General features: G+C 35.5%; 1 protein-coding gene and 1 non-coding gene across 5 annotated transcripts; one reads left to right on the top strand and one right to left on the bottom strand.

Moving 5' to 3' along the window:
• Positions 1 to 4,397: 4,397 nt before the first annotated feature.
• Positions 4,398 to 4,504, top strand: LOC123573700 (U6 spliceosomal RNA). The gene has a single exon (XR_006698443.1). It is a non-coding gene; the product is annotated as a U6 spliceosomal RNA (small nuclear RNA).
• A 23,079-nt stretch (positions 4,505 to 27,583) lies between these two features.
• Positions 27,584 to 118,316, bottom strand: GLRB (glycine receptor beta). Of its 4 annotated transcripts, XM_074040672.1 has the most exons (11): positions 118,157 to 118,316; positions 116,299 to 116,449; positions 73,741 to 73,847; positions 71,996 to 72,063; positions 58,573 to 58,678; positions 57,508 to 57,737; positions 57,323 to 57,405; positions 54,922 to 55,062; positions 49,906 to 50,058; positions 40,508 to 40,800; positions 27,584 to 29,241 (listed from the first exon to the last, which is right to left on the bottom strand). In XM_074040672.1, exons 6-11 carry the CDS (start codon positions 57,633 to 57,635, stop codon positions 28,945 to 28,947), a joined length of 1,095 nt encoding a protein of 364 aa, XP_073896773.1. In that variant the 5' UTR covers positions 57,636 to 57,737; positions 58,573 to 58,678; positions 71,996 to 72,063; positions 73,741 to 73,847; positions 116,299 to 116,449; positions 118,157 to 118,316; the 3' UTR covers positions 27,584 to 28,944. The 4 variants fall into 4 exon arrangements, with proteins under 4 accessions (XP_073896773.1, XP_005556213.1, XP_045248924.1 ...); XM_005556156.5 differs by lacking the exon at positions 58,573 to 58,678; XM_045392989.3 differs by lacking the exons at positions 58,573 to 58,678; positions 118,157 to 118,316 and adding an exon at positions 117,896 to 118,062.
• Positions 118,317 to 144,179: the final 25,863 nt, after the last annotated feature.

Raw genomic sequence — 144,179 nt, 5'->3', positions numbered from 1 at the left:
GGTGAAACCCCGTCTCTACTAAAAATACAAAAATTAGCTGGGCGCAGTGGTGCACGCCTGTAGTCCCAGCTGCTCGGGAGGCTGAGGCAGGAGAATCACTTCAACCTGGGAGGCGGAGGTTGTAGTGAGACCGTGCCACTGCACTGCAGCCTGGCAACAAAGCGAGACCCTGTCTCAAACAAACAAACAAAAAAAATTAATAGGGCAATTATCTTTAAGAGTTTTTAAAATACCCAACCCAAACTAAACAATATTAAAGACAGAATAGTCTAAACTGAGAAATATTACATTTCAACAATAATTGTTAACATAATTAAACAATAAGTAAATGTACAGTTATGCACCAGATAATGATGTTTCAGTTTACAACAGACCATATATAAAATTGTGATTCCATAAAATTATAGTGGAACTGAAAAATTCCTATTACCTAGTAAGATTGTAGCCATAATATTGTAACAAAATGCATTACCTATGTGTCTGTGGTAATGCTGATGAGAACAAACCTACTATGCTGCTGGTTTTATAAAAGTATAGCACATACAATTATGTATAGTACATTATACTGAATAATACACAACTATGTTACTGATTTATGTACTTATTATGCTGTACTTTTTATTATTTTAGAATGTACTCCTTCTACTCATTTTTTTAAGTTAAGTGTAAAATGCCTCAGGCAAGTCTTTCAAGTAATATTCCAGAAGAAGAGGTTGTTACAGGAGATAACAGTTCCATGTGTGTTATTGTCCCTGAAGACCTTCCCTCAAGACAAGATGTGGAGACTGAAGAGAGTGATACTGATGATTCTGATTCTGTTGTAGGCCTAGGCTAACGTATGTATTTGTGTCTTTGTTTTCTTAAACTTTTAACAACAACAACAACAATAAAAAAGTTTAACAAGTAAAAACAATTTTAAAAATAGAAAAAAGCTTATAAAAGAATATTTAAAAAGAAAATATTTTTTAAAAGATGTACAATGTGTTTGTGATTTAAGTCAAGTGTTATTACAAGAGTCAAAAAGTTTTTCAAAGTTAAACATTTAAATATAAAAGAAATAATATGCTAAGAATAATTTATTATTGAAGAAAATAAATTTTTTAGAAATTTAGTGAGCCTAAATCTACAGTGTTTATAAAGTTTATAGTCATATGCAGTCATATCCTAGGCATTTATATTCACTCACCCAGTGAATGTAAACTGACTCATCCAGAGCAACCTCCAGTCCTGCAAGCTCCATTCATGGGAAGTGCCCCTATACACTACTTTAATCTTTTATATCATATTTCTATGATATACCTTTTCTGTGTTTAGTTATGTTTAGATACCAAATACCATTGCGTTAAAATTGCCTACAGTATTCAGTGCAGTAATATGCTGTACAGGCCTCATACACACAGGCTGGCCAAGCAGCCACTTCTTGGTGCAACCGTGAGGGGCGGGAAGATGGCGGAGGTGGTGGTGGGCAAAGAAAAGCACCGGCAGCAGCCGCTCCTCTTGTTTGCTCCTGTCCCGCATCCGGGTTATCATGAAGAGCTTCCCCAGGTGCCCTGAACCCGCTCCACTGCAGCCCCTTTAGTGTCGTCACTTCTTCACAGACTTCCAGTGCCTGGTAGTCTTTCCAGGACAAGATTGAGGTCCTCATGCACCTGCGCCACAAACAGCCAGAGGGAAAGTGGCCCAAACAGCAGCCCCGCTTTGACAGGCCCGCTCTGCAGCTCAGGCACCAAGAAAGCAGCGGATACCGGCAGCCATTGCGCTGATCTGCTGTGGCTCCAAACTGCAAGGACAATTTCTTTTTCTTTTCTTTCCTTTTCTTCTCTTTTCTTCTCTCCTCTCCCCTCCCCTCCCCTCCCCTCCCCTCCCCTCCCCTCCCCTCCCCTCCCCTCCCCTCCCCTCCCCTCCCCTCCCCTCCCCTCCCCTCCCCCCTCCCCTCCCCCCTCCCTTCCCCTCCCCCCTCCCCCTCCCCTCCCCCTCCCCCTCCCCTCCCTCTCCCCCTCCCCTCCTCTCCCCTCCCCCTCCCCTCCTCTCTTCTCTTTCCTTTTTTGAGATGGAGTCTTGCCCTGTCGCCCAGGCTGGAGTGCAGTGGCACCATCTCGGCTCACTGCAACCTCTGCCTCCTGGGTTCAAGCAATTCTCCTGTCCGTCTAATTTTTGTATTTTTAGTAGAGAAGGGGTGTTACCATGTTTGCCAGGCTATTCTTGAACTCCTGACCTGGTGGCCTCCCAAAGTGCTGGGATTACAGGCGTGAGCCACTGTGTCAGGCCGCAAGGGCAATTTTAACTTTTAAATGTACAATAGATTTTGAAGAGCTTGTACAGATCAGTTATGTACATTCATATATGTATATTTTGGAATCAGTTCTTATAAACAGCTTGATTCAATTTTAGCTAAATAGTTTATAAGTAGTATGTTACATTTGAACTTTTGTCTTTTAAGAAAAGTTAACTATTCAATATTATTTTTCTACTGTAAAGAAATATACTTTTCTCTTAAAAATCTGTACATACTTTTACGGTAAGATGCTTTATAGAATTAGTTTTAGAGCCCTCTATGGCTCTAACACCTTGCTTACTGCCTGCAAATTTTGTGAAATTTAAAAATAAGCTTTCTAACACTTTTATTCCTACAGAAAAATTGCAAGTCAAATTTATCAAATCAAATACAAAAATAAGTCTTACCTCTGCTATAAGCATATTGTTCTAAAACAAAAAACAAAACAAACAAAAAAACACACATTTTGAAATATTTCTTTATTGAAGATCTCTCTCTTAACTGTTCTTTGCTTTAAATCCCTGGTACTTGTTTTTACTGTCTGTAAGAGAAAAACGGACAGGTGCTGTGGCTCATGTCCATAATCCCAGCATCCAGGGAGTCCGAGGTGGGTGGATAACCTGATGTCAGGAGTTCAAGACCAGCCTGACCAACAAGGTGAAACCCCATCTCTACTAAAAATACAAAAAATTAGCCAGTCATGGTGGCAGATGCTTGCAATCCCAGCTACTCAGGAGGCTGAGGCAGGAGAATCACTTGAATCTGGGAGGTGGACGCAGCAGTGAGTCAAGATCACACCAATGCACTCCACCCGGGGCAACAACAGCAGAAACTTCTTCTCAAAAAAAAAGAGAAAACCTATCATAAGACTTTCCCCCGCCATAGGGCAAATGTTTGGCTCCTCTCTCACTCTTTTTTCTTTTTTAAGAAAAGGTTTATAATTTACATTCAGTAAAATCATCCTATTTAGTGTCTAGTCTGTGAATTTTGACAAATGCATAGTTTTGTAACCAGTCAATAGGCAGGACAGATCCATCACCCACAACATTCCCCTCTGCCCCCTTGTATTCAGTCTCTTCTGCCCCCTGGCAATCACTGATGTTTTCTGTTCCTCTTGTTTATTAACATTTATTTTAAAATAAAATATTTTAAAATCAAAAATTGTATATGCCATACAGATTTTGTAGACTGACAGCCAGAAACTATACCACATGGCCTAGGTGTGTAGTAGTCTATAACATCTAGGTTTGTGTAAGTACACTCCACGATGTTTGCACAATGAAGACATCACCATTAATGACACACTTCTCAGAATGTAGCTTCATTGTTAAGTGACATGTGACTATAATACTTGGATAAAATTATGCTAATGCCTGTGATATTTGGTCAAATGAAATTCCCTCATATACTGAATTTTTATTTGTATTGGTCTGTCGCATTTTCATTCATTCCACAAATATTTATTGATTACTTATGTGCTGCAAAGAGAGAAATTAATGTTAATATGATAGTTTGCCTTCCCAGAGTTCATGTTCTAGTGAGAGAGACAGACAATTGCATTGAAGGGCTAAAGTTGTGTATAAAGTTACTTCTGTTCTAAAGAGAAGAGGCATGATTCAAATAACACAGAAAACGAATCCCACTTTCCACTGAGACTTATGGAAGAGCAAAATAAGGAAGATGTCAATCGCAGAGCCTTCACCAGGTTTGCGCTACTGAAGGACAGCACTCACCTTGGCTAATCTGTTGTTTAATAGAGCATTTTAAGGAGTCCTTAGAAGTACAAAGGTGGATCTATAGCTAAAAAGAGGCAGAAAGAGCTAAGTTATACTTACTGTTTTTTTAATAAAAGGAGGAGACTGGAATTTGGAGAAGACACCCAGTACAAGTGACCTAGAAAACAGAAGCAAAGAAACACCGCATAGTAGGAAGCTAGATCTCACAGAGAAGGTTGTCAGAAATTCACAGGAAGGAGGGCATAAACTACTTATTTTAAAAATGGAGGTCTGATATTGAAAGTTGTATTGCTAGGACATAGCCCCCATCCTTGTCTAAACCTTCAGTGCAACTTTGCTTTGTAGGTTGAGTTCCACTTCTGCAAGAGTCGAAAGCAGTTACTACCCTGCTCGCTCTGACAGCACACATACTAAAATTGGAACGACACAGAGAAGATTAGCATGGACCCTGTGCAAGGATGACACGCAAATTCATGAACCATTCCATATTTTTGTGAGAATTTAACAATGAGATCACTTGGTCACAAGGCGGGGAATATCACACACTGGGGCCTGTTGTAGGGTGGGGGGCTGGGGGAGGGATAGCATTAGGAGAAATACCTAATGTAAATGATGAGTTGATGGGTGCAGCAAACCAACATGGCACATGTATACCTATGTATCAAACCTGCACGTTGTGCACATGTACCCTAGAACTTAAAGTATAATTAAAAAGAAAGAAAGAAAGAAAGAAAGCACTTACTACCTACATTTTGGATACTCAGGGCAATGCCTACAACCTGTCACACATTTTAGTAAATCTGTTTTCAAAGGGGAAAATAAATAATGGTATAACTATTGCAGAGTGAAGCCTGAGGAAAAATTTAGTCATTTTTATTATGGCAGTACAGAAGTCTTTATACTTGGATAAGGCAGGAAGGAATAAATGTTTCCTTTTCTAAAAAGGATAATTTGGTTGCTAAGTCTGTGAAGTTTTATGCAAATAACAAGAGAAATTGCAGCTCCAGTTGCCTTAACAATAACGTAAATGTGTTAACTGATATAACTAGAATTCCAGAGTTATGGCAGAATTTTACTGATCCAATTCACCCCAATCACTCTGACTTTTTAAAATAAGTTTTAATCTAAGGTTAACATTAATTCCTCTTGCGGTTGTAGCAACTGGTGTTTACACCAGTTGGAGAGAAAGCACTCTGGCTACAGTATTCCAACTACGCGTCCTAAAGTGTATCTAGCTGGCTTGCATAGTTTACGTGGCTAGTCCTAACCCAATAATTACAACAGGGCAAAAAAAGTGCAGTGATTATATGTGGAACCTACCACTACAGCTAGGAGTTAGTGAAATGTGTCAGTATTGTTTCAAAATTAGGAGGAAGAAGAAAGAGATGCTAAACAGAAAAACAAGTATGTCCATTAGAGTAGATAAAAAAGGGGGGTGAGGATAAGGCTAAATGTAATAAAGAAGAAATTCTATGACTTCATACAGCAACACCTTTTCTCTAGACTGAGAAGACTTTAAATGGATTTGATCACTAATTATCGTTTGCTATGAATATAGCATTCATAAACTATTTACTTTTAAAATGGAGGTCTGATATTCAAGGTTGTATTACTAGGACATAAACCTCTCCCTTGTCCAAACCTTCAGTGTAACTTTGCTATGTAGATTGAATATAGCATTCATAGCAAATTATATTGAGTGATCCAATTCATTGAAAGGCTTCTCAGTCACATTTCAAAGGCGTTGCACATTGTATAAACTCTGTGAACTCACATGGGATAGCATCCTTTGCTACCACACAGACAACCTGGGAGAATTTCAAGGTCATAAAAGTAGTTTGAGGTCCAAATAAACCCTGAACTATACAGAATGTCTTCTTTTTCCAGCAGTTTTATAACATCATAAATATTTTTGTGTCTGATACTGCTAATGAGTTCCATAAAAGAATTTCATCCCACAAACATCATTGTTCAGCATTCTCCTTTTGGCAACAGTAATTAGGTTTTTTTGTGCAACTATGCTAAAATATATCATGGTTAGATAGCTACTTTTTAAAAAATCAGAATGAGCAAAATTTTATTATATTATCACAAAATGACCACAAAGTTTGTTTTTCTTGTCCTGCTGTTTTTCGTTTGCCTACTTTTTTCAGAACTTAAATAGCAGTGTACTGACTGGTATGCTACCAATAAAATATTGTTGCACTTTATATCATGTATGAGGAATGTGTTAAAGTTGCAACCAAAAGATATTTTTCAGATGGTAATATGAAAGCAAAAATTCTAGTTAGAGTACATTGTACTGCATGCAAGGATCAAAGCTACTTACAGAAATAAAAAAAAGAAACCTGAAATAAGTCTCACCAACTACCCAAGGTTTTGAAAAATTAATTATAAATGTATACAATCTTACAACTCATTATTAATTTTAGAACAATACCCCTGTCTGACTATACACACAAGTCTAAATCGGGTGCACTATAAACACTGCTTTCCACTGGAATGCATTACAGAGCATATTTTTAGTGGCGAGAAGTCCTGGTACCATTAGTGGTTAGAAAATTTATAGATTCAAATAATATGTTTTGATCCTGCTCTTATAAATAATTTTAAAGAATGAGAACTATTTTCCTTCTTACATTGAGCCCTTTTGAAATGTTTTGCTGGGCTTTGAGTCCTAGAGGCAGAAGGATTCTCTTTTTCTAGGGTCAGATATAAGAGGCTTTAAATTAAATGGTCGTAAATGAAAGGGTGTGGTTCTGAAGTTAACAGAATGTTAAAACTAAAGGAGCTTCAACTTCTGGAAAATTTCTTTGAGGTGAAGAATAGAGATGGGTGTTTTGTTTACTTTGGTTTTGATTTTTTCTTTTTCCTTCAGAGTAGTGGGGGATGTGGTTCTTCATAAGACATGGAGAAATATGGACTTGAGAGCCACTGGGACCTAAGATGGGGCGGCACGTGGATGCTTGGAGAGATGGAGAATGCCAACAACCATGGTATGGTTAGGATTCTGCTCATGTTTCTCATGGAAGGACTGAGCTGTTCACATCTGGATAATCACATGGCTCAGAAAATGAGCATCTTGTCAAGAACTTGATGCCCTGCAGAATGTAGTTCTTCTTCCTGTATTCTAGGCATTACAAAGTTCTCTAGTTTGTCATGTGACCCTAAGAAGGGGAATAATCCCTCAAAATATGACCAAATTGAATTTCTCTCCACCCTGAGAAAGTGAGGGCATAGAGTCAGATTGAATTTCACTTAGCAAAATAAGGGTACCGTGACCTTCCTTACAATTGAGGGTGGAAATCATATTCTCTATTTGTTATTATACCTTCAATCAATATTACAATCCAGCTGACACCAATAATTAAAATTCCCCCGCAGTTGGCATATTTCAAAACACTAAAATAATATCCTTCTTTCAATTCCAAATAGTAAAGACAGAGAACAAAACCTTACTTAGTCAAAATGCTCTGTAAAAACACTAAAGCCTTCTTTAATGTAGAAACAAATAAGAGGAAAAAAATAAATGTTGTTATATGAGGATGAAAACAATCCTGGACTCAAGCAAAGGCAATCTTTAAGAACACCTGGCTTTTGTCCAGGTGCAGTGGTTCACACCTATAATCCAAGCACTTTGAGAGGCCCAGGTAGGTGGATCACCTGAGGCCGGGAGTTTGAGACCAGCCTGGCCAACATGGTGAAAACCCGTTTCTACTAAAACTGCAAAAATTAGCCGGGCTGGAACCTGGGAGGCAGAGGTTGCAGTGGGCCGAGATCGTGCCACTGCACTCCAGCCTGAGTGACAGAGCCAGACTCTGTCTCAAAAACAAAAAACAAACAAACAAAAAACAAAACAAACAAAAAGAAAACACCTGGCTTTTAAGCAATCTTTAGAGTTAATGAAAAAGCAAATAGATAGGGAATTAATGAAAGGCCAAATAGGTAAGGGTAATACTAAAAAGTCCAAACTTCTCAAACAGCATTTTCTGCAAATGCAGACATAGTTTAAAAAACAGTTATACTACCTATTTTCCAATCATGATCCAGGCAAGACATGAAGAGAAGGCCAAGATTAGCTGGAATAACATTTATAGAGCTCAGTTTCTCCATAGATTAGCAAAAGAATTTGAGTTTGAAGGAGCTACTCACATCACAGGGCATCCCACCTCTGACGTTCTTTAAATGGTATTTTCCATTTATCATCTATTTACGTTTGACCATTAAAATTTTAAAGCAGCTTTTCAAATTCAGTATGTTTTAAAATTATTGTACAGGAAAGGAGTCTAAGGAATATGAACAGCAAGTCTTGATCATCAGTCTTGAAATTGTCTAGGAGAATGATGGACAAGAAGCTATCCAATTTTAATGTCTCATATTAGAGCCAAAATTTCATTCTTCATATAAGTTATGTGTTCCCATAAGTGAGTATAATTGTGTTATATATGGGAGTAATAATACTTTCCTCCATTTGTCCTTATAATATATAAAGGAAAACATATTGCATTTTGAAAGTTCTGGAATACTGTCTCTGCTGAATACCTACTATGTTCCAGACGCTGGAGGTTTTAAAAATTCAACATCTTTTATCTTCATGGCAACTCTCTTAGGCATAACATTGTTTTAGACATTAACAAACTTGAGTCCTGATATTTTAAGCAACTCTGAACTAGTAGGTGATAGACGAGGATATAAAAGTAAATTGCATCTAACTCCTAAAACCATATGTGATCCACTGTTCTAGAATATAAATGCATAATAAAATCATAGTAATGAGAAAGAAGATGTGATCCTCAATTTCTGACTCACATGTACCATCTACCTCGCAGATCATCCCTCATACAGGCCTCTTTCTATTCTTTGATTCATTGTTAAATTGTTCATCACATGTTTATTGAATTCTTCCTCTTAGCAAGGCAAGGGACTGTTGGAGATACAGTGTTAAACAAGTCAGACTGTGGTCCTTGTTTTTATGAAACTATTATTTAATATATTTTACATTATAACTAGAGACACTGATAATAAGTTAATTTATAACCTAACAAAATAGTTACAAACTGTGATAAGAAACAAGAACAATTAAACAGAGACATGACGACAAAAAGAGAAAGAGAACTGTCCTTTAAAGAATTGTTGTCAGAGAAACCAATTTGAAGCTGTTATTGTTTCTGGGAACAGAAGGAAAAAAAATCCACATCTTTTAATACACTCACTTTCAGACTCGAGCGATAGACACACTTCAAGTAAACCCACGACTATTCCAAGATAACTCCAATATGATCCACACAACAAAATATTATGCTCTTAGTCTCTGACTGCATGGCTGGAGCATTCCTTTAAAACTCATTACTGGGGAATAAAATGTCGGTGTATACTCACTTATAAGTAAGAATATAACATAGATTTAATCTGATTTATACATGAAATTCTGTAGATCACTAAGAGTGGGAGATTGAGTGATTAAAAGTGCTATTACTATTTGTTGTTATTGTTTTTACATTGAGGTTTAGAAGTTAAAACATTTAAGGATGATCTGTAACTTTTTGGAGAACATTGTAGAGAACTCTGAAGCCATGTGTGAGCTCAGCAGGAACAGTGCCAGCATATGTGCAATGCACCTAACAAGGGGCAGCAGTGGGAGTGGGGGAAGCCTGATAGCGAAATGTCACCTATTTGCCATTTCTCTTCTAAGACATAAACTTTACTCAGAAAGATGACAGCAGTTGGAGATTACTAACTAGGTATCCTAAGCCAGACTTTCCTACAAGCAGAACTTGAGCCAAAGATTCAAATGCAAATGATTTATAAAGTACCCCTGGCAGAAACCAGTTAAGGAGTGACAGAAGCTGGCTACAGAAGGGGAGTGATCCCAGGAAGGGTGTTACTTCAGGGGAAGTCCCAGATTCAACCTGATCCCTGTGGAGCACAAGCTGAAGCTTCCCTGCTCAAAACAGTTAGACTTACTGGGGACCAGGATGGTCCTCTGTAAGTCCCAAGGTTGAAAATGGGAGTATATGGAGACTCTTAGTGAAGGAAAACAAGGTATGGATGAAACTACAAACTGGAAATTGAGGCTGGACAGATTCTTCTTTGGCCTTCTTGTCTTTAACTACATGCATAACTGGAAGAGATATTATGTGTGAATGAGAAAAAGGTATGTTTTTCACAAGGAGTATAAACTAAGCCTACCGTCGGCCCAATTTAAATTGGCCACAGTAAATGTGAACTTTGGAATTGCCTGAGCTCTCCCCAGTAAAAAACATTAAGCAATATAAAAATCCAGAAGGGTGATGAGATATCAGTGTTCTGATTAAGGAAATGAGAGAAGTGATTCCCACTAACTCATCTTTTATTGATCCTGTCTAGATAGTATATTAGGCAGATAGTTCCTGAAGGTTAACAGTAGACAATTTAGAATTACATATAGTGAACCTTTTGATTCATTCAGTATACCTGATATGCCAAGGCTATGCAGGAAGTACAACAGGAAAAAGGAGGCTCATATGCTCCCTTGTACCTGGCCAGAACCTAATTTTCCAATCTCAATTTTGAAGTCCAGCCAGAATAGTTTGCATTCTCCTGGAACAGAGTATACACTTTCAGTTTTGCTATAGGAATATTTTAATTTACCAGCACAATACAATAGTGTAATGAAGGATCTGAAAACCTTCACAAATAAGTTAAACTACTAAACTAAACTCCTAAACTATAATTGTTTCCTCAGATGAGAAATCTCAGGAGAAACTAAGGGCTAAACCAATAGAGGCTGGCTGATGAATTCAGATTTAGCCTGGTCTGTGGAATTTTGGGGGATTTCTAAAACCACAAGAAATCTGTTTTCTAAGAAATTATTTCTCACAGATCCTGCCAATAAACAAGAAGCTCAGTGATTAGCAGGACTATTTGAGTTTTAGCAAAATCAACCTCATCTAATAATCCTGTGGGCTCCTAGTCACAAAATCACCAGAAAGAAATCTAAATGGGAATTGACCTCTGAGCAGAAACAATGATGAAAAGAGTTACAGAGAGTGGTGTGACAAGCAGCCCTACTGAGCTCTGAAGACCTAACTGCTCAAATTACATTAGAAATGTCTGTAACCAGAATACACACAGACTGAACAAGTTAGAAAATTTGAATACATCTACCCAACAAAAGTTTCTTAGGTTCTGGATCTGAGAGCAGCCTAAGACAGCTGTTAATTTTAGTCTACTTGAAAGACAATTGTTGGCTTGTTATTGGATGTTAATCAAAATGTCACTCACCACAAAAGGGGTCAGATAACGCTAAGGCCAGAAATACCGATTAGGACTTAGGTGATGTCACAGAAGTATGCTAACAGAGAAAGAGCTGTACAGCAAAGATTACTCCTAAAATGGAAGTGATATATTTAAGAACAGCAAGAAGACAAGGAGTGGGTGAGAGAGTTCAATGGGGTATATCACATGTACCTGAATAGATAGCTTCACTGCACATAGACCTTGTGACCTCAGAGGAACTCTTTGCTTCCAATGCTATGTAGGCAGAACCTCATACTCTCCCAGCTGAGGAAAAGCGGGCTTTCTGGTCACTTGGTGGGAGTTCCCAATCTTAGAGCCATGTTGCTATTTGGAAAGCAGCCACAATATGCCCAGTGGGTGGTAAAACTTTGATGAAAGAAAGGAAGGGCAAGTTCACAAGGGAAAATTGCTGAGAGCGGTTAATTAAAAGTGGAAGAGGAATTAGGCTGAGACCCTCTAAAGGGTGTTTGCATATTTATAGACTTGAGCTGTAGCCAAAGGGCTTGCTATACAATCAGGCAAATGGGCTGTAGATGACTGCATGATAAAAAAAATAATAATAAATACTACGTACACAGCATTCGGATATGGAATTCTCTACAGGAATTTAGAGGAAGAATTAAACTGGTTCATATAGATGCCCACCAATAAAATGCTGTTGTCAGATAAGAGAGGGATTGGAAAATAAAAGTAGATGCCTAGTTAGCTCATGAGTTCATAAATAAGTGGACATGCGTGTGTTCAGGACATGTACTCACAGCCTGAGAGAGGTCATGTGCCTCTCTTCTAGGACCTGATGAAATGGCTATTGAGATAAAAACTGCCTACTGTCGATAGGAATGGAATCAATACCTCCAAAGCTGATTACACTAGACTTCAACCAATGGCCCCAAGAGCATAAACAGGTTTAACTGGGATTGACACAGATTTCATTCTAGGCTTTTCTTATTCTACATGAAAAACAACCTTAGAGAAAACAACTAAAATTTGGGAACAACAAATTTTCTACCATTTCAGGCCACCAGGATATATTTCTTTTGAAAAAAAATTATGTACTTTCATGCTGCCGATAACCAAAAAATGGGAAAGAAACATAATAGTATATGGACCTACAACATTTCAAAATTTTCTTGGGAATAGGCAATATGAATATTTATTATTCAATATAGGCAATGGGGACATCTTGAACAAATGGCTTGGATGTGTAAATGATTTGGTCCTCACATTGTCTGTGAAAAGAAGTAAGGCAAGAACCCTACTGGAGAGACTTCTCAGATCAAGAGATGGGAGTGTGTGAGGTGGTGAAGAATTAGGGCTAGCTATGAATGTACTATCATTACCACATGGCAGCAACAATGCCATCATCCTTTATCTGTCGTTTTCTGCAAGATCTGCTTACAGATAGGGTAAATGGGGAAATTAGCAAGGCTGCTACTATGTCCAGCCCTATAGGTGAATAGCACATTTGGGTCAGAAAGTCCACCAGGAGGCACAATAAATGAAAACAAGGAGAAACGATAGTAAGTGGAATAGGAACTCGTAAGTGATTCACAATCCCAGAAAGGAGCGCAATCATACTATTTCCACAAGAGTAACTAAAAACAAGAGAATAATATCTTACCAAATGCTCTCGTATCTGGCACTGACAAATGGCTGATTTTGTGGACAATGGGGGAGACCCTGAACTTACTTTCCCTAGAGAAGTAGAATTGAATGCTTGTTGATACATGAGCTCTGCTTGACAACTCCACCAGTGCGATATGGGAAAAGGAGCATCCTGACTACTCAAAATACCTGTAGGTTGCTCCAACTATTATTCAGTTTATTGTGTTTAGATTATAATAGCATGAATAATTGAATAATTACTCTAATGAAACTCCGTACCTCTCAACAGTGATGACAAAGAACTGATACCATCACCCAGGAAAGACTTTTAATTACAATGGAATTTGATGTATTTAAAGTTTAGTTCTAGAAGAAGTGAATGAGGGCTAGGGTAAGTTATGCTGAAATGTTACAGGACTGTTGGCCCTTATTGTTCTCTAATGGTCCAGTTCTGTGAATTAAAAAAGACATTGGCATTGCTATGATGCAGTTAGTTAGGATTGAAGAGATAAATAAACAGTACAATACACTATGACCCTTGGCATCAGGCTCTGTGAAAATCTGTACTGTAACATGTGAACATGGTTATGTCCACAGACCAGAGAGAATCCACAATTTACTGAATAAAGGCCTCTAAATACTACCCCAGTTGCTCTGAGTGTATGCGCTATATAAAACATGGTTTCTGTTAGGAATGGATGGAGACTGATACCATCATTTTACTGATGGCTAGTGTGCGATATATCCCTTTTATTTATCTGCAACAGCACTACAGGTAAGACAGTATGTGTAGGTCTATAGGTAGAATTAAGTACATAATGATGATCTCCAGGATGAGAGAAACATTTGAGAGGCAAATTCAAAAGGCCACGTGATATAAAAACTTTTATAACAGGTTTTCTAGAAAAATAATTGTAAGTTTACCCCTAAAACATTTGAAATGCCTTCACCAACACGTGCTTTTAAAAATGTTTAAATAACTCCTGATGCTGGAGTTAAAAGGGTGAGTTAGAAAAAAAAATCAAAGAACCGTGAAAGGATATGGTTACAGTTAGCATGCTTTATAGAGCAAATTCCTTCTACACACTAAATTGTTCAAATTCTGGTTGTTAAGGGGCTTAGGAGCTTTATTATTTAATATAAAATAGTCCATAAAATTAAAAAAGAAAAATTATAAAGAGTTCCTGATAAGTATGCATCAAAGAGATGTCAAATGAGGGCAGAAGGTGGACTGGTAAGGAAAAGGTTAGTAGCAAGCCTACAGTAGATTACATCCCTTTATGGTGAATGTGCAGGAAAAAAAAAGGAGATAAAATCTTCTGGTAAACATGCTAGTGGAAGACTTGCTGGCAAACACTTTAGCAGCAAGTGTCCTTATCTTTAGAATGTTGTTAGGAGGATACACCTAGTCTGTCTAGAATTAATCATCATAAACAAACATGAAGTATATGAATTTCATGACTCCCTGGAAAATGTAATGCAAGCCATGCAACTGTTACAATATAAAAAGAAAATGTTTCATGACCAAGTAAGCTTCTGTCTGGTAAATTATAAGATCATGTACTTCATTTAGAGGTCTGATACGTAAAAGTGAGTCCACTATACACCCTAATGCATCAAGAAAGGAATACTGCTGGCAGTTCTGAACCTCTGCTTCTGTGTGCTTTGTCATTATTGGTATCATGGAAATTATTACTAAAGATTGATACTGGATAATTTTTAAAAGTGAAGAGATTAAGAGGATTGTAGGAGTTTCAGAAAGAGAGGATAGATAAAATGATGGTGAGGTTATAATTTAAAAGACAATAACTAAAAATATTCCCCGATCTAAGAAAAACAAAATCCTTCAGGTTTAAAAATCTACAGAGTGTTGACATGGGCTGACTAAAATAAATCTATCTAATCAAAGTTTAGCCTATCATGTAAAAAGATTTTCCTAAAAGCTACTGAGAGAAAAGGCAGATTGCCTACACAAAAATAAGACCTAGACTGATATCATACATTTCATCTGAAACAAGAAGGAGAATAACTTTAAATTTAAAATACTATGCTCAGTTAAACAGTCATTTAAGAGAGAAACAGACATTTCCAGATGTGCATGAACTCATAAAATTTACCCCAGTACATAGTGCCCTACTGAACAAAACAACTTCTAAGCTGGAGAAATAAGTCAAGAGAAAGAAGTAAAAGGCATCCAAATTGGAAAGGAAGAAGTTAAATTGTCCCTGTTTGTAGATGACATCTGTAATATAGAAAACCCTAAAGACTCCACCAAAAAGTGTTAAAACTAACAACTTTACTGAATTTGCAGTATACACAATTGACATACAAGTATCAATAGTATTTCTATACACTAACAAGCAGTGATCTAAAAAAGAAATCAATAAAACATCTCATTAATTCTAGCTATCAAAATATAAAAATAAAATAAAATATGTAGAAATATATTCAGTTAAGGAGGTGAAAGACTTGTATATTGAAAATGATAAAACATTGATGAAAGAAATTGAAGAAGACACAAATAAATGGAAAAAATATTCTGTGTTCATGAATTAGATGAATTAATATTGTTAAAATGTCCATACCAGCCAAAACTATTTACAAGTTCAATACAATCCTTATCAAAATTCCAATGACATTTTTCACAGAAATAGAAAAGAGAATTCTAAATGGAACTACAAAAAACCCTGAATAACCAAAGCAATCTTGAGCAAAATACACCACAAAACTATCAATCAAAACATCATGGTACTACATAAAAACAGACACAGACACCAAAGGGAAACAACAGAGATCCCAGAAATAAACCCACACGTTATGGCAAATTGACTTCTTACAGCAATGTCAAGGTCACACACAATAAAGGACAGTCTCTTCAATAAGTGGTGTTGGGAAAACTGGGTATCTACATGCAGAAGAATAAAATTAAACCCTTATTTCATATCATATTTAAAAAACAGAAAATTCATTCAAAACTTAAATGTAAGAACTGAAACTGTAAAACTACTAGAAGAAAACATAGAAGAAGAACTCTACTACAGTGAATTGGGAAATAATTTTGTGGATATTACCTTCAAAACACAAGGAACAAAAGCAAAAATAGACAAATGGGAGTATATCAAACGAAAAATCTCTGCACAGCAAAAGAAAACATCAACAGGGCTAGGAAAAGGTTAGTAGCAAGTCTACCGTAGATTATTTCCCTTTATGGTGAATGTGCAGGAAAAAAAGGAGATCAAATAAGATCAAAGGAGACATCTGCAGAAATAGAAAACATGTTTACAATGTATCTGATAAGTGATTAAGATCCAAAATATAAGAAACTCAACAGAAAGAAAAAAAAAAGCCCAATTTACAAATGGGTCTGAATAGACATTTCTCAAAAAAATATATACAAATGGCCAAAGGTATGCAATAAGTGCTCAACATCACTAATCAGAGAAATACAAACTAAAACCTCAATCAGATATCATCTCATGTCTGTTAGAATGGTTATTATCACAAAGATTAAATATAACAAGGGCTGGTGAAGATGTGGAAGAAAGAGAACCTTTGTTCACTGTTGGTGGGAATATAAATTAGTACAGTCATTGTGTATAGCAGTCTCATTACAATGTGTCATGGCAAAGTTCTTTTTGTTTTGTGTTTTCTTCAGGATCTCCTAGGCTCCTGTATCTGAATGTCTATATCTCTTGCTTGACTTGTAAAGGTTTCAGCCAAGCATGGTGGCTCACGCCTGTAATCCCAGCACTTTGGGAGGCTGAGGAGGGCAGATTACCTGAGGTCAAGAGTTTGAGACCAGCTGGCCAACATGGTGAAACCCCATCTCTACTAAAAATACAAAAATTAGCCAGATGTGGTGGTAAACGCCTGTAGTCCCAGTTACTAGGGAGGCTGAGGCAGGAGAATCACTTGAATCAGGGAGACGGAGGTTGCAGTGAGCCAATACTGCACCACTGAACTCCAGACTGGGTGACAGAGCAAGACTCTGTCTCAAAAAAAGACGGTGGGTGGGGGGCTTCATCTATTATTTCATCAAATACATTTTCTAAACCTTTTGTTCTCACTTCACCTTCTGGGACATCGGTAATTTGAACATTTGGTTGCATTTTTGTGTCCTCTATATCAAAGAGGCTTTGCTTATTCTCTTTTTATTATTTTTTCTTTATTTTTGTCTGTCTGTGTTACTTCAAAAGATCTGTCTTCAAGATCTGATTTTCTGTCTTCTCCTTGATCTAGTCTATTGTTGAAACATTCAAATATATTTTATATTTCATTCCATAAATTCTTTAGTTCCAGAATTTCTCTTTGATAAATTGTTCATTTCTATCCTGAATTGTTTTCCTCACTGGTTTTTGTTTTTGTTTTCAAAATTCTCTTATATCTCACTGAGCTTCTTTAGTATCAACATTTTGAATTTTTTTTTTTTTTTAGGATTTCATGAATTTCTTTTTAATTGGGATCTGTTGCCAAGAAATTGTTGTGTTTCTTTTTCGTGTTCCTTGTATCTTTACATTGATATTTACGCATCTCGTGTAAATGTTGCTTCTTCCAATTTTTTGAATTTGCTTTTGGAAGGAGGGACATTTTCCTGAAGATGTTCCTATGGTGTTGGTTGAGCAGGGCACTTTGGATAGTGTCATCTTTGACTATAAACAGCGTCAGTTGTGTCTGTGGTTTTTTTTTTTTTTTTTTTGGTGGCTTAGGGTGCAGTTGTTAGTGGAGACTGTGGTGAAGTTTTATTGGGGACTGAGAGGCTGGATGGGCCTGTCTTCAGTCCTCGGTGATGGTAGTAGTGGACTGAAGGTGCCTGTTCTTGTGCCCTGGGGTGGTATATGCTGGCACCAGTATTAGCATGTCCGAGCAGGCTAAGTCTTGAACCTTCTGATGGCTTGCGCAGGTACTGGGAACATTAGCAGTGGCCACATCAAAGGAAACCACCAACAGAGTGAAGAGACAAACTACAGAATGGGAAAAAATATTACAAACACTGTATCTGATAAGTGGTAAATATCCAAAATATATAAGAAACTTCATAACAAGAAAACAAACAACCCAATTTAAAATATGGGCACAGGACCTGAATAGATATTTTTCAAAACAAGGCATAGAAATAGCCAAATATATGCAAATACCACTAGCTGTGGTATGCAGGGGCCAAGCTGCTGGTGGAAGGCTCAGGTGCAGATGGCAGCAGCTGCAATGTAACAATGTTACTGGGAAGGGTGGGTTTGCTTTCTTTAGGATCAACCTTAGGTAGGCAGTGGGATAGGATGCGACATGGGCTTCACTTGCACCTTAGCCCACAGTATTCTGCAGCTCTGGCAGTTGCAGGCAGTGAAATTGGTCCTCAGGATGCATGAAAATTCAAGGTCACCTCTCTTCATGGAGGACTGGGTTTGCTGCCTGTGGCTGTCCCCTCAGCCTTGGTTGCAGAGTCGGATGCAGTCCACTGTGGTCTGGGCTTTTAAAATAGTGTCATGCTACTGCTGTTTAGGATTTGGGGTTTGTGAAATCCAATGTGAGCTCTAGCTCTGGAGCAATGCCTTCAGGCAGTTTCTGGGAAGCTCTCTATGTTAGACTCAAGGCCCCATGATTGTCCAAGGTCAAGGAGCTCTCCTGTGGCTAGGATTGTAGAAGTCCAAGGCAAGGCGAGAATGTAGACCTCTGGGAGTCTCTCACTCACCCTTTCCCTGTACTGGGAAGCCTCTCCTGGCTGCCAGCCAGTCTTGGCCTATGAGGCTGCCTGGCTTCCCTCTTCTTCCTTGCTTTGGAGTTTCCTGGCACCTCTCTGTTGAATTCCAGTGTTCTTTCTTGGATGATCTATTTGAAGTGTGACTATTGACTCACTATTTTGGTTCTTCTTAGTGGAGGAGGCAAGTAGAAAATACTTCTACACAGCCATCTCGAAGCCCTTTCCAGGTCCTTTTTTCTTAAACTTTTTAAAAATTGCTGATGTGTGTGTCTTTTGATAGAGGGATTCTAATTGTAGTTACTACATAAAATCACTCAGACATAAATACTAGGAGATAGACACAAAGCTGTTTATTGAAGCTTTGTTTAAAATAATGAAAAATGTTTGAACAAGGTAAAGATTCTTAAATAAAATGATACATGCATATGAGAGAATAGAGTACATATATACACAACTAGTTGAAAGAACACTGTGAGTACTACATATAGTTGATCATTTATGTAAATTTAAAAATGCTAATATTTATATATATTTTTTCTTTCAAATATTTTAATTTTTTTAAAATACAAGCAAACTAATCATGGATGACTCTAGGTGTGATTGCAGAGGACCAAGATAAATGATTGCAGGTGATCACAGCCTCAGATATACCTGAGACAACGTATATATTTTCAATTGCTTATTGAAAAAAAAAGCAAAGTTTAAATTAAATATAACAAAAATTTAAAGTGATTTGATTCTCATTGTTTAAATATGGGTAATTCTTATCTTTACAATTTTTCTTATTTCACTCTCACCTCTTCCTAGCTCTCTTTATTTCTCTTTCATACACACCGGTACTTACACAGAATGTTTACAAGTATAATAAAAAGGTAGATCAATCATCCAAAGAAAGGAGTTTGCATAAGTAGAGAAATAACCTGGGAACATTATTAAGTAGCAGGAAAAATGTGAATTTAAGACCCATATCCCACATATGGTGAGAGAAAATAAACAGGGACTGCTTGAAATAGACACAGTTTAATATCTATTTCACAGTTTGATATCTAACTTGAACAGTTCTTTGGAGAGTTCTGATTAAGTGCAGGCCAGGCAAAGGAAAGAATGGAATACATAAAGCTTAGGGATGTGAAGATTTATACTGACATAGGCATTCCAGAGGAAAACATACAGATACACAGGAACTAGAGAAGAAGTGGGCCACAAACGTGAAAAAAGAGTTGTGATTTGGACTGTAATCAAAGGTGGCAACTCATGAATATTTGCCAGGATAGGACATCCTAACAAGACAGGATATTCTGCATGTCCCCAAGCCTCCTGGAGAACAGGAGTAATGTGGTCTATGCGGAAGGAGTTAGACTTTAGCCTGAATTTTGTATAAATCTAAAAGAACTAGACTAGGTGAGTAGGGAGGTAACAGGGTACGCTTCCTTCCAGAACCATTTGGCACATAGCAAACAGGAATTGTTCTCGATGTATGAAATGAAGGGGAATGTGGGGGAGGGTGTAGGTCATTTTATGAGGTGGAGAAGAATGAGCCTGGGATATATACAAGAATGAGAGTGTTTTTAAATGCATAAACACACAAATAAATAAATGGAACAATCTGTTGAGACTAAGATTTTTTCTGCATGGGCCATCTGGTTCATATCAATTAGCACACTCTTATTTTATTTGATCTTTAACTAGGCATTCTCTCAAAGAGCTCCTAATGTAACCTTAATGTGAAACTGTTCCATATATACATTAAATAGATACCCTGCAAGACTTCAAAAAGGGCAAAAACATAGTACGCCTTAGTTGCAAATAGAATACCAATCAATGATGTTGTGCTATGTGTATATATACATCTATATAACATATAAATATATACACACATGAACATATATGTTCACCTACATCACTCTAATCTAACTTGTTATTTTGTAGGTAGAATACACACCAAAGCAGGCAAATAAATGTATTCTAATTATATGTTAAAAAAATACTCACTGACTTCTCCCTAAAATTTAAGAGGTTAACATACTTTAGGTCAAATTTCTATGACATTTTCTATAGCACAGGTCAAATGATCTGTCTTGGTTAATTTTTGATGCTCTTTACATAAAGTAATTAAATTACACCTAACAAATGTGTATGTGTGTGTGTGTGTGTGTGTGTGTGTGTGTGTGTGTGTTTCTGTGACAGGGTCTTGCTCCACCTCCCAGCCTCAAATGATCCTCTTGCCTCAGCCTCCTGAGTGACTGTGACCACAGGTGTGCACCACCACACCCAGCTAACTTTTGCAATTTTTTGTAGAGATGGGGGTCTCCCTATGTTGCCCAGGATGATCTCAAACTCCTAGGCTCAAGCCCTCCTCCAGCCTCCCAAAGTGTAGCAAATATGTTTTTAATGAAATCCTTCATTAACAATTCTTCCATATCTTTTGGGGCTTGTCTCAGTTTTGATTAATTGTCTTATACAGGACATACAAACCTTCCCTTTCCCTTTGATTAGAAAATGAAGTTTCCCTTTAATTAAAAAAAAAAATCAGTGGCTTCAGAAGGCCTTGTAAAGACCCTAAATATTCTAGTAATGGGACAAAGTTTTGCAGTATTTTCAAGCTACTCATTCCTCTTCTCTTTTAGAAGTTATGATACCCTCTTTCCATGTCTCCTCTATCAAAATGTATCTGTAGTTGAAACTTCCTAATTTAGTAGTTTACTTTAGTGTCTATTCAGCATTATACTTGTAAAGTGTTTAACAACTGTTTCTTCAATAAATAGATAAATATTGTGGCTATAATATAAAATATATTGCTTTAAGGAGAATTAAACATGATTCTATCAGTTAGAATTTAACCTCATCATTTTAAGTATGAGTTCAGAATGTAACACATTATCGTTTATACTAAATGGTGTTAATTGGATAGTTTGATTAATTGGGAATGCCATTAAGTTTAGTAGTTAGATTATCAAACTTCAAAGAATTAGAATACAATAAAGTATATTAACACCTCAATTCTGTTTAATATAACAAAATATTCCCACTATGTTTTAGAAAAAAATCAGAATCATGGAGTTTTTAGGCTAATTATTATGGGCATTAATTATTTTTATTAGTGTCATACATGCATTAATTAATGAGATTAAGCTCCATTTTTACTGCATGGTTAACATATCCAGGAAATTTTTCTTATTTTTATTCTTTCTTTCAAAAGTTCAGAAATGTTCTCATTTATTTTTATTTTTCTAACATGTAAAATATGACCCTTGAATATGTGGAGTCTGAATTTCTATGTTATTATATTGCATTACCCACATTGCATTACTAACATTTAATTGTAGACTCTAAGTAAATATTTCAATGGCTCCTTTACTCAACCAAGAATATCTTCACATGTATTTTCTAGTTCCTTCTACTGTACCCATCCTTAAGTTATTTTATATTCTAAATTGATATCAATGATTATGCATGCTAAAATGCCTTATGAGTAGAGGTAATATGCATCTGTTGTCAAAATGTCAGCATGTTTTATAGCCTAACACTCATTATTTTAATAAATAAATTTTAGAATAAAAAAGAAGTATCATTAGTAGCAGATTTGGTGCTAGAAATGACAGTAGCAGTAAGAGGTAAAACTAGGTAATAAACATACTGGGAACTCTGTTGTACACTTTACATATGATAATATATTAAATTCTCACAATCATGTGATCAGGTAGTCATCATTACATATATTTCATAAGTGAGGAAACCGAGGCTCACAGATCTTAAATAATTTGCCAAGGTTTATAAAAGTAGTGAAGACTTTAGCCTAGGCTGTTTCTAAGTCCTTGCTTTAATCACTATAAAAGACTCACACATTATAATCCATTATTTTTATATTACATTAATAATATATTATTATCAATAATTGTTGATATTATTCCCTTTTTAAAAATAGGGTAACTGAAGATAAGAAATATTCTTTGACAAAGTTTGCAAGGAGGTTTAAATGGCAAACCCCAAACTGTAGCTCGGGTACTATCACTTCCAATCCAAGAGTCTTTCTACTGCCTTCTCCTGCCTCCTTACATGTTTACGTGTAATATTGGCTTTGGGCTTAGCTTAGATCCGTAGTTTATTTTGCAATGGTGCATGTTTCACAAATATTTCTTAGAAAAATTTACATAAATATTTGGATATTTAAATTAATTCATCTAAAAATTTGAAAGCTTCTAAGATGCCAGTGGACAGAGTGGAGCCTAGTTATTTTTGAAAGAAAGAGCTTTTGAGCCTACAAATGAATGAACCAGAAAACTGCAGCTGTGTTTAGAAAGAGGTTTTATAATGGTCCAAGGCAGAATTTATTAGGTATTCCCTCTTAATGAGTTCCATATAATATTCTCTCAGTTAATAAATTAAAGAGCATCTTTGTAGCTGACGAGCCTGCAGATTCTAACTTAGACTTACAAAAAATGCTGGAGATTGTTACTAAAGCAATCAGATATGATGTTGCCATTGTATGCCAAATTCATGTTCCTTAGAACATTAATTTCCAGGAGTTGTACAATGGGAGGTTGTAGTCTTCAAATAGAAACAGATAAGTATTTACTATTGTTAAATGCCATTTTCCTTCTGCCACATTTCCATCTCTAACACCTAAAACTACATCCCATGGGAATATCCAATAAACTGAGTTGAGCTTTTCAAGGACTAAAATCTTTTGCTTCTTTATCTTGTTTACCATTTCACAAAAAGGGGTTTCTGTTATGTGTCATCAATGGGATAGGGTGAGGCAATGCTAATTGACTAATAAAATCTCTATTCAGTGAGGTAATTGTTAAAGGACCTGTAGTTTGACTGCAATTCTTGCTAACCCATGGGGGTTCTACCCTCCTTTTGGCCACATCACTGTCAATGATATTAATTGAACTGCAATTGCTGCAGGCTGCAAATTGGGATTTACTGAAAATTGTTTCAAGTTATAGGATTAAGATCAGATGTGGGTTTTAGTTAAGAAGCAAACATTAGCTAAAGTGCATTACCTCATCAGCTAAGGAAAACTTGCTTTGCTGCTCATTATTTTCTCAACAATGTTAACTAGGAAATAAAATTCAAATAACACTTTAAGATTTTTCATTTGCAATGTTTCTGCATTTTACAATCCATATTTTTATTTACTTTTAGTAAATTTCTAGCTTCAAAATCCTATGATGGATTGTAAAATTGCCTTTAGACATATTACAATATTTTTGTTCTTTTTTAAAACAGGTTTTGTTCTTTTAGACAAACAGCTTTGTTTCTTCTTATGTTTTTAAAATAATATGTATTATATTCTGATTTACATTACAGCAATTTGTATATTTAGTGTATCTTTCTTCTCACATGATTGACTATATATTATTTAAAAGCAGAAGCTAAGTTCTATTCATCTTTTCAGTTTTTAGCTAACACACACCTTTAACATATGAAGTAGCCAATAAATATTAACTAATTTACAATTTTCTTGTTTTGTATTCTCTCAGACGATTTAGAAATAACTGCTTTGGGTATGAGTTGAGACATTTGGAATGACATTTTTAGAATACAGAAAATCCAACTGGAATAGAATTCATAAACTTTCTCATTGTTCTTGTTAATTAAGGATGTATTAAAATGATGTAAATGTATATATAATATATATCTGTATACATACGTAGAAAGAATGCAAAGTGTATCAATATATAAAAGATCAAGTTTATGCATATAAGGTACACACACAGAGTATAACCCATTTTAATTATGGCATCCATATTTTCCATTAATGTTAATCACATGAAAGTCTTCAAGCATTACTCCAGTGATGTGGCTGATGCTTTGAAAGAACTTGACCCTAATCTCTTAAATGGCTAAGATTAGCTTCACTAAAAATTGGGAGTGAATGCTAAATTATTAATATATTGCACAAACATATGGAATTATTTAAAAAATAATTTGAATAATCTGCTATTCTAAAGCAAGGTAATAATAGTCTATCAAGTAAGTACTGAGTAAAGGCTGTAAAGTATTTCAAACTATTTCTCATTTTAGGCTTTATATTTTAAAATTTTATACCTATTTATAGAAATGGAAATTTTCAGTAGTATAAATAATAACTGAGGTGCTTTTAAAGAAGCTTTATTTGAAGACTGCATATGTAATGGAAAATATTTTCACTTCATTTTTCACTAGAGATGAAACCATAAGATTAAAAAAATCACATATTTTCACTCATATGTTGGAGCCAAAATGGTGGATGTCATGAAGATAGAGAGTAGATTGCTAGTTACCAGAAGCCAGGAAGGGTAGCAGGGAGGAGTGGGTGCAGAGAGGTTAATTAATGGGAACAAACATACAGTTAGAAATAAGACCTGGTATTCAATAGATCAATAGGGTGTCTAGAGTTAACATTAATCTGTTTTACATTTCTAAATAGCTGGAAGAGAACAATTCTAATGTTCTTAGCATAAAGAAAAGATAAATATTTAAGGTGATGAATATCCTAATTACCCTGAATTGATTTTATGAAAATGTATCAAATTATCACGTGTCCTTAAAATATGCACATCTATTATGTGTCAATAAAAAAGTAAAAGTACCTAATGTTGAATAAATACATATTAGTTAAAATAAATATCTGAAGACTCTTAACAGCCAAGCCTGGTCCACTTGAAAGAAATCGTGAAATGTAAAATTAACCACTTACTTCAAAGATAAGGAACTGGCTCAACTTAGTACTCCAATCACTACTAAATGTGATATAAAACAGTCAAAATCAGTTTGAGTAGAGTTTAGGATATGAGAAGAGTAGTAGTGTGAGAAACATCTGCAAAGGTAAGCTAAACATTTAATAGGGATAATTTCATACGAGAGAGGATTTTTTACTTAGTTCGTGTGACAAAAGACACTAAAGACGTTTGAGCAGAATGCCACGATCACAACTCTATTTTACAGAAATTAACATCAGATAATTAAACATGATCCTGTAATGAATCCTGAACAGCAGCCAAAAACAGTGGAACAATTGGGAAATTCAAATTAATTCTCTAGATTCTAGCATTTTACCAATGTTAACTTTCTGATATTGATATCTTGTTCTACAATGGTTATGAAAGAAAATGCTCTTGTATTTTGGGGAACACTAATATGTGTAGAGGTAAAGAAACATTATATCTGCAATTTTAAATATTTCAGAATAAAATATCTCATGCACACAGAGTAGAGGGAGAAACATAAAGCAAGTATGAGAAAGTATTTACATTTGGGAAATTTAGGTGAAGAGTACACAGAAATTCTTCACAAGATTTTTTTCCAATATTTTTGAAAGTCTGAGACAATGTCAAAAAAGATTTTTTTAAAAAGAAAAGTAATGCATCCACAACTTTAGACTAAGAGATTACTACTCTGAGAATTTGGGCATATCATGGTGAAAAGCTACATTAGCAGCTTTTTAGAGAGAAAATGACAGAGTCTATCAGAATTTAATAACTATTTATCTTTCAATTTAGCAACTCCACTTTCGGCATCAGCCTCATGGAAATATATGTATTTGTGCACAAAGATATTTATTGCGACTCTGTTTTGTGTTTGGAGGAAAACGAACCAAGTTTTTACTTAAAAAGAAATTAAATTAAGACACATTCATCCTATGGAATAATAGCAGAAGCTCGATGTCCCAGGTGAGGACCTGGAAAAAACTCTAGGACATGTTAAATTAAAAAAATCACAAAACCCTACATAAAGTAAAATCCTATTTAGGTAATATCTTATTATGTTACATTATCTTTTATATTTAAAAATTAGATAGATGTTGAAAATGCATAGAATGAGTTCTGAATAGATACAAAACAATGATGACCTCTGGGTGAGAGACAGAATAGTTTGAAGGAAAAAGGCAATGGAGAGCAACTTTATGTTCTGACTCTAAATACATGTTTGTTTTATAATACTCAACATATTCAGGTATTATCTATGCACTAAAAAGTAAAAATTACAAAGTTAGTTCAAAAATAGAGTTATACTAGAGTGAGACTGTAGACTGCTGAAAGAGCCTGATTACATAGAATGAGAAACTGAATTAGGATGGTGTCAGCCGGAATGGAGAGGAGGTGATAGGTATAAGAGGGAGAATTTATAGGACTTGATACTTAAAGGGACAGACTGTGTGAGAAAGGAAGATGAATTTAACATGGGCAACTGGAATAGCAATGGTTTTAACAGAAATAAAAAATGAAAGAAGCTACTGATTTTTGAAAAGATGATTATTTTTACTTTAAAGACATTGAATCTGAGGTATCAGCAGATGCTCCGGGTAGATATTCTGCAAATCTCCCAGAAATATATAATACTGAAAGTACACAGATCAGAACTACTCTGGAGTTCCGTGACTAAATCTTTCAGAAGAATTATAAAACAACTGTCAGCAGACACTCATTGTACTTCTTTGTTATGATCTTTTTCTAGTGTTTCATTTGTAGTTACACATACACACTTAATCCTGGGATAGCTATTCATATATACTTGGGTATTAAAATCGGTCTTAAGAGGCTACAATATTATATTACAGAAAAGGAATTCACTTATACCATTTTCCACAAATAAATTTTTATATAATTAGATCTGTCTTCAATATGGTACATCTTCCACTTAAAACTCTATATCTAGTTCACATTCCCTAATATGAATGAAACTTGCCAAAATAAAGGAAACAGATTAAAAGCAAATATAATTACAGGTAAACATTTTAAGTGATTTAAATCATATTCATATTTTTTTTCTTACCACAGTTCCATTAAAATGCTCTTGTCCTGGGTCTTAGAAGATATTATTAAGTCCATCAACAGGGTTACCTGTAGCACTGTAAAATTATTCGGATGTCACCTTTACAACTAGAGGGTGCTGAAGGACTACAAAGGATTCGATTATATCCCATTAAAAATAATGTCATCAGTGAGAATCTTTTAAAAATTCAAGCCTTCAATAAATTGAATAGCACTGAATCACATATGGCAATTTGTATAAATAATACTTTATTATCGAATTTGCCACACAAACTCATAGCTGCAACAAAACTCTTCAGATAATGTAAATATACTTCTTTAGTCTTATGTTTATCTACGTGAATTAACAGTAGTTCTATTTCAGATATGGCAGAAAGACAAAGGTGCACTGGATGTGATATTAAGAAATGGTGGTCTCATAAAATGAGACTTAGTGCTTACTTTTGGGTTGGAACAAGTTCAAAGTAAGTAAATCTCAGTTGTCTAGACTTTTAACAAGAAAGAAAATACAAGTAGAAGTGAAGTCTAATACAAACAAAGCTATTATTTACTTAATCTCTAAATATTTTGTGACTAATCCCAAAATATTCAAATAAAAAAATAAATTCAGAAAACATTTTTAATTTTGCTTAAAATATGCAAACATTTTAATAAAATAAAAAAGTTAAAATCTTATAATAATTATGAATTTCTTTTTCAACTTATTATTTCCCCTTGGCTTCTCAAAAATGATGTAAAATCATATATCTATTACTGCATTCCAACTTAAAATATGTACGACTCATTTTAAGGCACAATGTTTTATGTAATATGTACCAACAAATGAAATCCATGAAAATACATTTACATTTTAAGGTGGATTAAATAGAATTTTGTTTATGCTAAATATTTCATCAATAAGGTATCTTTAATTTTTTATTTTGTCAGAATTCATTATACAGTTACATAAATATAGGTTTCCCTTTGTTTAAAAATGCTTACTGTGTATTACTATCTGATATTTTGACAACACAAGCACACTTTAAAATGAGCTGATTTTATAAATTAATATTTTGTGAACTTTATTTCTCCACAGAGCCTGCATAATTATAATTGATACATTCCTACTTACAAAGTTTAAACAATATGTAATACGACTTTTTAAAATCTGTGATAATACCATCTAAAATTTTACAAGAATAAGATGGCTTTCTTTGAAAGTTACAAGGAAGGAAATTTGAAAGACTACATAGGGTAGAATGGTAACCATAGCAGGATTCAGCGTGCATATCATTTTATTATCAGAATTATCTGTAGTATTTGCAGTTTACACTAACTGAAGAGAATTGTTTGGGTTATATTATGTAGTATGCTTGTCCTTCATTTATTACTAAGCAATATGTTCACTATACATATATACATCGTTATTAGAGCACAGACATTACATGATCATGCTGCCATTCAAAATTAAGGTGCCACATTTTTATTACAATCAAATGGCATCCAAAATGCAATGTTGCTATGAAAATTCAAAAGTTCTCACAGATTGGCATTTGTGAATAGAGTAGGTCACAATGAAATTGAATTTTATTTTGTACAAATGGAAAAGATTTATCATAAATATATAGACCAATATATAACATTGAAGAACAAGAAGCAGAAGGGAAACAATGCTCTTGCATAAAGATCAATTCGCTTTGCTGCTGTTGGAATAACAGGTTTTGCAGGGGGAGGCTTCTTGTTGTTCTTAGCCTGAGATTTCCCAAGTCCATTGTTAACTTCAATGGGTTTTCCATAGCAGTCATAATTGGATAATTCAAAATCTCTTGGTAAGCTTCCAACAATGCTGAAGTCATTAGATCTCAGATCAGACTTAGAAGTACAAACTTTTTTGCATCTGGTCTCACCAACCTAAGAATAAATATTGAAGACAATGTATTTAGAATCTTTCTACTTATGAAACACATCTCTTCAAAGGATATTTTTAAAATTGCTAGTTTCCACAAGAGGTATTTGCTTATGTCACAAAGAACTAACAGAGAGAATGGTTATCTGATTAAACAATCAGATAGCCTGAGCATTTAGGGCTCTAAAATGTTGCCTAAATAATGAGGCTTATGTCATGGAATGAACTTTTGATTGGTTACTTTATGCTAAGGAATCAAAGCTCAGATTGATTTTAGGTGCTACCAGGCTTGTGAAAGTTATCAGTTGTAAGACTAATAAATAAAAATCCATCCTTGCTCCAATATTTAACCAGGACAGAGACAATATTCTACAACGTATGGATTATAAAAATGCTCTGGTATTACTAGCTTTTGACTTCCCTATAGATCTTGTTTCCAAGTAGAGTGGCTTATAAATGCTAAGGAATTTATCCCTCCAATGAGACAGACTCCAAGTCACATTCACAAACAAGAACTAAAAAATGGTCACAATTACCATGAACCAAATATTTACTAGTGATAGACATTCCCAAATTGTTGGCTGAACTTAACCAAACATGCTCAGACAATACAGAGGAATGATGTGTTCTTCAGATAGACCATATGCTACAGAGATTATTATTTAGTCACTAATTTCTGAATTATGAAATTTGAATAAATTCCCTATAATATACAAAATAATTACAGTTACAACACAGGTTTGGTCCACTTATACATGGGCTTTTATTTTTAAAATAAATACAGTTGCCCCTTCGTATCTGCAGGTTCTGAATCTACATCCAAATGCAGATCAAAAATATAGTGTCCACAAAATCTGTGGATATAGAGGGTCAACTTTTTGTATCCACAGGTTCCACAGGGCAGACTGCGGGGACTTGAGTATGCATAGATTTTGATATCTGCAGGGATACTGGAACCAATCCCCTGCAGATACAAAAGGACAATTATATTTTATGCTGAACTCTCTCTAGTAATCAAAATGCTCTTAGATTAGAGAAATAGGCTAACACCAATGTTTGAGAATAGCACTGACATATCACAAAAGTCCACAAAAAGGTAAGTTCTTGGCTAGATTGCTTCATTTTCTCACTGTTCTTACCACTGAGTTTTGCTATTCACCCTTAGAATCTTCACTCTTGACATTTACTCAATTTTTATTGAACATGGAAATCATTTAATTGTATATTATTAGTATATCACAGTTACTCTAGTTATTGCTTTTTAAATACAATTCATACTTTGACTAGTTCTATAGACTAGTTACATTTACTAAATTATAGCTGGGTTAAAAACACTATACCTCATATAATAAGTAAAACAAATATTTCCTCAACAGTACTTTAGGTACCAGGAGACTATCCTTTACCTGAATAAACATATATTTATATATATATTTCCTAGACAAGAGCCAGATGGCAGTGTTCAAAGGTGGATAGCAAAAATGCCGAAGATAAACTGACTGACAAAGCAAGTTAAGTGTATTTATACATCCTTCTGTGATTATACATTTAAGTTATTTCCACTTCTCCTCCAATTATGAGCACATATTGATGTTATATTTTTTAAGCTAGCATACAAATGTTGGCTTTGTTATTATATACTTTATGCCATATGTATATTTGTAAAATGCCAGTGGGTAAGAAACTTTAAAAAAATTTATGTAAATATGTTTGCAGAAAAATACACAAAAAATGTTGATATGGAGGAATAGGGATTGAGGAACTAGAAGTTCACCTTTCTGTACATTTGATATTTGAAAAAAAAGATGTAAACCACCAATATATTGACTTATTTAGAAATTGTTCATTATAAGATAGCGCAAATGGAAACACAGTCCCATCCTGGTTCAATAGGACTTTAATTGAAGTAGTTTTTAATAGCATCATTTTTTATTCTAGACAGTTTCATTATCACACTACCTCATTTTTGTCACCAGTAATTTTTAGAAATGAGAGAAGTTTATATGACGAAAGCAAATAAGACACATATTCATAAGGAACAATTGAGAAATTATTAATTGTAGGTTAATATAGCCAAATTCGCTTTTAAGAATACGTGTCAAGAAGCAGGCCACTGTGAAAAAAGAGGATTCTTGTCCCCACCCCCACTCTACTTGTTTAATGTGCAGTTACAGTTTACCAATTGTGAGAGCTCAGCTGTGCATGAAAGAGCAGGGCCTACATCTGCATGGCATCAAGAAGTACGGACAGGCTTTAGTCCCTATCAATTTAGACTCTGTGTCTAGCAAAATGTCTGACAAAAAAAAAAAAAAAAAAAAAATGATGAAATGTGACTCCCAGTGTTAGCCGTGTGGCCTAGCGGGAGGTGTTTGGGTCACGGGGCCGGATCCCTCATGACTGGCTTGGTGTCCTCCCTGTGGTAATGAATGTGTTGTCTCTCTATTAGTTCAAGTGAAATCTGGCTGTTAAAAAGAGCCTAGCACCTGCCTTCCCTCTCACTCCCCCTCTTGCCATCTGACATGCCGGCTCCCCTGCATCTTCCACCATAATTGTAAGCTTCCTGAGGCCCTCACTGGAAGTAGATTCTGATGCCATGCTTCTAGTACAGCTTGCAGAACCATGAGCCAAATAAACCTATTTTCTTATAAATTATACAGGCTCAGGTATTTCCTTTATAGCAGCACAAAATGGACTATACCCTAGTCGAAAGAGTGCAAGAGAGAAAAAGCAGCAACTAAAATCTAAACTCTTTAAATATGACTTCAGGAAATGCATACACACACATAAACACATACAAATACACATCTACTTTTTGCCCCATTTATCTAAATTGAATTTTTAAAAGACTACTTTCATCAATTTGTCCACTGCCTAACCTCCAACAGTATGTGTACAGGCAGGCATGCGTGTGCACACACACATGGACTTGCACACTCACATCTGACCTATTATTGTTCCAGACAGAACATCAGACAGAAGACCACATTTAATCTTCAGTTTTCCAATGCAGTTTGAGAAATGTGTGAGTCTCTGCATGTATCAGTGAACTTTTGTAAAGAGTAACTCACTATCTTGATCGGAATAGAAGTGGAGAACAGACTCTACATATCGAATCTTTGCATTACTCTAAGACTTTCGAGCAATTTTTAAAATCAAGGACTCTGTGGGTATTACAGTTGCTCTTTCTCCTTTTAGAATTCCCCATTCCAAAGGCTTTCGGTGTACTCATTAGGCTTTTGAAGCTACTTATCATAACAAAAGAGTACTCCAGACTCTGCCTATAGACTTAATGGCTTAACACCAAGTATATTTAGAACATACTATAGAAATGCATTTGCTATAAATCATATTTTATATCATTTTAGGTGTGACTGTAGTATCTGTAAATAACTAAATTGCCAAATTTATATAATATTATAACCTAGGCCACAAATAAGTATTTCCAATTTTCTAATCTATTTTATTTATATAACCATATAAATTCTGCCAGCAATGTAAATAATATTAGGATTTGATCCATAGAGTTTATTCAAACTATAGATATAGAATATTATGTTTATTCACAGAGATTACTTAAATATAGTAAACATGTCAGTAAGAGAATTTTTTCAGTGTTGAAGCCATAACATTATAAAGCATTCCAAAAAAGCTGCAAATTGGTTATATTAAGTTTCTAGCCATTTAATTCCTTAAAAAGTCTCTCAGAGATATATTTGAAGATTCTTGTATTCAAGAATAAGTAGAGGTGCACGTGTGGGGTGGACAGAACCTTACTACAGAAGTAATTTTTAATGATAATGACATAACTGAATAAAGAACAAGATTAGGTTCTCTAATAAGAAGTACTCAGAGCTTCTTAAATAGGTCATGATTCATAAAGTAGTTGGCTAGTCTCCTTGCCCCATTCATCACAGATTTTACACGAAGAAAATTTTTTTTTCAGTTAATACTCCCTACACCTTATTATCATATCAAATATATACATGAAAGTACAAAAGAATTTATACTATAAATACTATTTTAAACAGTTATAACATCACATGAAAAGAGATGAAATAAACTGCTAATAAATAAGGCTTTAGTCCTACTTAACACACATTCTTAAAAGCGAATTTGGCTTTATTAACCTACAATTAATAATTTCTCAATTGCTCCTTATTATGAATATGTGTCTCATCTACTTTCATCATATAAACTTCTGTCACTTCTGAAAATTACTGGTAACAAAAATGAGGTAGTGTGATAATGAAACTGTCAAGAATAAAAAACGATGCTATTAAAAACTTTCTAATGCTTCCAACTTTAGCCTCTAAGATTTTATTTGTGGTTCTTTTAAGTTTCATTCCACACAAATTTAAAAGCAAACAACTTTATGCAGTATTTCTTGACCAGAACACTTAGGCATGATTTCATGTTAATAATGGTATCCTCTACAGACAATAAAATATGTTCAGAGGGAATAATTTGTATATATTTTGCTAAATTTAAGTCCATTAAATCATTATCATTAAAAATATCCTTTAAATATAAACAGCAGCTTTTATTTTTTAATTTATATAAACTTATAGGCATAGGTACTATTTTCTTTGTCTTTTATTCATAAAACCTTTGTGTATGGCACATACTATGCATTAGAAATAGGGTGACATTAACAACAGTAGGTTCTTAACTGTTTTGTTGAATAAAAATAGTAATACGTGAATGAACAAACAAAAGTAACCAAGACATTGGAATGACTGAAAAAGCACCATTTTTACTGGGAAAAAAAATGCTCCAGATAATTATATAAGCATGGTAACACATTTTTGCATATAGGACACAAATTATAAAAAATCTTACAGTAAAAACTACAAATTATCATTTTTTTCTACCTTTTAAATCTTTCATTTCCTTAGGAAGCACAATATTATCTTATACATCAGCTTCAAACATTTCCTACAATCCAAATTATATTATGCTTCCATTAATTATTATTGTTATTTTGTTGAATAACAATATTGAAATTATTTGGCAAAAGTTTGCATTTAGAAAAGCAAAGTACATTAGCACAAATGCATTTTGAAACTAAAAGTTTAATTACATTTTTCACTGCAAAACCATTGAATTAAAAGGATAACAATTTATACATTTCTACTTTTATATCTTCTTTCATATGCCAATATGCAACAATCTTACGACTCATCAAGTTACACACTTCATATAAGTTATTTTTAGACTCATGTTATCATTTTGAAGCCTGTCTCAGGAAACAAATATTCCATAGGTACAAAGTCTAGTCTAGAAAGTGCATTTTTGTCCTGTAAAGAATAAGAGTAATTTATATTTATTTCTAAAGATTAAAATTTCTGGTCAATTCTTAACTCTCTATGCATCTCTCCTTGTCTTTTGAAGTAAAATGTCATAGTTTCAGAATTCAAACAAGTGTGTTTCTATGAGCAGCTAAAAACATAGAGAATTAAAATATAAAAGTTCTTAAATGTGTTGAATTTTTATTTATTGGGTAATTATTTTAATTACTATTTTTAATTTTACTGCTTTAAAGATAAACTTAAAATAACATAATTGGGTTTACTACTTCATGGATCCTCTCATCCTTGCTATCCATGTTCATAAATAATCTGAATATATTCTACAATGCTCTAGAAAGCTGGCTCTAGTTAGCCTCCTTCCATCAGTGCCCCTACCTGATGGAATATATTAAGGTATCAGGATCATTGCATATTAGTATTCTGTTACTACATTTAATTTAATCTAGTAGCATAATTTAATTGAATCACACATTAGTATTCTGTTACTACCTTTAATTTCTGTGCTTATTGAGGACCTATAATAAGCCAGCCAATGGAGCAGATCATAGGGATTACTAGGAATCAAGCACTTGTTCTATAGAGCATCCTTGCTTTCTGTATCCAAGTCTCTTAACCAAAGGTCAAGTTAGAGGGGATTGGTGGGCTGGAAATGGGAGGAAGTGGTAAAAGGGAGGTATAAATCGAGGAGTACATAGCAAGTGTCAAAAAATCAGGTAGAGAACACTTCCACATAAGATAAGGCTCTCAGGTATTCTTCCTTCCATTTTTGACTTGGAGAAATAAGTGTATGCGGTAGAAGGGGAAACTCAGTTTCTCACAAACAGTATGCTTCCAATACCATTTCTCTGTCGTGCCAAAGCATGCCCTTAAGCAATCCCGTAGTTTTTCTAGATATTATGTTACTTCTTACATGGGTGGTAACAGAGAAAAAAATAAAATATTGGTAAAGGGAATAAAAATTACTCCAAATGTTTGTTTTCCTGGTGTAGGACTGCAGTAAGTCTGAAACGACCCAGTAGACAGAACAGCAACAACAATGAAAGTGTTAAGAGTAGCCCACTGACAAATCTATTGAATTATTAGAGTGTGGTAAGCAGGGTGCAGGTATGATGAGGATGCTGAGGGCCTTGAAAAGCATAGAGGACTTCTACATCCAGAAAGATAGAGTAGACATACCTTTCCTATTCCTCCTGCTAAGTTCAACAAAAAATCCTGGACATTACATTAAAACACACACATACACACACCCACAGAGGGAGAGAGAGAGAGACTGTGAAAGGGAGAGAAGAGGAAGCAGATCAACCCGGGGACTCGGGACCCAAGGAACCATGCAATGGTGAGTTCCTGCATTCCCTTTCGGTCTCATATAATCCCGGATTTGGGGCTAAAGAAGCAGCAAGTGGAAATGCCAACAGGTGCAGACAAGAAAAGCCCCAACGGCCTGGTCTGTTTAGCCAAAGAACAAAGAAAGGGTCAGCCCAGCAACACAGAACACTTTTAGATATTAACCTCTCTATTCTTGGCAAATAGTACAGAAAAAAATGTGCTCCCACCCCACCCCAAAAGACATGCCAGCAACATCCAAGAGGTGAGGGGGCCAAGGCTTGGACTTTAAAAAGGCTGTGATGAGGCAGTCTGATCTCCACTGAAGTAGTGTCAAGTGGTGATCCAGGGCTTCCATCACCGTAGACCAGGAGCAAGGCCCTGATCCCTGCCACAGTGTCTATGGAAACTATGTAGGGAGTATGGACTTACACCTACACCCAGCAGTAACAAGATGCTCCTCCTCTTCAACACTGAGATGATGTCACAGGAGGCCATGGAGGGTCAGGACTTCCACATGAAGGCAAACCCTGCTGCTGTGTTGGTAGAGACAGCATGGGGAACTGGTGACCCCCAATCCCACCCAGCAGTAACAAGGAGCTCTACCCTGACCAAGTGGGACACCTGGACTTGTACCTCTGCTTGGAAGTAATGAGGCAGCACCCATCCTTCCCCTGACAGAACAGAGTCAGAGAAAGCCAGTTAAAACAGAAGGCTTAAACACGATTCAGAGTCTCATAATATAATATCAAAATGTCCAAGTTTCAATACAAAATCACTCATCATACAAAAAACCGGGAAAGATCTCAAACTGTACAACAAAAGACAAAAAAAATTCTGAGAAATCTGAGAAAGATATTACAACATTCATGATAAAAATAATTCAGTGACCAATTATGAACATAGTTGGAACAAATGAAAAAAATACATACATACCAAATGGAAACTATAAAGCTCATAGATTAGATCAACAGGAAAATGTAAAGGGCAGAGGAAAAAAAAATCAGTGTACTGGGAGATTACAGAAGACATTGTCAAAGAAGTTCCAGCCAGGCCAAGCAGGTAAGAAAAAGAAATAAAGGGCGTCCAAATTAGAAAAGATAAAGTCAGACTACCGCTGTTCAACAATTATGTGACTGTGCACTTAGAAAACCCTAGAGACTCCTCCAAAAGACTCCTAGATTTGATAAACAAAATCAGTAAAGTCTCTGGTTACAAAATCAATGTACACAAATCAATAGTATTGCTATACACCAACAACGACCAAGCTGAGAATCAAATTAAGAACTCAATTTCTCTTACAATGCAGCAAAAAAAAAAAAAAAAAAAAAAAAAAAATGAAAATAACCTTACACAAACAAATGGAAACACATCCCATACTCATGGATTGGAATAATCAATATCGTGAAAATGACCACACTACCCAAAGCAATCTATAGATTCAATGTAATTCTTATCAAAATACCAATATCATTTTTCACAGAATTAGAGAAAACAATCCTAAAACTTATATGGAGCTAAAAAAGAGCCTGAGTAGCCAAAGCAATCCTAAGCAAAAATAATAAATGTCCAAGTTTCACATTTTATACAAGGGACTTGAGCATTTGCAAACCTTGGTATCTGACAAGAGTCCTAAAACCAGTTCCCTACAGTACCCAGGGACAATTGTATCACAAATCTAGCATTTGCGTTATTGGAGTCTTGAAAAGAGAAGAGAGAGGGCAAGTCAGAAAAAGTACACAAAGAAATAATAGCTGAAAACTTTCCAAATTTGGCAAGAAACATACACCTACATTTTCAACAAGCTAAAAAAATCTCAAACAAGATCAACTCAAAGAAATCCACACAGAGACATGTCATAATTAAACTTCTGATCACTACTCGACCAAAAGACCAAACAATTTTTTTGAAAGCATCCAGAGATAAGTGACACTTTACCTACAGGGGAAAAACAATCAGAACAACTAGTTTTCATCAGAAGCCATGGAGGCCAGAAGAATACTTTTTAGGTGCTAAAAGAAATGCATATAGAATTGTAGCCTCACAATCCTACACCTAGAGAAAATATCCTTCAACAATGAAGGAGAAATCAAGACATTCTCAGATAAAGGGAAAGTAAAAAAATGTGTCACCCACAGACCTATCCAAAAATGGGTAAAGGAAATTCCTGAAAAGGCGCGGTGGCTCATGCCTATAATCCCAGCATTTTTGGGAGCCTGAGGCAGGCGGATCACTTGAGGCCAGGAATTTGAGACTAGTCTGGCCAACATGAGGAAACCCTGTCTCTACCAAAATATAAAACTTAGCCAGGTGTGGTGTGGCACATACCTCTGGTCCCAACTACTTGGGAGGCTTAGGTAGGAGGATTGCTTGAACCCAGGAGGCGGAGGTTGCATTAGCTGAGATCACGCCACTGCACCCCCCAGCCTGGGCAACAGAGTAAAACTCTGTCTCAAAAAAACAAAACAAAACAAAAACAAAAACAAAACAGGAAATTCTCTAAACAGAAAATAATAAAAGAGATATAACCTTGGAATATATGAAGATGAAAGAAAAACACAGTGAGCAAAAATATACAATAAGATTTTCTTCTCCTCGAGTTTTCTAAATTATATTTGATGGTGATGCAAAAACTATAATGTGATTATAAATGTATGCAGAAGTATTTAAGACAATTGTAAACATCAGCTTAAGGGAGAAAAGAGGTAACGTTTTCAAACATCACAAAAACTAGCAAAATAATGACACCAATAGATTGTGATGTTATGCACGCATATCTTATCCAGACCAACCACTAAAGAAGTTAAACAAAGAGATACACTTAAAAACAACACAGAAAGCTCAAAATGAAATTCAAAAAAAATGTTCAAGTAACCTACATTAAAAAAGGTAAAAGAGGGCCAGGCGTGGGGGCTCATGCCTGTAATCCCAGCACTTTGGGAGGCTGAGGTGGGTGGATCAGCTGAGGTCAGGAGTTTAAGACCAGCCTGACCAACATGGAGAAACACTGTATCTACTGAAAACACAAAATTAGCCAGATGTGGTGGTGGGTGCCTGTAATCCCAGCTACTCAGGAGGCTGAGGCAAGAGAATCACTTGAACCTAGGAGGCAGAGGTTGTGGTGAGCCGAGATTGCACCATTGCACTCCAGCCTGGGCGACAAAAGTGAAACTCCACCTCAAAAAATAAATAAAAAAAAAAAAAGAAGAAGAAGAAGAAGAAAAAAAAAAATGAAAAAGAAAACAGAGAAACAAAAACCAAAATAAACAAAACAAAGAAAAATAAAACACAGAGTAAAGCCTTGTTGTATCAATAATTACATTATGGAAATGATCTAAATATACCAATTCAAACATAAGAGAATGGCAGAGCAGTTTAAATACCAAACACCAACTATATGTTCTCTGGAAGAAACTCATTTCAAATATAATGAAATAGAAATATTGGAGGTAGAAGTATGAAAAAGATATATTAAGGACATCTTTAAGGCCAAGATAGCACTAGACTAATGCGAATTTTCTCCTTATTCTTCATGAAAGGCATAAAGGAGTTATAAGGCCTCAAGAAGCCTCCCTGAAGGTTTCAGCTAAGTATTTGCAGAGGGTCTTGGCTTTAGGCTCAGAAAATGAGTATAAATGACTTAAACAGTTGTTTAAAGGCCATAGGCAGCACCATATAAGCATGGTTCCTTTGCTTCTGCACCTAAAAAGCACATGTGGTATACTCGTCTAGCATTCTAGGTAGGGTGAGTAGTGGTGATTAACAAACTGATAGAGTAATTGTCTGACCAGAGGAAAAGCATGGAAGGTAAGATTTTCAAGGCTGTAGGATGGAATGGACCTACTGGTCTTCTGTGGAATTTACTGCTCTTAGCTCAATGGAAATGGTCTTCTGGTTGACTGGTCCACCCATCCAGAGGGCATCTATGAAGGGCACATTGGGGTAAATGGACAGCTAACCTCAATCCTTTACACAGCCTAGTTCTTTGAGATTTATCATCGTCCACTATTCTTAGACCCATAATCAATTGACAAGACAGCGTTATGGGGTAAAATCTTAAATATTCCTTCTCCTGCCACTCACTGCTGGGCAGGATAGATTCCTAACTGAGGGCATCGTTTCCCTGAGACAGACATCCAATAAACAAGTAGCCTTCCTGACATGCTCCAAGTGAAGTTCTCTAACTTAATGGGGAATGGTGGGTAATTTAATCATGAGCATAGGCTTCTCCAAGCCTTTTTATGTAAGGCAGATGATCAGTGATGCCCCACGGTCCTCTGGCCTTTCATTAAGATATATTGAATGAGAAACAATAGGAAGCTCTGTGCTCCAGCAGGGTCTCCATATTCAATGGTGACCATCAAAGCAGAGTTGAATCCTTAAACTCAGTGCAAAGTTCTCAACAAATTTAATAAGGCATTACTTTTTTTCTTAAGTGGTATTTGACCTAAATGTTCTGAATGTTTTCTAAAAAGCACGTTTCCCAAAAAGTGTGTTGTGCTCAGTTTCTTTTCAGCTGTGAGAGAAAAACAAGCAAATGCCAATTTCATCAAAACTTGTCACATACACAAAAGGATCTCTCTCTTGACACTATGAAGAGGTTGGGGGAAATGATTTCATGGGATAATTTTATCCTTACCTGCAAAGTGCTAATATGAACAGGAGTCCCTGTTCCATTCACAGTATTCTTTTTAGCCGCATTTCCACCTTTTCCATCTGCTTGCTCAGCCTTAGCAATTCTGGCTTTTTCTGCTTCAACCCTTTTGGGGTTGTTCAGCATCACCTGGACCACCGCATACTCCACCAGGGAAGCAAACCCAAAGAGAAGGCAAGCAATGAGCCAAACATCAAGAGCCTTCACATAGGAAACTTTGGGAAGCTCAGCAGCAAGGGTTGTACACTCAGAGGCCAAGCTGAGGACTGAGAAGATACCTACAGAAACAGAAAGAGGAATGAAAGTTGCTTTTTATCCCTATGAGACGTTCTGCGGTCATTACTCTTTGACGAAATCCACCTCCAGTACCTTCCAATGAACCATGAACAATTCGTCAGGTCCCCTTAAAGCTCAAAGAGCAGGAGAAATAATAGGTACATGCCTTTTATGTAAGGATTATTGACTATGGTTGAGGATTTTGTAAATACTTAGGATTTTAAAAAATAAATAGAAATTTAAATCAGGGTATAAAAATATAATTTGGACCTGTTTTCAATATTAAAGATGTCTAAAACTACCGTATAGTATGTCTGAGGAAGACACAGAGATCTGTTATTAGACAGATTATGTATGTTATTTTTCAGCTTTGTTTGAGAAAGATTTCAGTTATGGAGCTGAGTTTTGTCCCCATGAGCAACTAAATCAGAGCAAGAATAGAACATACAAAGTAATTTTTTGATAAGGTTCATAATAAGAAAAATTAATAGAAAAGACACAATAGGAAATATTCCTGTTTAGGGAGAACATATGATTCCAGATTTCCAAAGAAAGGAATAAAGGTCTGCTCCACGTAATGGTAACCTTTCAATGAAAGCTAACACATTATATACAAATTTAAGTAAAGTAATTGTCAGACTCCAAAGAAGAATTGCAATAATTTATTGCTCTTTCTCTTCCCAAATGCCACCCTCTCTCCCATTCCGCTCTCTTTTTCTTTTCCTTCGTATTTTCAAGAGAGGAGATGATGAAATGTATTTTGTAGTTATAACCTGTTGACATGGGCTATCAGGAACATGCTGAGTCAGAAAAGAAAACTCATTCAATGTCAAGGGAGACTCACTTTACTTGAAGGAGAAAACAGATCTGACTTGACTCTGTGAGTCCATCTCACATACTGGGTTGAGTATAATTTTTTCTTCTTAGATTTGGCCACTTATGAGAATTAATGTATGTATCACCATAATAATTAAATGTCTGCTTGACTCTCTTTTCCCTTCCCATGAAATTATAAGTACTATATTAATATTAATAATCAGTTAAACATTGAAAAATATACCAATTGCATCATTTCAGAAGCTTCTAAAAAATGTATTTTGCATTCAAGAACCTAAGATACTCTCTATTAGAAAGAAACATGTTAAGCAAATATAATTTCTGTGGATGAAAACAATATTCAATATACAACAACTTGATAAGCTCCTAGGTTACTTTTACTATAATTATCCTTGGCCCTGAGGAAAACTAAGAACTAATTAATAGAACTGTATTTTAAAAGTTAATGTAGGTCTTAATGTTTTCTAGCCTGGAAGTGGAAAGAAACATAAAAATCCAATACCTTATCAACTACTGCCCTAAACTACAGTTGATTATAGCCATGGGAATTAACTTGGCAAACTGTCATTCTAAGTTAATTTTTCTATTCTTTGTCAAATTTTGTGAGTCAAATTACCATTCAAAAACAAGCCTAACTTATTTCCTTGAGATAAACTATTTTGACACTATCTTCTGTGTTTCCATAGCATTTCATGCTGATCAATAACCTAGAAGATATTAAATTGTAGTAAGCTAAGTTGTATACCTGAATATTTATCCTGATAGATTAGAAACTTTATAATGAAATAGAGAATAATTTCAGATTATAGAAGACCTTTAGAGTTCTGTAATGGCTTTTTATACCATGTTTGGTAGAGAATATTCAGAAATTTGAAATTAAGGAAAGAGAAATTGCATTATCAAAAGAATGTTTAAGTAGCATTACTTTGGTGTAGATATACAAACTAGACTGAGAAAGAAAAATAGTAGTTGGGGAAACAAAGTATCAGGAAATAAAGACCTAGATTATGGGACAGATGTGAAAGAATTTTAGAGAAAACATTTGAAAAGAGTTACTGATTCAAGGAAGAAGAAAAAAATTGAGACAAAGTTATGAACAGGATGACTGGAAGAGTTTCCATAAAAAGAGGGGAGAGGCCTATAGAAAAGAAGATGACTTTGTCAGGAAAACATTGAAAGATTAGATAAAGGTCAAGAAACAAGAACCGATGATCATGACACAGCACAGTGCACCTGGGAATCTGAAAGAACTTTTTGAAAAGATTAGCCAATATCATTCAGATAGATGTCTGAAAAGAGAGAGGACTTTGTGAGGTAAAGATGCTTTGGTGTCAGAAAAGGGGGACTGACTGAAGAAACAGATGAAAGGGTTGTCCTTAAAAGGAGTGACAGAATATTTATAGATTTTGGAGGGAAAAGGAGAGTATTCATAATTCCACACATTCAGTTAGAAACAATGGTAGTGAATTCAAGATTTTATCATATCAGATTTAAGAAGGAAAACTGAAGAAGTTAAGAAGAAGGTGAACATAAACTATGTGCCTTATCTTGGGAAAATCATATTATAATAGAAACTACCTATTAGCATTTTCTATCCAAAAATAAGAAATCTGAGCAAATAATGCTACTTTGTAAAAATATTTTAGCATTATCATAATATAGCCTTCAAATGGGATTACTTCATTGTTAAATGGTACATGGTGAAATTATCTAAATTTTAATAAATTAGAAACAGAAAGAAATGTAAAGCCATTGCCCATAAATGTGTGGAATTTGGTCAGGTGCGGTGGCTCATGCTTGTAATCCTAGCACTCTGGCAGACCGAGGTGGGTGGATCACCTTAGGTCAGGAGCTCGAGGCCAGCCTAACCAATATGGTGAAATACAGTCTCTACTACAAATACAAAAAGCAAATCAGCTGGGTGTGGTGGCACATGCCTGTAATCTCAGCTACACTGGAGGCTGAGGCAGGAGACTCACTTGAACCTGGGAGGCGAAGTTTGCAGTGAGTTGAAATTGTGCCACTGCACTGCAGTCTGGGCAATAGAGCGAGACTCCATCTCAAAAAAAAAAAAAAATTATTTTTATAGTGTTAATATTATGTCCTTAATAAATTACTCTGATGCTCCTAAAACATGTTTAAATCATATAGACCTTATTTGTCACACTGTTTCCTCCAAAATCAGACCTAGATTTCAAATCTAGGAAAATGTCATGAAATTGATACAAACTCTTACAAATAGATGTAGAGTCTTTGTCTATGAAAAGTTAAAGCCAACAAATGATATAAACTAAATTATTAATAAATAAGCTATATAAGGAGGTTAAATTGAACAAAATCTTCCATAAACAAGTCAGGGTTGAAGTTATTTAGCTCATCAAAATGGAGACAGAATTGCATGTCCACAGATTTATTGTCCAGCCAATCACAGAGGAAGAATCTGAAAAATAATTCCCTAACAGCATATATACTAGGAATGTATTGGTGCAAAGAGAAAAATTGAAAACTAGAAAAAGAAAAGAGAAGAAAAAATAAGGAAAGAAAAGAGAGGAAGAAAGAAAGGAAAAGAGAGTTTAAAAAAGGAAAAGAAAAGAAATGGAAAGCAGATACAGTATGGCATTTGCTATTCATAACCAATGCCATGAATCAACAGAGCAGGTCAAGGAGCAATTGCAATTGCACACATGCCAACTCCCGTCTAAGCTCCAAATAATTTATCTCATACTGTGATAATCACCAAATTTGTACATTTGAAATTGCTGTTAATAAAATGAAAATGCATTTAAAAGTACTACTATTAATACATTATGTTAGCATATTATCATTTCATAATTTTTAGTTAAAGAATACTAAAAGGAAAGGAAACTTTGACCCAAATTATTAATCTTTTTGTATTTATAATTGAAAGTTATTTGTTAAAAAAATGTATTCCCTTTAGCAGCAACTAAAGTATTTTATGTAACAGGAAAAGATATAGTATAGTTTACTTAGTTAAGAGTATTACAAAACATTACTTCAATAGTTCCGTGCATAGTTAGTTCCATACTTGGAGAAATAGCTTAAGACAAAAGTCATTACCTAAAATTCACCAGGGAATCTTTGATGTTTGTTAACAATGGGGAGGGCTAATCACAAAAAGGCTGGGTGAAAAATAAAAGTAGAATACAAAACTAATTTTTTAAAAAAGGAAAATGAATCTAGGGCATTTTAAGTATTACTTTATTCTCTATGTTGTCTGCTAACTTCCAGAAAATAAAAACTACAGGCCATAACAAAAGAGACTGGTAAACTTATTTATTTAATCCTTTGGGATAATGTAGGGGGAAAATAGTAGAGTAAGGAAAGATATGCAGAATCAAAACAGCTATATTAACTGGATATCCTGAAATTTAGTCTGAGTCAGTATTACTTCCTTTTCTTTTTAGATAAAATTATAATTTGGGGTCTAATAACAGACCTTCCAAATACCTGCAGCATAATTCCATAATTATAATTGGAGATCTTAACATCTCTCACCAATAACAATAACTACGCAAAAGAGATAAAAGATTTCAACAGAGTTACTAACCAACTTGACTGTAATGATACTTACAGAACACAACAGCAAACAATGACTAATACACACTGCACGTGCACATAGTGTTTATCAGGAGGCATAGGCTAGAATGGGCTGCTTAAAAAAAGTCTCAATACACATAAAAGAATTGATGTCAGTGAGTATATTCTCTGACAAAAATGGAATTAAGTTAGAAAGCAATCATATTCAGGTACCCAGAGAAACTCTAAATACCTTTCTAAAGAATCCATGGGCCAAAGAAGAAATCACAAGATAAGTTATGAAATATTTCAACTGAAAGATGAAAATATAATATATCAAAATTTGTGCACTGAAGTTAAAGCAATGCTTACAGGGAAATTTACAACTGTAAATGTTCATGTTAGAAAAGAAGAAAGTTCTAAAACCAATTATCTGAGTCCTACTTTCAGCAATTACAAAGCGATCAAATCAAATGCAAAGTAAGTAGAAAGGAAATAATAAACACAGCTAAAAATCAATAAAAAGGAAAATAAACATATAGAGAAAATTAATGAGATAAAAGCGGTGCTTTGAAAATATCAATAAAATAGAAAAGCCTTTAGCTTGAGTGATCAAGAAAATAAACAGAAAATTCACGATGTAATAATAACAGGAATGAAAGATGGAACATTACTACTACAGCCTGACATTAAAAGGAAAAGGGAGTACTATGAATACTTTTTGTTCTAGTAATTCACAACTCATCTAACATCTAGAAATCAATTGGTATAATTCACCAAATAAGAGGAGGTAGCCCACACAACTGTTTAAATATCTACCCATCTACCTCTCTTTGTGTCCATATACTCTGCCTTCTCTTCTGATACTAAGAACAAGGGATTAGCAAACTATGACCTGTAGGCCAATCTGACCCACCTATTTTACAAATAAAGTTTTGTTAGAACACATCCATACTTGTTCAGTTATATATTGTCTGTGGCTGCTTCACATAGAACATATAAGAGCAGAGTTGAATGGAGTGACGGAAACTATATGGCCCACAAACCTCAAATGTCTACTCTCTGGCCTCTTATAGGAGCTTGCTTACCTTTGGGACAAACACATTTTGCTCCAGCAAAGGGCAATAGCTCCATTTCCTGGATCTAATCCCCTCTTCCTTTCTCAAGGTCACTGCTCCTGCACTTTGTCCATCTCTCAATGTTTCCTTCACTACTGGTTGTCCTTCATCAAAAATAAACTCAACATACTATGAATTCATCTACCTTTAAAAAATGAAAAACACTCTCTTGACTTTTATTCTTACCCTAGCTATTTTCTTATTCTTTTTCTTTTTACAGCTAACAACCTCCAATGAGTTATTTATACTAAATATCTCCAATCCCCCCCTCATCTTCTTTCCTGAAGCCAGTCCAATCAGGCTTTCTTCTCACTTCAAAGAAACTGTCCACGGATGCCAGTGACCTCCCCAGCTTCTTTAACCTAATGGTAACCTTTAGCTCTAAACGTCATTGATCCATGAACAGTTGGTTGATCACTTTCTTGACCTAGAAATACTTTCTCCACTTGACTTTTAGGAAACCCCGTCATACTGGTTGTTCTTCATTTTCTCAGTCCCTCTTAGAAGTAGATATCTCTACCTACACTCACTCCCCTGTGGTTCCAACCAGAGATTGAAAACCATCTATATTTTGACAAAGTTTACATTCCTACTCCAGTTCTGAAATGTCCAATTAAACCGAGACTTGCATATCCAACTGCCTATCTGATATCTCCACCTAACTGACGCTGGAACCTTAACATGTCTAAAGCAAAGCTCCTGGCCTGCCCATCTTCTCAAACCCACTGTATTTACTTGCACCTTTGCCCATCTCGGCTAATGTCAATTTCATCTTTCTAGTTTTTCATCCAAAATAATCTTGAAGTCAACCCTGATTCTACTTTCTTTAATCTCACATTCAACATACCTACAAATACCTCTTATCTCAACCTTCACTACCATTCATCATCTAATTTTTTTTTGGGGGGGGGGCGGGGGATAGAGTCTCACTCTGTTGCCCAGGCTGGAGTGCAGTGGTGCAATCTCAGCTCACTGCAACTTCTGCATCCCAGGTTCAAGCAATTCTCAGTCCTCAGACTCCCAAGTAGCTGGGGTTATAGGCGTCCACTACCATGTCAGGCTGATTTTTTGTATTTTTGGTAGAGATGGGATTTCGCCATGCTGGCCAGGCTGGTCTCCAACTCCTGACCTCAGGTGATTCGACCACCTCTGCCTCCCAAAGTGCTGGGATTACAGGGATGAGCCACTGCTCTCGGCCCCATCATCAAATATTTATCAGTACCTGCACTACTACTCACTAGCCCAAACCATGATTATTTACCTGAATTATTCCAATTGTCTCCTAACTGCTTTCCTTGCTTCTGCCCTTGCCCCAGGTCATTCTGTTCTCAACAAAGTAGGCAAAGAGATCTGGTTAAAATTTAAGTCAGATCATGTGTAAAAGCCTTTAGCGACTTTGTATTTCACGCTGAATAAAAACTAAAATCGGTGTGGTGGCTCAAGCCACCGGTGCAGAGTAAGCCAAGATTGCACCATTGCACTCCAGCCTGGTAAACAGAGCAAGACTCCATCAAAAAACAAAAACAGAAACAAAAAACAAAAAGCTCAAAATCATCAGGATGTCTTAGCAGATGCTACGTAGTCCACCCCTCATCGCTGTTATCTTTCTGACCTCCTTTCACACTACTCTCCTTTTGACTTGCTCTGCTCCAGCCACACTGGCCTCCTTGTCTCCGCAATGCCCAAGCATGGTCCTGCCTCAGGAATGCGGCCCAGATGATCACTGTCTGGCCCACGCTGTCCTAGAAATGACTCATTTCTTCACCTCCTTCATGTCTCTATCCGGTATCACCCTCTCACTGAGGCCTTTCTAACAAGCAGTTTGCTACCTCCAAACTTGCTATCTTACATCACTATCTTACATATGATATATTATATTTATTTGGTGTCTGTTTCTTCCCAATAACATATATACTCATTGAAGCTAGGACGTGTTTTAATGCATTTTATTAACTATTTATTAGCCACCTATTTTGTTAACAACATCCCCATCTTCTTGAATAGTACCTAGCACATAGCACAAAACAAGTATTTGCTGAATCAAAATATGTAGAAGTGCTTTGCAAACTGTAAAGCAATATAAAAATGTAGCTCATTATTAACTTCTGAATGTTAATATAGGCTTTCACTCATTTTCTTAATACTCTCTGGAGCTTCTTGGGTATTTTTATCATCCCCGCTGATATTTCAGCAGAGTTATTTTTAAAGAAGTTAAATCTGTTGTCCAACCTGTCACAGCTAGTAAATTCAGAACTGGCTTTTAAACCCAGGTTAACTCTAGAGACAGACTTTCAGTCTCTGAACACTTCTCCAAATAACATGTCTCCTGGATATTAAGTCACAGCTCAGGGACCTGGTATCAGAAGTCCTGCAATGAATGCAGATGAAAAATTCTTACAGGATATGTCAGAAATTGGGATGTCTCCAAAGTGCTCTTGGAAGCCTGACATTTATATCACTGCATGAACATAAGAAACTTCTAATAACAACAACAAAAATTATTTGAGAGAAATATATATTTTTGACAAGTCTAAGAATTTAAATTCAGGTTTTTTGGTTATTTTCCCAGTAAATGTAATATATATAATACATAGTTTTTATCCATGATGAAATTTCCTACATTTTTGGTTATAGATTTGGTCTGTGTGATCTCTGTTAGGTGTAAAAATACAAATTCTTCTTCAGATTACATTGCCATTTTCATGGTTTCTTTCCTAGTTTCCCACTCTTTAAAATCTGTATTTCATTTAATTCCTCCGATAAGTCAGGAGAGAGATTTGCACAAGGCCTTTTCATTGGAAGAAAATTTAAATGAAGCAACTACGTACTCACTGAGGAGGTCAGACATATCACAGTCTTACCTGTGTGAGTTCCAGGTGATATTCAGAAAAACACACAGATACACAGTAATAAAGAATTTTGAAACACTCCAATCAATCAAAATTTGTTGACACAATGCACATATTTTGAAGTTTATTCAGTTTATCCATAGGAAGGGCTCTTGCTTATTTCCTTAAGCAAAGGCTCTCTAGCCATTATGCAGACATGATTTTCAAAAGACTGGCTGGTGGCATTTCTATGTCACAAAGCATTAAAAATAAACTGGAGAGCAATGGCCCTCAAGGGAGAGCCAACCAGCCCTGATATAGCACAAAATAACCAATGGTTGGGAAAATGATGGCTATATAATGTTTCATAATTTTTTTAAAAAACAAATTATATTACTATTTCCTGACTAAGAGTAGGTGATAATACATACTATTTTTCAGGAAGGCTTCCTTCAAAATAGTTATTCATTTTTAAGTTTGGCACTACTGAAGGTTTTAGACATAGTTATCTGTGAAAATCACTTCTAAATAATTATTTCATGACAGAAAAATAGATTAACTGCTTATGATACTCCAAGGACATGAAAAGAGAAACTTAGCTTAATTATAGAGTGCATAAACATTGAGAAAATCTAGTTCAATATCAAGTTTTCAAGAAAGTCTTTAAACAGTGAAATTGGTTGCTAACAATTCTAAAACTCATTGTTTCAAAGTATTTGATTATATGGTAAGTTAGATAAAGATATAATCTGTTCCTGATGTGACAAAAAAGCATGGAACACCTTACCCAGGGGCACTCTGGCAGCACTTGCATCCGGGTTGATCCAGAAGGAAAGCCAGGAGAGAACCACGATGAGCAGGGTTGGGGCATAGACCCCCATCATGTAAAAGCCGACCTGCCTCCTCAGAGTGAAGATGACTTCCACACATGTGTAGTAGCCTTTCAGAAGCAAACACATTCAAGGCATGAGGTTTTCACCCACACAGAATCGCAAACATCAATGACAGACCTGGAAATGGTAAGTCACTTCTATTTGAGGCAATTTCATAGAGTAAACCCCTCAAAAAAAAGTTTTTCTTTGCAGATATATAATTTATGTGATCTAAAAGGGTGACATTATGTAACTAGTTTCAGCTGACCTTTTGCAACTTCATTATGACATTGAGAAATAGATCCCACATGCTGCTCCACTGTGTCAGTGTCTAGCCTTTTAGGTCATTGTTCAGAGAACTGGCAATAGAGTTGAACTTTTCCTTACCCGTGGGTCCTCTCAGGGCAATGATCTAAAGGAGTCATACAGGCAGTAGTAAATCAAAGTAGAGCAAGTCTTAAAAAAAAAAAAAAAAAAAAAAAAGAAAAACCACTCCGGGACTACACCTTATCGGTATAATTTTTCAGCCACATGTACCACTTCTTATATAGGATGGATGGCAGTCTACACTGACTCTCATGTATAGATAAACCTTAAAAATTAAGAAAGTATTGGAAGTGAACATTAACAAGTATAAGAAATCAGTGTTTTCAATCCATATACGTGAAAGATATATATACTGCAAACATTGGATATGCCTCTCAAAACTTTACCCACCTCTACTTCGGGCTCTCAAAGGTACTCCAATTGAAGGAAAGAACTTTCATTTTCAAATGCCAAGACAGAAATTGTTTTACAACCTAATTCTAGAGTGGCCATGACATCGACTAGTCCCCCAAATTAATCACCAATTATAGGCAGCCTCACAATAGCCTTTGCTGCCTTGAGAAAGAAAATAGTAACACGAATATGCTCACAGTACTGCATTCAAATGGAAAAGGTATTTCCAGATGTTCGAGATTATTTCTTAAATGTTTGGTCTTTTCAGTTAGCTATTTAAATATAATATGTAATGCTGAAAGTGCTTAATTTAGATAAGAATGTCATTTGCCATTTTACAAATGTAAGATTATGCATAAATAGCAAAATAAAATATCTATAATCGTTTTCTGTTTAAACTATATAATTTTTTAAAATGGTGAAACAAATTAATGAACAATAAATAAATGAAACAATTATGGGGGAAAGAATAATGTTACTTTTTTCTATTTTATAGTTTAAAAATAATATTTATCTGGCCTTCTTAATTGGGAAGAATATACATATATCTGACACAAGAATAATCTACATATTTATTCATTAATAGCACCTACAGCAGTACTTGCACAGAATAGGACCTTAATAAACGTGGAATAAAAGAATGGTTATTTATATCCTCAACAAATAGATTAGAAATCTTTTCTTTTCCCAGTGTATAGAATCATTGCCACCTCTGAGAGGTTACATAGACAGTACAGCTAATATGTAACAAAAATTGTTGCTTTTGACTGAAGTAAATTCTATTTATGCCAAATGCTTCCATATTATATTAAAGACAAGAAATGCAAGTGTTTCTTTTTTACAGTTGAATTTCATTAAAATTAGGCAATATATCAAGTCATTCACAGGTTTTAAAAGGATGTAAAACACGTAACAATGAAAAATCTCTCTTCCTTTGCTTTTCCCACCATTCACCTCAACTCCCTGCCTGGACAAATAAGAACATATGTTTCTAACGAACAATCATGTGCAATATTTCAAAAATAGAACCTTTCATAAGTACAATTGCTACAATTAAGAAGGCTCAAAGTATTTCCTAAAACTGATTCTAAAATACATCACTTTGTAATAGCATCACGAAGTCAAATTAGTTTTCTGTTCACCTAGTGCATATGAAATGTTTCTCAACAAATTATATATTTTTAGGTAGTCTCAGTTGTCACAAATATTATAACGATTTACTACAAAGTAGCACAGCTTAAAATAAAATTTTCCATTCCATCCCAGTATGTTTAAATGATAGCCCATTAACATGAGTCCTGCGATTTGAAGCAAGTTTCCATCATGTCCCTTTTATGAAGGTACCCACTAGGGGAGCTTCACAAGACTTGGATGCATTTAGCAGTAAAATACATGCTTGGATATTATAGTGATTTGCTCATAAAATTTTATGAGAAACGTTTCTTCATCTTTTTTTGATCTTTTCTTAGTATTGTTACATTTATGAGAGGCAGGTGGGCAGCTAATTGATATAAATGTTCACTGAGCAAATTCAATTTACTTTCTATTTCCTGTGAAGTTTTATTCTATTATTCACTCAGGCTTCTAATTTGAGTATTTTTGTATACTTGCTTTCCCACATATTTCTCCACTTTTGTTATTTTTATAATCATAAAAAGCATAATTTTAATAAAGTTGAAACTGCATTATTATTTCCATATAAATTAAATACTGGCCATCATTTTTATGTAATGCTCATATATATATTTATACTTTCCCATTTTTCTACACTGTTAACTATTGCATGTATTTTCAATGTCTATTTTTCTGAACAGATTTCTAATTATCCAAACATTAACAAATATTTTACTTACATTCATATGATAATTCATAAAAGTACTGATCAAGTCCCTGAAACATACTAAGTGCCAAAAAATATTGTTAGGCATAAGTTGTTTTGTTGTTATTTTCTGTGGCTAATTAGATTTCAGTGAATTATTTATGACTCAAAAAATTCCACAAAAAAACTTATAACTCTTGAGTAAGCTTCCAAATTCTGTCTATCACAGCAAACCTTCTAATTTTATTCTAAGAACTAAAATGAACTATATTTTACTTTTTTACTTGTTTACCACATTGAAATATGGCTCACTAAAGGTCAGGGACCTTTCTTTTATTCACTACTGAGTCCCCAAATGGAGACTTTTTTTTAAAGTACAGCTTAAAAATGAAAAAAATGAAACACTCCTAGGACTTTCAACGCTATTATATAATCATATGCTATTACACAAAATTACAAATAAAATCACTAGTGTCATTTTCATCTCTAAGAAATTTAAAACTCTGATACGGTCTCCTTCAAATTTCTCACAACAATTTAGACACTGCTCTTTTTGAAATGTCAAGCATATAATCTGGATGTGGGTAACAATTTTCAAAGTATAATAGGACTCCACAGGAATTAATCGTGTAACAGTATCAGACTCCCTCTCCCACACAATCACTGTAACTGTATGACCTTGGGCAAGTGTCTGTTTCATTAGCCTAATGTGTACAATGAGGATAATAAAAGTACTTAATTCATACAATTGTTGGGATGATTAAGTTAAATAATTACTGCAACGAACTAAAAACAATGCCTAGGATATAGCAAGAGATCAAAAACCTATCTACTAAACACGCGTTTTTATACGACAGTCTCAAAAATCTCTAACAACTATAGTCTTCTTAATTTGAAGTACAAATGGGAGATGGAATACTACTCTTGGTCCCATGGCTGACAGTAATTTGCCTGGTGACATTTGATAAGTAATAAGTCACCAGTAATAACTAATTTAATAAGTAGTTTATTCACTCTGCTCTTCAGTTATTTTATGTGCTAAATAAAGGAGCTGGCTCAGAATTATCAATTAGATCACTTTCATATCTAACTATCTATGACTTCTTCATTGAATACTTTGATGGTCAAATTTTTAATAGCTCTCCATTTTTTAATTTTAAAAACCTCAATAATTATTTAGCAATATATTTGACTATTATCTCTGTTTTCCTGATGTACTATAAGCTTTAAGAAGAAGGAATGCTTACATATTAAAGTTATATCATTTGCTAACATATCTTGAAGTCAACAACAGATGTTTAACTGTATCCTCAAGCGGCCTAGTATTGTCTTTATCACAACACTGTAAATATGTAAATGTTCTCTCCACCTGTTAATGTCAACAGGAATGTTTTAAATTATATGTTGCCTTGATGATGTCGTGAGGACAGCATTCTAGCTCATTCTATCAGCACTCTAGAAACATCTAATCTCTCTCAGTTTTACACAATTATACTATATACATTTTATTATTTCAAGTCAACATGCATTTTACAATAAAGCTTTAATTATATCTATTTCTGAATGTTTTTGTTATGATTTACTTCCAAAAGCAGAATTAGAATTGTGCAATAATTTACATGTTGAAATGATTATTATTACTAATGTAATAATCAAAATTGAATAATCTTCTTTATATTGCTAAGTGAAATAACACTATATTCAATATCTAAAACCCTCACTAACTTAGAACTACCAGCAGATAATAAAAGGTTGAACACTAATCATATTATGACAGTATTGAGTAGTGAGTACTGTACTTTCTGCAAAAACTCATGTAATTTAAAGAATGAGATTAATTTGTTTTCCTTTTCATAATTGGCTGTTCTATGACCTAGGTCAAGAAGACTGTACAGGGAATATTTACTGATGTCCAACTATTTCACACTCTTATTGCTTCCTGCATAGCATAAGGATAAATGGTTTTTAAAATAAGAATATGGGTCAACCACCATCTAAAAACTACCCAAAAACAATGGGTGAACATATATAGATTATATTGTTTATATCTAAAATGTTCAGCCCCAAATGGAATCCTGCCTGAAGTAGAATTTCTTGACATTTGAAAACTACTACCTGAAAGAGTTTTCATTACTAACATAAACAATTAAAAACCTCTCGCTACGAAAATTACATAAAGAAAAATCAAGCATGTCTATCTAATAATTAAAAGTTCAAAAAACTTAGGGAATACAATTCTGTGAAAGACTTAAACATATGAATGTAAAGATAAACTACTTGCTAATTTAATTTTAAGTTTTGGCCAATTCTTTTCCACTCTCCCCTTGGCTATGTATTAATTAAAATGTATCTTTGAAATAGAACTTAGCTTTATTTAAAGAATATTACTTACCAGTGCCTTTATAGTATTTTGTACAGTTACCATATTCAATATCTTCCTTTTTGATATCAAATTGAGGCAAGGCAATTTTTTCCAATTGCACAGGATCTCCTGACTGCCAGATAAATCTTAAATCATCAGTTGTGTAACCAACTATAAACAAAAGTAAATAAATATGTTAGTTTAAAATATAATTAATAACGTTTTAAAAATATTTTAGTAATCCAAATTTTAAACATAGCAAAGGAGAGAAAATAAGACCTTCTTATATGAAATTATAGTTTAAAATGTAAAGAGGTAAAATCCATGGCACTAATGGAAATACTAGTACAAGAGTTAAAGATATTCATCTTAAAGAAAGAACATGTTTAAATAATAAGCATATTGCACAGAGTTAAAATCCTAGGACATCATATACAATAACTTATTTCTCTATGTCAGAATTATTTTTTAATGGTCATCAATAAAAAGGTAATAAATAAGTGATGCAAGCTTTCTGAATGTATACATTTACGGTCATGTAATACGCTCCCTGGAACTTTTTATTTTTTTTTTTGAGACGGAGTCTCGCTCTGTCACCCAGGCTGGAGTGCAGTGGCACGATCTCGTCTCACTGCAAGCTCCGCCTCCTGGGTTCACGCCATTCTCCTGCCTCAGCCTCCCGAGTAGCTGGGACTACAGGCGCCCACCACCGCGCCCGGCTAGTTTTTTGTATTTTTAGTAGAGACGGGGTTTCACCGTGTTAGCCAGGATGGTCTCGATCTCCTGACCTCGTGATCCGCCCGCCTCGGCCTCCCAAAGTGCTGGGATTACCGGCGTGAGCCACCGCGCCCAGCCCCGCTCCCTGGAATTTTTAAAAGAAATGTAATCATGGAAACATCTAAATTTTTTTAAAAAATCGTCCGGGCGCGGCGGCTCACACCTGTAATCCCGGCACTTTGGGAGGCCAAGGAGGGTGGATCATGAGGTCAGGAGTTTGAGGCTAGCCTGACCAAGATGGTGAAACCCCATCTCTACTAAAAATACACACACACACACACACACACACACACACACACACACACACACAAAATTAACCAGGCGCGGTGGTGGGTGCATGTAATCCCAGCTACTCGGGAGGCTGAGGCAGGAGAATCAGTTGAACCCACAACGTGGGTGTTGCAGTGAGCTGAACCACTGCACTCTAACCTGGGTGACAGAGCAAGACTCTGTCTCAAAAAATAGTAATAATGATAATAATAATAATAATCACTGCAAAATTCCCTAAAGGAGTTGCATCACCATAGAAGGCTAATACAATAATCCCTCAAAGGGATATAATTACAGCATCATTTCAGCATCCTGAAGCACACACATTTTGGGCTTAGGTATGTGGCTACAATTTAAAGAATTTCACAGCATACACTAGTCTACTATCGAACTCTAAAGTGCATGTATTTTTGAAAGTAATACTTCAGTGCATCCAGTAATGGTATCAAAACGTAAATGCACTGTTGGAAGTTTTATACAAGTACATCTTGACATGCAGGCACTCATATACAATACATACATAAACATAGACATGTGCAAACATATAAACACATACACTTACATGTGCAAAATCTCATTTTATAGTTAGAAAAAGTACTGCTCAAATTTAGGACCCATTTCAGTACATTATTTAAAAAACAACCACAAAGTAACTTTAGACATATAACCTAGAACATATATGCAACATATTTTGCCCGGTAATTATTCTTTACTCTCTGAAGAAATAGACAACCTTATTATAAGATGATCCATGTATTCAGGTTAAACATTCCTTGCATTTGTGTTAATTTTTCGAGGCTTATGTCTTACTTTTATTTTCAAAAGATAAGCATCATGGGAAATTAATTAGTACGTTATATAAATAATAATTTCAATTAATACACCTAGTGTACCTTTTAATAACTGAAAAAATATATGATCAAATAAACATAAAAAATACAATTTTGTAAAAAAAATTTTTACATTTTTTTTACGTTCATAGAAAATGAATGCTTAGTTAGATTTACAGAATATTTTGCAATGTTTTCCAAATTTTCTGCTAAGAAAATCTGGTTTTAACATCAGAAGTGCTATTGAAAATAGGATGTGATTTTCTCTTTCACATTGCCTATATTACTAACTCAAATAATAATGGCAATTGGAATGTTAGAAATATACACCTACATCAATGAACTGAAATAAGACTAGAACAAAAATGATTTATCTTAATACAGCTTAATATAGTATTAATAAAAGAGTAACTATAATTTCCCTAAATATTTTAATGACTATTTATAATCAAAGCACTAGTTTTACCACTGTTATCTAAGATGTCAGTAGAATGTATTACCCAGACATATTAAACACTTTATTTTCATAATCAATTATGTTCTCATTTACATACAGCTCTCCAGTTGCATCTTGCAACGTTGTGTATCCATGGGAAACAAGGTCAAGTCCAAAGGGCATGAAAGAGTAATAGATAACCTGAAAGCAGAAAAGGGTCTTAGAAATAATTTAATATACTCTGTCATCCATTGATTTTAGAAGGAAAATATAAATGCACAAATATTAAATATGAAAGAGTACCTCATGCTGACAAGGACATCTCCGTCACGAAAAATAAAAAGGAGGATATTTTCCTGGGTTACATCATGAAAATTGGCACTTTTTTCATTTGCAAAAAATAAATCAGGTTTCCATAAACACTTGTACATCGTTGGATCCACTGTCAGTGCATCTGAACCCCTAAAATCACTGGGGAGCTTCAGCCTGGGGTCATTCCATTTTTGTCTCAGGAAGATGTTAACTCTATAGTCCTGAAGAAAAAGTACATGTGTGCACATGCGTATGTTTGTTGCTTTTTTTAAGAACTTATTCAGTCCCAATACAAAAGGAGTTACAATGATTAGTGGCACAAATATTTTTGTTCTTCCACCATCAACCAGGATCACAACTGCATCACTAAAGGAGAGCTCCATTAGCAGTATAAAGACACTTGTCTCTATGTAATTCCTCTCTGCAGACATTCTGTAGCACTTGCTAGCTCAAACACCAGAATGTAACCTTATCGATAATTCCTTTACCTCTATACAAACACAAATTATTACAGCTGATTAGATGGTAGTACCATAAAAGCATGAGAATCACTAAATATTACTATCATTCTTCCCCAAAATTTTTTGTCCAAGTATACACATATCTTAAAATTAAAATTCATAATGAAATTTAGATTATTACTTAATATCTGATGATCATTGTGACACCTACAAAAATTAATTCAATAATGTCCAAGACTAAAACCTTCACTCATGGAGTGAAGGCTTTCAACGGATACAATGTGGCAAAAGTTTTTATCCATTGCAGGAAGACATGCATGGCCCTCTACTTTAGAGGGAACACACATTAGTTTCAAACATTTTCTAATAAAATGTGAATTATACTACCTTAGCCAAAGCATGTGGCTGATAGCCACTTAACATCATTTTGAACACTCAATAGAATTCATTTCAAATTATCTGCTGAAACACTTCCTTAAAATATACACACTGCAAATTATTCTATTACATTCTGTATTAGTCTGTTCTTATGCTACCAATAAAGACATACCTAAGACTGGGTAATTTATAAAGGAAAGGGGCTTAATTGACTCACAGTTCACATGGCAGGTGAGGCCTCACAATCATGGCGGAAGGTGAAGGAGGAGCAAAGGCATGATTTACATGGTGGCAGGCAAGACAGCATGTACAGGGGACCTCTCCTTTGTAAAACCATGAGATCTCATTAGGCTTATTCATTATCACAAGAACGAAAGGGAAAAGACCTGCCCTCATGATTCAGTTATCTCCCACCAGGTCCCTCCCACAACATGTGAGAATTGTGGGAGCTACAGTTCAAGATGCCATTTGGGTGGGGACACAGCCTAAACATATCACCGCCTTTAGGTGCTGTGTTTTATCAAGGTAAATCACCAAAACCCTATAACTTTGAATTGCTATATGCATTCATAATATGATAAAATATTATGTCCTTAATGTGATATTAAGGTTCAGTATAAGAAATAACCAGATGAAGCTGTGTATATATATTTTACATACTTGTTGTTAAAGCTGTGACCCTTTATTGTGATCAATGACCCTGATATGAAAGTACACAGGATGAATTCCTTATTTAATTTTAAGTTGTTAGAAATATATCACTATCATACCATTATATAGGTATTTACCATGTGCTAAGTATATTTAATGTTAAGTGCTTTACAAAAATCACATTTAATCCTCAGAGTTTACACTATCAAAATGCTCTCCTAATGCTTTTATATGCTTCATATGACTGGAAAATAAGACTTAATTGTGTTTTTCTTTTAGTCTTGTAGCTGGGAAGCTAAACATTAACTCTATTACCAATTGCATTAACAATTTCTCTCTCATATCCTGGTGCAATTATCATTGTATGTCTCTTACACGTTTAGTTCTTTCTCAATTACTTCATTGTATTTTTTGTTATCATATACCTCAACTATTTCTGAAATAGGGATGGATAGAAAATAAAAAAATAACAGTTGAGATATTGCCTTATTCTTGACAAGAGTATTTCAGTATTATTTGGATATAGCTGCCAAAACACACTGCCAATGTGGCTTCCAGAGTTAGAATGCTTTATTTCAGTCTAATATTAGTTTATCTCCTTTTAATAGAATATTACATATATGTATAGGGATATAAGAGTATTAAAACTTTATAGGTATTCTTTATTTATTTACTTTAGTTTTTTATTTTTATTTTTTAAGACAGGGTCTTGCTGTGTTGCCCAGGTTGAAGTGCATTGAAACTATCACAGCTCACTGCAGTCTCAACCTCCAGGGCTCATGCGATCCTCCTCCCTCAGCCTTGGGTAATTTTTTTAAAAAATTATACAGAGATGATATCACATTATGTTGGCCAGGCTGGTCTCGAAAACCTGGGCTCAAGCAAACTTCCCTCCTTGGTCTCACAAAGTACTAGGATTATAGACATGAGCCACCATACTTGGCCACTCACTGGTATTCTTTATCCAGACCAAAACAAATATCTTTTGGAATGTATGCTGGTTGGCCTCTCAGTAATTAATTTCTAAAGATTTTATAGCAGTATTTTATAATAATATTCATGATACTATCTGACAGAAATTAAAGAAATGCTAGTATTGAACTTCAGCATATTTTGTATAACTAAAAAAGAAGTCATTCTATATTTTTGGGGTGAAAGTTCATAAATTAAGCCTATATTATACAATATTCCCCTTAAAATGTCCATGCATGCACACAAGTTTTGGAATCATAATTCCATGTTCTACCTATTTTCAAAATGGTATGGTTAACTAATCTAAAATTGCATACCAAAATAAGCTTTGTTTTTAAATTTCTATAGGAATTTTAATAGTGTTTCTCCATGTGAAGTTTACTATTCTAAATCCTTCTTGAAATCTTATGAATGTTTCTACACAACTCAATAATATATTTGTAATTTTTATCAGTATATTAAGTCCAAGCATTTTAATCATCGGAAAGCCGTGCAGGATAGAGAAAAGCCCTACATAGCCTTGACAAAATAAAAACCATCTATGGGAAAATTAGAAATGATGTAAGAACACTTTATTTATAGTCAACCCCCATGTTTAGTGTTTATATGATCATAAATAACTTTTTTAAAAATTATAATAACCTAATTTATAAAGGCTTGTATAATGGAGACAGCATGGGCTTGGAAATATAAAAGGCCTGATTAAGAGCTCACCTCTAAGTCTTAAAAGCTTTGGCCCTGAGCAAGTTTCTTATCCATTCTGAACTAAGTTTCTTAATATAGTATATACCTACATATATATATATCCTAATGTGAGGACTAAATAAAATACTCAGTGTAAAGGATTAACATAGAACTTGATATATAACTAAGCAGGTTTCCTTCATTTTCTTCCCATTTTGCATCCTTGGGAATCCAGCTACAGATTAGATCATAGACTTTCAGAAAACATTTATTTAAATTCCATCTAAATCCCTAGGCAATTGACTGGTTGGTTCATTCATTCAAAATTACTTATTAATGATATATTCATTTTCATGATCTGGTTAGCAAGGATACAGCTGTGAGCTCTCCTTGCTTTTGAAAAAACAACTATTTAAGGGATATTGAACATCAGTCAAACATAACTTGAAAAAGCCTATGTAAAAATAAAACAAAAATCAGTTCACAATGGGACATCTAATTTTGACTCTGAAGATGAGTTTAAGCTAACTAATGAATTGACACCTATACTGAGACCTGTAGTTAGAGAAATCTAGGTCTAAATTCTGTGCTAAATAATTTGCTGTATGGGTTTAAGTCAAGTTATTTCACTTCTCTGAGCCTCAAATTCTTTGTCAGTAAAATTAGTCCACAGTTACTCTTAAGAATTAAAGGAGATACTCTACCTAAAGCATGAAACCTGGCCCCAAGTGAGTACTCTCAAAAGTTAATTAATTTTATTATATGTATTATTAACATTATTATCATTATGTCTATTATCACCATTTTGAATATGCAGGCATTACTATTGACGGCATTCCTTTTCTATTGTTGTAAAGATGATACCTAGAAGTTTTAGTTGGCTGCTAAACATTATTAAAGCTAACATTTTACTAACTCTTCAAAAGCTTTTAGAGGGCATTTTTTGTATGTACTAAAACTCAAGCACTACATTTCGGTGCTAGCCATATGGAGATAAACACAAAATGGTACTAGAAAACAAATCTGAGATTTTCAGACTATTATTCAGATTTCACTGACTAGAGATACATGAAGTAACATGGCAAACTTCTTGTGTGGACTACTTGTTTTTATGTTCCAGACTAAATTCAGTGATTAAAAAGCCTAATTTAAAAACTGGTTTTGCCGGACTATGTTAAACAATCATTCCTTCCTTCGTTTGTTCATGAATTCAACAGTTATTTACTAATAAGAACTTCCCAGGTTCAAAGGTCTGAGCTATCAGTCTGAGAGGGATAAGAACATAGGGTCCATATCCTCAGGAAGTGATGATTCAACAAGTCATGAGACAATTGGTAAGGACCCTAAGGGATGTAAGAACAAAGCAATACTTGTTGAGAGAATAAATGATCACGTCAGACACCAGGGATCAGGAAAGGCTGTAGAACATACATCTGGTGAGGTATTCAAAGAGTAAAACTTTGATAGGTATTGGGTGACATGTGGGAAAAGCAGAATAAAGACAGAGGCAAAAAGATACCACTTCTTAATCAGTTTCATCAACAATACAAAAGAATGATTAAATATCAAGATAGAGAAAATGGCCCAAACAATTCAAGATCATCACTAAACAGGGACCAAGCAAGAGACAGTGGAAAGGTAGAAGTTAAAACCAAGGCCAAGAAATATACAAAGAACTCTTGAAACTCAACCATCAGAAAACAAACAACTCAATTTAAAAATCCACAAAAGACCTAAACAGATACTACCCAAAGAATATATACAGATGGCAAATAAGCATATGAAAAGATGTTCAACATCCTATGACATCAGGGAAATGCAAATTAAAAGAACAATCAGATACCACTACACGCCTATTTGAATGGCCAAAATCCAGAACGGTGACAATAACAAACGCTGGCAAGGATGTGGAGAAAGTAGAAAAAACTCATTCACTGTTGATAAAAATGAAAAACTGTTCAGCCACTTTGGAGACAGTTAGTGGTTTCTTTTTTTTTTTTTGAGAAGGAGTCTCGCTCTGTCGCCCAGGCTGGAGTGCAGTGAGATGAGGCCGCCACCACGCCCGGCTAGGTTTTTGTATTTGTTTTTTAGTAGAGACGTAGTTTCACCGTGTTAGCCAGGATGGTCTCGATCTCCTGACCTCGTGATCCGCCCGTCTCGGCCTTCAAAAGTGCTGGGATTACAGGCTTGAGCCACCGCGCCCGGCCAGTTAGTGGTTTCTTACAAAACGAAACATACTTTTACCATATGATCCAGCAATCACACACTTGGTATTCACCCAAAGGAGCTGAATACACGTCAGCACAAAACCCTTCACTTGGATGTTTACTGTAGCTTTATTCATAATTGATGAAAATGTCATTCGGTAGATAAATGGGTAAGTAAACTGTGGTACATTCAGACAATGGAATATTATTCAGTGCTAAAAAGAACTGAACTATCAAGCCATGAAAAGATACGGTGAAACAGTAAATGCATATCACTGAGTGAAAGATGCCAATCTGAAAAGGGTACATAATGTACGATTCCAATTATCTGACATTCTGGAAAAGGCAAAACTATGGAGACAGTAAAAAAGATTAGTGATGCCAGAATTTAGAGAGGAGAAAGGGATCAACAGGAAAAGCACAGATGATTTTTAGGGCAGTGAAACTCTTCTGTATGATACTATAATGGTGAATCTTTATCATTATACATTTGGCAAAACCCACAGAATGTTCTAAACTAGGGATGAAACCTAATATCAAAGATAAACTTTGGAGGATAATGTCTACTTATGTTTGATAACAAATGTAGCAATTTGGTGTGTTTATCCATTCATTTACTAAATGACATTTTTGTCAATTACCAATAAAGCTACAATAAAGTCTACATTGAGTCTACTTTTAAAAGTGGATGAAAAAAATACCATAAACAAAATCAAAGTCAAGAAATACAAGGTTAAGAAAAAAAAATCCAAAATTTTAAGATAAGGCAAAAATATTGTTTGTTCTTTCAATATCACACTAAAACAATGTCTAACAAGCCCACCTTAATGCATGTGATTCTCCAGGACAATGTAACTTTGAATTGCTATTTTCTATTGATTAGGGCTATGACTGTAAAATTAGATAACTTTTTAAAAATTGATGTTACTAATGATTTCTGTCTTGTAGAAAAAAAATTCCCCAAGACTATGCCTATACATCTCTTTCAGCGTTATTTCTTTCACAGTAGTCTCTTGAATTCTTCCTTGAATCAGCTTCACATGCTGTTGGTTCCTTTATTAGTGTATCAAATAAATCATTGATATGTCTTCACTATAAGTCTGTCTTAAACTTTTAAAAATTAAATACTTTCCTCAAAGAGCTAAACACAGAATTTCTATGATTCAGCAATTCCAATCCTAGGTATATACCCCCAAAAATTGAAAGCAGACACTCCAAAGAATACATTTGTACACTCATGTTCACAGCAACATTATTTACAATAGCCAAAAGGTGAAAATAACCCATTTCCATTAACAGATATGTACATGCACACACAATGGAATATTATTTGGCCATAAAAAAGGAATGAAATTCTGATACATGTTACAACATGCATGAACCTTCAAAACATTACCAAAAAAATATCAAGACTAAGAATAGGTTTGTTCAAAATTATTAGTTAGAGCAGGAATACAGAACAAAAGCAAAAACAAGAAACACAAAAATACCTGGGAGGGTAAGCACTTAAAGGACTGGCTAGAAGACCAAAAAAGAAAAAAATCCTAAGAATGTGATTTCACAAAACCAAAAGAAAAAAAGCTTTGTGATGGTCAACAGCAGTAAGTACCACTGAAGGTCAAGTACAAAAACAAACAAACAAAAAAACACTGACTACTTTCAGCAAATGAGGAAGCCACTGAAGATTGTAGCAAAAACATTTTTGGTACAGTGGTATATCAAAAACAAAATTGCAGGGGATTAAGGAGTGAATGGAAGACAAAGTTCTCTTCTATATAAGATGGGGATAAAAATCATACACTCACAACATAGAGTTTTAGGAAGAATTCAGTGAGATGCTATATGCAAAGTACATGAACTGCACCTGGAGATACTAGGTGCTAAAAAAACTTTTTCATTTTATTAGGAAATATCCTTTATGTTGTTGTTATTCCTTTGTAATGTTTGTAGAGTGCTTAATATGCTTTTTTTTGCTTCAAAAAATTCTGCATATAGTGTAACATATTTGGGTTTCTCTGTACTGAGATGATCTACCTACAATTACTTTGAACAGTCATTCACCTCTAGATCTCAAATCTCAACACAGTGCTAACACACATTTTTTAGCATCTCCTATACTCTTCTTCTTGCTTTAAGCTGTACCTTGTAACCTCAATACACCACAAAAAAAAGCTCAAATGGGTCTCTACTTACTCCAATTATTATTTTTTTAAATAGAATTGCATCAGAGTCATATTCCAATGAGCATCACCGAAACTGGAAATTGCCTACTTCACTGGTTCATTCAATGTATCGTCCTGATTATTATGTCTTATTTCATTTTGAAGCTACTTCAAAGATGCTTTTCTATTAGTTATGAGGTCATATAATATTATGATTCGACACAAGTTCCAGCAAGCTTATGTATCTAAGAATATTTCAAATCTTTACAATTTAATAGTTTGGATTGAACATTCATTAAAAGATAAAAGCTCATTAGTTATATGCTTTGGTTAGTGTTTTATGAGTATTTTCAAATAATTACTAGTTATTGGCATTTCAAATGCTTTATATTAAGATAACCATCTTTGAAAACTATTTTCATTTTCAATTATTCAATCACAGTAATTATAGCTCTATCATTTATTTTGCAAGAAACAAATTCCCATCAGAAACAGACTTCTTTTATGAGTGGGAAATTACTTAATTGCTTTTAAAGTACTTGGTGACAAATACTACTCATTGTTCATTCCAAATAGCACACTATTAATCATTATCTGGAAAAATGGATGGTCTCCAAAAACTTTTAGAACCAATTAACACCCAAATTAAACTATTTCTTCAAGTCAATACAACATTTCACAACAAGACACTATATTCAGTTAAGTTTCTTAAATGATATTTTAATATTAAGAACTGTTTATATTTTGTAATGTTGTTAGAATAGTTCACATATGTAATCTTTAATTCATTTGTTTTATTTTCATTACGGCAAAAATTAGCATTCAAATAAATAAAAGAGATCAGCTCTTATAGCATCTGGCAGCATTATAATTAAAGTTCTGTCAATAGGGCTATTAAAAGGCTGGTTTGAAAAGGATTTAAAATTTAGCCTCTAGTCAGGTTAAAATTTCATATAAGAACTGCAGGTTAACAGAATGCCTGTAAAAGCTCTTAGGTTATATATTAGTGATTTTTCTCAATATATCATTTTCCAAGGTTTTTAGTTAAAGATTCTTCAGTGACACCTTATGGATAATTAATTTTTCTAGATCTATACCCACGGTTCATTTCTATTAGGAGTGCCTGCTAGGTGGTGGCATGGTGCCACACTACACAGGAAACCCCATAAAGAATAGTAATCTGCTGAGTCTGGGTATAAGAAGCGTCCAATACACTTCTATTAAATACAGGAATGACGAAATGCCTTCTGTATCATGTTGACAGTTCAGTTCAGCAAGTTTTCTAGCATTCTTCATACCATTAGTTTAATTTTTTTCATATCCATTAATAAAAATAACCGAATTACTGGGAAGAGAAAACAAAACTTGGACATTTTTCATCTTTCCTCAATGCCTAATACAGTACTCTTACTTGTGAAATTTAATCACCAATGCTTCCAAATAATATAGCTTGAAGAAAAAAGGTAATGTGGAAAGTATTCATAATAAATTGTTCGGTTTCATGTACATACACTAAAAAGGGGTAACTTTGACATAGAGAAAGGAATAAAGTGTATTTTAACTACTAAAAACATATATATATATATATATATATATATATATTTAAAAATTACATCCTTAATAGAATTAACCTTAATGAGTGAGAGGTTTAAACAATTACTCAATAAAATACAACTGATTAGTCTGGCATTTTCATATATGGAAAAAGTTATGTTATAATCAGATAATCCTTCAGCTGGACTTGGGAGGAAGTTATATGCATCAGATAAACCTCTAGAAGAATTCAGAAGAAAAAAAATACTAATAAATTCTCATCAGCATATGCACTAGTTTCCAATTGCCACTGTCACGAAATTAACAAAAACAGTGGCTTAAAGCACCACAAATTTAGTATCTTACAGTTCCGTAGCTTAGAAGACCAAAATCATGTTCACTGAGCTAAAGTCAAGTGTTCTGTCTGAAGGGCTGGTTCCTTTGAAGCGTCTGAGGAAAGAACCAGTTTCCTTGGCTTCTTCAGCTTCTGGAGGTCACCTGCATTCCTTGAGTCATGGCCCCTTCCTTGCATGACTACCGCTTCATGCTTCCTGCATCACAGCTACTACCACTGACCCTCATCTTGCTGTCTCTGTCTTACAAGAATGCTAGCAATTATACTGGCTCAACTTGAAGAAACTGGGATAGTCACCCCCGATCTCCAAATATTTAATTTAATCACATCTGAAATGTCCCTTTTATCATATAAAACAGCATATCCACAGGTTTGAAAAGGATATAAAATTTAGCCTCTAGTGAGATTAGAAATTTCATATAAGGATTGTGATTAACGATGATTAGGACATGAACATCTTTAGCGGGTTATTATTCAGCCAACAACATTCAGCTATTATTCATCCTGAAGATGAATAACATGAGAAAAATAAATATGAAATCAGTTTGATGTTTATGATTTTACATCTAAGATGTAAAATCTACTAAGATGTGAAACAAAAAATGGGATAAATATGTCTAATATTATTCTACAACAAATTCTATTATTCTATAATACATGCTTTAAAACAACAAAAGCAAAATATAAAGAATAGTAAACTAAGGTAAGTTTTAAGGAAAGCATTTTAAATCTAAATATAAAAATAGATAAAATAAAATTGTTTTAAAACAACAAAGATGAGCAATTATCAAAAACTAGAATCAAGCATTTTTAGTGAATCCCAAACATGATTTTTTTCTTGACAGTCACAGCTGTGTTTCCCAAAAGGAGTTGCAATCTATTATTAAAATAAACAAAAAGTCATGGAACAAAAAGGCATAGAAAGTCTGACAGGATCATGAATTATAGTGCAATAATAATTCAATATAATTACAAAGCATGCCTAAACTAAAGAAAGAAAATGGATTGTATAAACAGGCTTTTATTTCCATGAAAGAGCTCTTATGTATTTCTGATAAGGCAAAGTGTCAGTGTATAGATTATGACAATACACCATCCCAGTTTTCCCCACGTAAGTTCAATAGTTCACATTTATATTATGAAAATCCTGCTGATTAAAGCCAAAGTTAGGAACTGAATGGAAACTCAACAAATATTATAAGGATAACTGTAGAACAGATGTCACCTAGCCCCTGACAAATCATTCTTCTCACTGTTTTGAATGCTCTTATTTCAGCTGTCACAAGCAGTAGTACGTAAACTGATGGAACTAGAACTGACTGTTCCAGGAACTTCAAATTGGGATGATAACATTTATTCGACGATTTTGGTGACACTAGTGTTTATGTTGGTAAATACCACTTAGAGTACTGATAAGTATACCTTACAAAAATGTAAGGTAGCAAAATACAAACGAGCACACAGACATGAGAAATAGGAACTATAAAGCTTCACAATGAGGCCATAAAACAGGCTGAAGAAGCATACAGCCACAGAGATATGGAAGAGCTTAAGGTTTATTAATATGGCTGTAATTTTTCCTCCACTACACAATTATAGTTTATGAATAATGTGAGATGACTTCTAGTTTAGCCAGCAACATTCGGCATCTAAATTTAGAGAAAACAAAAAGCAGAAAGAATTTTTTTTCAAATAGAATTGGTTAAACTTTCCTGACAATAACATTAATGCCAATAACCTTGCTTGCTTCTTTCTTTGATAATCAACATTATCCACTGATGAAATGGGTTGCCTCTCTTCCTTTAAAAGTTGCCCTCCATCTTTCTGACACCTGACTTGTGGCTATTCATGTTATATCTACTCCCAGGCTCTGTGTTCTGCATTGTGCTTTCTTTAATAAGCACTACTGGCTGAAGCAGAATGGTTTGAACTTCAGAGGAAAGTACAGGGCAATACTGAAGCTTTTTAAATGTTAAGACTTCCTTTGGCACGATCTCAGCTCACTGCAACCTCCACCTCCTGGATTCAAGTGATTCTCCAGCCTCAGCCTCCCAAGTAGCTGGGATTACTGGTGCGCATCACCATGCCCGGCTAATTTTTGTTGTTGTTGTTGTATTTTTAGTACAGACGAGGTTCACAGTGTTGGCTAGGCTGGTCCTGTACTCCTGACCTCAAGTGATCCACCTGCCTTGGCTTCCCAAGTTGCTGGGATTGCAGGCATGAGCCACTGTGCCCGGCCAGGACTTCCTTTATTTTTGTTAGTTTTGAAGAAGTATCCTCTCATAATATAACTCCTGTCCAGACATGAATACCCTTTTGGGTTACACTTTTGAGTCATAACTATTATTTTCTGACCATTGTTTATAACAAATTATGAAGAATAAGTGTTGCCTATTTTTTTTTCCTTTGGAAGATATTTTAATGTTACTCATATAATAACTCATGCTTTCCTAACTAGTAAGCAACAAGGTAATAGAGCATTTGCCTTGAGAAGACTGAGCAAATATATAAAATATGACCGTAAAATGATGTATGTGTACAATTCTACTTTATAAGGGTATATAAAATAAATATTACCGGAAGCAAAAAAGAATAATTATGATAAAATGGAATATTTACATCTATTTAATGAGTATAGTTCTGATCTTAAACATTTAGGCTATGTCTGGTCAATACAAAGTGAAGAGCAGATTGGTTTTCATCCAGGCTATATGATCAAATAAATAACAAATATAAATAATTTGACTCTTTTAGACAAAGGTTTCCAAAGCTTTCAAAATTACACTCTGTAGTAATGACATTATTCAGTCTGTTATTAAGACATCTAAATGCTCAACATTAGTCTACTGTTTAAATTTGTTCCACCAACCATTTTACTTAACTAAGCAAATAGCAAATTTATTTGTTCATTTATTCATTCACTATTAGCTAATATAAAAAATATTTACTTACGTGTTCATTATTTATTGAGTGACTGTCTTCTGTATTTTATGGAAAATGAAGAAGTAGAATACATGATTGCTAATTTTATGAGTTTTATAGTCGATTAGAGAATAAAAGGAATACATACAAAAATAATTTAATTACAGTATAGAAGCTATTAAACAGGCAAATAATAGAGATGCAAAACCTAGATTGAAAAGAGTGCACAAAGTGAGTAAGAACAGCCATAAAAATTTCTGTTTAGAAGATAGGAGAAGATCAAGAACAAAAAGCAAGGGTAAAGACTCCACAGTGAGAATTTATTGAATATGGTGCCAAGGGTAAGTTCTTCTTGGCTAACTACTGGGATGGGTCTGTGCACAAGAGTGAGAGGATATAATATTAGAAATGATGAAATATTTTATCATAATCATCAAAACTCTGTAAAAAATTATTTAAATATTGCATGTTCCCTGGTATTCTCAACTCAATATAATCATGTAACTACTAATGAGACCTACCAGAATTCCTTCCTGATATTTGGAAGGAATTCAGTATTTATTACAAAATAGATACATTAATGATACCTACTGAGCTATGACACATGCAAAAGAGAAAAAAGATCCTTGCAATAGCTGACCTAACACTCTCTTGGATCTGATCAGAGAGGCATGCAAGATAAAGAGTGGGGCTGTTTCCTATAGGACGCAATATCTTGATAGCTGTGTTTCAGTATTAGTGTAGTGGTGTCATGCTAGATAACCAGGGTGCATAATGGGGTGTGGAGTCAAATAGATTCCTGCAAAGTTTTACCTTGAGAAAATGATATACCTTACTCTTGGAAAATGAAGTACATAGATAGATTAACCACATTTTCAGTTAATGAGTGCTATACTGTCTCGAGTCATATATAGTAGTTTATATTTTATTTCAGAAAGATTTCCTAGTGATTTATAATGCATGTCTATGTTATTTAAATAATGTAAAAAGTCACTGGAAGTGAATTTTGGACATAATCCCCAAATCTTTTAAATAATTATCTAAAATATCTACACATTGTCCATTATCCAGCTTAACTATATACTTCTACAAATAAATAACACTCACATCACAATTAAAATATAAAATAGGTGTCATTAATTAAATGTAATATACAATTGCTTTTATACTACGCTATGCTGCTGCTACTAGGAATAATGGAGTAAATATTTGAAGTAATTCTTTTACTAGTCTGAGATGGTCTCAGGAAAACTAGACTGTACTCTTGCCATTCTTACTAGGCTTGCAATCAAAGTCTTATATTATTATTTAATAAAATATAAGTATCTCCCAAAAATACAGGAAAAAATCCTTAGGTCTTCTTTCTTCAACCTGAAGTATTATTTCACTGTGTGGTTTGTCAAAAATAACACAAATTTAATATTCTAAAACCTTAACAAGCAAACTGACTTTCTCGAACGGCTTTTAAGAGGCTTAGGAAATCTACTATTACTTTATCAAAAACTTTGTCCCAAAAGTCCAACTTATCATGGACAACAGTCAAACCTCTCTCAAACCTCTTTGCTATTCCTTTCAAGACATGAGTCTGCTTGTCACTCCTTCCCAGTCTTCTCCTGCCTTTCCCCGCCCTTTTCATCTTGCTGAGCCATCCTTTCAAGATGTTCACATTGCCCTATCTTATGAAAATCAATTTTCTTATTTGCCTCTTACAATTCTCTGCTCTACATATCACAAAATGAACATAACAGATAAAACAAGGATTCTCCTCAGGAAACTGGAAGAAAAAAACTTGAATACTTAAAACATTTTTTAATGTTCCAACATACAAGCATATTGGAAAACAAAAACTGCTGCCCAAGAGTCTTCATGGCATAAATCCTTTCTCCAGGTTGTATCCAATCACAGCTTTTCAGAGGGAATACATCAATGCTTTTAAGTCCGTAAGTTTTAATGTAACATTAAAACTAAATTTGAATTGCAAAACTATGTGGGTGACTGAAATCACGGATTTAACAAAATCTAGAAACATGGACATTTTATACTAGGAAATGGCAGGCATGTTTTGAGTTGCTCCTTATTTTTCAGTTTTTATATTACTTCACTATCTCCTCTATTGAAATATTTGACAAAATATTAAATTAATTACAATCTTACCATTGTTGTTTCTTGAATGGATCCAAAACTGTTAATAAAAATGTTGACTACTACATCAACAGGAATGCCTATGAATAAAAATTAAGAATATATTTACTAGCTGTAAAAAGCTTGGTCAGAGTTATCATAGTTTTTTGGTTTACACATTTAATTATCATATTTTTTCCAATTCATATGGAATGCAAAATCTATGGTCTCAGTATAACATGTTCATAATTACTATTAACTCATTTTTCAAAACAGGAATCATAATACAAATAAAAAATGAGTTCAATTGTATTTTATAGTGTTCTTTTTTTTCAGGAAGAATTATGTCTTAAATTGTAGGGACTCTGCAAAATACATTTACCTTTAAATCTTTTTTTAAATTGCCCTAATACATTTACTTTAAGGAACTACAAATTATTCTTAAAAAATCATTTTGAAAACAGGGTTTAATTTTTTTTGCATTTTTCTAATTAGTTCAAATTCTTACTTTAATAGGTAAAACAGTATTCAATAAATTTTACTTATAATTATTACATTTTAATTTTTAATTCATGAAAATGTAAAGCTAATTGGACACACAGCAGAGTCATTATAAAGATTTTTACCTGACCTTTTGAAAAATAATTAGAAAGTTCACGGAGTGAGAACTAAGGTATAATGTTGCAAATTTCTTTCTATTTTTTTTTCAACTCATTGTGGCTGCTGGTTGGGCTAACAAAGGGAAAATGTGAATTTAGCCTTTTAGCCACATAACCACTAACTGATGAAAAACAGGTGGTGAATCAATATATGGTAGACATGTGACAACCCAGACCATGGCTGTCGTTGAAAGTAACTGAATAGGTCCCGGTAATGAACAAAAACCCATTTTTACAACATAGTTGTATAACTTCAGTTGACTAGAAGCAGCTGCAGACTTGTTTTTTTCTAAAGGCAAAAAAAAAAAAAAAAAAAAAAAAAAATCAAACCTTATAATGTTAATCTGATCTACATTAATACCTGTCCTTAACCAGCAGCAAGGATTATAGTTTTCCAGAGGAGATTTTGTTCATACAGCTTTTTTCTAATTCATCAAAAGTACAAAAAAGGTCTATACAACTGCACAATCTGCTCTTGGCTTATGTTATTGTAAGCATACTCTTGGTTTTTAAAAGGTGTGATAAATGGTAATATCTAATTGGAATAAAAATAATCTATGTTGTAGAATACATAGTCACTTTTATTCACAAAGCCAACATGCTTTTAAAAATCACACAGCCATCATTTTTTCAGCAAAAGAAAAGAAAGAATTTTCTATTAATGTGAAATACTAACAAAATGTAAGAAAGATTCCAAATATACATCAGAACTGTTCTCTTTCCCTAAATAAGAAAATCATCATTCTGCAAATTATAACTCTGGTGTCTGTGAATGAAAGCCAGGTCTATTTCCAGAGTCTAAATTTTAAAGCACTAAGGTTAAGAATAGTACTTAGCAAACTCATTACAGAGGTTAGCCTATTAATTCACAGTATATCCTTTTCTGAATGTTTAAAAACAGGTAACCTATAAAGCAATGAGAATTCATATTTTACTTATCTTTGAATATTTTAGGCATTGAATTGCTCTGAACTTAAGGACATTTTTGTTACATGTCACTTTAAAATCTTACTGTTTTGAATATCACAACACATATACATATAAAATATCACAAAGTTCTATACATATAAAATTAATTTTTAAACAATAAAAATGAAAATTTATATGGGGGAGACAAACCTTTGAAGTTTGGTCTTATCCTGGGATCATAACTGACCAGTAACCTGTTCAAGATATTGCTAGTGGAGTTGGCAGGTACTCGGGCAAGGTCCTCTGCTGACTGCTGACTATAAGAGAGAGAAAAATCCTGATAAGTAGTTATAAATAGCAAACAACAGAAATGGGTAATTCTCATTGGGAGGAAAGACTGCCTTTTTGAGACAAATCCACAACTATAGTATGGCTTTTTCAAATAGAAATAGAGACTAGTAAACATTGTTAAAAACCCAAGAGGCATTGTTATTTATTTATTTATATATATATACACAATTAACTTTACTAAATGTATGAAACATTGCTCTAAATACTCCATGTTACTTTCTATAAAGTAAAATTAAGGAGACAGCTTACTTGTTCTGAAGCAACCTGCCATAGAAATCTAGGTAAGTAAAAAGGAAGTGCACACAATGAGAAAAAAAAAAAAACAGCAAAGAACATTTTTTGAAAAATGTGTAATATTAACCTGCCAACACAAAAACGATCTGACCAGAGAGATGGTCTAAGAATTCATAAGACAATCATGCTGACGTTTATAAAATGATATTCCCCAAGAAATACAGTGAACATTTTTCTCACTCAGTAAAATATGGCAGTCTGGGAGGCAGAAGGGAATTGGTAAAAGACTTTTCACTATTATCAGATAAATGAAACAAGTAAAATACTCTATATTATACAGAGCTGTAAGAGATAACTACCTATTGCTTTTCTGTATATATTTGTCATCAACTCTTTATCAAGAAGAGGAAAATCTGCATTGTTTTGCTATTTTAATTAACTTTGAATAATGATAAGTGACAAAATTGGTGGTTGCTTAAGAGCCCTTTTTTAGAAAGGCACTTTCTTGGAAGCCAAGGAAAACATTTTGTTGTTTTTGTTTTGGTTTGGTTTATTTTACCCCTCATAAAGTCTTATGCATAATAATTTTTCTCATTACCTACACACACACAAAATCCAGGACAATCACAAGGAAGAGTAAAACTCTACTTGGAGCACCTAGCACAGCATTTTCTGTATTGATATGGTAAAAAGTCTCAATTTCATAAATTACATTAATTTATATGAAGGAAACTTAGATGCAACAGGCTTGGCTTTGTATTGAAATCAAAACTCTATTAGGCATTTCTGAGTTAATTTTCATACAATCTGCCAATAAGAGACAACTATTGTAGGTGAGATATAACAGAAAAAAAAGTATGACATAATCTAATAATACTATGAATTGACACAGACAACTCTTTCAAACAGAAATTCAATCAGAGTGCAAAGCATTTTAAAAAATGAAAATAAATCAGTTAAACCTCCCAAAAGTGCAGAGATCATACGGATTTTTAAAAACTGCTTCTCGTGGCTTTATTTGCTCCAGTGTCACAGTTTCATAAACTTGAGGGCTGGTAATTAGATTTTCCATTTCATTGCAGGTAAAACTATAACTTCCTTACAGCCAGTTGTCATCCTTTATCAAAAGATGGAAAACTCTAAAGAGAATGAGGGTATGTGGGAAAATTGGATATTAGGATGCAAATTAGTATTCAAATCTATCTACAAATTTTCTCATTCAAAGGAAGAAAAAGAATTGATTGATTACAAAATACACTTGTATTGGATCAATTCAGAACTGCTATTATTGTGTCTCTTCATATAAAATCCTTTACAAGTATATTCCTTCTAAACAATGAAAAGACAACATGAAGACAATTAACACTAAATTTTGTAGTTTAGAACTTTCCAGCCAATTTTTCTGCTTCTAGCTGTAGGCTGTGTCAGTCAAACTCATTTTTTAGCCCTTTATCTCACTACCAAATTTTGTCCTTCTTCCACAGAATCAGTGTCTCTTTACGGAATATTGCAACTTCCATTCTTTATTGTACTTATCTAAACCAAACCTGTCCTTTTAAACTTCATCTTCTTTGTAAAATCTTGCCTCAACCTTCAACCTTATGCTGATGAACATGAACTAATAAATATATTGCTTGGCAATGATTTTGTAGCTTTTCTTTTCTTATCTATGGGGATATTACCAACTAGACAAAATGAAAACAGTATGATTATTGAGGGACTCATGGTTTCTATATATTTGTAGTTCCCTAGTCTGTTTTTATAGTATTAAATACACATTGGTTCAAGTACTTCCAATCTGCCATCTCTTCTAGGTATATTTCAGCCTCATGTTGCCTGTGCTGTAAGAGGTAAGCAGTTCCACTCATCATTTCCAGAGGAAGAAGAGCATTTTGTCCTGGGGCACTCTCTTAGGAGAAATGACTTCCCCCACCCTCATAATCTTCCCAGTATTGACCATTGCTGAACTAATTACTGGCAAGGAGGAAGAAACATTCATGATTGGCTCAGATTAATATTCTGGTGCGGAATGAATATTGGAGAATCAACCATTATGTCCACTACATTCTTTCATTTGATAGTCATGTTCATGCTATTAAACAGAAGAGATATTAACCACACAGAAAGCTGTCATTTCGAGGGAGAGAATGGTAGAAAAGAATTGGTACGGCCGGGCGCGGTGGCTCAAGCCTGTAATCCCAGCACTTTGGGAGGCCGAGACGGGCAGATCACGAGGTCGGGAGATCAAGACTCATCCTGGCTAACACAGTGAAACCCCGTCTCTACTAAAAAATACAAAAAACTAGCCGGGCGAGGTGGCGGGCGCCTGTAGTCCCAGCTACACGGGAGGCTGAGGCAGGAGAATGGCGTAAACCCGGTAGGCGGAGCTTGCAGTCAGCCGAGATCCGGCCACTGCACTCCAGCCTGGGCGACAGAGCGAGACTCCGTCTCACACACACACACACACACACACAAAAGAATTGGTACAAGAGTAAGAGGTAAGTAAATGGACCTGTAGAGTACATGGTATATAAAGAAACTAAGACACAGCAGGGTTAAGAGATTTTTCTAAGGTGGTAGAGCCAAGAATGAAACCTGCTCCATGGTAAGCCTGCCATAGTGTAAGTGAAATATTATCTTTCTTCTTATTACCATCCATACACATATTGCTTTAGGGCATATATATTTTACCTTGGGTTCTATTCATCTTACTAGGCATTGTTAAAAATCATTAGTACTGAAAATATAAATTGGCCCTTTCTATCAGTTCACTCTTCTACCATCTCCAAATGTTTTTGCAACTCTCCACAGTTAAAAGCAAATTCTTGTTTGTTAGCAACAAAAACCCAACATTACTTGACAAAAATCTTCTGAAAATCAAACAAGCAAACCAAAAAAAAAAAAAAACAAACCAAAAACAAAAACCCAGGGAATATACCAAATATCGTATGGCCCCTTTTCTTCTATTCTTATTTGTGTCAATATATATTTCCATGTTTCAGCTGCAGGTAACTTGGCATGAATGTTTAATCAACAGTTTACATTTATTTGTATTAGAAATGAAGAGATGTTTTAAAAATTAAATAAAATCCCATGTAGTTTATATTCACATGCATGAACTCAGTGTTTTCCCACCTAAAAAAAGTAAAAATCATATTTTTAGCTTATCAATAATAAAATAACATTAAAATTATCTCTACAGACTAAAATATATCTAAGAGATTAAATGGATATAGTCACTTCTAAAGAGTTAAAACAATTTGCATGCAACATATTTTCTTTTATCTGTATGTTACCATATATATCCTTATAATTTAGAAAGTAAGTTAGTATCACTTACACAAAATAAACAGGAAAAAGGAGAGTTAAGTGATTTTAATTAGGTCACACACTTAATGCCTGCTTTGTTATTAAAGTCTTCATATTCTGAATCTCAGCCCAATGTTTTATGCATGTGACTATGCTATTTTGTTTTATTTCAAGAAATCTATCAACAATTCCAATATATTAAAAAGCAGGATTTATTTCTTGGAAATATGACATTAATTTAAGAAAATAATGTATTCTACTTGGGCAAAGTGATCAAATGACTAGAGAAAATAGAGTTAAATATCAAAAGCCTTTTACAACCAGTTCTCTTTTGTTCACTTGCCTAAACTTGAACCAATGTCATTACTAATACGTAAAGTTATGCAAGGAATGTGTCAGACTGTATAGCTGTATGATGTAATATTTTCCAGCACTAAAGGAAAAATCCAGAAAATTATTTCAAAGGAGGAAACTCAATTTTCTATTAACTGTAGAACATTCTTCTTTTTTTACATGACCCTCCAGTGACCACAGTGCACAGTTTCATTTCAAAACAGGTGTGGATGAGTATATTGTCTTAATCTTCTTGCTAAAACCAGAAATCTGAGTCTAAAGGAATTGTTTTATTTCTCCATAGAGCTATAAATGCAGTGACAATTGTCAGAGGCCTTCTCAGACCTGAATGTAGTGTGGGGCTGCACGGTTTTCAGCTGGACATGAACTTAAACAAACACAAAGCCACAGACACAAGGGTAGAACAAGGCATGTAATATATGTTGGTTGTATCATTTCTCATGCTCTAAGGCAGTGATTCTTTGCCTCTTTGTTAGATAACAAATGTCTCCGAAAATCCGATAAACACTCTATACTTCCCTAAAAAGTGTACACGAAGTTTGCGTTTCTGAGGGTCCTGGACCAGCAGACCACAGGTTAAGAAATTTTTCATGGAAACAGATCAATCATCCTCCCTTCTACAGCAAGCAATTCTGACTCTGTGGGATGTTTTGATTACTGTTAATTCTGCTTTTCAGACACAGCAAGATACAAGAAAACACAAGGTATTATTGTTGGAGGAGGTTTTAGACGGAAGGTTCCCTTTCTGAATACTTCACTAAAAGGACTCAGAAAGGAATTATATCGAAGTAAACAATACAACCGTAAATAGTGGCAACCGTGATGTTATTAGTCATTATTTTAAAGCTGGTAACACCATACAAAGTGAAATGAGACGACAATATTTTTTTAAAGAGCAGATATCTTATAGTAACAGAAATTAAACAAGTGTTCAGACAAAAAAAAAAAAAAAAAAAAAGCACCGTAATGGAAATATGTCAACAGAGGGACATTGGAACCAACTGAGAGGGTTCCCAGTGGCCAAAGCTGTCATGATTTGAGCAACAAAATAAAGTAGTATTGTATTATAGTACAAAATAGAAATCTCAGAGTCCTTACAGATAAAAATAAGAATTGAATAAATGGGGAAATATTAACAAATCACTCATGAAGAATTCCAAATAATTGGTGTAGATCTTCTGCTTTTTAATTGTTGGAAAATAACTCACCACTCCTTAGTGTGGGCTGTGCATAGTGACTCCCTTCCAAAGAGTTCAGTCTGCAAAGTGCGGGGGGAAAGAGTAACTTCACGGCAGAGAAACTCCACAGGCAGTCTCCTCAGCAGGTAATCAAGTTAACCTTACTCGTGATAAGCCATGTTGATAATATGGACCCTTGATAGGATGTGATGAGAATCACATGGTCTTCCTCTCAAAACCACATAACCCAGTCTAGTCATGAGAAAAACATCAGATAAATCCCATTTGAAGGACGGTCCACAAAATATTTGACAGGTACTCAGGTACTTTATAAAACTCTCACAGTCATCAAAAGTAAGTTACCGTCTGAGTGACTGCCACAGCCAAGAGGAGCCCAAGAAGGCATGACGACTGTGTAACATAGTATCCTGGGAGGGATCCTGTGACAAAAAAAGGACTTAAGATAAAGACCAAAGAGGTGTGAGTAAAGAATGGATTTTACTTATTAATATTCTATTAGTGTTAGTTCTTTAATTATAAATAAATAAATAAAATAAAAATTACAAAAATAAACAAAGTACCATACTAAAGAAAAAGAAAAACAGAGAAAATTAGGTGCAGGGTATTTGGGAACTCTCTGTACTACCTTGGAAATTTTTCTATAAATCTAAAGCTATTCTAAAATAAAATGCTTATTTGAAAAAAGAAAAAAAGAGAGAGAGAGAGACCAGCAAAGGCACTGAAAGAGTCAGGAGAGTCAGTTGTGAGCTCTCCTTTCAAAATCCACAGCCTTAACTGGAAGCAAACTATGTATATAATAATCATATAGAAGTGAAACCTCAATCATGTGTTAAGACTGGGGCTTATGAAAAAACACTGCTACTGGTCTGTAAATGGAAATGTATTAAAAGTTCAGCATTACACTTCCATCTGTACACAACTATTTTTAGATAATCAGATAGATAAATAGATATACAAAGACAAATACTTTATGTATCCAGCTAATAAGTTAAATTGGTAGTTATTCATGAATACACATAACTGTGTAATTATTGTGGAGTGTTTTTTATTTTTGTGTTTTCCTACTTATCCTATAGTTTACTATCACCTCTCTTGACAGTTTCTGGATTTATTTTCCATTCTGTTTTCGCAGATTAAACTGTGAACAGTTTTATGAATGCAGACAGTGAGTGATACCTTTTACAAGATTAGTCTAAACTTATTTGCAAAGAATGTGTTTATGAGTAGATGTGTATGTGTGTGGCAAAGTCTGTCATGTTATTATGGGCCAAGAGTCATAATTAAGAAGAGTGTTCCGCAACATTCATGTTATTTATCCCTCAACTGGGTTTCAGGAACTGTTGTAGCCTGTGGAAACATTTTCAAATCTTCTCTAGCTCCAATTATACAATTACATCATCCATGGCTCAAAGAAAAAATATTCTGCATAAAGTAGAAGCATGTATTTGGAGAGATGCTGGATTTTGAATACCAGCAATTTGCAAATCTCATTGAAGGCTATCTGTTGGTCACTTTTAACTTCATATCACATGTGAGATTACTTATTCTATGAAAACCATGATAGAAGTATTTTCTACTTCTATCATATGTTGCTCAACTGTAAAACATTATACCTTCTCACCACTTCTAATGGGTTTGCTATGCGCTCCAAAGCTCATGAAATAAAGAATTAAACATCAATCCAAACACAATGTTTACTGTGCCATTACTTTCAATACTAAACAGAATAAAATTACATCCTGGCCCAGCAAGTACAAATCCATAGTTAAGACTTCTAACTCTGCAACCAACTGCAATGATACTTAGCTTTTCTCAATTTTCCATATATAGCAAAAACTTAAAAATATTGCCCTCCTGGCCCAACGAAAATATCTATACAAAAAATTACACACACACATACACATACACACTAAAGTTGAGTAAAATGTGGGTATAATTGAAAAACACATCTCTTAGAGTCAAGAGATTAGTGTTCTAACTCCAGATGGACTGCAAGATTGCCACATGATACTGGGCAAAGCACTCCCCCTCTGTGAGCTTCAGTACACTCACCTTTAAACCAAAGGTTAAATCAGGTGAGGTCTCAGAGCTCATTCCATTGACAATCTGATTCCACCTGTAGTGCATGCTGCCGTGCCCCACCATCAAGGTCACCCCTCCGGAAATGAGCTTGCTACTGGGAATGTTGGGTGCCTACAGTTCAGAGCTGAGTGTCTTCTGGAATAGCCTCCAGCTGAAGTAAGGCGTCATGTCCTAGAGGCAGCCCATACCCAGTGACTTTGATAGGGGTATATAAAAGTGGCTGGGTCCCTTTCTACTAATTGAGACACTCTGAAGGGCCATCCCATCTTCAGAGTTCCCAGTGGCATGGACTGATCACTCAGTTGCAACCCCACTGTTCCTGTGTTTAAGCCTGCTTTACTCCCTCTTAAGACATGTTCTCAAAAGTAATCCCTTTTTTCATGCAAATTTTCATCTCAATGTCTCTGTCTCTAAGATAATTTAACCTACAAACATCAACTAAATACCAGGTTTCCTTAAGGAGCTTTACCAGTTATGCAACCACCAATATGCTAAATTTCTCTCTCACTTTAGTCATTCCTTAATTCATTTAACAGTTTCTGAGAATTTCCTATGTGTCATGCACTTGCCATGTACTGGTTATGTGCTTGAGAATCAAACACGCATGATCCTTATTCTGATACAAAAAATGATATTTAAAGCTGTGAGTTTAGATAAATTTGGTTGTGGATTCTCAGGCTTGAAAATAGATTGGATTCAGCTGAGGAGTTCTAGAAACTACTGATACCTCATCCCATCACCCATATCTAGATTTAATTAGTTTTGGATGTGGCCCAGGCATCAGGGTTTTTAAAAAGTTCTTCAGATGATTTTAATAATCAGAAGAATCACTTGTTTGAAAAGAGAGTTTATAGTTAAAAAAAAAAAGACATGGAATTGAAATGTGAGGAATTGCAACATTTAATGAGCAGATAGGAAAAGATAAGCCAATAATTCAAAAAGAAAAGAGCCAGGAAGAAGGGGTAAATCCAGCAGTGTGTGGTATCAACAGAACCCAAGGGAAATAAAAAAAGAATATTTCATGGAAGAGTTGGCTAACAGGGCCAAAAGTTGCTGAGAGGTTGAGATGAGGACTGACAGCTTTCCATGGGATTCAGCAAAAGAAAGAACTGTTTTTCAGTTGAGAAAGAGGCGGAAGCTAGATTGGAGTTGATAGAATAGTAATAGGTGAAGAAATGAATGAGAGAGTGCATATGACTCTATTGAAAAGTCTGTTTCACTAAGAGTGATGTCCCCAAGACAGTGAAAAAGGAAGCTCTGGATTCTTCCTCCCCTCAAGGACATAACAATGCAACAACAAATGGATCAATCTTCTTTATGAGAAATTCTAAAACTAGTTGAGAGTCTTCTGTACCTCAGTTGAGTATGAAATCAGCCACATTGAACTCGTAGGAAAATAACACATCCTCCAGCCCTAATCCTCACCCCTAAAACCCCAACACAGCATAATATAATCATGAAGGAGTCCTCAGCTTACAGTTTCTTCCTCTGGAGTGAAGCAGTTGGACCATACACCTAGCATCTCAGCTTTTGCATGTACCACCAGAAAGACTGTTTTCTTTTTTTTTTTTTTTTTTTGAGACGGAGTCTTGCTCTGTCACCCAGGCTGGAGTGCAGTGGCACAATCTCGGTTCACTGCAAGCTCTGCCTCCCGGGTTCACGCCATTCTCCTGCCTCAGCCTCCCGAGTAGCTGGGACTACAGGCGCCCGCCACTGCGCCCGGCTAATTTTTTCTATTTTTAGTAGAGACGGGGTTTCACCATGGTCTCGATCTCCTGACCTTGTGATCCGCCCGCCTCGGCCTCCCAAAGTGCTGGGATTACAGGCGTGAGCCACCGTGCCCGGCCTCAGAGAGACTGTTTGCTATCTCTCCAGTCTTGGAAAGCTGATAAAGCACAGCATACACTAGTACACTAAGCCCTTGAGGACTACAGGGAAAAAAGTAACAGTTTGCACTAGCATGAAGACATGCCACAGCTCCTCCCCAAAGCTCAGTGCACAACAAGCAAGGGAAGTAAACCCTAGCTCCCAGCTTCTCCCTGAGAACACTTGAACCACATGTCTACCAGCCCAACTTTTTCTGGTGCTACTCAAGGGACTGGCTTTTCTCTCATCTCTCTCACAGCACTGATAGGGCCCAGTATACACTAGACCACTGAAGGCTACAAAGAACAAAGTGGTACTTTGAACAGGTGTGCAGAACTCATCACAGATGCTACCCCAGCTCAACACAGAGTGAGCACGTAAAAAACACCAGAGCTCAGATTATTCTTGGGGAAGGAAAAGAGCTGGATCACAGTTCTGGCATTCCAACTCCTCCAAGAGCTACCAGAGGAATTTACTTTTACCCACCTTTCTTGGAGGATAGACAGGGCCTAACATACTCTGGACACCTGGAAGCCACTAAAAAAAAAAAAAAAAAGACAATGATTTAGACTACCAAGAAGGTTTGAGAGACCCAGAAACTGGCCAGGTTGAATGGTGAGGGTCTTCTCTAGCACAGGATCAATCTGTGGAGACTGGGAGATGTAGAGGTTTTTCTGCTGCATAGATAATAGCACAAAGACTCAAGAAAAATAAAGAAACAGGCAAACATGATCCAAACAAAGGAGTAAAACATAACTCCAAAAACCAACCCCAACAAAATGGAAATATATGAATTATTTGACAGAAAATTTAAAATAAACAGTCATATCTTTATAAATAATAGAATGTTCAACATGCTCAGGAGGACAATGCACAAAGTACGAATTTCAACAAAGAGAGAAAATTTTAAAATGAAGCAGGCAGAAACCTTGAAGCTGAATAATATAATAAACTAAAAAATTCAATAGAGAAATTCAGTGGCACATTAGAACAAGCAGAAGAAAGAATGAGCAAACATAAAGACAGGTCATTTAAAATTATCCAGAGCAATAAAAGAAAAAAAAAAAAGAGTGAAGAAAACCTGAGGGTCTCATAAAACACTGTGATATTGTAATTTATAATAAGATATATATATTTGATCTTCATTCTTGTTTCCTAGAATAGAGCTCCTAAAACCTGTAAACACTCTGGAGCGTTGAGTGTCTTCCGTATGCTAATAAGATGACTGGCAGTTCAAGGCCCCTAGAATAGCCCCAGGATGGGGACTGGTCGCCAGAAAGACGAAAACATGATTAGAGAGTTGAGATTTTCAGCCTTACTCCCACCCTCTGACCTTCAGGGAGGGGAGAAAGGTTGAAGGTTGAGTTGATCACCAATGGCCAAAGATTTCATCAATCATGGCCGTATAATGATGCCTCCATAAAAAACCCAAAAGACTGGGTTTAGAGAGCTTCCAGAAAGCTGGAGACATAGAGGACTGTAAAAGATGGTGTACCCAGAGAGGGCATGGAAGCTTTATGCACCTTCTCACATGCCTTGTTCTATGCATATTCTCCATTTGCCTGTTCATCTGTATCCTTTGTATAATTCCTTCACAATAAATGGGTAAAAATAAGTGAAGTGAAGTGTTTTCCTGAGCTCTGTAAGCTGCTCTAGCATATTAATCAAACGCAAGGACATGATCAGGGGAATCCAGATTTATGGTCAGTTAGTCAGAAGTACAGGACACAACCTGGGACTTGTAATTGGCATCTGAAGTGCAAGTCAGTCTTCTTGGACTGAGCCTTCAAGCTGGGTGATCCAACACTATCTCCAGGAAAATAGAATTTAAAAATAAATTATAGGGCAAACAATTGGTATTCACTGGAGAACTGACTGGTTGTCATCTGAAGCGAAATGCCACACACACATCTGGTGTCAGAAGTATTCTACTGGAAAGTATAGTGTAAAAAAGACACTTAGGCTTTTACTACAGATTCCATCAAGCAGACCACGATAGGCATTATGGGAATTACAGAAGAAGAAAAAAGGGAGAAATAATGAGGAAATTCTAAGAAATAATGGCTAAAATCTTCCCAAATCTGAGGAATGAAATGAACATCCAGATTCAGAAATCCCAGAAAGCCCCCAAAAAGATAAAGCTAAAGTCATACACACAAATTGTATTAGTCCAGTTTCTCCAGAAAGACAGAACCAATAGGAAATACAGCCATACCTCAGACATATTTAGGGATCAGTTCCAAATCACCACAATAAAGTGAATATTGCCATAAAGTTAGTCACACAAATGTTTTGGTTTCTCAGTGCATATAAGAAACTAAACTGTAGTCTGCTAAATGTATACAATAATAAACATACCTTAATTTTAAAATATCACTAAAAATTGCTGACAATCATGTTAGTTTTAAACAAAGTTTCCTCTTTTTTGCTGATAAGAGGGTCTTGCCTTGATGCTGATGACTGCTGACTGATCAAACTGGTGCTTGCTGAAGGTTGCGGTGGCTGTGGCAATTTCTTAAAATGAGACAAAAGTGAAGTTTGCTGGATCAATGGACCCTTCCTTATATGGCAGATATGTCTCTAACATGCAGGGCTGTTTAATAGCCTTTTATCTACAGAACATCTTTCAAAATTGGAGTCAATCCTCTCAAACTTCTGCTGCTTTATAAACTAAGTCCATGTAATAATCAAAATCCTGTGTTGTCATTTTGACATTCTTCTCAGTATCTTCACCAGAAGATCTGAGTAGAATCCATTTTAGGAAACCACTTCTTTGCTCATCCATAGGAATCAACGCCTCTTCTGTTCAAGCTTTATCGTGAAATTGCAACAATTCAGTCACGTCTTCAGGTTCCAGTTTTAATTTAAGTTTTCTTGCTATTTCCACCATCTCTGCAGTTAATTCCTCCACTGAAGTCTTGAACTACTCAAAGTCATCCAAAAAAGTTATAATCCTGTTAATGTTGACATTTTGACTTCCTTTCATAAATCACAAATGTTCTTAATGGTATCCAGAATAGTGAATCCTTTCCAGAAGGTTTTCAATGTATTTGGCCCAGATCCATCAGGGGAATTACTATCTATGACAGCTATAGCCTTACTAAATGTATTTATTAGATAATAAAACTTGAAAGTCAAAATGACTCCTTGATTCATGGTCTGAAGAATGGATGTTGTGTAGCAGGCATGAAAACAACTCCTTGTACCATACATCTCTGTCAAAGCTCTTGGGTGACCAGGTGCATTGTCAATGAGCAGTAATGTTTGAAAATGAGTCTTTTTTTCATGAGTAGTAGGTCTTAATAGTGTATTTAAAATCTTCAGTAAACCATGTTTTAAACAGATGTGCTGTTACCCAGGCTTTGTTGTTCCATTTCCGGAGCACAGACAGAGTAGATCTTGCATAATTCTTAAGGGCCCTGGGATTTTAGGAATGATCAACAGATATTGACTTCAACTTCAAGTCACCAGTTGCATTAGCCCTTAACAAGAGAGTTAGCCTGTTCTTTAACTAGGCATTGACTTCTCTCTAGCTATGAAAGATGGCATCTTCTTCCAGTATAAGGCTGTTTCATCTACATTGAACATCTGTTGTTTGGTATACTAACCTTCATCAACGATCTTAGCTAGATCTTCTCAATACCTTGCTGTGGCTTCAACATCAATACTTGCTGTGCCACTTCACATTTCTGTGTTATGCAAATGGCTTAACTCCTTCAACCTCATGAACCAACGTCTGCGAGCTTCCAAATTTTCTTCTGCAGCTTCCTCACCTCTCCTAGCCTTCACAGAATTAAAAAGAGTTAGGGCCTTGCTTAGGATTAGGCTTTGGCTTAAGGGAATGTCATGGGACATTTGGTTTTCTATCTAGACCACTCAAACTTTCTCCAAATCAGCAATAAGACTGTTTCACTTCCTTGTCATTAATGTGATATGAGAATGGCACTTTTAATTTCCTTCTAGAACCTTTTCTTAGCATTCACAACCTGGCTGTTTGACAAAGAGGCCTAGCTTTCAGCCTGTTTTGGCTTTTGACATACCTTCCTCACTAAGCTTAATCATTTCTAACTTCTGATTTAAAGTGAGAGACATGCAGTCCTTCTTTTCACCTGAAAACTTAGAGACAATTGTAGAGATATTAATTGGCCTAATTTCAATGTTGTTGTATCTCAGAGAATAAGAAGGCTTGACGAGAGGGAGGGAGATGAAAAGACAGACTCCCAGTTGTTCATACACCACATTTAGTAAGTTTGCATTCTTATATGGGCATGACTTGTGGCACCCCAAAACAATTACAACAGTAACACCAAAGTTCATTGATCACAAATCACTCTAACAGATATAATACTAATCAAAAGATTGAAATATTGTGAGAATTACCAAAACATGACACAGAGACACAATGGGAACACAGGCTGTTGGAAAAATGATGCCAACAGACTAGCTCAATGCAGTGTTGCCACAAACCTCTAATTTGTATTTTTTAAAAAGGCAGTAGATAGAAGATGAGATTTAATAGTGGTATTGGCTCATTCAATTAAAGAGGTTGAGAAGTCTTAGGACGGGCTATCTGCAAGCTGGACACCCTGCAATGCCAGTAGCATGGTTCAGTTCAAGTCCAAAAATCTCAGAACCAGGGAAGGTGATGGTGTAATTCTCAGTCTGATATTGAAAGCCTGAGAACATAGATGGTACTGGCATAAGTCCCAGGATCCAAAGACCAGAGATCCTCAAGTTCTGATGTCCAAGGGAAAGAGAAAAGGTTGTCCTAGCTCCAGGAAAAAAAGAGAAAGAGAGAAAGAATTAACCTATCTTCTGCTGTTTTATTATATTCAGGCCCCCATCCAATTGGGTAGTGTTCACCCACATAGAAGGCAGATCTTCCCTACTCAGTCCACCAACTCGCATGCCTATCTACTCTGAAAACACCCTTACAGACACACCCAAAGGTAACGCTCTACCAGCTCTCAAGGTATTCCTTGTTGTAGTCCAGTTGATATCTAATTAATATGCACATTCTAATGACATTGTCAAAAGCAAAGACAGAGAGAATTAGTTAAGCATCAGGCTAAAAGCCACTTGTCAAGTACATGTGAACCTCCACAAGACTATCAGTGGATTTTTCTGCAAAAAATCATACATTCTCAAAAGGCAGTGGGATGATACATTAAAAGAGCTGAAAGAAAGAAAAAAGAAAAGAAACTCAACCAAGAGTACTCTACATGGCAAATTTGCCCATCAAAAATGAAGGAATAACTTTCCCAAGACAAACAATAGCTGAGGGAATTCATCACCACTAGATATGCCTTATAAGAAATGCTAAAGGGAGTTCTTCAACTTAAAACGAAAGGATGCTAAAATGTAAAAGTTGTTGGTAAAGTTATATACAGTCTAATAAAGAGTATCATATTACTATAATGGGTGATGGTTAAATTATTTTAATTTCGATACAATTTTTTTTAAAAAAAGAGATCTACTTTTGATTTAAGGGCACACATAGGCTGAAAGTAAAGAGATGAAGAAAGATGCAAATGTTAACCAAACTAGAGCACGGGTGGCTATACCTAGACAAAATAGACTTTAAGTCAATTGTTATCATAGAAGACAAAGAAAAACATTACATAATGATAAAAGGATAAATCCACCAGGAAGATGTAACAATAATAAGTATGCATGCATCCAGCATAGGGACACAGAAATTTATAAGGAAACATTGATAGAACTGATGAGAGTAATAGATTGCAATACGGTAATAGCAGGAGACTTCAATACCCTACTTTCAGTAATAGACGGAACAACCAGACAGAAAATCAACAAAGAAACAATGAACTTTAACAATATTACAGACCAAATATAAAAACAAATGCAGAACATTTCATCCAACAGCAGAAGAATTACATGTTTCTCAAGAACACATGGAACATCCTACCAAATAGATCACATCTTAGGTTCCAAAACAAGTCTTAAATAGTTTAAGAAGATTGAAATTACATAAAGTATCTTTTTCAAACACAACGGAATGAAACTAGAAATCAACATCAAAAGGAAAGCTGAAAAATTCACACACGTTGAAATTAACACATTTTGAACAAACAGGAGGCTAATGAAAAATATTAAAATTAGAAAATACTTTGAGACCAAAAAAAACACAACATACTAAAACACGGGATGCAAAAAAAAGAAGTACTAACAGGGAAGTTTATAATATAAATATCTATATTAGACAAAAGAAGATATAACTCAAATATACAACCTAACTTTATATTAATACCTCAAATAACTAGAAAAAGAAAAAAAATAAGCCCAAAGTTAGTAGAAGGTAGAATATAATAAAGACTAGAACAGGAAAAGAAATAATAGATAATTTAAATTTTTTTAAATAAAAAGCTGGCTTTTCATAAATATTAACAAAATTTACAGCTACAATAACAAAGAAGAAAGAAGATGCAAATAAATAAAATCAAAAGTGAAAGAAGAGGCATTACAACTGATGCCACAGACACACAAATGATTGTAAGAGACTACTCCGAACAATTGTATACCAACAAACTGGATAACCTAGAAGAAATGAATAAAATCCTTGGCACAATTCACTAAGACTGAATCATAAAGAAATAGAAAAGCTGAACAGACTTATAACTAGTAAAGGCATTGAATCAGTAATCAAAACCTCCCAACAAAGAAAAGCCCAGGACCAGATGGTTTCACTGGCAAATTCAACCAAACATTTAAAGAATAAAAGCCAGTCCTTCTCAAAATCTTCCAAAAAATTAAAGAGGAAGGAACATTTCCAACATCTTTATGAGGCCAGTATTTCCCTGATACAAAACCAGAGGGAAAAAAAAGAACACATCAAAAGAAAACTACAGGCCAATATTCCTGATGAACAAAGATGCAAAGCTCCTAAACAAAATACTGACAAACTAATTGAAAAGCACATTAAAAGGATCATACACCATGACCAAGTGGGATATAAAACCAGGATACAAGGATAGTTCAACATACAGAAATCAATTAATGTCATAAACCACCCAAATCAACAGAATGAAGGATAAAAATCACATAATCATAATGTATGTATAAAAGGCATTTGATAACATTTAACATCCTCTCACGATTAAAAAATGCTCAATCAACTAGGAATAGAAGGAAATTACTTCACATTATAAAGGTACTATATGAAAAGCTCACAGCTAAAATCATTCCCAACAGTGAAAACTGAAAGCTTTTATACTAAGATCAAGAATAAGACAAGGATGCCCATTCTTGCCACTTCTGTTCATCATTGTACCTAGTACATGGAGTAATTAGATAAGAAAAAGAAAAGGAAGACATTCAAGTCAGAAATGAAGAAGCAAATTGTCTCTGTATGCCAGTAGCATAATCTCTATAAAGGAACCTGTAAAGACTACACACACACACACACACACACACACACAGTTAAAACTGATAAACAAATTCAGTAAAGTTGCAGGACACAACATAAAAACATCAATTGCTTTTCTATACACCAATAATGAACTATCTGAAAAGGAAGTTAGGAAAATATTCCATTTGTAATACCATCAAAAATAATAAAATATTTAGGAATAACCTTAACTAAGGTAATCAAAGACTTGCCCACTGAAAACTGTAAAACACCGATGAAAGAAATTAAAGACACAAACAAATGGAAAGACAGCCTGTGTTCATGGGTGGGAAGGCTTAAAATTGTTAAAATGCCCATAGTACCCAAAAGGATCGTTAGATTCAATTTGTTCCCTATCAAAACACCATTGGAAATTCACATAGAAAATTTTTACAAAACAATTCTAGAATTCATGTGAAACCACAGAGTATCCCAAACAGTCAAACAATCTTGAGAAAGAACAATGCAAGAATTAAGTAATGTAGAACAATGCTTAAAGTATAAACTATGCTCTAACTGCCACAAGATATTAATTTTTCTTTAGCAGCTAAACAAGCACTGGCCTCTCGGTAAGCACTATTAAAGCAACTGCAGCTCACCACCAGACACTGACTAACTGACCTCCTGTTCCACAAGCCATAACTACAGCTGTAATTGGATGAGAGACTGATTTCAGCAACTTTCTCCTGATAAAAAGACCACTGGCCATGGACTGGTTCTGGGCAGTTTCACAGAGGCAGCGCATTAGAGTGTCTTCATGTCCCTATTATCCCTACTTCACTTTTTTTCTTTCTTTCTTTCTTTCTTTTTCCTTCTTTCTTTCTTTTTTTTTTTTTTTTTTTTTTTTTAGACGGAGTCTCTTTCTTTTGCCTAGGCTGGAGTGCAGTGGTGCGATCTCAGTTCACCACAACCTCATCTCCTGGGTTCAAGGGATTCTCCTGTCTCAGCCTCCGGAGTAGCCGGGACTACAGGCATGCGCCCCCATGCCCGAGTAATTTTTGTATTTTCAGTAGAGATGGGTTTTCACTATGTTGGCCAGGCTGGTCTCGAACTCCTGACCTTGTGATCCGCCCACCTTAGCCTCCTAAAGTGCTAGGAATACAGGCATGAGCCACCGCCCACAGCCCCTACTCCACCTTTTGACACAGAGAGCCTAACTGTAATACATTTAAATGCCAAGTCTCCACCCCAAGGTGAACATGGGATGCATGTAACATGTTTGCTTGCATACAACCTCCTTTCATGAATATTCAGAGTTCCTCCTACAACCTGCTAAATATATATACTTGGTCAACCTGTTCAGCATAAATTCTTGTCTCGATTTTCTCTCCATCAAAAGTACTTGCTTTTGTTTTTTTCAGCTGGAGGCTGTGCTTCCTGCCTTCTTAAAATAAAGGTCTCCTTTCTAAATTTATAAATTGTGTGATTTTTAAGTTTATAATAGAAGAAAATAATATTTAGCCTTTAAAAAGAAGGAAATCTTACTGTATGCAACAAGACAGATAAACCTTGAGGACACAATGTTAAGTGAAATAAGCCAGTCACAGAACGACAAATAACATATGATTCTAATTACATGAGATATCTAAAAGTCAAACCCATAGAAGCAGAGAGCAGAATGGTGGTTTCAAAAGGCTGGGGGTAGGTGAAAATGGGGAGTTGCCATTGAAGAGGTATAATGTTTTAACTATACAAGATGAATAAATTCTAGATATGTGCCTATAGTTAACAATACTGTAGTATACACTTTAAAAATCTGTTAAAAATTTCTGTTAAGAAAGCAGATCTCATATTAAGTGTTATTGTCATAATAAAACTTAAAACAACCTCTAGTGATAATCCTCCCAAAACAATCCACACTGTATGTATACATACAACATGATGACTTTTTGAGTTATTGCTCAAGTTAGCACAGAAAAAAATCCATCAAAAATTAGTTGGCATCTTTTTACTGAACCAATTGGGTTATTATTATTTGAATTGTTTGCTTAGCTCTTACTTGAAAACACAATTTAAATTATTGGCTTTCTATTAAGGAGAATCTGGCACATGACAAGATAAAAAGTGAATAGTACCAGGATGAAATGTCAATGAATGTAGTTCCCAAATATTTCAACTTTAAAAATTAATAAAATAAATCTAGTTTTTTAACAACACCCCCTCCCTCCGCCGTGTCCAAACCTGAACCAAAAAAAAAAAAAAAAAAGTTTGACTCCATGGACTCTAGAAAAGGAGAAAGACAGAGAGAAAACTAGAGATGGGTGTAGGGTTAAGAAATGTTAAGAAATGTGTTGGCATTTCTCTTTTGATTAGACTGTAATGGAAAACCTAAGTATATTACAGAAGATGCAGTTGACGGAAAAACTTGAAAAGGTTAAACCCAATCTCAGACCCCCTCACCACAAAACACTACGCAATGCGATCTAAATCTCATCTGAATTAGCCTTAGATGAAACAAAGGAGAACTTTCTCATTGTAAGGAGGGGAGAGGTGGAGTGAAATGGCAATATAGGGGAAATTGTGTGTCTGTTAGTGGAAGATTGAGTCAGATAGATTAAGTTTCCTCCTTACAAGTTTCAAGTTAAAAATTGAGAACAACGCTCTCATATATCTGCCAGAAAATAAGAGGTCTTGCATGAACACCTAGAAGATAAAATAAGGAATATACTACATTGTATTTTAGAACAATTCAGATAATAAGTCACCAAAAATATATTATTTATATTTTATGTTATAATTAATGTGGCTGCTTTTAAAATTTATTTTAAATATATTATGATATAGCATTCAGTACCGTTAGTAAATGATTAATACCATGAATGATTAGTATCATCTATCACCTGTAATTTTCTGCCTTTTTCTAACACTGCTTTTGGGGAAACATGTTCTTTGAATGCAAATTTTCAAGTGTTGAAATTATTTGTCCCTTGTAGAATTCATACTTGGATAGAACTACACAGTCTGAAGACTGTCACATGTAGATACCTTAATTCATTCAATAAATATTTAGTAGGAGTCTACTACCACCAGGCATTTCTCTCAGTCATGGAAAAATACTAGTAAACAAAACACACAAAAACAGTTGACAAAAACACACAAAAACAATTCATGGAATTCAACCCCAAATTCATAACAGTAATTGGCCACAGCATAGGCACCAACATTTTCCGAGTTCTCATTTTCCAAAGTGTACTATTCAGTGTCATAGTTTGCATTTGCTAAGGTTCACATAACCATTATCCCAGGTCTAGCCACATTTATGAAAAGGTGATTATTCCAATCTGAAGGTAAATATCTTCATTCCCAATTGATTTCGATTTGCTTTGCCTTCATTTTTTTTAATTTAATGTTTGAATGCAAATTAGAAACAATTGAGTCCATACTATGTCAGTGAAAATGTCAGTGAAAATTCCAGCATTTTTTATCTCTGTGTATATGAAAATGGAAACGCTAACTCTAAAATATACATCAAAATACAAACGACTGAAAACAGCCAAGATAACACTGGAGAAGAACAAGACTAGAACAGGATATACCCTACCAGGTATTCAACCTTAGTAATAGTGGAGTGTGTTACTGGCACAAGACTAAACTAATATACCAGTGAGACAGAAAAGAGAAGCAAATAATTGATTTACAATAAAGGTACAACAGCAATTTACTAATATTGTACAAGGATTTTTCAATAAATGTGCTGTATTAATTGGATATGCCTATTTTAAAAATGAGTCTTAACACTGTCCCATATCATACAGAAAAGTAAGTTGAAATGGATTACAGATCTAAATGTGAAATATAAAGTAATAAAGCTTATTTCCAAAATAATCAAAATAAACTGATGTTCATTACCTTGAAGTAGAGAAAGATTTCTTAAGAGATGAAAGAATTTAAAATGAGTAACAAATCAGATTTTATTAAAAATAAGTTCTTCGATTCATCAGAACATACTGTTAAGAAAGTGAAAATGCATAAAAAAGAATGGAGATTTGTAGTACCTATATGTGACAGATGATTTGTTCTAGAATATATAAAAAATGCCTACATATTAATAAGAAAATCAACATTTTCATTTTTTAAAGTAGGCAAACACTTGAAAAGTCCTTTTGAAAAATAAATTTACAGGTGAAAAGGTCCTCAATAACATCAGTCAACAAGGAAATGCGCATTAAAACTACACCGAAATATAATTATACTCATAGAAGATGGCTAAAATTAAAATAATTACCAATAATATTAAGTTTTTATGAGGAAGTGAAGCAACTGAGACTCGATGATGGGAATATAATTGGAAAACTGTCCATATCTTCTAAAGTTCAATAAACATATATCCTATGATACAAAAAATTTTACTCTTGGATATGTGTCCAACAGATATGAATGTTTATGTTCAACAAAACATGTATAAAAATGTTCGTAACAGGCTGGGCAAAGTGGCTCACGTCTGTAATCCCAACACTTTGGGAGGTCGAGGCAGGCAGATCACTTGAGGTCAGGAGTTCGAGACAGCCTGGCCAACACGGTGAAACCCCGTCTCTACTAAAAAGACAAAAATTAGCCAGGTGTGCTGGCTCATGCCTGTGATCCCAGCTACTCGTCAGGCTGAGGCAGGAGAATCGCTTGAACCCAGGAAGCAGAAGTTGCAGTGAGCTGAGATTGTTTCACTGTATTCCAGCCTGGGTGACACAGTGAGACTCTGTCTCAAAAAAAAAAAAAAAAAAAAAAGAAAAAAAGAAAAAGTTAATAACACCTTCAATCATAATGACCCCAGACTGAAAACATTATGAATATTCAATAGTAACAGCTGAACTTCACCTGAACTCCTAGAATACTGAATGGTTAAAAAATAACCCTAGTCTTCATGTTACAGGAAGCACCTTATTGCAAATAACTACCCTGCCCCATATGACCTAGACAAGACCTGCAGATGACCCCTTGTTTGCCTGTGATAAGACCAGATACAGACCTTCCAAACTTCCCTTCTTTGTCTCATAAACAAGTAGCTGAGTTGTTTGCCCTCACTGACCAATCTGAACTAAATGTTCACTAACTCAACTTGACTGAACTTTAGTTAGGTTTTTCCCTTCCCTATATGTCCCTCAATTTTCTCCTGCCCCTGAGGTTAAGCAGTCACTGGAAGGCATTCTCCTTTTATGAAAAAAGTGATTTTCGACTGGACGTGGTGGCTCATGCCTGTAATCCCAGCACTTTGGGAGACCGAGGCATGCAGATCGCCTGAGGTCAGGAGTTCAAGACCAGTCTGGCCAACATGGTGAAACCCCGTTTCTATTAAAAATACAAAAAAAAAAAAAAAATTAGCTGGCATGGTGGTCCACACCTGTAATCCCAGCTACTTGGGAGGCTGAGGCAGGGGAACTGCTTGAACCAGGGAGGTGGAGATAGTAGTGAGCCGAGATCACGCCACTGCCCTCTAGCCTGGGTGACAGAGTGAGACTCCATCTCAAAAAAAAAAAAAAAAAAAAGAAAAGAAAGAAAAAAAGAAAAAGAGAAGTGATTTTCTAGGATTATCATCCTTATTTGCAAAGGGCTAACTCTCCTTAATGACCCCTCCGAAGAATCAGCTTACAGCAAAGAAAAACTGTCTCATCATGGCACCTGCTCATCCCACTCCCCAGCAGCTGGTTCCTTCCACCCCATTTATTGCTATAAAAGAGAAGCCCTTTCTGATCTTGGAGAGGCCAATAGATCTTACAATCAGAGCATTCTCCCTATTGCAAAAGTCCTTTTAAATAATGTCTCCTTACCTAAGTTTGGATTTGTCTTTTCATTTGACAGTAAAATAGATTAATATAATATACTTGTAACAATTAAATACTACACAACAATGAAAAGAGAGGACCTACTCCTATACCAACAAGCATGGATGAAATCTCACAGATATGATATTGAAGAAAGGAATCTAGATACAAGAGTATAAATTGTTATCGCTCCATTCATATTATGGTCAAGAGGCAAGAATCTAAGGTAATAAAAATGAGAACAGTAATTAACACTTGGAAGGAGGTATTGACTAGGATAGGGCATATGGGATATTTCTTGATTACTAGTAATGCTCTATTTGTTTGTCTGAGTGGTGGATTCATGAGCTGTATGTAAAAGTCATTAACCATACCATTAAGATTTATATATGTTGCTGAATGTTGGAACTCAACTTTTTTAAAACATGGAAAAAAATTAGGTGGACAAATTTGGGTGCCCTAGTACACAGCCCATCAAAGTCTTCTATTAAATAAAGCAATAGAAACAAATTTTGTAATTTATAAGCAAACATTTGTTCTATGTTTGTATTTCTCATAGTTAAAATTGCAAGAATAATCATAGTTCAATTCTCAGGCTGGGGAGTGGATACATAGGTGTTTATCATCATTCTTTGAACTGTACATTATCATTCTATATACTTTTTCTATATGGTTTTATAATTTTTTAATTGTCAGCATACCATTTTGAGACTTCCTAAAGCACATACCAAAGATTCCTTACCATTAAATAGAAAAAAACAGTAACCCCCAGACATGTGAGGCACTGTGAGTGATTAAGCACACCAATTCTGGAGACAAGCTACCCGAATTTAAATCCTGGTTTACCACTAACTAGCAGTGTGGCTGTGGATGCTTAATCTCTTTACCTCAGTTAGCTCATTTGTAAATAGGGATAATAATTCTAGAAAATCACTTCTTCAAAAAACATCTGTTTTCAGATTTAAATTAGGTGATAAAAGTAACAAACACAAAGCAGCATCTAACACTTTGTGTGATAACTAATTCACAGTAACCTATTTTATGTCACATGTAGAGCAAGAGAAATCAATGTTACAGAAGTATTAATAAGAAAACTAGTCAGAAAAAATCTAATTGAGTTCAAACCAGTTGAAAGTTATCAATATGTGGTTTGGCTAAGCAAATACACACAGTATCTTGAGTTATTATATATATTCACACACTGTAAATTCATCTATCTTATTTTCCAAATCATTACTTTAACTTTAATGTTCTAGAAATTTATGGCACCAAGTTAATGAAAGCAGGGGAGTTTCTTGCTACTACAAACTAAAAGTTAAAATCAAGGAATTAAGCAAAGAAAAGTCAGAGCAGAAATTGAGAACTGAAACAAACAATTTAAGCATCATAGCTCTTTGAGTAAATTACTTCGAAGGACACTACAATGCCTTGGGATAAAAGAGCTTTTGCTATTGTCAGGAAACCGAATAAACTGAGTGAAAAGTCCTCAAAGGCCACCCCTACTATGTAACCTGTTTCTGCTTTAACTACTTTTTGCAGCTTCTCTTTATATAATATCTTATGTGTAAAATGATTCGTAATACAGAGATAAGACTATCTCTTTTGAATTTGAATGATATCTTCATTGAAATATTCACAGGCCAATATATCTGAACAATGGTATGCATCCTGGACGCAAATCCCACTCACGATATAGGACGCAACAAACATGAATGCTATTCTGAGGGATAAATGACCTCCTTGCAATATAAATGTGGTGGCATCTGGACATGAAAAGATAAACCCGTCTTGTTCCTCTTGACCATTGTTTAGAAACCAATGTAATTTTTTATTGAATAAGCTAGAATCTGCAGGCCTCGATTATAAAGAAATTCTATGTTTTCCTCCCACAACACTCATCCAAACTGGCTCTGTGAGGTAAGACTTCCCAATATACCTGGATGAAATCTCCAGCAAATCTCGTAACAATTTCTGTCACTCTCAGATAATAAAAAGTACCCCTGGCACCTTCAGTCTCACTAAAATTGGTACTTCCTTATGTAAGATGTTCAATAATCAAAACCTGAGCTTGATTTAAAAACGATATCCCCTCCTTTCCCAGGCAGGCCTTCCCCAGACGGGGAAGCCTGCCGAGGGATGGGGGCGTGATTGGCTTTTGCACTGTTCCCCTGACTGGCTAGCTTATAATATCCTTGTGGCTTTCTCAAAATCCCCTCTTTGAGCTCCTCTAATTTGAATTCCTAGGAAAGGACTGTGGCTTTTCTCCAACTGGCCACTCCCAATTCCAGCCATCAGCCCCAGGCATTCTGCAGTCCACACTGTGGGCTTCCATTACCCTCTTAGGCCCCTTTAGGCAAAGTTCCTATGTTGTGAGCTCCAAGCCAGTGCTTCCACTTGTCCTTGCCCTCATGCTCTCTGGTTGTCTCTTGTGTGACCACATCTGAGGCACAGTAAATATTCAAGCATGACTTTTCCTCCTCAGATAGAAACCACTCCCATTCCACGGCAGCCGTCTCCTCTCTGATCTGTTTGCTCCATCCTACAGCCGCAGCCGCCTTTGACTTCTCCAGTGTGAGTTTATATCAGTCCACAGAGAGCCCTCAATATGCAAGAGACAGACATGATCCTAGCTTTATGACATTTTAAAAAAAATTTTGTAGACATAGGGTCTCACCATGTCCTCATTCTCCTTCACCTGTTCTTCCATTTCTTCAATCTCATTCTCAGTCATTTCTCAGATATCTTTACTTTTCTAGCTAAGTCACTTTTTAAGTGACCTCATCTAGTTTCATAATTTACAACTGTTTAAATGTATACCTCCAGCCTAGACCATTCCCTGGAATTTCTGACTCTGTATTCAACAACTTATTGGACATTTTCTCTTGATGTCTAATGGATACCTCAAACTTAACACATCTAGAACTAAACTCTTGTTTTCCCCTCATTTCCTATCTACTCTTCCTGTAATCTTTAACAGATAACTCAGTAAATAAAAACCATTCTTTCTTTTTTTTTTTTTTTTTTTTTTTGCTCAGGCCCAAAATGTGGGAATTGCTCTTATGATGACCTACCAAGCCACATGTGATTCAGCCATTACAACCTTTCTGATCTCATATCTATCACTCTTTCCATTGTTCACCCTCTTCCCAATCTACATGCCGTGGTTTGAACACATAAAGCCTGCCATAGAAATTTTGTATTTGATGCCTGTTTCCCTGAAATACTACTCCTCTATAAATCTCCATGGCCTTCCTGTAGCCACCTCAATGTAGATCAGTACTACCAAAGTTCTAGTTCTCCCATCTATGTGGTGCTGAATATTATTTTAGTGTGAAAATTTTTAACTGTTTTGAATTAATAAAGCACTTCCAAGTGCTGACAAAATAAATATTTTTCATAATTACAGATAGTACTTCCATAAATATTCTTGTACATATTTTTGGTAAATGTGTACACGTTTCTGCTGAGTACTGTATACACCAGAAATAGAATGGCTGGTTCATAGAGTATATGGATTTTCAGTTTTGGCGAATGCTTACAAATGGTTTACCAAATGCTTATGCTGTTTTGAACTTTCACCAGCAGAATTTGAGCATTGCGGTTCTTCACATTCTCTTCCTTTTTCATTTAGCCATTCTGATGGATGTGTATTGGTATACCATTATGATTTTAACCTGCACTCCCTTAATGACAAATGAAGTTGACCACCTTTACATATTTTTCTTGGCCGTAAGGCTACCCTCTTTTGGCCTTTAGGCTATTCTCTTTTCAATTAGGTTGTCTGCTTTATTCTTAATAACTTCTAAAAGTTATGTGTATATTCTCAACAAGTTTTTATTGGTATGTGTGTACAGGTGTATTTGGAAACAACCCAAATGTTTATGAAGGGCAGAACAGAAAAATAAAATGTGGTGATTCATATAATGGAATACTAGGCAGCAAGACAATGAATGAACTGATGTTACATCTAACACTATGAATGAATCTTACAGAGTTAGTGAGCAAAAGAAGCCAGTTATAAAAGACATATACTGAATTATTCTATTTACAAACAGTTTGAAACTAGGCAAAATTAATCGACTGAATGGTAGTCAGTGGAGTTGGCAATGAGTAATTTAGAAAGAAAGTGACTTCTAAGATTTTGGACATGTTCTGTTTCTAGATCTGTGTGCTGGTTACCAATGTGAATATTTATTAAAGCTTATGATTGGTGCACTTTTCTATATGCATATTATACATACTTTAAAAAGGTTTAAAAATAAATGCCCCAAAACAACTTGTGTTTAATTATTTGGTGTCACATATACAGAGAATAAACACAGGCATAGACAGATTGAGGCAGAAAGGCACAGATTGCATAAAGCAATTAAAAATATGTATTATAATCTTTGATCAGTTAAAACTAAGTCTCTGTAATATCCTATATGAGAAAGTAAATGCCTGTATCTAAAGTTTTCATGGTGGTTTAAAAGATAACTCACTTTTCTCTCTCTGAAGAATTAGTCTATTGCTTTTTATACCTTGAAAGCAGAGCCAAGGGGAACCATGTATTTTTTTAATTTAATTTTTTTATTTATTCATTTTTTTGAGACCGAGTCTCACTCTGTTGTCAGGCTGGTGGACAGTGTTGCAATCTCGGCTCACTGCAACCTCTGCCTCCCAGGTTCAAGCGATTCTCCTGCCTCAGCCTCCCAAGTAGCTGGGACTAAAGCCATGTGCCACCATGCCCAGCTAATTTTTGTATCTTTGTACAGACAGGGTTTCGTCATCTTAGCCAGAATGGTCTCGATCTCTTGACCTCATGATCAGCCCACCTCAGCCTCCCAAAGCGCTGAGATTACAGGCGTGAGTCACCACGCCCGGCCAGAACCATGTATTTTATACTTTGCTTCTTTTTAAGTATATTTTTGTGATCTTATTATATGCATATATATGCATACAGGCAGCATGGAAAGGAAATAAATCATATATTGTTTCCTGAGCACAGTAGCTTACGAATGGTTTCTTATTTACAAAATTTCCATTGATAGCTAACATCAAAATTATATACTATTAATCAAACTAATGACTAGTTTTTAGGTGGTGGAACACACATCTATAAAAAGGAAGATTGTCAGATTCTGTGCTCAGAAAGTAGCATTCTATTATTTAGAAAGAACTTCAATAAACTTTAAATGTATGTAAAAGACCATAAGTAAACCCAATATGTTGCTTGAAAATGGCAAAGATATGCAAAGGCTAAGTGACAATCAAGAAGAAAAATGTGTTCCCATTGGTGAGGGTAATAACTAAACATAAATATAATGGCAAGAAAAAAACGTGGAATGGGAACCAGAAGACCTAAGTTTAACTGCCATATCTGCCACTAGCTAGCGGTAGGCCATTAGGAAAACCATTTTACTATCTTTTGTGACTACAGATTTCCAATCTTCCAAATAAACAAGAAGGACTCTGATAGGTACAGTATGACTAAAGAGTTAGCTTTAACCACCTGACTACTACTGACTGATTTTATGACCTTAAGAAAGCTATACAAACATTCTCCACATCCTACATTCTTTATATATGAAGGCTGAATGATGCTGCTTGCAGTACAGATTCATTGTGAAAAGTCGATGGCTCCCATGTGACAAGCGTAACTCTCACATAAAGAAGTCATGCCACAGATGTTGTATCTATCCCAGCCCTAACACTCTGAGTTTGTGAGGAAAGCTATGTGTAATAACGTGACCCAGATATTTTCCCCATGATTAGGTTTTCTGTCTTTAACTATTAACTTAAGTAATGGTAAAAATAAATAAATAAATAAATAAATAAATAAATAAACAAACATTTAAAAAAAAAACCAAGGGTAATAGCAAACATGCAAAACCACTTTGAACTCTTTAAAAGAAGCTCTACTATCACAAACATAGGTAATCCAACTTGTAGAATATTACAGTTAGAAAGAGCTTTTACATATAATTCCAAATTATACTATCAGAGAAACTCTGTGAAATAGGTAGAGATTCTTATTTCCATTTTACAGATAAGAAAAAATCTTGGAAAAGCAAAGTGATCACTTATTCTACGTCACAAATGTATTAAATGATCTATTCTAAAGTAGAACCTATGTCTTTTTACCCAAAAAATACCACTTCCACCTACTAAAACTCCAGAATAAACTTTTATCTCAATTACCCTAAGAAATCATATTGTTAATGAGTTTATCTTAAAGATCAGGACACTTATCCCAAACAGAATCATCTGAGGATGGACAATTGGTCAGTAACAGAACCAACTAGAACCCAAGTCTCCTAAATTTTCAATCCTATACTTTCTGCTCCATATTAATTCAACCAATTTCACCTTAAATGTATTCATTATTGAATTTTTATAGCATTTGATTTTGTATAATGTTAATGGCAGGGAGTTCATAGAGTAGCTGACTTAGCTGGGACTAGAAGGATAAGGAGGGATGTAACAGATTAAGGAGGAAAATGATAGGACAAACTCTAGGAAGAAGTTAAAGAATAGACAACAGAATAGTGTCATGAAGAGATCAGGCTGCCCAGGAGCACCAAGAAGTGCAGCACGGCAGGAGAAGATACTGGAAGTGCACAGCAGAACTGAAAAGAGAAAAGGTGGGCCACAAGCAATGAAGTAAGTGATTGGATATACAATGAGCATCACTCATGTTGACACTATAGAGTAACAGTCCTCAAAGTGTGGTCCACAACCACAGGCTCCTGAAGGTACCCAAAACACTTGCAGGCAGTCTGTGGACAACACTTTGAGGAGTGTTACCCAGTGTTACACACTCTGTTACTGTCCACAGAGTCAAAACTATTTTTACTACAGTAATAAAAAAATGTTACTTTTTTCCACTATGTTGACATGTGCACTGATGGTACAAAAAGCAATGGTGGGAAACACTGTTGGTATTTTAGCAGAAATCAAGAAAGTAATACTTAAAGGTACTAATAGCCATTGCATTGTTCAACGTCATATACTAGCAGAAAAAAAAATGAGAATTTTAAGACAGTTTCCTAAGCAACGTTCCTTAAGATTTAAAAAAAAATTAATTTTATTAAATGTTGAAACTTAACATCTTTTTAATGTTGTGTGACAAAATGGAGAGTACCTATAAATCATTGTGCTGCACGCCAAACTATTATAATTGTTTCAAAAACATTACTTGAAAATTACAAGTGTAGTTACATGTAGAGATAGAGTGATTGTCTGACTTACTAGATAGACTGAGCTTAATAGATTTAATAGATAGATTGACTAGATAGACATTTTCCATGAAAAGCCATTTTCATGCAACACCATAGAAAAACTGTGGTAACTCAGATTTGAATATTTGGGAAAATATTTTTCAAAAGTGAATGAAGAGAACCTGTAACTTTGAGAAACACTACTCTATTTGTTGCCAGTGATAAAATGTGAACTTCCAAACAAAAATTGGAATCTTAAAATGAACATTAGCCACCATGAGTTTGACAGCTTTCCAACACTCATAGACATTCCAATGAGATCATAAGTGATATTAGATGTGATTTTTTGATGTTGTATAATAAAATATGTCAACATTTGGAAAATCTGCAAAACCCAGAGAATCAATATTTTCCAAATGATGTTATAAAATCACGACTGGACAAAAGAACCATTCAAAGTGCAAGACAGACTAGTTGATTTTAATGCAACAGAGGACAAAATGTTCACTGATCTGATTTCAGATTTCACATTGCAACTCTCTTGTAAGAAACTAGCACTGGTTACATTTTGGCATGACATTAAAGAATAATATTCACAGTTACAAGGCCATTAAAATACTCTTCCCTTTTTCAGTTTCGTGTCTGCATGAAGTCATAATGTCTTCACGTACTTCAACCAAAACAATACATCACAACAAACTGAATGCCGAAGCAGATATGAGAATCCTGCTGTCTTCCATTAAACCAGCCATTAAACTGATTTGCTACAGTAAAACAATGCCCCACTTCTCATTAATTTTTTTCTTTTTGAAAATGTAGTTAATTTTCATAAAAATAAGTTATTCATGTTAATATCAGTACAGTTATTTTAAGTGATTTAATCTTTTAAATTTCTGTTTCCATTTGCAATAATGTAATGTCAATAGTATAAGCCACATAAACTAAAGGTCTCTGTGTCCCTAAACATGCTCCAGGTTGTAGAGGTGACCTTAGACCAACAATTTGAGATCCACTGTTGTAGAGGATGAGCCAAGTAGAGAGGACAGGATCAGGTTCAGGAATCTAGGAAAGTACTGCAATAACAGATTCAAGGTGACATGATTATGACCTGACAGAGACCATAAAAGGAGAGATGAGGAGAAGTAGCTAGATGCAAGAATCATTTCTGAACCATAAACAGAATGAGTAATTGATGAGATGATGAAAGTGAAAGGGCATGAAGGATTTGAAGATGCTTTTGCCATTTCTCATAAAAGGCTGGGTGTAGAGATGGGGAATACAGCTGGGAAAGTCAGTTTAGTATGTTCGGTATGTTAATTTTGAGGTCCAGTAAGAAGCTGAAAATAATTACTTGGAAATCAAGAGTGAAGTTACATATAGAGGTAAAGATATAGAAGCAATCATAGATACCAATAGATATTACCCAGGGGAAAATTGATAAGCAAGAAGCTAAAAGAACTAAGGATGAATATCTGGAAAACCCAATGTGTCAGGAAGGACAGAAAGAAATAGCCAGTGAAGGTGGTTAATCAGCTGTAATCAGAGAGGTGGCTAAAAGGAGCCAAGAGTGAGTAGTTCAGGAAGCCAAATGTGGGATGGGTGAAATCGGAGATTGTTTCTGTTTACAGAAGAGAGTTAGCCCTTAGTGAGTAGTAACAAGGACTTAAAAGAAAGTCACTATATTTGTTTTAAAATAATAAAATTCATATCTTCATTTACTTATTTCTTTGAAACAAGGTCTTGTTCTGCTGCCCAGGCTGGAGTGCAGTAGCATGATCACAATAATGGCTCACTGCAACCTTGTCTTCCTGGACTCAGGTGATTCTCCCACCTCAGCCTCCCAAGCAGCTGGGATTACAGGTGTGCCCACTCCCCATGCTTGGCTAATTTTTTTTATATTTTGTAGAGATGAGGTCTCACTATGTTGCCCATGCTTGTCCCGAACTCCTGGGCTCAAGTGATCCTCCCACTTTGGCCTCCAGAAGTACTGAGATTACAAGTGTGAGCCACTGGCGCCCAGCCCAAATCTTTAGTAAAAGTAGAATTGTGTCAGGAGTCAGTCTTAATAGAATGATTAAGTGGTACATATTGTTTCATTTGTTGCAATAATGTTGCATGCCTTTTGTAATTTAAGGAAATTCAAGGTAAGTGAAGAAAAGAACTAGTGAATTAGAGCTCAAAAAGTATAGGCCATTTTATCCTACTAGTTGAAGAAACATGGTAATTAACAAAGGGGAAAACCAAGGTTAATAAAATAGGAATATAAAAACTATATATATTTTCTCCAGGTGGGTGACCCTTTAATAAGTTTGTAAGCACTTAGGAAAAATGAGCCAAAAAAAAGAAGAAGCTTTAAAACATAGGAGAGCAGAGTAAGCTAAGAGGTACATCTCAGAAGACAGTGGATGAGATGGTATTAAAAGAAAAAATTCATTTTTTTGCAAAATCAAGAGAAAAGGAGAAAAGGAAGGATGATGCCTCAGGTAGCTTTAGAATGAAAATCAAGAAAGACTGAGGGGGTTCCCATCCAAGGACTTGTACTGTTTTCCTTTAAAATAAAAGTTAAAATTTTATGCTAACACTGAAAGGAACAAGATAAAAGACAGAAACAATGTGGAGAGAGAAATTTAGAGCCTCTGAGGGGTAAAGAAAAGAATGTGGAACCAAAATGAAGACTTAGCCAAGATTAGATCAAAATAAATCAACCAAGATTCTAGATCACTGAAAACATCTACATTTGTACCATTAAGTCAAAAATATTATAGAGATTCCAGACACATAAAAATAGAATGGATAGAGAATATTAAACAATGTTGCAATAAGACCTTTAGATTATTCTGTTAGCCATGCCCATAGTGTCACTGAGAGTTAAACATTGATACAAAGAACACCACACATCCACTGATTAATAGGTAAGCCTTTTCTATTAGGTTATTCTCAGATTTCAGCCCAGGAGCAGTAAACTCCTACTATTGTTTTCTTATATGAGGACTAATAAATGTCAAATGTCTCAAAGTATCCAACATATTTTATTACCAATTTAATAAGTGTTTCACTGTTATTCCAATCAGAGCTCTAGAAATATTATTTCATATTTACATCATTTCTCAGAGGAGCCATTTGTGTGTACATAAATTTGAATAATTGGCTTCATGAATTCTAAGTGTAAATTTCCATAAAATACCCATGGTAAAGGAATTCATTTATAAAGGGACCTCAGCTCTCTTTAGCAGAGCAATGATATGTCTATTTCAGGTAGTAGCATGAGGAAAATATGGGAGACTTTTGCAAATACACTTTTTTTTACTGTATTACAGAAATTATTTGCCTTATTTCAGTAAGTCAAATTCCTTAATCTGTGAAAATTTGGTAGGCTAAGAATGCAGACAATTCACCTTCCTCACACCTTACTCTTCTACTTTGGAGTTCAGTTAAATACCTACATTTTGATAAATCAACTCTGAAATTAGGTTCCCTTTGGAGTTAACTTCTTTAAGAAATGGAATTTTGTGTATTATTTTTCCACTGGTCAGGCTTGACTGGTTAAAAATTGGGAAACAGAAAGCACCAACAAAACACTAAAGTAGTTAACCCTGAATATAAAGTTACAAAAGCAATTGTAAACAAAACCGTATTGTATCATAAAAGATATGGCTGCCATAAATTAATGAATGAATAAAATTAGGAGATACTGAGATCAAACTTTTCACTATACAAATGAGAAAACTGAGACTCAGATTAAGTGACTTATTGAAAGTTATACAATCAATTAGCAAAAGTGCTAAAGGAGACACAGTGGTGTTCTTTCTGCTATCTTATTATAAATGCCTTTGCCATCATGATTTGGTAGACATTTTAAAAGTAAATTTTAAATTTAAAAGTAAATTTTAAACAACACACGTTTTACCTCTAAACATCTAAACACAGTCCCAGTGAACCACTAACCCATCAAAAGATTAATTTAGGATTTGTCTATATCATCAACTACCCATTTAATTTCCTTTGAAATAGCAAGCATAAATGGAGCTCTTATGCAAACAATTTTGAAGTAGGGCAGGATATAAAAGTATATATAACCATTTCATCTCAAGTACTTACAATTTAGTTAAAGAGTTAAAACTACACAATAGAGTTCAACCAGAAAATAAAAGACATCATTGTATAAAGAACTAATTCTAACCAAGTGTCAAAACATCCAGTATGTACAGAAAGGATTCCGAGATATCAAGAACAGGGAGTTTAATTTCAGTTTTAATCATAGGCCCATGAGATTTGGGGCATAAAAAGAATTTTTAAATATTAGTAACTTCCCATTGATGTTATTTGGGTCGTGTCCCTACCCAAGCTATGTTCAGTCACTCCAGCAACAAAGAAGCTCCTAAAGAAACCCATTTTCTCTTTGGACAGTTCTGTATCTTCCTTTAATTGAATTTATCTTCCTCTGTTTCTCTCTTTGGTCTTAATTCTGTAACTCGGAGTCAGACAATGAAAGTCTAGTTCATTTTATACGACAACATCTCAAATAGAAGGTAATTACTCTTCTATTCTTTAGAGAAAATAATGCACATTACAATTAATCGAACAGCACAACAGACTTTCACATTCGTGCAAATACCGATCGTGATTCTCCAAACAAACTCACATGTAATTCTAACTCTCATAAATTATGGCAACCAGAACTCAACATAATGCTTCAGGTAATATACTCACCATGAGATTAATACTTTTCTCTTTCTAAACATTGTCTTTCTATCAATATCCAAGACATCAAAGCATTAATAAGTCACAACACTATTAATTCAGATTAATCTTATTCTCAGCTAAAACCTTTTTTTAATGTTTTATAAAGCAAAGTAATATCTAAGATGAGCTCTGAGGGACTAGTAAATCCTAGATATATTAAGCAAGAAGTTGTCATTCCAAACATAAACATGTCCAAGCATACCTAATAGCAAGGGAAGATTAGGAACAAGGGCAGATAAGTCTTCCCAAAATAAGAGAGTAGGCTTGGGTATGGCTGACAACTGTAACCCCAAGACTTTGGGAGGCCAAGGTGGGAGGACCACTTGACGCCAGGAGTTTGAGGTTGCAATGAGCTATGATTACACCACTGAACTCCAGCCTGGGCAACAGAGTAAGACCCTGTCTCTAAAAACATACATGCATATATACATACCTACATACAAAATATAAGAGAATTGTTTCACATACATTTAGAAATATAAGTTAGGGAGGCCCTTGAAAATCGAGGTAAGAAGTATGTACTGGAGTTCAAAAACCATCCAGTAATAAGATATTATAAGTTCTTAAACATAAGAATAACAAGATGAAAATACAGGCTGGGCACAGTGGCTCACGCCTCTAATCCCAGCACTTTGAGAGGCCAAGGTGGGTGGATCACAAGGTCAGGAGATCAAGACCATCCTGGCTAACACAGTGAAACCCCATCTCTACTAAAATTACGAAAAATTAGCCAGGTGGGGTGGCACATGCCTGTAGTCCCAGCTACTCAGGAGGCTGAGGCAGGAGAATCACTTGAACCAATGAGGCGGAGGTTGCAGTGAGCCGAGATCGTGCCATTATACTCCAACCTGGGTAACAGAGCAAGACTCCATCTCAAAAAAAAAAAAAAAGATGAAAATACAGACGGCATGTTAAGATGGATAGTAATGATAGAAAAGCTAGGGTGAATAACTAGGAAGATATAGTAACATATATGTTAAAAATAAAGTTGGCTGGGCATGGTGGCTCATGCCTGGAATCTCTGTACTTCAGGAGGCCAAGGCAGGAGCATTGCTGGAGCCCAAGAGTTGGAGGCTGCAATGAGCTATGATCACAACACTGCACTCCAGCCTGGGTGACAGAATTAGATCCTGTCTCCAAAGAGGAAAATAAAAAAATGGTAAGAGCAGATGCAGTGAAAAAATAATTGAACATGGCAGATACAGGAGATTGTTTTAAGAGAATGTTAGATTCCATTTAAGCTTCATGCCTGGGTAACTGGAATAATAAGGATGCTGATTTCCTTTTGGAAAAAGAAGATCAATTCAATTGATTGCAAAATAACAGCATGCCATTAAAATTGAATTGTTCAATAGGTAATAAGAAAATACATAACTAAACATCAGTGAAAAATTCAATCTAGCTATGTAACAGTAATAACAGGCAATTTTCCATAGTATCCATTTTATAGATTACGCATATCCTTTTCCAATCAGCCTTTCATCTTTTGGCCAATGTCTTTGTCTTGAATATTTCCACTAGGAAGTAAGAAACTGGAATTATACTAAAATCTATTTTGTCTATTAACAAATAGAAGATAAAGGAGATAAAAGAGTCAGAATAGGAAGATGGCTAATATAACAGTCAGCATATGGTGGCATTGAATTATCAATGAATAATCAACAGTAATCTACCCTTCTTAGTACATGCAGACTGAAGTACAAGAATGCTATCATTCAATGGTACAATCTCTCTCTGAAGGAGACAAAAAAATCTCATAACAGCATCAAACCATTTACATATGCACACACAATTTTTAGTTTATGAAAAAACTAACAGAAAGAAATCACATTTTCTTAATATACACACAGAACGAGAATAAAAACTAAAAGTTATTTATGCAATTATTTTAAAGCTAGAGTGCCAACAGCTTGAAGGAAAGATAATTTAGAAGGTAGGATAATACATACTAACACTACTATAAATAATAGCAGCCCTCAACACTTAAGGGCTTGTTATTAAGCTTTCCAGACCTAAGATATAAGTATGGACCAAAATGGGAGAAAAGAGGTGATATTTCAAATGCAACTTTCAAACATATTAGTTTCACTTATTGTAAGCTATCAAATGTTTGAAATTCAAACAGTCTTCAACAAAAGATAGAAGTTTCCCTAACAGTGGTGGCAAAAATAAATGTAGTATGTGACAAGGAGTTGTATAGCTTGGCCAAGTTAATTGTTAAAAAGTGCTTATTATGTCTGCTATGAGCAAAAATAGAAATGGCAAATAATATTCAGTTTCATTTTTAGTTGAGGGAGTTCTGGTTTTTAATCACTGTTATTCAATCAAAAAATCTGAAAGTTTATTTTAGTATGTTCTAGTTCCATATATGATGTATCTACAAATATAAAACCATAAAACTAAGCCTTATAAATTATGGCAGGCATTTATTAGATCATTATATTTGTTATCCTGTGATCATAATTTCTTGAAAATTATAGTAGTTTGATATATTTCTTACTATTACAGCTAAGGTCAGAAAAGAGAAAAGTTTTTCTGGGTTTGAAAGAAATATTTTAAAAAATATTATTCATGAAATATCAAAACTTAATCATAAGGTTTTTAAATCCTTATTATTAACACACACCAACATATATTTATCTTATGTACTAGAGCCTTCTAAGTGAATTCCCCTAAAATAAAGATATACGTATATAGATAGATCAAGATAAAATTTTTAAAACATAATTCTCTATGGGTCACTTTGCTATTAGAAAATGATAAAGCTGTATTCAAATATGATATATTAGAATCACTGAATCTTAAAAACTGCACAAGTTGAAATCAGATTATATCAGCCTCTGGTCTAACCGCCTGTCTAATGCTCAAACTTTCTCTAAAATACACCCACCAAGTAATTATCCCACGTGCCTGCGTACCTCCACTTATCATGAACTTCACTACATCCCTTCCCAATCAATTACATCTAGGCAGAACTCTTAGAAAGTTCTTAACTTGGAGTCAAAAATATCCCTCCCTGTAGCTTCTATTCATTAGTACTGGTTTTAATTATTGGTGCCAAGCAACAAAGTCTACTTTCTCATCACCATCACAGTTTTTTAAAACTTTGGAGACAATTTTCAAGTATCTCAGTTCCTTCAGCTCTTCTTAATATGACACGATTTTAATTACTTCTACTATTATTATTTCTCTCTCCTGAAAATATTTCTGCACTAGCAGAGTAGAAATCTCTGTAAACCTTGCTTTAAATACTTCCATTATGTAACATACTTACCATAAAATTAGTAAAATAGTTTTACTACTAAAATAAATAGTATTTATTTTACTAATTTTATGTTAAGAATATGTTAATTTTAAGAATGTCTTTCTTAAAATACTAAATCGTATGTATGTGTGTGTATGTGTATATATATATTAAACACTATTCATTTGCCTGATAATTCTTATGTAATATTTTTCCCAAATGTGCTCTGCCAAGCTATGTTTTTCCTCATCCTATACTTACCCAAGTGGCTTCTAGACCAAAGTGCAATTTATTCTTCGACAGTGTTAGACCAATCTCATTTAGCCCTTCAAGATCATATTGGATCCTAATTCTGTCTCACATATTCACTACATGTCTGAGTATCACATAACCTCAGTTTGGATTTTTTCTCTGTATAGTTTTATTTCAGTCACTGACAAATAATTGATTATGATGAGGCCAAAACTGAACCAAGTAACATAATCCAGGATGAAGATGTTCCACTAATTACCTAGCTGCTAACTCACCTAGTTATCCTTATATTGAGACCATATTTCTAAATTTTCCATAGGGATCATATCAGTCAACTTCAGGTAACTTAACAAAATCCAGATATAATGCCTTAATAAGAGATAGTCAAAGATCTTTAGGTTTTTATTCACTTCATTAAATAAATTTGTATTATATGTATATTTTGCACCAAGAACTATGTCACTCTCTGGTGATGAAGTTAATCAAGACACTGCTCTCAAGGAGCTTACAATCTAGTGGGGAAAGCCAACAATTACAATAATTATCATACTATATTATAAACATGAGTGGCAATTGGGGAACTGTGGGGGCACAGAATGTGATTATCTAAATCTCATTGTCAGGATTAGGAAAGATTTCCCAAAGAAGATTTCCCGAAGAAGGGTTTGAGTCTGAGTTAAGTTTGAGGTCATTATGGAACAATCAGATTAAAATGTTGGATGTATAAGTGTGGTGCTCTTCAGAGAGGTAAGGGCTGTATATACAGACATAGAAATCAACAATAAGTGGCAGTTATAGCCATGAATTTGGATGAGACCCACTGACACAGGTTAACTAAAAAGAAGAAAAGCATTGGCATTTCAGGGAAAGGGAAGAACACTTGCAGAGATGTGAAAGAGCACGGGTGTATGAGAGTTGATGTGTGTGAGGCTTAGGCAGGGGCAGGGGTCGGGATAGGGAAGATACTGCTGGAGGTATCAGAGGCCAGTTCATCAGGAACCTTGTGCGTGGAGCCAAAAAATTTCCACCTTATCTAGAACGCTGTGGTGTCCCTTAAAGTGCTCTCAATATTGACACGACCTGACTAGACGAAGGACACTATAGGGAAAATACACAGTAAGGTCAGTGTGGCACATGAATTGATGGAGGAAGGTAAGAAGCAGGAAGGTTGAAAAGGAGTCAATGAAGAGGGTGGGAAAGAGTAGCTAAAGCAATGTCCCACATGGGAATGAAAATGTAAGACGTATTCCAGAGATAGTAATTGATGAATTCTGGTGACTACTGAATTTGAGAAGCTAAGGTAGAAAGAGATGGTCTAAGGTGATCCCTAGGATTGTAGTATGAATGAAAAGGTGGAAATGGTGTCATCTGGTGAGAAGAGGAGTTAACCACTCTTTATACAGTGATTATTCATTGTATTATTCACATGATTCTGAGTACAGGTTTTATCATTCCAAGCTAAATTTGAGTTTCATAATGGGACGGTCAAGTTGAAATGGTGGATGTATGGGTGTGGCACTCTTTAGAGAGATCTGAGCTGTACATAAAGACTCAGGAGGATGGTAACTACAACCATAGATTTCTACAAAATCACTCAGGTAGAATGAAAAGTCAGAGGAAAGACCAAAAGATTAAAGGCAATGTCAAATGTAAGCTGTAAAATAAGAAGGTAACTGTCCAAGGACTTATCTAAAATATTTTTATTAATTTAAAGTTTATTTCTTATTTGTTAATACATATTAAATTTCTAAAGTTTTTGGAAGCAAATTTATCAGATACTTTGTCAATCTGGTACTAGTGCTTCACTTACATATCAAAAAAACAACAGGTTAGAGAAAAGAAACAGCAAAGAGTCCAAGAAAAGTTTATGATCTGACTCAAGCTCAGCATCAATATTAAATCCTAGAATATCAAGGAACTCAAGTCTTTATTTCTCCTACATTTTAAAACATGTTTCCTCTTTTTACACTCTTGGGGGGAAATGTTGTAATAACAGTAAAACTGGAAGATTTCACTCCGGATTGCTGCACATGAACGGCTTATGTCTGTGCACCCACATTGCTTCATCCACTCTACTCAAAAAAAAAAAAAAAAAAAGTGTAAACAAATGAAAACATCACTGGGCAAGAATTTCACCATCCTGAGGAATATTAGGGTAATCTGTACTTGATTTCTGGGTTTTGTAGTTTTAAATATTCCTCTTAGTCAAGATGTTAAATAAATAAGCAACTTACACGGGCTAAACAAACTGGATCATTCTCTAAGATACACACAATTTGCATATTGTTTCACGGCTCATTATTATAGCTCAAATTCTTAATCAAGACTTCTGAAAGAAATTTGATATGATAGATCCAATCATAGTCAGGGACAACCCTAGTCTTCTGAAGTTCTTAATTCAGTGATAATCAAATCAGAATTCTTAACAAAATGCGCAAATGAAAAATACACAACTCTAGCTCTCCAAGGTACATCCACCTTTTAACAAGCCAGACTTCTGGCAGCATCACATCACAACTGTTCATAAAGCTTGATCTAGTCTCATAATTTTTAAAAATAAAACCTATAATATAAAAATTCAAAGATAAAATTTCTCAATTTTATCGCAACATATCTAAATTACTCAACATATCTAAAATGCTGAGATATGGGCTTAACAGGTATATGTTGGGTCTTCCACTTGAAGATGTCATATTCATAAGAAGAGAACTCTTACTGTTGTACTCTTTACTAAATTTCACTTTGAAAATCTGTCTTAAATAACTATACACACCGTAAGCATATACAGTCTACACATAAAGCTATTTAATAATGTAGTTGTGAAAAGAGAATGTCCTCTAAAATACTCTCATAATATATATGGTAGTTATAAGATTTGCTGTTGCCATCTTCAGAATAATTTGATTATGACATTTGATGTAGGACGGGGGGTGGGTGTACTGGGAGAACAAGAGCCTTATCAGCTTCCTCATACAGAGAAACCCAAGATGGCTTGATTCCATACATAGAATTACGGTGACTATACGACACAGACAACAGTTTGTGTTAATGTGCCAACATTCATCAAAGAAAAAGTAATAGAAAGAATATCTAAAACACGAAGAAGTGTCCTTTCGCTTGGGAAGACTAAGGCCTGACAATGTCCGGTTCCCTAAAATACTAATCTCCAGCTTGTGGCACAAAAACCGTAACAGTGAAGAGTTGAGATGATTGTAGATTGTGGTTATTCCTGAACCTGCCTCCATTGTTCCCAGTTGATACCCAGCTAGGCAGATGGCCAAGGAGGGAAACACAAACATAATTCAGGGCCACTGTGTCATATATACCCAGAAATTTGGCCCTGACATCAGATTGTGCTGCAGCACTAGAATAAGCAGGACTATTAAGGGTGAACATCAGGAACTATCCCTTCAAATGGAGCTTAATTTAGTGCTAGACATTATGTGAATCATGATACTGTCTCCAGAATTTTACTCTCACAAATTCATACAAACACCTATTAGAAAATACAAATTCTAGTGTCCTTTCTTTACAAAATATACTTCCCAAAATGTACCTTATCTCTTATGGAACATCTGTAAAACCATAATAATCTCTTTTTAAATAATAATGATGATGCTGGAATAAAATGTTATCTATGATCAACATTACATGTGATAAATATTAATTGAAGATGACCTGTAATAGAAAGTTAACTTTTGTTCCAAATCACTGCATATATTGCATTATTACCTAAAAGCACATTATATTTTGAGAAAGTTGTTTACTTATATACTATACAATTGCTCTATTTTACTTTCATTGACCAGTCACGTTAATCTTTCCTATTAAAAAAAAATACTTGGCCAGGTGTGCTGACCCATGCCTGTAATCCCAGCACTTTAGGAGGCCAAGGCGTGCAGATCACCTGGGGTCAGGAGTTCGAGACCAGCCAGGTCAACATGGCAAAAGCCCGTCTCTACTAAAAAATACAAAAATTTGCTGGGCATGGTGGTAGGAGTCTGTAATCCCAGCTACTTGGCAGGCTGAGGCAGGAGAATTGCTTGAACCCGGGAGGTGGAGGTTGCAGTGAGCAGATATTGTGCCACTGCACTCCAGCCTGGGTGACAGAACAAGACTTCATCTATAAAAAAAAAAAGACTCCACACCACAAAACTGTCTTTTGTGGTGGATGTGTTGGATTTAGAATTTGTGTTTTCAAGCAATTTCAAATTTAATGACCTGCTTTCTACAAAATATCCTAATTTCCTAATATAACTTATTTACAATTACTAAAATAGAAAATTGATCTATCATATGAATTTCCTTTTGCCTTGCATACATATAAATTGACCTTAAGTTCACAGTTACCTATCTGACTTTTAAATAAAATATTGTTAAATATTTTAGGGTTTTTTTTTTAATAAAAACTTTTTGAACTGGTATTTGCCCAAAACACACTATATCAGTATCCAATTAAAGTTGCACAGCACATTTAGCATAAGAAAAAAAGTGACTTTTTCTGCTTTTGAAAACAATGTATAAAAATTATATAAACCTATGGCATGATAAAAAAAAAAAAAAAGAAAACTATAAAACCACCTTGAACACTGGGAATTAATTCTCACATTCTAAACCTCTCTTCACCCTATCATTTTCTGTCTCTGCAACAGATGGATATATATTGTGATACGAAAAGTTTTGTTGATGTGTGTCTTCATAAACCACCTTACTTTTACAAAACACACAATAACATTTCTCCATATAAGAATATAAGACATGAAGAACATACGATGGGCATAGATACTGCTTCTTTTTCCCCTTTCCTTTCTTTGAAGACTTTTCCTTAGAATAGGCTTCTTCCACCCACAAGGAAATTAAAATTAAAAAGGCAGTTGTCAATAAAAACTTCATCTTGAAAACTTAAATTTCGGAAGATCGATCTACAAGAGAGAACAAGAAAATGTTTACACATATGAAGCAAACGATAACTATATGACTGTTCCTTTAAGGAATATAATCATTACTACCCAAAAGGCAAGTACATTTGTACATCAAATCCTCATTTCTCAGTCCTACGTGGTAATATTTCACAACATATTTAGTATTTTTCATGTAGTATTGTAAAGTCTCTTTTATATAGCAATAAAAGTCAATTTAAATAATGGCACATAGAAAACAAGACCGCCAATGAGATATTATAGGTTACTGTATAAAATTTCTCATTCTACAGCTACACAAAATTATAAATTGATATTGAATTGCACAGTATATCAAAAATATGTTTAGAAAGATACTTGGAAGCATGCTTTAACATAGCGTTAAAATTATTATCTTGGGCTAGTACACTGGAAGTATCTTTTTCTTTTTAAATTTTTATTTTGTTTGAAGTTCTTACGTATAGTTTTTCAAAAACAATGTATTTTAAAGAAAAAGACAATTCTAAGTATTAAAAACCTGACAAATAAAAGAAAAAATTCATATCAAAGAGTTTCACATTCAAAATTCATTGCTTTTTTATTTAAACACATTAAATTGGCAAGCTACCTTTTTGACCCAAAAAGGTGCCTCTTAAGTTAGCTTTAAAGCTTTCCTACTTATTTGCTACTAACATTTACCATCAGAAAGATTACTTCAGAAATTCTAGGTAACATTATATGAAATAAAACAAGCATTGTTACATTTTTTTCAAATTATCGTCCTAGCTATATTTTGATAATATTTTTCACGCTCAAATTAGAATTATATTCTTGCCAGAGTCTGATGAATAAAAAATAATTAAGCCTCTACTGACACTAGAGAAGTTCAACCTCTTCTGCATCCTTCATTTCCAAACTATAAATTGTTTCTCTTTCATTGTTTTCTGCAGAGTAAAAGACCTGTCATACTCTTCAACGCTAACTTAATACCCATCTCACCCTCATCAATTTGCTTCTCCTTACGGCATGTTTTTCATCTTTTTTTCCCTCAGGATTCTTCCCCCCATATTTATCTTTAACACATACTCGAGGCAAGCCAGAGGGGCTTCTCCCTGGGTACTTTAAATTGAAGACAACAGGGGGGCTCATCAGACCAACAGCAACAACACAAGGTTCTCCTCTGGCAACTTTACAGAATTGGACGCTCCCTTCCCCCATCTGACAGCGGCACCTGCTTCCAGACACCTTTGCCCCCAGCAGCAGGTACTTCTCCCACTTTTACCTCCTTGCCTCCCAAAAACGGAGGGCCGGGGCCTCCTAACGGTTCGAAGGGGGCGACAGAGAAATTCAACACTCTGCTCTGTCCTCACCCCCAATCTTTTCAAGGGGCACAGCTGCATAGACTGGAGGATCCTCATAAACAAAACAACGCAAGGAGCACTCCTGGCCAACCTTGCGTTCCCTAATTACCCCGGCCCTCTGCATCCCTCCACCACGAGCGTCTCCGCGGGCGCCACCGCAGCGGGGACCCGGCTGCAGCGGCCAGGCGCCCAGCTCCCCTCTCCCGCGCAGGGCAGCGCGCCTCCTCCCCTGCACGCCGCAGTGCTCCTCGCGCTCCGCCGCCCCGGGCTTGACCCGCTCTTTCTGCAGAGGCGTCTATTCCCGTCCCCAGACCACCGTCGCCGCCCCACCCTGCGTCTCCTCCTCCTAAGTGGAGCTCCTGGCACTTACCCGGAGGCGCCCCTGCCCACAACCGCCGGGCGAGATCGTGGAGGCTCCCGGCAGAGGTGGCAGTGGCTGCTGGGGGTGCAGCGGGCGCCGAGCGGAGGCAGCTGCGTCCCAGCCGCCCGCGCCACCGCCGAGCTCGGCTGACGCGCCTGCTCGGGCCACTGAGCCTGCGCCGTGGCGCGCCGCGGTCGGGGCCGCTGCGGGGACAGCGCGGGCCGCGCGGGAACCTGGCGACCGCCGGCGTGGGAGGGAAGAGGTGTCCCGACAGAGCAACGTCACGGCATCGTCCCCTTCAGGCATTGGAGGGGTTACGGAGCAGAAACGTGCCCCCCCTCACTCCTTAGGGGACTGAAGGAGTTGGGGACGAAGGGCGGGAACGATAGTGTTGGTACAAAAAGAAAAAAACCTTTCAAGGAGCTGGGATTGCTTAGGGTCAGCTTTTGACCACTAGCAACAAACAACAACAGAACAACAAATGACCTTCTTGGGTCAAAGCGAACAAAACACATTTTCTGTCATTTCATCATTTGCCTGGAATCCAGACATCCAACTTCATCTCCGGGTCTTCCAATTTCTAAAAGCCTTACCTTTCTGAGCAAGCTTAAATTGGTCAAAATTACTAACAGTATAGTCATACAGGTAATACTATTTTTAACATCGGTTACATAATTAACATGTGTATAGAACTTGACAGTTTCAAAAAAGCTTTCACTGGCCTTATTTCCTGTGGACCTCACCACATTCCTGGGCAAGTTTTGTCATCCTTCCACTTCTGTAGATGAAGAATCTGAAACTCAGTTATATTAAGAGATTTACTTAGAGTTATAAATCTTGAAAGAAATTTACCAGAGATTCAAAGTTAGTGATGTTTACATATCTGAGCCAGATATGGTCTCTGCCTTAGGAGAGCAAAATGCTGTTGCCCTCATCCTTGTGAAGAAGTAGCCATTACTTGGATATGCAGCCCTTAGATAACAGATAAGGTTATCCTATTACCTCTTGAATGTATGCCTGATTGATTTTTTAATTTTTACTTTTTAAGCAACAGGATCTCACTTTGTTGCCCAGGCTGAAGTGCAGTGGCACAATCATAGCTCACCGCAACCTTGAACTTCTGGGCAATCAAGAGATCCTCTTGTCTCAGTCTTCCTGGTAGAGTAGCTGGAACAACAGCCACAAGCCATTGCGCTCCACTAATTTTTTTTTTTTTTTTTTTTTTTTTTTTTTTAAGAGACAGCCTCTCTGGCTTTGTTGTCCAGGATGGTCTCCAACTCTGTCTTCAAGCCATCCGCCTGCCTCAGCCTCCCAAATTGGTGGGATTACAGGTTTGAGCTACCCCACCTCACTGCACCAGGCCCTGATGGATTTTTTTTTTTATTAGAAAAGCATTGTCTCAAGTGAGCATCACTTAGCATTGTATTGTGGACCTACAGATGTATCCACTAATAAATTTTTCCACCCACAGCATATGGAGGAAAGGAACATTTCCTGCATATAATCGTGTTCCATAAGCTTCATGAGATATTCTGCTGCCTAAGAGTAGTGATCATTAATAAGTGATCGCTACCTTATTGACATTACAAAATGATCATTATTCAAAGAGCCATACTGTTTGGAGCACCCCACCCCCAAAGTGGATCAGGATATAACTTTGGATTTTAATGCTTTATTTAAAAGAACTATATTGGTAATACACGTTTCATAAGATATAATTTTAGGTGAATAGGTCATATGAAGAATGATAAAGGAATTAGTTTTCATGCAACCAGGGGAGTTTAGAAGTTGAAGAAAACCTTACACTTAGTTTTCAAGTAATCAAGAAATTATTAAGAGTTCAGAATAATAGGATATTCAGATTCCTGTAATAAAATGAACATCTTTTATGTACAAACTCTAATGTCCACATTTGGAAGAACTATGCTGAAAATACCTACAATTGACTTGCTCACCTTCCCTAGTATTGTTTCTATGCCATCCATGGGTGTTATATTGGAGAATTAGGTTATTTAGAAGAAAAGCATGTCCAGCAGTTTGGATGGGTTTGTAGGATTTTTGCCCAAAGGGTAAGAAATACAGTTGATGTCCTAAAAGCACTTCTTCTAGGCCTGTAAAATGGTCAGGTTCAGAATTTTGAAAATTTTTTCTATGAAGGTGATCTGCTTACCTATATTTCTATAACTTTTATATCATAGTGTGAAAAGGGATGCTTCTAAATAATGTCATGAAATAACCTATTTTCCCCAGTTCTGTCAAGTGTTCTACTTTTCTCTGTTTATTTCTATCAACATTCACTCCTTTAGTAATTTCGTCTGGTCACATGGTTTTAAACACAGTGTTGATAGCTCCCAAATGTACTTCTCCTCACTAGACGTCTCTCCAGACTCATCTATCTAACTGCCTTTTCGACATCTCAACTTGCGTATTTAATAAACATGTCAAACTCAGTGTGTCCCAAACTGAACTATTGTTCTCCCTAAAATCTGCCCCACATTCAGCCTTCTCCTTCTCAGTTGATGGCAACCTCATCCTTAGGGTTGCTCAGGCCAAAAATCATGAAGTTGTTCTTGATTCCTCTCTTTTTCTCACAAGCAAAATCTCTGAGGAAATCCTGTTTACTCTCAAATGACAACAGGAATTCAGCTACTTCTTACGATTTTTTACTGCAGCCACCCTAGACTGAGTGACCTTCATGTTTACATTAGATTACTGTATTAGCATTTTAGCTACTCACCCTGCCTCTATCATTGTTCTCTCCCTTCCCTGAGTAATCTCAAAACAGCAGCCAGAGTGATCCCTTTAAAACATGTCATATGTCAGTTTATCTCATTCCTCAGCTCAACACCAGCCATTAGTCCCCATTTTACTCTCATTATAAACCAAAGTGTTTACAATGGTCTACAAACCTTCAATTATTATGCATCTCCTCCCCCTAACTCTGATTTCTTCTCTCCTAATGGCTGTCTCTCTTTCAGCCCCGCTGATCTTGCTGCTTCTCCAACATGCCAATGCCAGGTATGGTCCCATCTTAGGTTACTGGCTCCTCTGTCTAAAATGCTTTCCCCCCAGACCACCACACACGTAACTCCCTCATATCTTCAACATCAGGAACCAGATGACCCAGATGTCATCATCTCACAGAGATTTATCCAATGTTATTTAAAAGTGCAAACCCTCTCCCACCCAAAGATTTCCAATCCCCCTTTGCCTGCTTTTCTTTTTGTTTTCATAGTACTTATTACCTCCCAATTCATCATACAGTATACTTATCGTTTGTGACCTGTTTTCTTGCTAAAATGTAAGCTTCATGAAGGCAGAGATTTGTATCTATTTTTGTCCATTGATGTTGCCCACACACCTACAATAGTGTTGAATGAATGTATAAATCTTGGCCTCATTTCTTAACTTCTTCAAATTTCATGTTTCCTTATTAGCAAAATGAAAATGACAATGCATAATTTGCAGGATTGTTCTAAGAAATAAACAGGTTAATTGACGTTAAAAATCTGCTGCAGAGAAGAAAAGTCAGCAATAATTGCCCTCCCCTATTTTCACTTGTTTTTATTTGTTTAATGGAATGATAGAATTTTGTTGTGACTGTTTTTTTTTTAATTATTTTTAATTGTTGTGGGTACATGGATTTTTCACTTACTGGGACCCTGTTTTCCATTTCTTTCTGTACATCTACACTGAAAATATTTTGTAGGTCTACATCTAAACACTAAAACCCTTCTAACCTTCTCTTCTTTTTTTTTTTTTTTTTTTTTTTTTTTTGACACAGGGTCTGGCTCTGTCACCCAGGCTGGAGCACAGTGGCATGATCTTGGCTCACTGCAACCTCCTCCTCTCGTGCTCAAGCAAACTTTCTACCTCAGCTTCCTGAGTAGCTAAGGACCCTATTTTCCATGCATCCATCTTCACCTGGCCTATAATATATTTATTTGATTTGATTTGATCATAAAACCTAAATACAGCCCTAAATATCTTGTGTTATACTAAGAAATCAAACTTTGGATACAGAGAGAGTATTCTCACCAAATCATTTTTTGTGTGTGACGTAAATACTCATCACTGTTGCCACTGCCTAAATAGCCTTACAACATGCTTTAAAGATATAAATTATTTTTTTCTGTATTCTCTCTACATGAGTCATACTTCCTCTTTAATGACAGCCTGCACTGTAATAGTCATTCATGAGATTTTTTCATCAAACTTTCAGTCCGTTTACCAGTATAATAATCAGATATTTTCAAGAAAAGTATGTCCAGCTGTTTTAGATGTGGTTCTCCTCCAAATCTTTAAACATTTCTCAAAATAGATAATGGGAGAATAAATATAAGTAAAGAGAAGATTACAGCAGGAGATGATGAGAATAGTGGGACAGTTATTCAGCATCTTGCAAACACTATTCATAAAACTTAAAAGACAGTAAACTTACATTAGGAAATGTTGATGTGTAGCCAGTCTTGTTAGAATAATAAAAACATTATTTGATATTTGATAAAATCACTTCCATATGTTTTCTTCAAATAGCATATTATCCTTAAAATGTTCTCTAATCTCTTATTTTTAAACTAACTTTTAAACAATAGTAGCCATCTTTCATTGATTACCTATTAATTGCAAAAAAAAAAGTTTCTACATTATGGTTTTAAAACTTCAAAATGTACTTGCAAGTTATTTTCATATCCATATTCTTGATGAGAAACCAGAGGAGAGGCTCAGGGAATTTAACTTATTCAGAGTATTAGAGCTGGAAGAAGAAGAGATAGGATTATTTCACCTTGCATGTCCTTTACAACATTAAGACTCTGACTCCAATTGCACATAGGCAAGTGAAAGAAGCTTAGTTTTTAGACATAGATGTCTTTGTACAGAATACTGAATGCAAATTAAAAAATTGAAGTCAAAGGGGTTGCTCTTACCTCCAACTCCAGATTGGCCTTAAAGATGAACTAATAAGTGAGTCATGTTTACTTAACATTTGTTTTTGTTCATCATATTAATAATAGCAAAAATAATAATGACCATCATCATTGATTGACAGCAAAGTACTTTGAATTTATTATCTCCTCAATACCTTCATGAGGTTAATACTATTATTGTTGCAATTTACAGGTAAAGATCCCCAAGCATCATATAATTTTTCCAAAGTCAGTTTACTAGTAAGTGATTGAGAGAGATATGTATCTAAATATGTCTGATTCTGGAAACTGGCCCTTAAAATATTTTTGTGTGACTATAAATTGTATATTCAATAACATCTCATGATACACAGAATAACAATAATCTTCAACCAAAATACCACACTAATTGTGATAATATGAGAAGACAGAAGAAGCATGAATAAGATATTTCTATTTATAAATTTGAGCATCACACTATATTTCATCTAGTTGAGGAAACAGTCCAGAACAATTAAATGGCCCACATTAGTATCTACCAATCTGCCATCAGTGCTTACCCCCATGGGGAAGAATCATGTGTGCCTTGATGTGTGTGGACTTAAAACAGATATCAAAATTGTAATGCATTGTCAAAGTATTCACTATTCTGACACAGCTCTTTAGATAAATTAGACATATATCCTAAGTCCTTAGCAAAAAAAAAAAAAAGAAAAAATCACCTTCCTCTATGAAAATGACATGTTATTATTAGTGTGTTTCAGGAATATGTCTTAAAAACAAATAAATCTATTGATTATTCAGAGTTCTATTATTAAGGCAAGGCCAATATTCATAATACAGAATCATGAATTTTAGCCAAAATTCTTTACATCCAAGTAGGTATTACCAAGCAACTGTCAACCACAGATCAGTTTGTGTGAGTTATTTATTCTTCTTATTTTGTGGTCAACATGTGACAGGCAGTTCATTCGGGGCTGCTCCAAGCCAAACATTGCTTTGAAGCAATGATGACAGTTATTGTGGCAGGAACAGATGACTAGTAACTCAGCCCACAAATTTCCCAAACAGAATCTCTTCCAAAAGCAGTTTTTACCAAGTCTGAGCAAAGTTATTGTTGACTCTTCTGAATCTGCCCATCAGCATTCCTGCAGATCTGAGAAGAGGTCATGCTATCCTCCACAAGCCAGAATTTCAAGTCTTAAATATTCATGGCAACATGTCCTCTTCCCTTGGAATCTAAAATAGACGTGTAATCTCAGTTTAATAAGCAATCCAAAAATCTGTGTTTTAGAAACTTGTCAATAATGTCAATCTTGATTTGTTTTTGTTTTCTCCTTCCTTTAAGACCTAGGTAAACAGTTAATATTGCAGAAGCATTACATGAGGATCATGTAAAGAATTTATTCTTCCAGATTTTCTAATACCAAGACAGTTCCACTGAAAACTCCAAACATGCAGATTATGAATTCTAAATCTGGTCTTGTGGGAAATGTTTTATATTAACTGTACCAGTAAAATCCATTTATAATTTTTATATATATGGTATGAGATAAGATGAACAAGAACCAGCTCTCTAATAACTTTTTTAGAATAAGCAAGTGGATAGGCAACAGTCATACAAATAGTACAAATTAGCTATAGAAAGAAAACCACTGCATTTATCAAAGTACTAAAGTTTTAAAATAAGACTTTAAAAATAGCCTCCCTGCACCAGACCCAGTGGCTCACACCTGTAATCCTAGCCAAGGTGAGTGGATTGCTTGAGTCCAGGAGTTCAAGACCAGCCTGGGCAGCATGGTGAAACCCCATCTCTACAAAACATACAAAAATTAGCCAGTCATGGTGGTGTGCACATGTGATCCAAGCTACTCGGGAGGCTGATGTAGAAGGATCTCCTGAGCTCGGGAGGTTGAGGTTACAATGAGCTGAAATCACGCCACTGCACTCCAGCCAAGACAACAGAGTGAGATCCTGTATCAAAAGAAAAAAAAAAAAAAAGGATGAAAGAAAAATTAGGCTCACCAGGCAAGCTCTCGACATGTCATCATCATTAAGTATGTACTTATTTAAGTTTGTCAGGGATTTTTGAGAGTATATCTTTCTAGCTGAATTTTAAAAATTATCAATAGAATTTATATGTAGTACTGATGCAGAGGTAGAAGAACATTTGTTCTAGGGTAATAGCATCAGCAAAGAGGTAAAAATACAGTTCTGAGTCTGGCTTGGCTGGGAAATGTGCCAAAACGAAAGTTTCTTACCCATTAGGTTGGGTTAGAAAAAAAAAGGGACCAGAATAAAATATTTGGAGAAAATTCTGCAGGTTAGCATATTTTAAAGCATGTTCTATTCAACATTAGCCCTCAGGATGCTTCATGGTGGGGGAAAAAAAAGAAAGAAAGAGAGAAATCAATGAAAAATGTTGTCTTTCTCAAGATTTATAAAGTATTTTAGCATATTAATTTTTGTTGTTGCTTTTTAAACATTCCTTTTTTTTTTTTTAATAGAGATGATGTCACACTATGTTGTCCAGGCTGGTCTCGAACTCCTGAGCTCAAGTGAACCTCTGGCCTCGGCCTCCCAAAGTGCTAGGTGCTTACTGCCATAGCAACCACACCTGGCCTGTTATATTATAAATTTAAAAAAAAAAATTGTCAATATAGTTTCACCCGGTTCAATGGACTGAATGTTTTTGTACCCTAAAAGCTCCTATGTTGAAGTCCTTTCCCCCAGTGTGACGGTATTAGGAGGCAGAGCCTTTGTGTGGTAATTAGGTCATGAATGTAGACCCTTATGAATTAGTGCTTTTATAAAAGGGACCCCAGAGAGCTCTCTAGCCCCCTTCCACCATATGAAGACACAGCAAGACTGCTATCTGTGAACCAGAAAGTGAACTCCTACCAGACACTGAATTGGCAGACACCTTATCTTTGAATTCCCGGCTCAAGTGGCAGGGAAGGGAATGTAAATTGTGGTTAGACAATTTCAGGAAAAACTTTCTTATAGATAGCCTGAACTACTTCATTGTCCTTCTGCTACATTCCCTTGACAAAATTCCAATAGTGGGTAAAGCCTACTACCTGCTTTCTCCAAATTGAGTCAACAGATTAATTATGCAGTAGAATACAGATGGTCTTTAATTTAAAGTGGTGGACTTAATAATAGGTTTATCAGGATATAACCCCATCAGAGCACAAGAAGCTTCTTATGAACAACAAGGTTTCTATGAATATGTATCACTTTTGCACCATCATGAAGTTGAAAAATCATTAGTAGAAACACTGTAAGTCAGAGACCATCTGCTCTGTTCCCAGCATTAGATGCATTTTAACTTATACTACTTTTGGACTTAAGATGTGTTTATTGGGACATAACCTGATGTAAGTGGAGATGCATCTGTAGTTTAAAATGACATGTATAATAGAGAAGCCCTTTACATGCTCAGGAATTTTATTAACGTTGCTTTTGTTTTCCATGGTTATTTCATGCATTCTCCACTCTCCTCAAACCTCCAAGCATATTTTTTCCTCCTCAGTCTCAAGAGATGAGAAAATGGAAGCCATCAAAACGGAAATGACTTCAAGTTCATTCAACAAATCTACTTATGCTATGAATTTTTCTTTTCTCCTTCTATTCTGTTAAAATAAAACATTTCTTCTGTGTTTCTTCTGTCTAGGATCAATTCCTCCACCTGTGCTTTGAATTTTATCCTCCTCTCATGAATTCGGGAATTCTGATACATCAGTTCTCCTCTCCTTTCTCTTTACCTTCATCTTCACCCTTTCCACTGACTCCATCATTCAACAGACCAAAGTTTCCAACATTTAAAATAAAAACCTTGTTCTGCCCCAGCCTAAATATGAAGCACATTCAACTTCCACACCTGACCCTCAACAGCCAGACCTTCAAGAGCAAACACTTGCAAACCCTCTGTCTGTCTTCATTTTCCTACACGTCTCTCAAATGTATTGTAATCCAGTGTCTTCCACTGCACGTGCCCTGCTCAAACCAGCATCATCAATGATTTGAACATTCTAGAATCTTTACCTTGTTTGACCTCTCTTCATCCCTTGATGTAGCAAATGGTTCTCTCTTACACGGAAATTGCTCTTCCCGTGACTCTCTCTTCTCTGCTTCCTTTGGCTATTTATTGTTCATCTCATTTATAGGTTTTTATTACTCTACCCATTTCTTAAAAACTGATGGTCCTCAAATTTCCTTCTCAGGCCCTCTGGTCTTCTCACTCCACATAGTCTCTCTGTTCATTTCATCTACTTCTATCACTTCAAGTACCATCTCTATTTGTGAATATCTGAGTCAGTTCAAGCTGCTATAATAGACTACCATAGACTGAGCACGTTAAACAATAACCATTCCTTTCTCACAGTTTTGGAGGCTGGGAAGTCCAAGATCAGGCACCAGCAGATATTATGTCTGATGAGAGGCTGCTTTCTGTTTAGCAGACATCTGTCTTTTCTTTGTATTCACGCATGGCTGAGAGAGAAATCATCTCTGGTGTCTCTTTTATAAAGGCACCAATCCCATGCAAAAGAATTGCACCCTCATGACCTAATTACTTCCCAAAAGTCTCACTTCCTAATATACCATCACATTGAGGGTATTTTAACATATGAATTTGAGGGGGACACAAACATTCAGTCCGTAATAATTAATGACCTAAAAATATCTTTTAGCCCAGAATTCTCTGGGAGTTTCAGAACTATATAACAACCGCTTCCTAGACATCTCTGTTAGAGGATCTTGCCAGAATTCCAAATTAGAAATATACAATCCTCTGCAGATCTTTCCAAACTTCTCATACTCCAGGGCTTAACATTTCAATAAAAACTACTATTGTGTATCCAGTTTCCCCAGTCAGCTTGTACCATGTACAACTTCACACATTATACTTCAGTCCATTCACCTCTTTCTCTTCTTCCAACAAGCCAAACCTATCTCCACCGGAAGGCCTTTACAATTGTGCATTTTATGAGGAATGCTCTTTTACCAATTCTTCCTACAGCTAGAATGTTCTCCTTTATCATTACCTGAAATGTGTTCTTAGCATTTCCTGTCCCCCTAATTAGCATCACATGTCACTTTGCACCTCATTATGCTATTTGGTCTCCTTACAGCCTTTATCACAGGTGTTTGTTTACTTGTTTGTCTCCTCCACTAAAAGGTCAGGTCTCTTAGAGATTATGCCTATCTGAATCACCACTGTATCATCTGCATTTAGCACTGTCATGGTGACATAGTAGAAACTTAATAATATATTTTTAATAAACTTACTAGATATTTCCCTAGGCTGAAATGCAGAAGGCTACACAGGTAACCCAGGAAAGGCTACTCAAAGTTATAAATAGAAACATATCTACAGCTAATAATCCTTGACAGTAAATATACCATTGGACAACATAGTAAGATCTCATGGCTACAAAAAATGAACAAAATTATCTGGATATGGTGGCACGTATCTAGTTCTAGCTACTCAGGAGGTTGAGGTGGGAGGATCACTTGAGCCAGGGAGGTAGATGGTGCAATGAGCTGAGATCATGACACTGAGCTCCAGCCTGAGAAACAGAGAGAGACCCTGTCTCAAAAAAAAAAAAAAAAAAAAAAAAAATATATATATATATATATATATATATATGCATACACACACACACACACACACACACACACACACACCCCACTGGAATATTGTATTGTGCAGTGAGATCTTTTACTAATTTATTTAATTAAATCAATTAAATTACCTTTTGCTGAAAGGAAAAATAAGAAAATTGGGTTATTTAATTTTATTTTTCATACACATGGGGATAATCCCGAAAGTCAAGAAGAGGAAATAAAATGGATACTTCTACACCTCACTTCATTTTATAAACTTGATGTTTCACTTGAATTTTGTTGAGTGCTGTAGGGATAAACTGACAGACTAAGTAACCTACATTTAATTTTATAATTAAAAATAAAGGAGTGGGTTAAAAAGTGTTCTAAATCTGAAACTCTATATCTACATTTATGCTCCCCTTTTGGTAGCACTTTCTTTTTTCCTGCTTACGTAATCAACTGTCTTTATTATGTTTAGGAGGAACAAGATTAAGATTATCAAGTTATATTATAAATTTAAAAAAAACTCTTTACATAGCATTTGCATTATATTAGTTATCATAAATAATCTATTTTTAAATTTGTATTTTAAAAAATTTAGGTTAGTTAAATTTTCTCCAGCAATGGGACTGGAGAAGGAACAAAGAAAACTGTAACTGGTTGTGATCAATTAGTTGCAAATGCTACTGCACTTGGACCAGCCTATTATAAGTAATCTAGAGATAATTTAAAGGATACAGGAGGATGTGCATAGGTTGTATGAAAATACCTCATCTTTTATATCAGGGACTTGAGCATCTACAGATTTCGATACAATCCCCCACAGATGTTAGAGGAAAAACTGTACCACAGATGGGGAAGCTTAAACAACAGAAATTTATTTTATCACATATCTGGAGGCTAGAAATCGAAGATCAAGGTGCTGGCAAAGTTGGTTGCCTCTGAGGCCTCGCTCTCCTTGGTTTGCAGGAGATGGTCCTCTTGTTGCTTCTTCTCAGGATTATCTTCTGTGTATAGGAGTCGTTAGTGTCTCTTTCTCGTCTTATAAGGACACCAGTCATATTGGATTAGAACTCCACCCTAATGGGATCATTTTAGTTTAACCACCTCTTTAAAGACATTATCTCCAAAAATGGTTGCATTCTGAGGTATTGAGGTTTCAGGACTTCAGCATATCAATTTCGGAGGGACTTGATTCAATCATGATAAATACTATAAGCAAATGTAAAAGGAAGGATAGTGAAGACTCTTACAACTTTATTGGCTACTTAGATATTAGCATATTAATTTATTCCCTATTCTAAAAGTAGAGGCAAAAGTTGCGGACCTATTATAATAATTAGGTTTTGGATATAGCACCTGAAGTAGATACAAGATATGTGAATAGGACTTTGAAGAAGAAGCTGAAACGGAGAAGAAAGTGGTGAAGGAAATTTCAAAAGAAAGATCCTTGCACCTTGGAAACTGATTGTGAATTATGGTAAAAACCACTCAAAGACAACTTGTAGTTTTTGAATTCACATAACTAGGTGCTTAATGGGATATTTATAGAATTATGAAATAAGTGAAGAAGTATAGCTGTGGGGAGAAAGATATTCTATTTTAGACAAATTCAGATTGAGGCACCAAATGATGATTTCTAATAGTCTATTAGAAATGAAAGACCTGGCTGGATGCAGTGGCTCACGCCTGTAATCTCAGCACTTTGGGAGGCTGAGCTGGGTGAATCACTTGAAGTCAGAAGTTCGAGACCAGCCTGGCCAACATGGTGAAACCCAATCTCTACTAAACATACAAAAAAATTAGCCAGGCATGGTGGTGCACACCTGTAATCCCAGCTACTTTGGAGGCTGAGACAGGAGAATCACTTGAACTGCGGAGGTGGAGGTTGCAGTGAGCCAGTGCTGTTGTTCTCCAGCCTGGGCAACAGAGTAAGACAGACAGACAGACAGAAAGAAAGAAAGAAAGAAAGAAAGAAAGAAAGAAAGAAAGAGCCTTATACTCAGGAGAGTGTCAGGGATAGAGGTGTAATACAACATAAAATACCAACTGATACACCAAAGGAAAATGAAAATACAGGAGAGAAAGTCCAGTTGTATCTTTGGGGATGCCTACACTTAGAGGAAGAAAGATAGAGGAATCATGGAAGTGAAGAAATGACAGAGTTTGCAAAAGTGTAATTACCAGAGCCAAAGGCTACAATTTATCATCTTCAATGAGTATGATGGGGTTCACAGGAAAATGAGGTATGGATGGAGTAAAGGACCAAAGGCAAGCATATATCAGTTACCTTGTACCAGAAACTTTATGTACAATATCTCTCATTCTGAAGATAGATATAATTCTTTTTTTCTGTGCATTAGGGTTAGGATTAAAATGTAGCCCTTTTATCTTTTCATATCCTGCTATATGTAAATAATTTATAGCAAATTATCTAGACAGAACTTAAAAATATGGAAGTCAAAACAGTACTGAAGGGAAAATAGAATTGGTAACAAATGACAAATGAATAGGTAGACAATTGGACAGATAGATCAATCTACTGTGAAAACAAAATCTTACATTTGTCAACATCACATATGGGCCATCAGTAGGAGAAGATTTCCATAATCATTCATGGAATTCATGATTACTCAAAATTGATTATCCCAAGTGAAAACTTTTTATTCCAGGACAAAATAGTCAACTGTACTTTTGATAAGGATTTACCTCTTATTCTTGTGTTCTATTTATTTTATTTATTCATTCCAATTAATTCATTTTAGTGCCCTGTACTTTCCTTTGTAATTAATGAAACCTAGGGTCTCCCTATCACAAGTTTGTGAAGGTAGGATAGAGAGCTAGAATGATAAGCAGACAGCAATATTTTTTTCTTCAACTTTTATTTTAAGTTCTGAGTACATGTGCAGGATGTGCAGGTTTGTTACATAGGTAAACGTGTGTCATAGTGGTTTGTTACACAGATCAACCCATCACCTAGGTATTAAGCCCAGCATCCATTAGCTATTCTTCGTGATGCTCTCTCCCCAACCCACCACAGGCCCCAGTGTGTGACAACTGTGTTTAAAAAAAAAAAAAAGTAAGAAAATTACTCATTAAGAATACCACATAGCACATTTTAATTTGATATTTCTTTTTTATTTTTACTTTTGTCTTTTTTTGAGACAGAGTCTCACTCTGTCATCCAGGCTGGAATGCATTGGCACAATCTTGGCTCACTGCAACCTCCACCTCCCAGGTTCAAGCGATTCTCCTGCCTCAGCCTACCAAGTAGCTGGGATCACAGGGGCCAGTCACCATGCCTAGAGAATTTTTGTATTTTCAGTATAGACAAGGTTTCACCATGTTGGCCAGAGTTCAGTCTCTGGTGAAACCTTGTTGACCAGACTGAACACATGGTGAAACTTTGTTGTCCAGACTGAACACCATGTTGGCCAGACTGAACTCCTGACCTCAAGCTATCTGCCTGCCTCAGCCTCCCAAAGTGCTGGGATTACAGGTGTGAGCTGCCGTGTCTGGCCTAATTTTATATTTATTTTAATAAAAACATTTTTTGGCTATTTACTATGCTTTAAACGTTAGGTTGAAGGCTATAATATGAAAATTAGTAAGAAATGGAGCCTCCTGTAAAATGGTCTGAAGTGGGAGAAACAGGCCGATGGTCATAAACAGTGTGGTATGAGTTGTTCTGCAGGCAAGCACAGAGAAGTCTGGAAGCAGGGAGCCCACTCGGGGGAATCAAAGGTTTCTCGAAGGAGATGACTTGGATGATCCTTGCAAAATAATTAGGAGTTCGCTGGATTACAGTCCTTTTGGTGCAAAGATTTTGATCCCAAACAGTTAGACCACAATGGGTAAGGACATTTGAATTAGGCATGAGCCAAATAGGCATTAGTCAGACCATCGGTATTGCTGGAACATTGTAGGAAAGTGGGAAGAGATAAAGCCAGGGAGGTAAAAATGATCAGATAATGAAGAACATCGAACACCATGCTAAAGAGTTTATTTTTACTTTATTCTGAAGATTAGGAGAGCCATTGAAGAATTTTAAGTAAGAGATAAAACATGACCAGATTTATATTTAAGAAGCATGATTAGCAAAAGAACATGTTGATTTTGAATTGTTTCCAAATATTAAAGAATTTCATTAAAATAGATTAAGCAAACAGTGTAATTAATTTGCTCTGAGTAAATCTTTTTAAAGTAACATTGTGATTCTAAAATCACACACCATTGTTATTTCAGTTTTGTGCTATATTAATTCCCTTTTGGTATTTTTATTAAAATAGTTGTACAACTCATTTAAGGAGTTTTTATGAAATTTTAAGAAACTTTAAATCTCTCCATTAATAAATTCTGTAAGAAACTTGCATGCCAATCGATCAATATTCTCAATTGATAACTGGCTCTATTTCAGTGAATTTGTTAAATAATTTTGTATCTAAATAAATTCATACAAATAGCACTGGTAAGAATGGCTGCTGTAACACAAACCAATGTTATCCAAGGAGCTTCCACCTCTACTGCTATAACTGTAACCTGGGGTCCCTGGACCACCAGAAGCTTGATGTCAGATGGGAGGCAGACATGTGCAAAAAAAGAGTTTACTTGCATGCAACAGACAGGCTTATACTGTAAATATTTAAAGAGGAGGAAGACAGACATTTTATCTCAGACTGGGAATTAAAGCATCCCTGGGGAATCTTTTTAACTAGATTAATGAATCAAAGAACATTTCATCTACCAAATTTTAGAAAAAAATCTTTGACAATAAAGACAGAATTCCTATCTATTAAATATAAATCTCTGTTCATGGATTTTGGAAATTTCCAGATGAATCATATGTTTAGATGTTATAAGGACAATATATTTATCTTTGAGACATCATATAGAATATAATGGTCTATATTTAGGAAAACAAATAAATAGAAAGAGAGTTGTGTCTATGCTCCTTTAGAAAGTTACAGTTTTTAATTTTTGCTTTGGCATATTATCAAAAGAAATGTAGGAATTTCCAGAAGTAATTGTTCATTTATCACCATTCCATTTTGGTTAGTATAAGTCCTGGGGAAAATATGTGCAATTGATTGAGTTAATTGTTTCCATTTGAAAACCAAGACAGGATGTCTCAGCCAGATGCCAGTTCAGGTACAGTGTTACTGATGGAATGGCTAAATGTAATAGTGGCTTTATTAGGCTAGTGAAAGAATAAGTTTTAAATTTTACTATAAATGACAGTGCAGTTTCACTGATTTTATTATGAACATTTAAATCTGATTGAACAAATGTGTAGCTCCAATTGGTAATGGGTCTGGAAGAGGATGAGAAAAGCCAGCAAGAAAGAGGGAGTAGGCCAAAATTTAAGAAGGTCCAAAGAAACTGGAATGTTAACATGTGAATAAAGCTCACTAAATTTAATAACATTTCCACTGTTTTTGAAGTAATATATTTCATTATATCCATATTGACAAGTAGACGAAAATACATTTCAAGAAATAGGTCTCTTCATTTCCACAATTTATCAGGATAATATTATCTTGTAAATAAATAGGACAGCATTGGCTTGAGGGCTTTAGCTTAGCCAGATACAAAGTAATAATTGAAGAACTCTTTTTTTTTTAAGACATAGTCTCCTTCCTTGTCGTGGAATCTGGAGTACAGTGGCGTGATCTCACTGCAGCCTCCACCTCCCAGGTTCAAGCGATTCTTCTGCCTCAGTCTCCCGAGTAGCTGGAATTACAGGTGCCCACCACCACATCTGGCTAATTTTTGTATTTCCTTTAGTAGAGAGAGGGTTTCACCATGTTGGCCAGGCTGGCCCCAAACTCCTGACTGCAAGTGATCCGCTCACCTCAGTCTCCCAAAGTGCTAAGATTACAGGCATGAAGCCATTGTGCCTGGCCTGAAGAGCTCTCCTAATACATAGATAAAGATATATTTCTGTACTTTAGCTAATTCAAATGTGAGGATCGTGTTTACTTATAAAAGCCAAAATATAAAAATTCTTCCATCTTTTTTAGGCATACATTACTGTGTTTAAACAGACTTCAGTATAAAGAAGTTACTTTTAAACACTTTTGTTATTTGAGAAGATGGAAAAAATAATAACCAGCAAGAGAATCTATAAAGATGATTTTTTTTTATTTTTATTTTTTTTAATTTTTTTTGAGACAGAGTCTCGCTTTGTCACCAGGCTGGAGCGCAGTGGCGTGATCTTGGCTCACTACAACCTCTGCCTCAAGGCAGAATCATTCAAGTGATTCTCCTGCCTCAGCCTGCTGAGTAGCTAGGACTACAGGCGCTTGCCACCACGCCCAGCTAATTTTTGTATTTTTAGTACAGGCGTGGTTTCACCATGTTGGCCAGGATGGTCTTGATCTCTTGACTTCATGATCCTCCCACCTCGGCCTCCCAAATTGGTAAAGATGACTTTCTATGTTACTAATGAAACCTTCTTTATAAAAATTATCTCTTTGTTAATTACTCTGTATGTATGTTTTGAGGAGCTGTACCTGGGTTAAGAAACTATCGGGGAATCTGGGGCCAAGGGCTACAGTTTAGGGAGAAGTGAAGAATCCCACAGTAATTTAAGTGTCCCCTTTTACAAGGAGGCTCCACAAGAAGTAGCTTTCATGAGATGTGTTTTCCTATCACAGAAGACCAGGCAGTCTGAAAGGAGAACCTGCATGAGAAAATTAGGGTGATGACATCCCATGCCGTAGCTTTCGTGGAATAACTGTTTCTACCCACTTTGTAATCATAGCACAGGGAAAAACAGAATACTCTTAGTTCATATGTCTTCCTAAGAAAAGAACTGTGGCAGGAGAATCGGAAGCCAGGAGAAGAATGCAACTTACTGCTCTACTCCATGAGGACCTCACAAACCTGGAGGCTTCCAAGCACAGCCACTAGATCTGTGGATTATAGCAGACCAGAACATTGTCTCCTAGCCAGCAGATGATAGAATTCATTTTTAACCTTTCACCACCTGGGTAAAATGTTACCCAGATATGAGTAAGGAAATAAAAATAATTTCTTAGGTGATCCAAGAACACATTTAAAGGAAATTATCAAATAACAAAAAAGAGGTTTTAAAACTTAAAAACAACAACATGATTTTTGAATATTAAAAAAAGGTTAACAGAGGAAGTAAAAAAAATAGATTGCTAAAAACAAGTGATCAATTTGGAAAATCAAACGTCAGATTCCTTAAATGACAAAGAAAAGAGATAGGTGGAAGGTGCAACGACAGTATGGCAGTAGTGGGTTGAATTAGCCTATTAAAATACCAGATTGCATTCAAAAAAGAAACAAAATTTAGCTATGTGCTTTTTACAAAGAGTGAAACAAAAACTAAATTACATAGACAGACGGTTCAACATAATAAAATGACTACACAGGAGACGGCTAAACATAATGAGATGACTACACATGTTTTAAACAAACGATAATTTAAAAATCAGATAAGTGAGATATAACACCAAAACCATTAAATGAGCCCCCCCCACCATGTATATTTATCATGATAAAGACTGGATTCAGGACTTCCAGTTTTAGCTCCAAGGTATAAAGAGCTTGGAAGTTGTCACTCCTATCTATTCTTCAACAAGAAAAAGTTGGATAAAATTAAAAATCAGTGACTTTTTAAGCCCTGTCAAAGAACTAAGTTTGCCATGCAAACCTCTACCGTGGAGTCTAGAGAGACGAAAATTCAGTCTGAGCTGAGATCTGCTTACCTAGAGTGGAGCTATTAAAAATATAAACTGCTAAGGACACTTCAATGGTAATTTTGACAATTTACTAGAGACTGACTGCTAAGGACACTTAAATGATAATTTTGACAATTTACTAGAGACTGAGTAGACTAACGTGACAAGGTGATATTGCTGGGGGCTCCATACTTCATGAACTCTACCAGGTTCTCGCAGTGAAGACTGGAGAAAGATCCTCCTTGCTCTGGCAAGGGGAGGGGAAAAGTGATCACTGTGGAATATGGGTTTCTCCATAACAAAGACCTACTCTCCAGGGAAAAGACCTTGTTCCTGAGCTGTAGAGAAAGAGTGTTCCTCTTACTCCCGCCTCCTCTAGCTTTTCTGTCTCAGCTAAGAAGGGAAGTTATACAAGAGGAAACCCTTGTGAAGCTCACAAGCCAGAGACACAGGCCCCAATAAAAGACTAAGATTTAATTAGGAGATTATAGAATGCTTTTCTTTACCTACCTTATCACTGCACCCAAAGAGGTCTTGTATCATAGTGAATTACGGCTGAGAAACAGACTCTAAGGAAGGGTACAGTAGTTCCCCTTTATGTACAGGGGATTCCTTCCCAGACCCCCAGTGGATGCTTGAAATCATGCATGATACTGAACCCTATCCATACTGTGTTTTTCCCTATGCGTACACGCGTATGAGAAAATTTAATTTAAAAATTAAGCAAAGTAGAAGGTTAATGACTATTATAATAAAACAGTAATTCAAACAATATAATGTCATAAAAGTTATGTAAATGTGGCCTCTCACTCTGTCAAAATATCTTATTCTACTATATTCACCTATTTTTGGATTATAGTTGATGGCAGGTAAATGAAATTGCAGAAAACAAAACTGTGCATTACAAGGGACTGCTATAAGCCCAAAGTCAAGAAGGAAGTCAAAAGTAAAAACACTCAAGCCAAGCTTTGGCACCTATAGCTACAGCAAATATAAATAAAGCCCAGCTCCTAACCAGATTAACATGAAACTTTATTCTAAAGGCCTACTTGTCTCTGTTCCTATAACCAATAAAACGTGTTCAGCATTCGACAAAAAATTACAAGGTACAACCAAAAGCAAGAAAAAATAACAGTCTCAGATATAATACACATGTCACAATCATCAAACAGGGAATTTAAAATAACTATGATTACTGTAGTAAAGGCTCTAACAGGAAAAGTAGCAACATGCAACATCAAATGGGTAACGTAAGTGAAAGATGACAAGTCTCAGGAAGGATAAAAAGAAAATGTGGAAATTTGACAATATTGCAATAAAAATGAAGAATGTCTTTGATAAGCTCATTAGTCGATTGGACAAATAGATTACATAAAATAATTAAAACAATCACAAATGTTTATGCATCACACACTATAACTAAGGTATAATAAAAAGTTCTATAAGGAAAAAAAGAAGTACACAATTCAACAAAAGTAGTGAAAGATTTTACCATGCTTCTTTCAAATTAAGCAGACAATAAAAAGTGAAAGATACAGAATTTTAATGACACAAGTAACATGACATATAATAATTGAGATAATTTTATAATTGGTTAAAAAGAAAATAAATTTAAAAAAATAAAATAATCCATAGATAATCTTATCAAAAGCCCCAATTATTTGCCCCTACCATAGGTGACAGTAGCTATTTATAAGGCCACAATGAATAATTCAACTGCTTCCATGCAAGGGAATCCATATAGCTCTGATTTTTAAGCCAAAATGCAGTAAACTAGAAGTTGAGTATAAATAACTGGAAACATAACACAAACACATAAACTCCTCTACTTGCAAAATTAAAACATACTTCCAAATGAAGTATTTGAAACTTGAGTTGAAGAGCTTATTAAAACTAGAAACATAAACTTTAGAAAGTAATCACGAATATTTATATTTCAAAGTATTGGACTTAATCCAAAGCAGTATTGAAAATGTATAAGGGGGGGCGGAGCAAGATGGCCGAATAGGAACAGCTCCAGTCTCCAACTCCCAGCGCGAGCGACACAGAAGACAAGTGATTTCTGCATTTTCAACTGAGGTACTGGGTTCATCTCACTGGGGAGTGCCGGACGATCGGTGCTGGTCAGCTGCTGCAGCCCGACCAGCGAGAGCTGAAGCAGGGCGAGGCATTGCCTCACCTGGGAAGCGCAAGGGGGAAGGGAATCCCTTTTCCTAGCCAGGGGAACTGAGACACACAACACCTGGAAAATCGGGTAACTCCCACCCCAATACTGCGCTTTAAGCAAACAGGCACACCAGGAGATCATATCCCACGCCTGGCCGGGAGGGTCCCACACCCACGGAGCCTCCCTCATTGCTAGCACAGCAGTCTGTGATCTACCGGCAAGGCAGCAGCGAGGCTGGGGGAGGGGCGCCCGCCATTGCCGAGGCTTAAGTAAGTAAACATAGCCGCTGGGAAGCTCGAACTGGGTGGAGCTCACAGCAGCTCAAGGAAACCTGCCTATCTCTGTAGACTCCACCTCTGGGGACAGGGCACAACTATACAACAACAAAAGCAGCAGAAAACTCTGCAGACGCAAACGACTCTGTCTGACAGCTTTGAAGAGAGCAGTGGATCTCCCAACACGGAGGTTGAGATCTGAGAAGGGACAGACTCCCTGCTCAAGTGGGTCCCTGACCCCTGAGCAGCCTAACTGGGAGACATCCCCCACTAGGGGCAGTCTGATACCCCACACCTCACAGGGTGGAGTACACCCCTGAGAGGAAGCTTCCAAAGCAAGAATCAGACAGGTACACTCGCTGTTCAGAAATATTCTATATTCTGCAGCCTCTGCTGCTGATACCCAGGCAAACAGGGTCTGGAGTGGACCTCAAGCAATCTCCAACAGACCTACAGCTGAGGGTCCTGACTGTTAGAAGGAAAACTATCAAACAGGAAGGACACCTACACCAAAACCCCATCAGTACATCACCATCATCAAAGACCAGAGGCAGATAAAACCACAAAGATGGGGAAAAAGCAGGGCAGAAAAGCTGGAAATTCAAAAAATAAGAGCGCATCTCCCCCGGCAAAGGAGCGCAGCTCATCGCCAGCAACGGATCAAAGCTGGACGAAGAATGACTTTGACGAGATGAGAGAAGAAGGCTTCAGTCCATCAAATTTCTCAGAGCTAAAGGAGGAATTACGTACCCAGCGCAAAGAAACTAAAAATCTTGAAAAAAAAGTGGAAGAATTGATGGCTAGAGTAATTAATGCAGAGAAGGTCCTAAACGAAATGAAAGAGATGAAAACCATGACACGAGAAATACGTGACAAATGCACAAGCTTCAGTAACCGACTCGATCAACTGGAAGAAAGAGTATCAGCGATTGAGGATCAAATGAATGAAATGAAGCGAGAAGAGAAACCAAAAGAAAAAAGAAGAAAAAGAAATGAACAAAGCCTGCAAGAAGTATGGGATTATGTAAAAAGGCCAAATCTACGTCTGATTGGGGTGCCTGAAAGTGAGGGGGAAAATGGAACCAAGTTGGAAAACACTCTTCAGGATATCATCCAGGAGAACTTCCCCAACCTAGTAGGGCAGGCCAACATTCAAATCCAGGAAATACAGAGAACGCCACAAAGATACTCCTCGAGAAGAGCAACTCCAAGACACATAATTGCCAGATTCACCAAAGTTGAAATGAAGGAAAAAATCTTAAGGGCAGCCAGAGAGAAAGGTCGGGTTACCCACAAAGGGAAGCCCATCAGACTAACAGCAGATCTCTCGGCAGAAACTCTACAAGCCAGAAGAGAGTGGGGGCCAATATTCAACATTCTTAAAGAAAAGAATTTTAAACCCAGAATTTCATATCCAGCCAAACTAAGTTTCATAAGTGAAGGAGAAATAAAATCCTTTACAGATAAGCAAATGCTTAGAGATTTTGTCACCACTAGGCCTGCCTTACAAGAGATCCTGAAGGAAGCACTCAACATGGAAAGGAACAACCGGTACCAGCCATTGCAAAAACATGCCAAAATGTAAAGACCATCGAGGCTAGGAAGAAACTGCATCAACTAACGAGCAAAATAACCAGTTAATATCATAATGGCAGGATCAAGTTCACACATAACAATCTTAACCTTAAATGTAAATGGACTAAATGCTCCAATTAAAAGACACAGACTGGCAAACTGGATAAAGAGTCAAGACCCATCAGTCTGCTGTAGTCAGGAGACCCATCTCACACGCAGAGACATACATAGGCTCAAAATAAAGGGATGGAGGAAGATTTACCAAGCAAATGGAGAACAAAAAAAAGCGGGGGTTGCAATACTAGTCTCTGATAAAACAGACTTTAAACCATCAAAGATCAAAAGAGACAAAGAAGGCCATTACATAATGGTAAAGGGATCAATTCAACAGGAAGAGCTAACTATCCTAAATATATATGCACCCAATACAGGAGCACCCAGATTCATAAAGCAAGTCCTTAGAGACTTACAAAGAGACTTAGACTCCCATACAATAATAATGGGAGACTTCAACACTCCACTGTCAACATTAGACAGATCAACGAGACAGAAAGTTAACAAGGATATCCAGGAATTGAACTCATCTCTGCAGCAAGCAGACCTAATAGACATCTACAGAACTCTCCACCCCAAATCAACAGAATATACATTCTTCTCAGCACCACATCGTACTTACTCCAAAATTGACCACGTAATTGGAAGTAAAGCACTCCTCAGCAAATGTACAAGAACAGAAATTATAACAAACTGTCTCTCAGACCACAGTGCAATCAAACTAGAACTCAGGACTAAGAAACTCAATCAAAACCGCTCAACTACATGGAAACTGAACAACCTGCTCCTGAATGACTACTGGGTACATAACGAAATGAAGGCAGAAATAAAGATGTTCTTTGAAACCAATGAGAACAAAGATACAACATACCAGAATCTCTGGGACACATTTAAAGCAGTGTGTAGAGGGAAATTTATAGCACTAAATGCCCACAAGAGAAAGCAGGAAAGATCTAAAATTGACACTCTAACATCACAATTAAAAGAGCTAGAGAAGCTAGAGCAAACACATTCGAAAGCTAGCAGAAGGCAAGAAATAACTAAGATCAGAGCAGAACTGAAGGAGATAGAGACACAAAAAACTCTCCAAAAAATCAATGAATCTAGGAGTTGGTTTTTTGAAAAGATCAACAAAATTGACAGACCACTAGCCAGACTAATAAAGAAGAAAAGAGAGAAGAATCAAATCGACGCAATTAAAAATGATAAAGGGGATATCACCACCGACCCCACAGAAATACAAACTACCATCAGAGAATACTATAAACACCTCTACGCAAATAAACTGGAAAATCTAGAAGAAATGGATAATTTCCTGGACACTTACACTCTTCCAAGACTAAACCAGGAAGAAGTTGAATCCCTGAATAGACCAATAGTAGGCTCTGAAATTGAGGCAATAATTAATAGCCTACCAACCAAAAAAAGCCCAGGACCAGATGGATTCACAGCTGAATTCTACCAGAGGTACAAGGAGGAGTTGGTACCATTCCTTCTGAAACTATTCCAATCAATAGAAAAAGAGGGAATCCTCCCTAACTCATTTTATGAGGCCAACATCATTCTGATACCAAAGCCTGGCAGAGACACAACAAAAAAAGAGAATTTTAGACCAATATCCCTGATGAACATCGATGCAAAAATCCTCAATAAAATACTGGCAAACCGGGTTCAGCAACACATCAAAAAGCTTATCCACCATGATCAAGTGGGCTTCATCCCTGGGATGCAAGGCTGGTTCAACATTCGCAAATCAATAAACATAATCCAGCATATAAACAGAACCAAAGACAAGAACCACATGATTATCTCAATAGATGCAGAAAAGGCTTTTGACAAAATTCAACAGCCCTTCATGCTAAAAACGCTCAACAAATTCGGTATTGATGGAACGTACCTCAAAATAATAAGAGCTATCTATGACAAACCCACAGCCAATATCATACTGAATGGGCAAAAACTGGAAAAATTCCCTTTGAAAACTGGCACAAGACAGGGATGCCCTCTCTCACCACTCCTATTCAACATAGTGTTGGAAGTTCTGGCTAGGGCAATTAGGCAAGAGAAAGAAATCAAGGGTATTCAGTTAGGAAAAGAAGAAGTCAAATTGTCCCTGTTTGCAGATGACATGATTGTATATTTAGAAAACCCCATTGTCTCAGCCCAAAATCTCCTTAAGCTGATAAGCAATTTCAGCAAAGTCTCAGGATACAAAATTAATGTGCAAAAATCACAAGCATTCTTATACACCAGTAACAGACAAACAGAGAGCCAAATCAGGAATGAACTTCCATTCACAATTGCTTCAAAGAGAATAAAATACCTAGGAATCCAACTTACAAGGGATGTAAAGGACCTCTTCAAGGAGAACTACAAACCACTGCTCAGTGAAATCAAAGAGGACACAAACAAATGGAAGAACATACCATGCTCATGGATAGGAAGAATCAATATCGTGAAAATGGCCATACTGCCCAAGGTTATTTATAGATTCAATGCCATCCCCATCAAGCTACCAACGAGTTTCTTCACAGAATTGGAAAAAACTGCTTTAAAGTTCATATGGAACCAAAAAAGAGCCCGCATCTCCAAGACAATCCTAAGTCAAAAGAACAAAGCTGGAGGCATCACGCTACCTGACTTCAAACTATACTACAAAGCTACAGTAACCAAAACAGCATGGTACTGGTACCAAAACAGAGATATAGACCAATGGAACAGAACAGAGTCCTCAGAAATAATACCACACATCTACAGCCATCTGATCTTTGACAAACCTGAGAGAAACAAGAAATGGGGAAAGGATTCCCTATTTAATAAATGGTGCTGGGAAAATTGGCTAGCCGTAAGTAGAAAGCTGAAACTGGATCCTTTCCTTACTCCTTATACGAAAATTAATTCAAGATGGATTAGAGACTTAAATGTTAGACCTAATACCATAAAAATCCTAGAGGAAAACCTAGGTAGTACCATTCAGGACATAGGCATGGGCAAAGACTTCATGTCTAAAACACCAAAAGCAACGGCAGCAAAAGCCAAAATTGACAAATGGGATCTCATTAAACTAAAGAGCTTCTGCACAGCAAAAGAAACTACCATCAGAGTGAACAGGCAACCTACAGAATGGGAGAAAATTTTTGCAATCTACTCATCTGACAAAGGGCTAATATCCAGAACCTACAAAGAACTCAAACAAATTTACAAGAAAAAAACAAACAACCCCATCAAAAAGTGGGCAAAGGATATGAACAGACATTTCTCAAAAGAAGGCATTCATACAGCCAACAGACACATGAAAAAATGCTCATCATCACTGGCCATCAGAGAAATGCAAATCAAAACCACAATGAGATACCATCTCACACCAGTTAGAATGGCGATCATTAAAAAGTCAGGAAACAACAGGTGCTGGAGAGGATGTGGAGAAATAGGAACACTTTTACACTGTTGGTGGGATTGTAAACTAGTTCAACCATTATGGAAAACAGTATGGCGATTCCTCAAGGATCTAGAACTAGATGTACCATATGACCCAGCCATCCCATTACTGGGTATATATCCAAAGGATTATAAATTATGCTGCTATAAAGACACATGCACACGTATGTTTATTGCGGCACTATTCACAATAGCAAAGACTTGGAATCAACCCAAATGTCCATCAGTGACAGATTGGATTAAGAAAATGTGGCACATATACACCATGGAATACTATGCAGCCATCAAAAAGGA

The sequence above is a fragment of the Macaca fascicularis genome, chromosome 5, assembly GCF_037993035.2.
Source record: "Macaca fascicularis isolate 582-1 chromosome 5, T2T-MFA8v1.1".
NCBI lineage: Eukaryota > Metazoa > Chordata > Mammalia > Primates > Cercopithecidae > Macaca > Macaca fascicularis.
Note: the sequence above shows the minus strand (reverse complement) of the source record. Positions and strands in the feature narration are given on the sequence as shown.

Excerpts from the sequence above, each read along its gene's own strand:
- GLRB (XM_005556156.5), bottom strand. The coding sequence starts at position 116,420 with ATGAAGTTTTTATTGACAACTGCCTTTTTAATTTTAATTTCCTTGTGG. Across the intron at positions 73,848-116,298 it reads AAGCAGTATCTATGCCCATC|TCAGCAGTCAGCAGAGGACC; the intron begins GTATGTTCTTCA and ends TCTCTCTTATAG. Across the intron at positions 40,801-49,905 it reads TGCTGCCAGAGTGCCCCTGG|GTATCTTCTCAGTCCTCAGC; the intron begins GTAAGGTGTTCC and ends CTGTTTCTGTAG.